At 39.2% G+C, this 123,846-nt stretch overlaps 1 protein-coding gene across 5 annotated transcripts; it reads right to left on the bottom strand.

Moving 5' to 3' along the window:
- Positions 1-37,343: 37,343 nt before the first annotated feature.
- LOC137606166 (seizure protein 6 homolog) lies at positions 37,344-113,073 on the bottom strand. Of its 5 annotated transcripts, none has more exons than XM_068331284.1 (18): positions 72,361-72,886; positions 72,090-72,264; positions 71,538-71,659; positions 59,798-59,990; positions 52,528-52,713; positions 51,471-51,639; positions 50,819-50,985; positions 50,547-50,741; positions 49,615-49,753; positions 42,491-42,687; positions 41,581-41,775; positions 40,613-40,804; positions 40,266-40,460; positions 40,030-40,068; positions 39,819-39,927; positions 39,637-39,733; positions 39,138-39,208; positions 37,344-37,400 (listed from the first exon to the last, which is right to left on the bottom strand). In XM_068331284.1, the coding sequence occupies exons 1-17, from the start codon at positions 72,883-72,885 to the stop codon at positions 39,182-39,184; spliced, it is 2,922 nt and encodes a 973-aa protein (XP_068187385.1). In that variant the 5' UTR covers position 72,886; the 3' UTR covers positions 37,344-37,400; positions 39,138-39,181. The 5 variants fall into 5 exon arrangements, 4 of the variants coding, with proteins under 4 accessions (XP_068187385.1, XP_068187384.1, XP_068187383.1 ...); XR_011037829.1 differs by having other exon boundaries at positions 37,351-38,388; positions 39,138-39,521; XM_068331283.1 differs by having other exon boundaries at positions 37,351-38,388.
- Between the last annotated feature and the right edge of the window lie 10,773 nt (positions 113,074-123,846).

A 123,846-nucleotide genomic window follows, 5' to 3' on the forward strand; every position in this document is an offset into this window, starting at 1 on the left:
TCTTTGATGCTTACTGTGGTGCGATTTATCCTGAGAGGTGTCTAGAGAAGAGCAACCCGTCACTGGTGTCTTATTTTCCTCTGGTGAGCTCACGGTCTCGGAGCGACGGTGTAATGAGCGCACCTCGTAAAGCTCAGCCTATCGCCGATTAAGAAAGAGATGACGTCAGAACCAGGAAAACCTATGAGTAGCCCCTTTTTCCCTTTACCGCACACTCGCCATACTTCATGTGCCTTAGCCCGCGGTCCTAAAATAAAATAAAATGAAGTAAAAAAAAATAAAAAATAAAAAAAAAGGAACACCACTTTCAAAAGGCAAAATACATGACATTAATGCTTCCACTTAAAAAAAAACCTTCTTGTTGGAGATGACTTTAAGTAAACATGATTGAAAAAAAACCTGACATTTATCTGCTTAATTTGAAAAGCTCCAAAGTAATTTTGAGAAACAGTGACTTGAAAATAGGCTTTCTAAAAATAATAAAGCATGTAAATTCCCGTATCCTGTCAATGTTCTCCTTATATTCATTGTACTTTTTCCTTTCTCAACAGCTTCTTTTTCATTGGTAGCCTGATGAGGTTCAACGATCACATCAAGACAATAATTTATTTCTTATGGAAAAGGCTGCATGGGGGGAAAAAAAAGGACTGCATCAGTGAAGGATGAACAATTATCAGCAGGTCTCTGTAATGCGGAGTGAGGACAGATGAACATGCTGAACACAATCTTTTCGCATAATGTTGTGCACCAGCATTATTTCTCATCTGGTCTGAAAGGACAAGAATCACTAATGGTTATAATCTGCGGCAATAGGCTGTCCCGTCCAGATTTTATCGCACCATGTTGGCGCACTGGGGATGGAGATAACACATTTCCATACAGGCTCCCAGCTCTGGTGGAGCCTGATATCTCAACTCCCGACAGTGAAACGTCAGATTTTTTTGTTCTTGGCCTCCTACATCAGGAGCTCATAAATACAAAATATAGATCAGCATGTCGTCTTGTAGTTAAAAGAACGAGTCCTTGACAATTGAAGGTTTTTATTCAACAATATTGATGTAAAGTGTAACCACTCACAGTTTTTCAAAATCTATTTTTATTGGATCCAAATTACACCATTCAATGGGCTAATTCGTGCAGAGTGTTGAAAAGGTATCATGGACATTTGTTCTCTCACAGTGGATATTGAGGATGACACTATATGAACAACACCTCTGCACATGAGCAGAAACAGATGACACACTACTTTTCTGATAAAATGTTGTAAACTTTAATTTTTTTTAATTTAAATGTGTGCAGCGAAGGTGTTCAAAAGGAAGGGCAGGAATGGCAACTGTCTTTTGTTCTTCTGCTACTCCTCCAGTTCTCCTCCTCAACAGTTGGTATAGGGTCCATTTATGTTTATATGTCAGTTTTTGTTTCAAACCCTGCTTCTTTCATGAACAAGTATTGCAGGAGTGATGTGAAATATTCAGTGTATCTGGAGCCCTCTAACCTTCTTGTTGAATTTACAGTGACAGAAGTTAACTGCTAGTATGGACAAACATGATCAGTTACATTAAATACTGTTGTGTTTCTCACCTTCTAACATGTGGTTGACTCATCCAAGAGGCTAATCCCTGGTGCAAACATGTATGCCCCAGTTACCTCTATTATGCAATAATAATTGTCTTTTTTCATTTGGGAGATTGGTTTAGTGAATACAAACTCATCCGTTAAACCACATAAACAAATAGCTTTGCATTTTATGCCTCAATCTTTAAATTCCAGTTCAATTGGAAAAAATGCAGGTTAGCAGCGAGCGAAAGACAAAAGGCCAAAAGGCATCCCAAGTTCATTAGAGGTGTTGATTCTAAGCCAATCCCTGTGCGCTGCCCGGCTGCAACACTCCAGCACACAAGAGGGCTCGCTGCAGCGCAGGAATCTGGCAGGATGTGCACTGTTTGTTTTGGAGTGAAAAAAGCATGTCATTAGTGTGTGTTAATTGCAGCTAATTAGACCTAACAAGATGAACAGGCCACCCACTGGGACCATTCACACAAATAATTTGTAGAAAACAAAATTAATTACTAGATGCTAATTAAAGTCAATTCAAGCCAATTAAACAGTGGTGGAAGGGGAAAGTTATAGAGAGGAGAAAAATACCTGGCAACACACAGCATGACATGACAAATACGTGTGGCAGCTCAAAGAGCTCATCACTGAGGCCCAGAGGAGGACCTCCATCTATTCAGCTCCTCTATTCTGAATCCAGCCTATAGCAGAGGGCTCCAGTGATCACAGAGACATTTTTCATTTAACAAAAGTTGCAGACTCATCTTGTTATTCAGTCCTTCTGTTATCCTATCAGCTTTAAATGAATGGTGTAATTGGCTCCCGGTTTGTCACCCTTAAATGGTTTTCTGTATGGATTGTTATAGTTTGAGTTGTGATGTCTTGGATGAAACATCAGTCACATTCAGCCAAGCCTGAGGCTTCATATTCAGCACTTCAGATTAAAAAGAGCATTTTTACTTTGAATTTAGGGCAGAAAAGTCACTCTTACAGGACATGGTCTAAATAGGTTCGTGATCTATTCAAATGATTGATTTCATAATTCCATAGCATGCAAAATTATGCAAAAATATTGACAGGTTAGAGTTTATGTCTATTTTCTTGTGTTGGAAAAGATTTTTTTTGTAGCACATGTAAAAAAGGGACTCGGTCCCCAGAGGGCTGACTTCAAGACTGCAAAACACTGAGAGTTTTTAAGAACATGTTTTCACCTTTATAAATTTTTAATTTCTATGCTTTACTAAGAGTTAAAAATATAATAATAATAATAATAATAATAATAATAATAATAATAATAATAATAATAATAATAATAATAGCAGTAGTGGTATTTGCATTATTTTTTATGACTTATTATTTTGTAGTTAAAATGTGTTTTCTGTACAAAGGGGCCAAACTCCAAGCAAACATCAAAGTTTGCTCAAAGCTCACAATCAAAATTTTCAAAACAGATGAAAGATTCCTCAAAATATTTTAATTATTTCATTCATTTATTTTTCTGTGTAATTTTTTTGACCTAGTCTAATAAATCAAGTCTAAATTGTATCTCTATGTATTTTTTCAGTTTAAAAAACAAAACAAAAACTGAACAGATTCTAACTTCCTGAACCTGATAAAGTAATAACCAATCATGTATGACTGAAGCATTATAGCATCTGTAATTGCTGTTTAATACCCATTGCTGACCAGGGAAAGTACCACCTGCACCCTTTCTGCTCCGAGCCATCTGCCCTCCTGCCTTCATACTGTGTGACAAGTGGAACATCTTAGTGCGACATTTGCAGTGCACAGCATATATAACACCTAGCTAGCGGCTTGAATTTCGCATATCATAGGAGCGTAGACAAATACAATGGAAATTAACTGCTATTCCAATGTGTTCTTGACAAAAATCATCCCCCCTGTCAAATTTAATTGGTGGTTAATACATATTTTATGATAGCAACAAAAAGTATATACAGTATTAAGTTCAAGTTTAGAAATTTGGAAATTAAAAAATGTTACCAGAATGTGCCAGAAATCTACATTTACCACACAAATACCGAAACCCATCACTACAGGCTGACATTTAAAAAGTGGAGGGTAATCCACGTTGACCACCCTCTACAGAGACCTGCCAGATTACATCAGGGAATTACCTTGTTCATGCATGTATCGTCATAATTTTTTTAAATTGATATCAGTCATGGCTGTCACCGGCACTTACATCATTATACCAACAGTGATTCAGAAGTAGTTGGGATAATTCTCCAAAAGTACTTCCTGTGGCCATTCAAAAAAGTTTTTAATGACATAAAAAAAGAAAAAAACTCAAACAGCTATTGCAGAAATCAATCAAAGCACCCATCCTGTCAATCTTTCTTTTTTTTGTTGGAATATTGAACATCGGTAGACTCATCCTCTGCAGTAAGACGGACATTTCATGCACAATACGATCAGTAGAGAGCTGAAAAGAAGATAGTGTCAAGTGCAATGGTGACCCCGGTTCCATACTACATTTTTTGCATGAGTGAATTACAGAGTGTAAAGAAGAATACGGGAGCAAGAGAAGGCACAGAAGGGGAACTGCCCCATATGGGGGGACAGAGGGTGATCTGCCTGCAGGGCCGTTCAGTGAAGGAGGCCCAGGGGACTCAGCGCCCACGGTCCTGGTGATGATGGTGATTGATGCCGGCACGATTCAGACACCCCAGACGCTGCAGCAAATTAAAAGGCTATTTTGTAAAGTTGTAAAGAAGTTGAATGGCAAGTGGGAGTGATGACCCCGCCCCCCCCCCCCCCACACACATCTCTGTCACACCATCGGCTTCTGTTTGGTTTCCTTGGTGTCATCAATGCCTCGAGGGAGGAGCGCTATTACAAGCCTTTCACTCTCATTCATACTACATGGATAGACTGGCTCCGCTTGTGCACATATGGGGGCACGTATGAGCGAGTGGATGGAGAATAAATATGGATCCATGCACGTGATGAGACACTGTAAGTCTACCTATGAGTCAGTAGATGAAAGTCAACAAGCAAATATTGATGAAGCATCCGTGGGGAACTTGGTATGAATATTCCTAACGACAGGCAACAGTCCTTTGTCTGCATCTGTGCAAACCAGCTCTTTATCAAACATGATTTACAAATCATTTATCCTCAATTTGAATTTAATTGACCCAGATGACCTGAGGATGCACCCGTTGCTGGGTGTACAGCCTTTGCCTGGGAGCAACGTGTGTGGGGAGAGGACACGGGGAGACAGACTGCATCAGGCGAAAGGCAGAGCAGCCTTCAGGGAAGACAACTCACATGCCAGAGGTCAGCCCAGTGTCAAGTGGGGAGTGGGCCCAGCTGAGCTGCCTTGGCCCACGTATTGTGCTCATCAACACAGCTGCTGTCAGTTATCAGAAGTATCTGCAAGGGGAGCTACGGCGGGGGTAGGGGTGGAGGTGCAGACAGAGAGGAGGGTGTTTGTGTGCTTGTTTCGGAGGAAGTGGGGGTACAGGGGACTGGGGATGGAGGCTGGGGAGGGGGGTTATTGGCATATGGTAGTACTAGGAGAGGGAAAAGGGCTTCATGCAACACATGCCAAATCTCTCACAAGCTGGTCACCTGCCAGCATCTCAAGGCTGCTCATTTGAAGGGGATAGAAAAATTGTTCTTAGAGTTGTCAGCTATGTAAATAAATAGTAAAATCACAATTTTAAAATAACTTAAGCCCAACATCCAATTCTAACAAGACATGTGGGTCATCCTCATGTTTCTAGTAATGTAATGTAAAAATGTAGAAGAAAAAAAATCAGTGATTGACCACTTCCAAAATTAGTGCATGTTCTACTTCTCCATTAAGTTTATGAAAATATATCTAGCGGTTTATGCTTATTTGATGAAAATGCTGAAAAAAGGTTCTATCTTGCAAAGTTAAGGGAAGTGAGGTCACAGATTCACTCCCAACTTTGAAACATGAAAATATAACACTTTGATGATGTGGTGAAATACACATTACTGGAAATAGCTTAAGTCCTCAACAGACATTTCTATTCACATTTTGCTGATGGGATACAGATTGAACCACGGCGAATGAAGTAAAGTTGTAACACAGGAAGCGGCAACAACAAGTAGCGTAACAAGATGCGCTATTACCATGAATAGAATTTCAGTAAGTTGTTGTAAACTTTTAGGATGTGGTGGCAGTTGAGTTCCTGACTGGGTTGTTGAACAGGATCTTAGATAGTGAGAAGATGCCTGAGGAATGGAGGAGAAGTGTGCTGGTGCCCATTTTTAAGAACAAGGGAGATGTGCAGAGTTGTGGCAACTACAGAGGAATAAAGCTGATGAGCCATACTATGAAGTTATGGGAAAGAGTAGTGGAAGCTAGACGAAGGGCAGAAGTGAGCATTTGTGAGCTGCAGTATGGTTTCATGCCAAAAAAGAGTACTATAGATGCAGTATTTGCTTTTAGGATGCTGATAGAGAAGTACAGAGAAGACCAGAGGGAGCTGCATTGTGTTTTTGTAGATCTGGAGAAAGCTTATGACAGGGTGCCCAGAGAGGAACTGTGGTATTGTATGAGGAAGTCTGGAGTGGCAGAGAAGTATGTTAGAGCAGTGCAGGACATGTATGAGGACTGTAAGACAGTGGTGAGGTGTGCTGTAGGTGTGACAGAGGAGTTCAAGGTAGAGGTGGGACTACACCAGGGATCCGCTCTGAGCCCCTTCTTGTTCGCTATGGTGATGGACAGGCTGACAGATGAGGTTAGACAGGAATATCCATGGACTATAAAGTTTGCAGATGACATTGTGATCTGCAGTGAGAGCAGGGAACAGGTGGAGGAGAAGCTAGAGAGGTGGAGGTTTGTCCTGGAAAGGAGAGGGATGAGGGTTAGCCGCAGTAAGACAGAGTACATGTGTGTGAATGAAAGGGACCCAAGTGGAAGAGTGAGGTTACAGGGAGAAGAGATCAAGAAGGTGGAGGATTTTAAGTACTTAAGGTCAACAGTCCAGAGCAATGGAGAGTGTGGAAAAGAGGTGAAGAAGCATGTACAGGCAGGATGGAATGAATGGAGAAAAGTGTCAAGTGTGATGTGTGACAGAAGAGTTTCAGCTGAAATGAAAGGGAATGTGTACAAAACTGTGGTGAGACCAGTGATGTTGTTTGGTCTAGAGACAGTGTTACTGAGGAAAAGACAGGAAGCAGAGCTGGAGGTAGCAGAGATGAAGGTGCTGAGGTTCTCTTTGGGAGTGACCAGGAAGGATAGGATCAGGAATGAGTACATCAGAGGGACAGCACATGTTAGAGGTTTTGGGGATAAAGTCAGAGAGGCCAGACTGAGATGGTTTGGACATGTCCAGAGGAGAGATAGTGAATATATTGGTAGAAGGATGCTGAGTTTTTAAACTGCCAGGCAGGAGGCTTAGAGGAAGACCAAAGAGGAGGTTTATGGACGTAGTGAAAGAGGACATGAAGGTAGTTGGTGTGAGAGAAGAGGATGCAGAAGATAGGGTTAGGCAATTGATTCGCTGTGGCGACCTCTGAAGGGAAAAGCCTAAAGGAAAAGAAGAAGAAGAAGTTGTAAAGTTTTAGGATAGTGTAATAAGACAAACAAACAAAACAAACAAATAACTAAATGAATGTAAAACAAATGTCTAGCTCCGTTTTAACTTTTTTTTTTATTGCACATTCAAAAAAGCTAGATCAAAATGTCTGATGTCAGTCTATTCCACACACTAGGACAAATTGATTAAAAATAGGATTTAGGAATAGGAACTGAATCTGACCTGGATTATTGCATCCCTAATAATAATGCTTAGGATGATAAAGAGAATATTATTTTTAGAGGAAAAAGTGTGTGTCTACTGTTTGCTGTGAGATCATTATCACCACCTCTGTTGTTGTTGCAGTCTACATTAGGGAGATATTTTCAGTCTTTGTCATAGAGGCTTGAATCTCAGAAGTAGTAGCCCCCAGGCTATTTATATCAGCCCTGCTGCAGTAGGGTCACCACTCCTTCTGGAATGGTAAGACTGGACTATAGCAGCTTATCACTTGCTGCCACTCTGCTCGGCCCATTCACTGCAAAGTGACAGCAGAGAGGGAGAACCCCGCTGCACGAATCGATCTGTGCCAAAACATATATGTCCCACTAAGAGGTCATCAAGGCTGTGTATAATGTACAATGGTACGTCAATAGCCAAACAGCTTGAAAGAGAGGGGAGCAAAGGGAAAACAGACACACCGTGCATGAAAGCGTGGATGTTTGCATGTGTCAGACGTCCCAGTCTGCGTCCCCTGGTGCATCTGTCAGTCTCTGATCTCTGGGTTGTATGCAAGTAGGGGACTCATACATGCTGCATTAGAATAAAAGCGGACTTCAGTAGTGCCACAGACAGACTGTGTCCTGATGCTGCCACTTGTCTTCAGCTGAGCTTTCACATATCCTTTCATTCCACCATCTCTTTGGGACCGGACACGTCCCAATGCACTAAACAGATGGGAGTCTGACAAAGGGCCCGTGCTTCTCAGCAAGCTGGTGTCCTATATGGCTGATTACACCTAAATACCAAACCTAGAATTGATACAGTGGCTCATGGTCACACTGCACATTCGGGTGAGGGAGCACACAGGAAAAAAGATGATGCAAGTTGTTTGTATTGTTCAGAACATGGGGAGCTCTGCCTTAAAGAAATTATGGGTTGGACGAATTGCTGCTAGACGTCAATATGTTGCACACACAATAATCAAATTTGTGGCACATGTAAACATTAGTCATCGTATTTAAGGGTAAATAAGCGTTTTTTAAAGTAAATAATCAGATATATATTAAATTTGTTCTTATCTGTGTAGGGAATAGAAGAACATCAGATATTTGAGGTGAATCACAGTACTAGTGATATTGGCGCAGTTGGTACGATTGACAAATGGGCAGCAATTTCTTATTGAGGAATGATTCAAATATATGTAACTATCAGGGTTTTTCTTAAAATTCAGAGATTCCCCTAATGGAATAATCATTGACTAAACCAATTAATCACGTCAAATCACCAATTTTCATCAAGAGAAGACACTATACTAATACTTTTTAATGTATGATACTTTTGGTCTATATATTAATGTTAGTTGTTTGACTTTTGGTGCATGTTCACAAACACATGCTTCTTTCCTTGCGAGCAAGTGTTCATTTTCCAGTATTTCCTTTCTTAATTTTACTCTACTTGTCCTTAATAGAAGACTTGTCGCTGTGTGTTTGTGTGTGTGTGTGTGTGTGTGTGTGTGTGTGTGTGTGTGTGTGTGTGTGTGTGTGTGTGTGTGTATGTGTGCGCACGCAAGTACTTCTATGTGTCCATTCTCATCTGAGGCTGTGTATGCCTCCATTAGATAGAGAGGAACAGAGTGAGGGGAGCTCAGAACATGCCTGTGGCCAGAATATCCATGATTTCGATCAACATGAAAAAGACTAAACCAAAAAAACTGAGCTCCTTATCAGCAGCTGTGTCCATTTCTTTCTTCTCATACTGCCCTCCCATTCCTGTCTGGCTGTCCAGATATGCTAATCACTATGTAAGAATATCCTGTTGGATAATTAGCATATATTACCCTATGCTCATCTCTGGATTAGCTCCTCATGTACTTAATCACATTTGGGGTTCTTTTCCATGCCAATGTTAAAGGTGAAACGTGAGTAAATACGGTGTATATCTGTCGAACATTATAGCATGGAATTTGCTGGCAGTTCTTACCTCCAGGACATTGTCTGCAGTCTGAGATGGCTGAATGAAGAGGATTATCTCCTCAGACATAAACCATTCAGACTGCTGGATCTTAGAGAGTTGCAATACCACCAGAGGCTTTCTGGATATCCCAGTATTATCTTTTGTTATGTGATGGTTTTACATTCATTTGTATGCTCATGATTTCGAACTGACGTCTTACTGGGTAGCTGTCAATGCAAAATGCCTAATTACACCACAAGTAAGCTTTGTTTTTACGTTGTGTTTTGCGACTTCACAAGAGCTTTTCATGGAAGAGCAAAAAAAAAATCACCAGGAACACAGAGTCTGTTAATCACAAACTCATTTTGCTACAGTTTCATGAAATCACAGTTTTCTATTCTTCTCTTGGACATCAAGGAAAACTCTGTCACTTAGGCTCATTCAAATTACGAAATTATAGCCATGATCTCGCTAATGTGTCAGAGTAAAGTTGATAATTACAGAAAGTCACATGGTGATTGAGCTAGATGGATCCTTGTATTGATGGCCCCTCCCCTCTTTTTAGGTCTCATTTGAATATATTGAGTGAGCCATCTGTATGCCATTTATCTACATCAAAAAGCCGTTACAATCACCGTCTCCCCCCTACAGCCCAGCTTCCAGTCTAGTTGGCATGTACAAATCTACACATGAGATGCATATGTTGCTGTGTGCAAGGAAACACAGACATGCTTGCACACACAAATACAGATGGTGGGCTCAAAACTTTAAAAAAAATATTTTTACACTATTTAAAAATTTTTAAAAAAACTTTTACAACAGTGAGTGCTAGATGTCAACCTGACATTTAACATTCTTTCTGGTAACAGGAAGATGTTTTAAGGTGAGCCCCTTGACAACAGATGCCTCTGTCTGTGACTCTTTCAGCAAAGCCCTCCTGTGGCTGTTGCACACATGACCCTTGAGAGCAAAACATAAAAGCACTATTATAAGAGTAATGACCAAATTTAACACTTTGCCTCGGCACACCTGGGTTCCAGACAAGGACCGTATATTTCCTCTGACAGTCCCAACATCTCTGCAGAGCGCAGCCAACCAGAACTTAACTGGCAGGGTCAATATCCCCGGAGAGAGCGGGAGCGAGAGGGGAGTACTTTAAAGACATGGCGTACTTTTGTGTTCTCATTTGTGGCTGCATATACGCCCAGAGGGCGGTGGGGAAAGAGGACTATCAGGGCTCACTAATTTTTGCCTGTCTGAAATGAGACAGTAAACGGCGGTATGAAAATATGTCGCGATGGACAGGTAAAAAGGATGTACACTTATTTTTTCAGATGTACAAAAACCTTTTCATGTTAGAAAAAGAGCTAGATATTAGTCTTCTGATGTCAGTTATCTAACGGACAGAATGGCCTGGGGCAGAGCTCGAAATCTTTATTCAGCACCTCTAACGTTAATGTGTTAATCTGTTTTTTTCCCAGCATGCCTCAGGGCTTTACACAGTTTTTTTTAACATGATCATCTTTTCAAATGAGTGGATTGCACAAACACACAAGACACAGATGAATTACAACATAACCAAACAAACAAATGAATAAAAAATAATATATTAAAAATATTTTATGCAAATACATTTGGAGACAAGGTATTCCCTCATAGGCAAGAGTAGACAAAGTACATGATACACTAATCTTTCTTTCACTTTATGTGGTGCTATTTCAGTCCACTCTACCAGTATGCTGCCATGTCATCTAATTGTCCAATGATCTTGTCTTAACAACGTCCCAGTTCCCTCAAGGCTTAGGCGAGAATTAAAAAGAGACAAACCAAAAGCAAGAGTGAAAGTCAGAGACTCTTCTCATCTGACCTCAGATAATATCACAGGACCTGTGATCAGCTCTTCCCAGTGTCTCATTTCTCTGGAGATAAAAGATAAAAGAACCCACGACATGTCACTCACCCATCAAGAGCTGTCAGCCTTTGAACATTGCAGAATTAACTTGGGACTATACTGTATGTTCCACTCCAGGTGATCAAAAAGATGGTTGTATATCTGCCCACCCAGAATGCTTCTGTGTATCCCCACCTTCATAGAAAAGAAAAACACATCTGTCAGTGATGAGTTCCTGTTTTGTTTTTTTCAGAAATCAATGGCTATCACCATATCCACCATATCTATCTATCTGATTGCTAAATAGCTAGATAATATTATACTAATGTAACATTATGCTAATTTTACTGTTACTATTACTACTACTACTACTACTACTACTACTACTACTACAACTACCACCACTGCTACTACTACTGCTACTACTACTACTACTACTACTACTACTACGACTACTACTACTACTACTACTACTACTACTAATAATAATAATAATAATAATAATGACTATTATTATTATTATTATTATTATTATTATTATTATTATTATTATTATTATTATTATTATTATTATTATTATTATTTATTATTATTATCATTATTATTATGTAAAATTTAAAGAACTCCTCAAACAACACAAAAAATACACATTCATTTTGATGGGGTGTGAAAGATTTACATTTTAATTTCTATGAATCCCATACTTATTTTTTAATAGTATTTCTCCTCCAGAGGATTACACTACGCTATGCCGCTACATCCTTTGTGTGGATCTTGTGATTTCACACATTTCCCCACCCGCAACCCAAAAACATTATCTCTCATCGTTCAATCCATTCCTTATGAAGCTCATGTAATCCCTGAGCGGCATAGCATGATCCTCTGAAGTGTTACATCATGTGAACAAAGCATTGAAAGATTATCCCTGTATAGATTAGTCTTATTACATCCTGCTTCAAAGCAGTGATGTATTGCAATTGTCAGTGTTAGTGTGTTCGTCCGTTCGTTCATTTGTCAACTAAATATCTTTGCAACTGTTGCAGATCGAAAGATGAAACAAAAAGCACATTACTTGGGCGGCAAAGGGGATGAAAGTGAGATGATGACCTTGACCTTGAGAAAAGAAGGTCACAGTCAAATTTCAACTTTTGTACACTTAGGAACCAGATAGAATAGAAAAACATGTGAGAAGGTCTGAGTAAGACCCTAGATCAAAGCTAGTGCTTTGATCTACCTATGCACTAGCTTTGATCTATGTTCTTCGTCACACTTGCCTTCTCTGTATGCACTAATCAATGCACTACTCAGGTACTACTGTCAGGGTACCCTGACCTACTCTGAAAGTAGGTCAGGGTAAGTCGCGGGATGTTGCAGTCTGTGACCGCCTTGCTTCTAGTTCTTTATGTAATTGAATCTTTGGTGCGGTGCACTCAATAACACAATCCGTCCACAATATGGATTATGTCGAATTTGGAGATGGCTACATTTCTTTGAATGGAGACAACTTCAACAGGACATGTTTTTCATGTTAAACTAAGCTTTGAGCTATTATACAGCAGTGGTAATCTGAAAATGACTGACTGACTGATCTATTTCCTACATAGTCAGCCTTTACATCATAACTCTAAGAATTAATTTTAGGATTATGGCAACAAATGCAAATTTCGTTTACACAAATGTGGCGAGGAACCGACTTCAGATGGTGAATCAGAATGTAGAGCATTATGAGCTGAAGCATACAGTGTAGTAAGATGGAAAATGAGAGCTGGGACGTCTGTCAGTACTGATGATGAATGGACGGGATACCTCTCTCTTTCCCACCCTTGACCTTCACGTATCTCTGATCGGTAACATTTCTCCGATCGGTCATGTTTTGCTCTTCTGTGGCAAATGACTCTATCATAAATTTGCCAGCACCTGACTGTCAGACACAAGGGAAGCCTGATGTCTCATAGACAGCTGAGTGACAAGAGCAGCGCTGAGGGAGAAAACCAACCAGAGGCGGTAGGGTTAAGGAAAAGAGATGAGAAGTCAGGGACTCATTTGAACATGAATTCTCTTGGGTGCGGTAGTATCAGTCAGTCTGGGGCTAATGCATGTCAAAGTGTGTGTGTGCTATCCGCCTGAGAGGCCAGCAGAAGGTTGATCAAATTCAAGTGGAAACCAAGTTGGTTGCATAAGTGATGAGATAAAATACCGGCGAAGAGGAGTGTCTAAGGTTAATATTCCTCTGATTTTGAAACAAATTCTCCTGCGTCTACATATTCCTGTGTGTCTAAAATAACCTCTGACTGTAAAAGTTTCATACCCATTTATTTATTAATTCATTATAAGTTGAATGTTATTGAATAGATTTTGTGGGATTTCAATAGTATTAACATGTTTACAAAAAGTTTGCAGTACAAATCAAGGGGTATCTTATTCTACAGACTAAATAAAAGTTTGAAATGCTATGTGAACTGTATATCATAATAACAAAAGTCATTATTAATTCAACAGCTGAAATGAATGTCTGCTCAGAGATGATTGATGTGACTGAGATATGCAGGAAAACATTTGTTTTATTGATGTCATACCTATAACAAGACAAATAAAGACAACTTTTACCTTCAAGATTATACAGATAACACAGATATACACAAGTTTCAAGTTTATTTATTCTTATATAGCCCAGATTCACAGAAATGTGGGCTTTATAATCTGCACATGGACGATATCCCTCTGACCTTTGTGTGCTGTGAGCAGTATGACCTTCACATCGGATAAGGAACAACTCCCACCAAAACCCTTTTAACAGGGACAAAAAATGGATGGGAGGAATCTCAGAAAGACTACAAAGGAGGGACCCCTCTTCCAGGAGCGGACAGACGAGGCAATAGATATTGTATGTACAATGAAATGCGCATGCGCGAGCTAGCCGCAGGTTTTCGTCTACTCCGTTCTATGTCTTCTGTTTTTATCGTTTTTCTTTGTCTTATCTAAGTCTTTCCTTTATTTACGTAACCACAATGGATAGCACTGTTTTCATGTACTCCAGAGAGCAAATGCTGTCCATGAAAGTAAGAGGAGAACCCGGGATACGTGATCTCATCCCCACTGAGATCCAGCGGCGATACAGAGGGAGCCGGGGAGGTAAACAAAGGCAGGCTAGGCTAGCGGCTAGAGCTAACAGCCGCCGGCGGGTCAGACCCTCGGTTCCCTTCGTCATCATGGGGAACGTTAACTCGCTGCCCAACAAGGTGGACGAACTGATGGCGCTGTGCAGGACTGAGCAGCGCTACAGGAAGACCAGCTTATTGGTGTTCTCCGAGACATGGCTGACGGACTTCGTTCCCGATGCTAACATCGGACTGACTGGTTTTTCCTCCGTACGAGCAGACCGGGACACGAACACCGCTGGCAAGAAGAAGGGAGTTGGTCTGATCATCTACACCAACAACAGATGGTGTCACCCAGGACATTTGACCATGAGAACCACGCTGTGCAACAGGTATCTGGAGCTAACAGCTGTTAGCATCAGGCCCTATTACCTGGCGCGTGAATTTTCACACGTCATTGTTCTCGCCGTCTACATCCCCCCACGTGCAGACCCAGAGACAGCACGTGAAACCATCTGTACGACCACCTCTGAACATCGGACTCGGAGGCGCTTGTCATCATCACGGGGGACTTTAACCACGTCACCTTGGACTCATCCCTCCCCACCATGTCCCAGTGTGTAGACTGCCCCACTTTGAAGAACAGAATCATTGATCTGTTTTACACGAATGCCAAGGAGGCATACACCGCCACCCCCTCCCCCCACTAGATAAATCAGATCACAACCTACTGTACCTTCAGCCCACCTACATCCCGCTGGTGAAACGGCTGCCAGCAACAACCCGGCAGGTCAGGAGGTGGTACCCGGAAGCAGAGGAGACGCTGAGGGAATGCTTCCAGACCACCAACTGGGATGTCATTGTGGGCCCACATGGGGAGGATGTCGACGGGGCAGCCCAGTGTTTAACGGATTATATGAACTTCTGTGTGGACACCGTGGTCCCTGTCAGGACAGTTAAGTGTTACCCAAACAACAAACCCTAGGTAACCAAGGAGGTGAGAGCTGTCCTGAACAGGAAGAAGCGGGCGTTCAGGAGTGGGTATGAGGAAGCAATGAGAGAGGCCCAGCAGGCAGTGAGACTCTAGAACCAGCTTGGGTGCAACCAGGTGCGGGAGGTCTGGAGTGGCATGAGGGCCATCACCGGCTATGGAGAGGGCCGTGGTACAGTGGAGGGGAACGTGGAGTGAGCTGACGAACTTGACAGCTTTTTCAAATGGTTCAGCTCCCCCACCACTCCATGCACCTGTCCCCAGTTTTCCCCCGGCCCAGCTGCTCTGACTCCACGTGCCTCCTTCTCCCCCTCTCCGTTCAGCTCATCTGCCTCCCCCTCTCCGTCTCCGTCCACCTCTCCCTCTCTGTCCACCTCACCCATCTACCTCAGTCCAAACCCAGACCTTTCCCCCACCTCAACTGCCAGACCCCTCGGCCGGAGGGATCAACGTGCCACGCCCCCACACACGGCCATCACTGTGGAACAGGTGACGTCTGCGTTGAGGAGGCTTCGCCCAAGGAAGGCGGCCGGACCAGACCAGGTCCCCCCAAGACTCCTCAAGGCCTGTGCTGCCGAACTGGTTGAACCCCTACACCAGGTCTTCGACCTCAGTGTCCAGCTGGGGAGGGTCCCATCCTTATGGAAGACATCCTGCATCGTCCCTGTACCCAAGTGGAGACACCCCACAGACCTCAATGACTATCGACCAGTCGCTCTCACCTCGCACGTGATGAAGACCCTACAGCAGTGGTCCCCAACCCCCGGGCCACGGACAGGTACCGGTCCGTGGGTCATTTGGTACCGGGCCGCTCAGAAAGAAGAACTTATTTACATTACTTCTGTTTTATTTATTTCGGAGTCTGAAAGACGTTAAATTTGAAAAGTGACGTCTGTGTGGAATGACGCACTGACAAATTCATGCATCTGTCCCGCTTGACGGGTCTCGGTCACGTGACAGGTTATCAACACACACACAATGAAGCGCCCATAAACGCACCAGTGTTCTGGATTAAAATCAAGGCAGATTATCCTGAGATCGCCCAAAAAGTATTCGAAAACCCTGCTTCCATTTCCAACCTCCTGTCTTTGTGAAGCGATTTTCTGCTGTGACCGAAAACCAAACCAAACTGCGGAGTAGATCAGACATATGATACACACTTCAGGTGTCATTGTCTCCCGTTACCCCTAGATCAGCGGTCCCCATCCACTAATTCTCATTATTGTAATTACTATTATTTGATTGACTTGGTCACTTTTCTATTGGAAATGATGAATAATATTTCTCCTACGTTGAATGCACTGATTGTGAGTTGTGAAATTTCAAAATAAACCTCATCAGTGCAGTCACTTGAATCGAGTTTTTAATGTAATTATTTCTTATAATTATTTCATTTACAGAGACGAAATAGAGATGTTGATTATCAATTTATGAAAAAAGTTTGTTTATTGTCTGTTGATGTCTACATTTTACATAAAACCACTGCGGACGATTTACTATTAGACTACAGCTGTCCTGGCATCATTAACGATTATCGAGCAAATGAACACCTGTCCGTGAAAATACTGTCTTAGATGAAACCGGTCCGTGGAGCTAAAAAGGTTGGAGACCGCTGCCCTACAACGACTGGTCCTGGAGCTCATGCGTCCCCAGGTGCAGGGCGCAATGGACCCTCTCCAGTTCGCCTACCGGCCACAAGTTGGGGCTGACGACGCCGTCCTGTACCTCCTCCATCGGGCTCTCTCCTACTTGGATGTCGGGAGCTGTGCAGTGAGGGTGCTCTTTTTTGACTTCTCGAGCGCCTTCAACGCCATGCAGCCCCGGCTCCTGTAGGAGAAACTGTCATCCATGGCTGTGGATCGCTATCTCATGAGCTGGATCACGGACTATCTAACAGATAGACCCCAGTACGTCCGTATGGGGAACTGTCTGTCATCAGTGGTGACCAGCAGCACAGGGGCCCCGCAGGGAACAGTACTCTCCCCCCTTCTCTTCACCCTCTACACGACGGACTTCCAACATAACTCGGGTACGTGCCACATGCAGAAGTTCTCTGATGACACTGCAATTGTGGCATGTATCAGGGAGGGTGATGAGAGGGAGTACAGGAGAGTGGTGATGGCCTTTGTGGGGTGGTGTCAGCTAAACATCTCCAAAACCAAGGAGATGGTGCTGGATTTCTGGTGGGCACCACCCTCCCCACAGCCAGTAGTCATCGGGGGTAAGGAAGTGGAGGTAGTGGGGACTTATAAGTACCTGGGGCTGCAGCTGGACAGTAGACTGAACTGGTCGCACAACCTGGACTGTGTATATAAGAAGGGTCAGAGTAGGATGTACTTCCTGAGCAGGCTGGCCTCCTTCAACATCGGCTCTGATCTGCTCAGACTGTTTTACCAGTCCATTGTGTCCAGTGTACTGTCCTACGCCATTGTGTGTTGGGATGGTGGTGGTGCCAGGAAACGGGACACAGAGAGACTTGACAGGCTCATCCGGAGGGCCGGTTCAGTGATCGGTCAGGATCTGGACTCTATACAGACTGTTCTAGAGAGGAGGACTATATCCAGGTTTAGACCGATCCTGGGTAACACCACCCACCCCTTGCACAACACCCTCGCCCAGCAGAGGAGCTCCTTCAGTGGCAGACTGCTGTCACCGAGCTCCTCCACTGAGAGATTCAGGACCTCCTTTGTGCCTCGTGCCATCAGAGGGCACAACCACTCTCTCAGAAGGAGGGGGCCGAAGCTGCAGGGTCATCAAGGTCGGCTGAGAAGGGATAGACGAGGGGGGCCTGGGAAGCACTGTGGATGCACTGTGGGACACTTTGTCGTGGTCCTTAGTGTCAGTTTACAGCTCGGTTCATCCACGTGTTTCTGATCATACATCATCTACACCCAATGCTTCTTTCTTCTTTCATGTCCCTATACTTCCTTTTATTCTAGGTTCTTCTGTTTTCTGTTGTTATAATTATGTCAGTATGTAAATAACGTAATTTATACAACGTCTTTTGGCGGTGCCATTTTTCTCTGTCACTGTTATGTGTATTTATTGTATCTCTTGTGAGCAGATATCACCTGAAATTCCCTTGGGATCATTAAAGTATCTATCTATCTATCTATCTATCTATCTATCTATCTATCTATCTATCTATCTATCTATCTATCTATCTATCTATCTATCTATCTATCTATCTATCTATCTATCTATCTATCTATCTATCTATCTATCAGATTAACAACAAAACAATAGTAATAACAATAGCAGTAACAATAACAAATGTATGACAAAAGCACGCTGATCCACCCTGTAGGGTGTGTCACCACCAGCCAATGAAGCAGACAGAGGTCACCAATTGCCAAGGATCCAACACTCTGAGGACAGAACAAATAAATGCCTCAACAAAATACAGTGTATAATTACCCCTGTCAAAATCCAAACCATAGCTGAACTAAATGAAATGGAACTAGACTCCCCTAGTAGATGGTGATGCAGATCCATCATGTAGCTTTTGATACCACCAGCCAAGGAAGTGGACAGAGGTCTGAGATATCCGATGATCCACCACACAAAGGCCTGAGAGAGAGAACAGGAAAGGGAGGGAGACGGTGAGGGTGAGGGTGAGGGAGAGGGAGAGGGAGAGGGAGAGGGAGAGGGAGAGGGAGAGGGAGAGGGAGAGGGAGAGGGAGAGGGAGAGGGAGAGGGAGAGGGAGAGGGAGAGGGAGAGCAAGGGCGAGAGTGGTGCTAGAGGGACCAAAATGGCAGAGGATTAATGAGAGGCGGGGGCCTAAAAAAGAAAAGAAATCCTACGGCTCGTCGGCAGGACTAGGTTGAACCTAACCATTGAGAGCCCCCCCCCCCCCAATATTAGTTATATGTTAGAGAGAACAGATACGTTTTGAGTCTAGATTTAAAGATATCTATGGATTCAGACTTTCTAATACTGATAGGGAGATTATTCCATAGGAAAGGGGTGCGATAAGAGAACACCCTCTAGCCAGCTGATTTCTCTTTTACTTTGGTAACACACAAGAGACCTGTATTCTGACAGTAGAGAGCCCTCATCAGAGTGTATGGTTTAAGCAGATCATACATGTAGGTGGGAGCAAGCCCACTAACGGTTTTATACATCATTAAAAGTACTTTAAAGTCAGATCTAACATGAATCGGAAGCCAATGTAATGACGGTAAAACTGGTGGGATATGGTCAAATTGTCTGGTTTTTGTTAAGATTCTTGCTGCTTTATTCTAAACCATCTCAAGACTTCTTATTCTAGAACAAGGCAACCCTGATAGCAGAATATTGCAATAGTCAAGTCTAGAGGACACAAAGTCATGAACCAGAATCTCTGCATCAGCCACAGATAGAGAAGACCTAATTTTGGAGATATTGTGTAAATGAAAGAAGGCGATCTTTTTCTTTAATATACTGATCAAAGGAGAGAGTTGAATCTAACGTAACTTCAACATTCTTGACTGTTTAACTTTGGGATATCAAACAGTTATTTGTTGTGTGTCGTCAGCATAACAGTGGAAATGTATGTCAAAGCTGCCTATAATTTTACCAATAGGTGCAACATATGGGGAGAATGGCAAAGAACCACGTACAGACGCATAAGGTACGCCATATTTAACGTTGGAGAAGGCAAAAGTTTTATAATTCTAAGAGACACATTGTGACCTGTCAGACAGATACGATTTCAACCATGCAAGAGCTAACTCACAGACACCAAACTGCCTCTCCAGTGGTCAAGGAGTATACTGTATAGTGATCTATAGTGTCAAACGCTGCACTAAGATCCAATAGTAAGAGAACAGAAGTGGAATCAGAGTCCATATTCAGTAGGAGATCAGTTACAACTGTAGTTAGTGCTGTTTCAGTGGAATGGCAAGCCCGAAAAGCGGATTGGAATGGTTTGAAGAGGCCGCAAAGTGACAAAAAAATCTAAGAGCCATTGAGATAATACCCTTTCTAGTACTTTAGATAAGAATGGAAGGTTAGAAACTGGTCCATAATTATTTTAAGACTTGGTCAAGATGTGTCTTTTTAAGTCAAGTTAAGAATAGATTTATAAACTAAAGCAAGACCTCCACCCTGTTTATCAGCCCTTGCAGAATGAGCACATGTAAAATCAGGTGGTGAAGCTTCATTTAACGGTAAGAAAACATTCTGTTTTAGCCATGTTTCACATAAAACAATCATAACCAGGCCATGCTAAAGAATTAAATCATTAAGAAGCAAGGCCTTGGATGACAGTGATCTAATATTTAAAAGGCCAAATTGAAATGTGGTAGTATCACTAACTGAGAATGTATTAACCTCAATAAGATGTCGTGTTTCAATGAGTCTGGGAAGTACTGGCCTATAAACAATGATGTGATAAAATAACTGGGATAATTTCAGGTCTAGAGTCTTGTATAATCTGATCAGGTGCATCATTGAACAGTACATTATCACTGGTGAAATGGACGGAAATGAGATTTTCATGCTTTAAAGGGGTCCTATTTTGAAAATAACACTTTTTCAGGTCTTTAATAGAAGGACCTGGGTCTTTTTTTAAGGCCCTTTCTCCAGTATGGAACCTTCCCATATTACGCTGACCACTCAAAGCACTTGGCAACAAAACATTCTTGCAACATTAAACAGCAGTGGCAGAGACTACCATGCAAAGCACCAAGATAATAGAGTAACCATTTCCAAATGGACACTCATACACTGTTGAAACAATGACTGGGGTTCAAGATCTTGCTCAAGTGCACGTTGACATGGTGACTGCAGGGGCTGTAGAAAGAACTGCCACCCCGTTAAGTGACAGACTGCCCTACCTCCTGAGGCACAATTTTCAAATGGAAATTATGGAAAAAGTTAAATATTTTACGTAGCTAAACACATAACACATTAACAGACACATTGAACGTATAATTACATTAAATTCCAGAGGTCAAGTCAGCTTTTTCTGAAATGTTTTTATACTACAATCAACCATCAGTGACAACCCAAGCTTTTGCTGATTTAAACCGAGCCATCGCTGACCCAGTGTGAGAAAATATGCTAATAAGAATCAATTTGGAAACAATGAAATAATAGAGAATAAACAATTGATTGACAATTGATTGATTAAATCCTCATCTCAGAAATAAAGAAGCTCCCAGACCTCTAGCTGCCCCCCCCCCCCCACATCCCGTCCACCCAGTATGAAGACATTTTAAGACATACTTCCTTGACTCAGCTGCTTTTTGTAATCTCCAAGTTGTGGGTCAAATGCATAACACATTATCAAAACGGCCTGCCCCTGTCCTGTACTACTAGCACATGACTCACTCCACTCAGAACTAGGACAAAAATTACCCCCCCCCCCAGTACACAGTTGTTAACTGTAATAAAGGTGAAACAGCTGGAAAATGTTGGAAGTAGGCCAGTTGAGACATTTGAAAACTCTCTTTTTCTATTTGTATCAGAAATACAATAATCAGAGAAGAGAATGGGGACGGAGGTGCATTGGGGTTGTCAGAGGTAGATTAGGAAGTAGAACAGATGGTGAGGTTGTGTCAGGCGCATAATGTGCTATTGGTCCTGGGGAAGCAACGTCTAAATTAACATGATTTGTCCACCTTTGATGCATAAGAGGATTACACCTTATGTTCAAACATGAAGAGCCCAAAGTGAAAAGTAACACAGACCAGAACTGATTTAGCAGCGTGTACAAGACTTCATTCATTTTTAACTTCTTGTATAATCCTTATTAGGATGTAGAGGTCTGAGGGGGCAGGTCATGGCCAGGGGGATGTGTAAACCCCCCTGTTGTGTTTCTGATGGGTAATCATGCTGTTACGGTGGTGGTGATGGTGGTGGTGGTGTTGGGGGGAGCACATGCAAGGAGAGTGATGTTTTAAGAAAGCACATAAAGACCCCCTACTCTTCATGGGTGTTACTCAGTCTGGTTGAGCTCTGTTCCTCCTGTAAGGCAGCAAGTACGACATGCAGAGCGTAGACATCGGCTTCCATGAGATGAGGCACAAGTCTTCACTCATGCAAACCTGAAAATTGCTTTTAGATCTATTAAAGACAACCAGCAGGAGCTGTTGGAACATCAGGAAAATTGATCATAAATTATTAAATTATTTCCTGGCCCAGGCTTGTTCAAGCAACTGTCACTTTTTCAATGCCCATTATTCAAGATTCTGTCCATCATCTGTCCTGTACTGGTATCCTATTAGTGGGCAAAAATGGAATGTTTCACAAAATGTAAAAGAAGAAAAGGAAGCAACAGACTGATGGTCAAACAAGGATTTTGCATTACAGTGCACCCTCGTTCCTCGCGGTTAATGTGTTCCAGGAACCACAGGCGATTAATGACTTCCGCAATAGAATAACAAACTATTTATCTTATTATTTACGGTAATTTAAACATTTATGAATCCTCCCCATACTGATATGAAACCAACTTATATCTGTATTACCTTCTCCCACACTCTTATCGTCTGTTTAAAGCATTTTTGTGTCTCACGTAAGTCAGAGACTCACGGAACATAGCGCACTTTCGGATGCCTTCAGCCAATGGAATGTGTGTACGGTATCACGTGACTGCCTCCCAAAAATCTGTGATGAGGTGAAGTCGCAAGCGTTGATGAGCGAATGCGTGAGGGCGCACTGTATATATTTAGACACACACACACACACACACACATAGGCGGCGTATGACAAATCAAACAGTTGTACAGTTTCTTCCACCTAAATGTCAAAGACTGGAGCCCTTTCACTGTTTATCTTGTGTTCTCCTGTCAGATAAGGAAGCTGGAAAACAGAAATGTTAAAGGTGTATTTGTAAGGTTGAGCCCCTTCCCTTCACTCCAGACTCACATTCTCCCAACATCGACCTGCTTTCACCTAAAGACAGAGCAGAGGTCTGACCCCAGTATGCTCACCTGTAAATGACAAGTTAAGGTTAGGGTTAGGGTAAGGTTTAGGGTTCGGACTAGGAGTAGGGGTAGGATTGGTTTATCAGAAACATACATCTCACTGTTGTCCATCCAGAGCATGTGAAAATTGGATAAGATGTTCAATTTCACAAATCAAATCCTCCATGTTTATTCTCTTTCCGAGTTCCGCTTGAATTCCTTTTTTTTTGCTCACATGTTCATGTTCACTGAAATAAAACCAGTGTTGCCAAGAATCATGTAATGTGGGTGGTGTAAATAGATTTGGAGAAAGAATTAACACTCAGTTGTTTGTGGAATCAAATCCAGCTCAATATTTGCACCATCCTAACACACCAAACAATACATGACATTGACACAACATACCAGCTTGGACATTTTACACCTCATATACCTCCATCATAATGTAATTAAATGATGAAATAGTGCACAACAGGCTCCCCAAGTTTGTTTCGAGTACGTACTATGGTTATACCAAAAAGGATGACAGATGAATAAAACCATTCTTAGAAGAACAATGGGTGTAGATGGAAAGAAGAAGCCAAGTGTATGATTTGCACAGTGGAGGTTGTGTATCAGCCACCAGTGATGTGTTTAATACCGAGTATAAATAATAAGAATTAGTAAAAGACTTTTATATAAAAAAAATTAACAAGCAGAAAGAAACTAAAATGATAAAAGCTGCTTAGCTTCACTAAATTTAAAAGTTTATTTCTCAGGAATATTTCATGAAGAAAATAAATGAAGTACCCAGTAGTCCTTTTCCAACTCACCAATGCTGTGAAGTCACCAATAACCTATTTCAAAGCTGTTGACATCATTTTACAACTGTTCATTTTCCTGCTGCTTTTGTTCGGCTGCTTGTCCATTGCTTTTGTCAGGAGTGAAAATCTCAGACAAGCACAATCGGAGGCACGTTATGCTCTGACGGTAAAATTCAATGTAGTTTGAATGACAGTTTGGCCATATCCTTTCTTTGAAATCAAATTCAAGTTATAATGAGAGATGTTGTTTTCTCTTCCATATAGGGTCTAAAAATAAAGGGTGTAATTGTAGTTGTTTGGCCAAATTATGACACTTGTGGATAAACATTTTGTAAATTGCCATTAGAGGTGAGCAGGTGGAAAGGCAACAGGCTTTAGCCCCCACAATCTGCTATAATAACCCACCCATTTACTAACAACTCCCCATCATCCATGTCTTTGTGTGACTGGCGAGTTACAGTTCCAGCATTTGGTACGAGATGGACCACTTATGTTCTTATCTATATCAGAAACATTGTTTGTCTTTACATTTTGGATGATTTCTCCCCCTCCATCATCTGTCTATTTGAATTGTGTGTTAAAAAGCTGTTGTGCTTTGCACTTATGCTTATTTATGCCTTTTTAATTTTTACATTTCATGGTGTGTCCGCTTTTTATATTCTATATCTTGAATGGTGCCAGATACTTCTCTTTGTGTGCTTTTTGTGTGCTTACTGTGACAGAGATGAAAATTAATGAAGTTCTCTACCTACCAACTACCTACCTTACATTTGATGCATGAAGTGAAACAACCATATGATAAAAATAAAGACTGAAATATTTCTGAATCATATAATTTTAAACAACAGCAATCAGGTGTCATATTAAACATATTTGTAAACTATTTTAAATGCTATCCCACAGCCTGCAAATAACAATGTAAAAAGGGAAACACCTAACCTATCTATGTATAAAATAAAATAAAAAACCCAATCACCCACAAATAGCTCATGTGGAGAAAATCTCGTCTGTCCAAGTGTACGAAAGAAAACTAAAGGGTGGATCATTTTCTGTTGAATTTCTCATTAATTAACACCAAGAGCTCTTTATTTAGAGTGCTTGATTTTCATGGTCACTCCTCTGAAATGTGACACAGTTACAACAATTGCATAAACAAAGTAACACTCAGTCCTCAGCGAGAAAAAGCGTGTCATGTGACCCTGTGGTTTATTATCATCCCATTTGTTATGAGAGACCGCTGGGCTGAGATGATTAAGTCTTGCAGGACTTCTGATACACTGCTATTAATTTGTATTTAATACAACCTTAAAAAGACATGAAACATTAATTTTATGCGCCGACCACGATGTGAAAGATGGCCTGATTGGGCTTCTGGACCATGTATAGAGGTCGATCATATGAACCTTTCAAGGGAATTTAGCCTAATGTTAATGGTCTGTAAAACGCAACATTTACACCCCACAGATTAACATTTCACACATAATGTCAAAATAACTCAACAAATATTAGACTAAGTGAACAGTTTTCTCTGATGTCAGACTTCATATAGCCTTTTCATCTTCCCTGATGCCGGGTCATCTGCAACGTTTGACCCTTCTTTTATCCACATCTCTGCAAACTTCTGAGCAGTGAATGAAAAGGACAACATATTGATGTGCATGGAGTCGTTTGCGTACATCATGACCGCTGACAATTTGGTTAGGTTGAAAGTTAGTGCCAGCAACGTAGACTATAGGCTTATGGTAAGAAAACTCTGTCACTACCTGCCTGGTATTTCTGTTTCTTTTTTTTTAAAATTATTGATTGGGTTGTCCCCCCTGTAGGAGCTAAATGATGAATTGGTTCTCCTGGGAATAATTGGTGCTCAAGTATAAGTAGGAACCAATGTTGGCCAGGTTAGGTTTCTGCCTTGAAGCAAATCCTTTTTTGACTGCTGAACTCTGAATGTTTTGCTATTTGATGTTAACTATTGTTTAAGTTAGTGAGAAACTTAATGGAAATAAAACAGAGAAGTCAAGGATAAAATTGCCTGGAGGTGTAATGAGTGTCTGATTGAGTGATAAGGGTGAAACTTCAAATTGAAGGTGTTATGTATGATATGACTGGTTATGCCCCACAGGTAGGATGTGAACTGGAGAAGAAAAAAAATTCTGGATGAAGGTACAAAAAGTTAATCAGAGGATTCTAGAGAAAGAGAGACACATGGTTAGTGCAGATTTTAATGCAAATTTTGGGGAAGGTAATTGAGATGATGAAGAACCGATGGGTAAGTTTAGCATCCAGGAAAGCAACTTGAAGGGGCAGATTCTGGTAGCCTTTGCAAGGTGTTCACTAATTTCATAGTGAACACCTTCTTTTAGAAGAGGCAGGAACATTTGGTGACCTACAAGATCAGCAACCCCAAGAACAAGAAGGAGAATCAAGCATAAAGTGGCATGTCAGACTTTTGATTAAAATGAAGGGCATCAGCAAGTCAGGTGGAACATCTCAGTGGCTTAAAGCTTGGGTTCTCTACACCTCCAAGGAAAATATTCATTCAGCAGAGGTAGAGATGTAAAAACCAGGGGGGAGGATGATCCTGACATCAGTCATTTCCAGTCTTGGCCATTTGCTTTCAGTGACCTTTGCCTGAGACTTTGTGACATGACTCCTCTGTCTCAGACAGACAGTTTGGATTTCCCCACTCTGTAACATAAATCAGGCAACATGAAAACATTTTTCTGAAATCTGTTGCAAAAAATAATAATAATAATAAGAAAATCACAACTGACTCACAAACTCACATGCATCACGTATCTTTTATCCTTATGCTGGACACACTGGTGTTTTCCTTCCCTTAATGCTAACCAGAGAATCCACGATCCATTGTTATGTTAATCAGTGTGTATTTTCCAAATTACCTGTGTCTGCAGTTTTAAGCAATGAGATTAAATAAATGGATTCATTTCGAAATGATTGTGCCCTCTTGCAGTTACATTTTCTAAATGATTCATTTCTTCTTCATTAATCCATTTGTTAAGATTATCATTCAAAAGGGAGATGCAAGTAAGTTGAAGAAATTCTGTATTTATATTGGCTTGTATTAGGCACAAGAAAGTTCTTAGCAAAGCACTACAAGTTTGCCTCACATTAGAACATATGCACATGGGCATTGCTCTATCTTTCTGACTAGAAATCATGTGGTTGTCTTGCTAGAAAAATATATTTGATGTTACTCAAGGATGTTATGCAATGCAACGAAATACCATAGTATGAAAACATGATTTTTTTCATTTTCTTTTGCTGATATTCCTTCTGCACTGTGATCGTCATGGTGGTCTCCCTGCAAAATTGATAAGTCTCACAACAAAAAAAGCCATTCTCCCATTGTGACAATAATGATACCAATATATTAATTTACTCTGCTAATTAAACAGAAATAATATTTTTCTCTTAATTAGGATTTCTTGAAAAATTAGTAGAGTGTGGAGATTTTGGCGGGTAAACCAAACGCTGCTTTGAATGAAGGATGTTGGGGAGATAGTCATGTTTTCTCATTAGGCAAATGAATTCCATTCTGAGTGGAGAACACTGCAATTAACCCTACAGTCATTAATTTAGACTCTATGCTTCATGCATTACTTAATCCACATATACTGCAGTTAAACTGCAGCATTATAAAGTAGACATGTCAGGAATCTATGCTGGCACAGCTTCTTTACAATCCTCTACCGACCAGCAATGGTTCACATCTACATTTTATTAACCAAATTTAAGTCAATCAAATAGTTGTCAGTATGATAATAAACCAGCAATCTGTCAATACCCCTTTATAGTGCAGTACTGTCAGGGATAGAGCTGAGCCCAGTGGTAACAGAACATTCATCCGTTAATTGTCGAAATAGAAAAATTTAAGTTTAAAGTTAAAAAAAGTTATTTTATTGAAAAGACTCATGACAGCAACAAATGTTCCCTCTTTCATGACCTTTGTTATGACCCCATGGGTCATGTATTGTTATGTAAGTGTTGTGTTGCAGTGTCTCCTCTCTCTCCTTGGTTTGTGTGTGTGTGGGTTTTTTTTTAATGAGTGAATTAGGAGCAGGTGGTGTCCGCTCATTGGGTGGCTCGCCTGATTGCTGCCGCACAATTGGTCAGGGGGCGGGCCCCTGACCTATTTGAACAGCCCGCCGACTGCGCTCTGTCTCCTCTCCAGCCTTCCCACCGCCAGGAAAAGCCAGCTTGATAAACTGTTTTTGTGGTGTTAATGTGGCAATTCTGTGTTTGTAGTTTTTGGGTAGGCTGAAGCTGACCTTGTACATATTTGTAAAATAATATGTTGGACAATTTGAGCAGTTGGTAGGAGGGAGAAGCCGTTTTCTTTCAACCCTTTTCTCCTGTTTTAAGTTTAGATAGTCAGGATAGTACCTTGTTATTTATTTCCCTTTTTCTTTTGTTAGGAAGGTAGGGTTGATTTAGGATATTTTATGTTTGTTATGATGGCAACTGTTCTCCCTCTGAGAAAAATAAAACTGCTCTCTTTTTGTTGAACTTGGTTTACTGTTGTCGCTGGCCTTTTCTTGTGGTGAGAAGATGGGGGGAGCGCACAAGCGTGTTGTGTCCAAGGTTCCCCTAGACCGGGGGCATAACACCTTCTTACACATTTCAGTTCATAGAAAATTCAAGAATGGGATTAGCAAGTTAAGGGCTTCCTGCAAAATAACTTAATTTTATGCATATCTAAATAAAATCAATAAATATTCATTCTTCATTTTAAAAAATATTTCTTATTAGTGAAGGTAGAGAATATACGTTAAAATTTAAGAAGAAGAAGAGGAAGAAAAAGAAACTTTATTGTCATTGTACAATTTTGCAATCATACAACAAAATTGCAAGGTCAGACTGAGAGGTGGTCAGGCCGCTGCACCCCGAGCATGCTTGCCACTGTTGGCCAACATGACCTAAGGGGTCCTTACTTGCATGTTTTTCATGATGTTGGGGGGAAAATCTAGAAAAAAACCCATTCAGACACAGCAAGAACATGCAAACTTCACAGAAAGGCCATGTTGGAAATGCTTGGGTTTGAACCCATGACCTTCTTGCTGTGTGGCAAGAGTGCTAACCACCGTGCCACCACGTAAATAAATGTACACGTTACTAAGTAATTAAGAAATACTTTTTCAATGTTTTAGTATTACCATATTCATCGAAATCTGTGCAAAACCTTATCTTAAAATATAGCAACAATTACATGGTAGAAAAATTAATCAAATTAAGTTTTTTTAGCTGCTAACACTAAAAGAACAGAGTCAAGAAGGGAGTAAAACAGAATCAATAACTAAAACACGCAAAATGAAAATATCAACACGTCTTTGGCAGTACATGATAGATCTGTGTCCTACTTCTTGTACTGTAATAACACATTTTTTTTCCGATGGACTTTCACACTCAGTCTATGGAGCTATTCTACAGCTTTTCCTCAGACACTTTCAGCCACGGCTGAAACAGAGAATGACTAATTATTGTATAACTTGAAAATGTGTTTGCTGGCAAGCAATTAATCAAGATACTTATGAAACATAGTCCTGTGGTGCCTCCTAGTTAACATATTAAAGAACATATACATTTTTAATGTCTAATTATAAGAGAGATCTCAAATTAAATATTTATCACACTTAATGATCCTGGTAATAATTCTTATTTGGAGTTTGTGTGCCTCTGCTGTGTCATTTAATAACAACTATTTTATTAGATATGGCTTTTTAAAGCACATTGAAGTCATTTTTAACTAAATGATAGTTTAGACACTAAACAGTAAGAATGTTCCTTGTAACTGATCCTTTTCTGAAATTAGCAGCAGAACAAGTGAGTTGCAGTGAATTCTTTCATGCTAATAGTTCAGATGTAGAGGACTTGATGAATGTGTTTGAACTTCAAACAGTCAGTGAAGTTATTAATGTTTTAATACCTGCTAAACCTCAGACTGAGTTATAGTGATCTGTCCCCTTGTTTTTGTTCCCCATCACCTGCTGTCAGAATTTTCCCCCTCTATGAGGTTTACGAGATGGTTTTGGTCAAAGTTCAACATGTTATCGGATGAGAAAATGCATTATGGCCACATTATTATGGTTTTGGATTCAGGGTGTCTGAGCCTAAAGCATGAAATTTAGATTTATGGCGGCGAACAGACCAAAGCACTTGTTAAAGATAATGACATTCATCTTGAGCTTCACGCATTTCTCATTGGCTTCAACAGAAATGATAAAAACTATTGCCATCACTCCTCTTTGTATCTCATGCATCCAAATTAAGCCGTGTTAAAACAAGCTCTACCAGGCATCCGTGAATCAGTATGGTTTGATAATGATTATGCATCACTTCTCCGAGTTGAAATATGAAGAGGAGGAGGGAGAGGCTCGAATCGATACAAATAGCATTTTCTTCCCCTCTGTGCTGGAATGAGGATCTATTATGAAGAAATCATGATTTATGTCAACAGTATGAGGGGTGTCATTGAGCAAGGGATGGAAGCATGAGCCGATAATGAGAAATGTATGCCACTCGTTTACCCACCCAGCCCCCAGTTCACTCCTCTGTGACCAGAGGTGAAGCTCTTCACATTCTCTCCATCCCTGCTCCACTATGCTGGTTTTCTTAGACCACAACAACCTCATCCTGTCTCTTGGTTCCCCCTTCCTCTTTCACTCATGTCTTTTTTTCCTCCTATCAGATAATAGTCCCCTTTCCTTCTCTGTTCACGCTGCCCGTATATGTTGTCTACTCCATGTGATCTGTCAATGTGGAGACCAGTGCGGCTGCTCATGATGGATTCCAATGATCCAGCGCTTTAGGGAACACAGAGCGAGGCAGTCACCTTTAAGCTGTGGCTGAGCAATCTGTCTCTGTCACACATCCCTTACACTTGAATCCAGACAGTCAAGAGGATGAAGAGGGGATGAAGAGGAGGAGTGTACAGGAGAAGATGAAACATACCAGATTGCGATGAAAACAAAGAAAGAAGTGAGGAGGAGGAACACAGACTCATTTGTCCTTTCTTCTCATTTAAAATATCATGATATGAAATGATGTTAACATGATAACGTAGGTATTTGTACATACTAATACACTGGAATTTTTCTAATTCACAGCAGCAACTGAAAGCATGACATTGAGTGGACAGAGGCATTTGGTTCATATGAATCGGTGGACCTGACATCCATCGTAGATAGTGATTTCATTTTAACTTAATTGATATTGAGTTCTGCATTAATAAAACCTGGTATGAGCTTCATCCACTAAAAGAAATGTAGCGCATCAATGAGCAGTAACATTACAGCATTAACGTTAAACAATCTGGTGCAACCATTTTCTACAACATGTCACCAACAAACAGTATGTTAATCATTTTTCTGTGTCTAGAAATGACACCAAGTTTGCGTTGACCTGTGTCTGCATGCACTTTGAAATTTGCGCTTCATCAAATTGTTCTTCCTGCTCAGGTCCAAAGCAGGTCAGGTAAGTTGATGACTGTAAGACTCACTGTAAGTGTCAGAGATTGATTGTCCATCTGTCTTAGTCCCAAGATCGACCACCCAGCAACAGCCGAGATGGACCCACTGCCCCGCCCAGCCTTTTACTGATAGATATCAATAAGAATTAGCTGGCACAATCAATGAATGAATGGATGCCAGAATGAAAGCATTGTGGTAGAGCTAACATTGCTTGGGATTGTCGGATATAGCTGCACAGATTCAGCAGGTGTCTGTTGTGGATTTGCGGTGGGATCTTTTTTGCCGTGTGGGAACAGGAGGGCAAGAAGGCGCACAGAGTATAATTGACAGTGACAGATAGCAGTCAGATGTGATTAGTTCCAGCCAGGTAAGCAGTCCATCAGTGGCCTGACTGACAGAAGAGAACAGAGAAGTGCAAAGGCAGCAGTAAGAATCAGCTTGGACTGAGGAAGAAAGTGTCATGACAAATCCCATCTATCTCCCCAAAATAAATCAGTTAATTAAAAGTCTTAATTTTTTATCTTAAAAAATTCGGTACTGCATTTCTACCACTTAAAAAAAAAACTTCCACCCAGTGAGACCGCTCTACATGGCAGAAGCTAATTTTCTACAATTTTACCAGCCATATGACTCATATCTGGACCTCCTGTCTTTGAAATCATTAATCACTAATTTTCACAATGAATTATTTAATGAAAATTGCATCAGCTGATTGGGAAAACAGCTAGAACAAATCCAATTTACCATGCTGAGGTGCTTGAGTAAATAGAAATGTAAAGCTATTGATAAACAGAACTGTCTGTTGTAAATCTACTCATATAATGGTAACACAAAGTCAGCATTAGAGCAAGGTTGAATTCTGTCTTTTGAATAATAACAAAAATTCCCCAAAAATAGCTCTGTATTTTTCTTTTATTATTTTCTCATGCTAGTTGTATGAAATGTTATAAAATTGAACTACTGTACTCATTTTAGGATAAAGCGAATCAATTCAACTTTTTGAAGCACAAGTAGTAATTATAGTTAATACACTGTGAAGATTAGACTATCATGTAGACTTGTGTAGACCCAACAATAGCAGAGGCACTGATGCACAAATAGCTGACAAAATGCGTCTGCCAAGCAGGAACATGATCTAAATACTAATCAAACATCATTTACAGCTGGCTTTATTCGAGGCCCCTGAGAGACTGTCCCATCCCGCTTCTTCGCCATGGTAACCAGGGATTCATTTCAGAGGTGTCATGCTGCATTATCATCTCACCAGCTCATCCACTCTCCTCCGCCCTCTGGTTCGCTCGCTTTTGTCCCTTCTGTGTTCAGACCCTTCAGTCCAGAATCTGCTCAGCATTCTGGAAGGAAAACAATCTTCTATCATGTTCTTGTTCTCTGCACACACACACGCACACAAACACACACACACACAAACACACACACGCACGCACGCACACACACACACACACACACACACACACACACACACACACACACATAAATATGATGGCCTAAATAGCGTCCTATACAACGGACACTATTTTCAAATTATTAAAAGTCAGAAAAAAATCATAGGTGAGTAAAAATAGTCTAGTCTTAAATATCCATTCTTTAGCTGATGATTTAAAAATTATTGCTGGAATTTTGATGAGAAAGAAATTGAACCATGTACGTCAGACGGATTCAAAGAATACTTACTTTATCCATCTTATGTAAGTTCTTCACTGAGATATTGTAGGAAGTCAAAATTATGGTACAAAAGCAGTGGAATCACACTTAACTTATTACTCACCTTACAAAGTGTCTCTGCTTCACTCACACACAAGCGCAGCAACACACAACAATGACAGCAAAAGTGGAGTGTTTGTACTCTACCAGGCACTGGAGGCCAAACCGCCTGTAATTAAAGAACAACCTGCTCAAGACACTTGGCCACAGCAGGAACACACCAGTCATGTTTGTGGCCCCTCAAAAGAAAAAAAAAAAGTGTGAAAAGGTGCCTCAAAAAGCCCCTTATTTGCAGAGAACCCCCCCCCCGCCCAAAAAAAGGAAAAAAGGCAGGAAATATGGCCTTGTCTATCTACTGTTTGATGACTGGATTATTGTTTGTTAGTTTGAACACCTCCTGAGGGTTTCTGAAAAGAGAAGAAGAAAACAAGGCAGTTCCCCCACCCTGAGTCTTGGATCGCCTTCCAATATCTCAGCAAACACCATGATGTTCGTTGCGAGATCTGAACTTGTTTTCATCATCATCAGTCATCCCTCTATCTGGCATTCTGCACACCCACTGATTCTCACTTTCATCCTCGCATTTCTTTCTATGCTCAGTTTTCTGCATACACCCCTCACCTTCCACCTACACCTTTCCTCTGTGCTTCAGGAGTATCATTTGAAGCAGACTCGATAACTGAGTAACAGATTCCCAGCGTTGAATAATTCTGTTCTTGAGGTTTCCACATGGGCAGTCCTGTCCGACTTCTCCTTTATTCTTTATTCATCCTCACAGTCATTTAGCTTCCCTCTAAATCCATCCATCCTTTGAAAACCCCCTTCAACTTGAAACCTTTACTCATCAAGTGACATGTCTTTGGAAGTTTATAAATTTTGCATGTAAAAATATCCAAATGGTCCAAAAGTCTCTCTATCTATAAATGCATAAAATTTTATTCAACAAGATCAAATTAACCTCTGATGTTATTTGTTTCATTTAGTCTCCTTCTCATATATTGTTTCTTGACAAAATAAAATGCTATTCAATGCAAAATTCACATAAATGCAAGACATGCATATATATTTCCCATTGATTGAACTCAGCCATCCCAGCAGGAGTTTAGACACCAGATATGGAAGCTCACTCAAGCACTTCATTGTTTACATGAGCCTCGCTGATCCAAGGGCATTAAGGAAGCCCTGACCCCCTACACATCCTGGAGAGTGAGATTTGGCATAATGCCACACCAGAGACGTACTGGGGGTCCACTCTTTGTTTTGTGGAAAATGGCTTCCTGAGGCAGCACTTTGTAATGACAACAAAGACAGCGAGCCATGTCTGCATTATGTCACATGGCCGCCTGCCTCATCACTCGCTCCTTGGAGAGTCGAACAAAATCAGTCTGGTAGTAGACAGGAGGCCATGAAAACAGCAAAGAAGTACAAGTAATTAACTCATTATTCTCACCAATGAGAATTGGTTGCAGCAAATTGAGCAAACTCTTTGCAATTCCTAAATACAACTATATTTATGATTACATAATGATGTAAGAAGAAAAAAGGTAACGGTAAGTATTAGCTGCAGTGATAATTGTTGCTTAAGATAAGCCAACAGAGTAAACTGAACAGCACAGGTGCCTTATTTTTTCTTCTCAGCTGTGAGCAAAGGTCATGTGTGCGATAGTGGCAAATAACCCCAGCACAAGCCTTTGTTTTTCCTACAGCTGGTCTTTCCTGAAAGCAAAGGCAGCTTCAGCACTGTCCAGATCCCTTTAACACTTTGGTATTTTTCCTCCTGTCCTATTGAGATATTTTAATCACTTTTAAAGATCCATACTTTACTGGGGCACTGTAGAGAGGTCTGTTGATTTTTACACAAAATGTAAAAAAAAAAAAAAAAAAGGGTGCCAGATGCAAGACAGAGCCAGAAAGAAATGAAAAACTACAAAGTATGAATAAAATTTCTCTCTGATCAGTCTGTTAAATGAAGAGCCCAGAGGAATACCCCAATTCTAGCACAATTATCCGACTATAGTTCTCCTGCATCAACCCGTGTATTTTACTTGGCATACAGCGCTGCTAAATTTCATTATCTGCTGTAATTCAATGCATACTTTACAGTAGAACTCTCTGAATGGGTCATTATATTAAACTATCCTTCATAATAGGTATCCCTCGGCCTGCGTACGCCCTGGGGCTGCTGACACAGACAGGGGGGTCTAATGGTCGGCTGTATTAGTGGGTTAATTGCCGTGTCCGCTGGGTTGTGGGTGGAGCGTTTTATTTAAAATGTGAACCAAACTGTCCTGTAAATGCTCCAATCAAGCGAGTGTATGGTGGTCCTCATGATGCAGAATGAACCTGCTGACCAACTAGTAGTAGACTGCCCCCTATTGGTAAAACTATGGAACTAACCCTTTTAATTTTTTTTGTGCCATCGGATTTGACAGATTTTACATTTTAACTGAAGGTGTGTACAGGCTGAACATATCACCTAGCTTACATTTTTATTTCTGGCTTCTCAATATCTTAAAAAAAATCTGTGCTTCTTTACACAAAGAAAACGTTTATTTAACGAGGTGAAAAATGCATGATGCATAACAGAATAAAAATTATTCATGTACAATCTCTTTTAATTTTATTTAGAGCTGTTGATTTTGCAAAAAGAAATGTTTCCACTTACTGTTTCTACATTATTTACTGATGATGATCTAATCCTATTGTTGTATCCTTGTACTTTGGCTTTTGTGTACATTCAATGTAAAAAATACACACTCATTTCATTTAATGCCATTAAATTACATTCATGCATTAAGTTCGTTAATAAGATTTATAAATCAATCAGTTCTTGAAATTCAAACAAAAGTGCATGCAGTATTGTCAAACTCAGTTCCAAACAATAAATATTTTCCTTTTTCCTTTTTTAATTCATCAAATCAATGTATTTTTACTGACCTTACTGATTGATGGCAGACATTGATGTAGTCTGTCAGTGGAGTCAATGAAAAAGCTGACACATTAGCAGTAGATACTCAGCTCTGGTCGTATCTTTCAACTTACACTGCACAGGAAATTTACATTTTAATGGTTTGAACTGCCTCCCCCCTCCCCCCAAAAGAAAAGGGAAAAAAACAACAAAAAACCTACCACCCAAAATGAAAGTGAAAGCTCAGCTGAAATCTCGGCTGGCTGCCCCCAGCAGCTCCCACACGCGTACAAACCAAAACGGACGCCTTGACAAGTTCATAAGAACACTTCAGATAATGAATCAGTGCTCGAGAAATGTATCATTAATGCAAATCAAAACACAGGTCAGTTACATTTATTGTGTTATTTACATTTACCTAACATGACGGGATTAAATTATCACATTTATCATTTAAATAGTAAAATGCAATTCAGGTTTATCACCTCAGGCGTCAGTTGATTACCCTTTGTGTATTTACACTATTAACTATTTTATCAACATTAAGTGGAACTAAGGCAAAATCCTAACGTGTAATGTAAGCCCTCAAGTTCTAAAATGCAATCAAAATTTGAGAAAAATCATTAATTTGTTAGCAAATATGATCTGGATTGACATCCTGATAAACAGGATACATTTCAAGAAGACTCAGAAACAATCTGTACTTGGCCTCATTCTCCATACATGTTGTCTTGATGCCATCTAGTGAAGAACAAGTGTATCATAAATCGAATTTGGTGCCTCCTCCAGTATATTTCATACACTATTTACTGTGTGTTAAAACTATCTTGGATATTATTTGTTTGAGGAACTCATTATGTTTGTGTAGTTTATCCTGCTTTATTGCCAAATTAACTCAAGGTGAATCATATTAAGTGTTCTAGATCAATCCAATCTGCTTCCTGTTCAGAGGATAGAAATCAATGGTGTTAGATGAACAGGATTTCTAAAAGACCGTTTTGCATACAAAACTTTTTGACTTGTCGTAATGGAGAAACTATAGTTCTTTTGATTCAAGTGTTCCTGTGAGCCTTTCTGGACAATTTACCCCAGAAAGTGAAGAAGCAAAATGTAAACTCCATCATTTGACACTGAACGTAAATAAATGTGAAATTCTGTAGATCTGATCCAGAGCTACACAATTATTAACCAGCACACATCTGAGATGTGGTTTGTATCTATGATCAGCCATAAATGACTTTCAACACTCATTAAAGAGTCAATGACGGTATGTTAAACAACAATTTATTTTATTATCATCCAGAATATTACAGATACTTGAGATTTGGTTTCTTGGGTGCGGTTCCACCAGCTGTGATGCTGAAAGACAGATTCCTTACAGTATAAATATGCACAAAAGATATGAGGTCTAACCACAGATTTAACTCGAGCAGGTACACCACAACAATGTGACCCAAAGTGAAAACCCATCTATTGCACTGGGGATCAATCTGACGTTTGAATGCGTCAAATGTTAAGTTGGCGGAATCATGTGGTTACTGTATGTTGTAACTGAAGTTGAGCGGATGTTGAGGTGCAACCACATTTTGCAAAATGCGCAAATAAACAAAACGCTACTTAATTTTTGAGGCAGACTTTACAGTGTAGTTTGAGTTGCGCATAGCTGATGAATCCAATATGAAATCAGATATCTGAGAAATTGTCTTAGGCTATGTGCAGTTGGAAAGAAAATCCCGCTTCATTTGCTTGTGTCATCAGGAGAAGCTCTGTGATGGAAAAGACTACACAGATATACTGCAGTGCTATGGGAATGGTATGCCTGTAAATATAAAATAACAGGTAAATAAATGGTTTAGATTTACAAATATTCCCACGTGTGGTTTCTCAGATCATAGATAGCCAGTCGTGAGGCACTGTTATAGGGCAGGCAGTTAATTTACAAATAGCACATTCAAACACAAAAAGAAAAATGACGGGAAATTTCCAAACTGTTCGGTGAAAAGAAAAATTGTATCTGACAAATCTTAACAATCAAAGCATCATTTCCTTCCATCTCTAACAGTGACTGACCTGCAAAAAGTACTCAAAAACATATTTCACCAACGGCCATTAGCAATTTTCTTTATAAAAATATCACCATGGTGATCCACAGATTCACAGATTTGACCGTGGCTACAGAAAGAAAATATATATTTACAGTATTTTAAGGGAAAATGGAAAGAAATCATTCATCAACATAAATGAAGGAGGAAAAGACGAGCAGTGCAGAAAGGGTCCCGAAAGGCAAAGCTTGCAATTCTTGCTTAAAGGTCTCTAAATGGACACCTCTTAATGTTTTTCATTTGTCCTGTAAAGACCAGACAAATACATCAGTTAAAAATGGAAGAACAACCACAGATTAAAGAATTTGTAAATCATTTTAAGGAAGTCTTTATTGACATACAAATAGAAATGGAAACTCATAACAACAGAAATTATGCTTTGTATTGGTTTTCACAGATCTTGGTAAAGAGTTCTGTGTACATATATTTTGGTAAGAAAGTGAAAAATGAGAAAAAAGATTATGATGGACTTGTTAATTTACTCTGAATAGTGAATTATGGCTATTATAATTTATTAAAAGAGCCATCATTAAATTTTTAAAAACAAAATTATTGCACATGAATTTAGAACTGCTAGACAACAGCTGTATTACCATTAATGTTCTTATTTCAAATTATTCCACATCTTTTTGACTTTAATTTGTCTTTAGACAACTATTATTATTTCATCAATACTTCATGAGAAAAATGAAATGACCGACATGGTTTATATACTGAATACACTACCAACAACGCGACCATAGCTGAACAATACTGCATTTTTGTTATACAGAAATATCTTTTGTACATTTATACATCAACTATAGATGGATTGAATGATTGTGTTAAGATATAGCTCAGGGGTTTTAGAAAAGTATGTTTACAAAGCTAAGATTGAAAAGGCTTGAGTGAATTTATAACAGTGTAGCAGGACAGAAAACATAGTTAAACCTCTCTGGAAAAAGCATCAAGTGTCAGTGAGCCCTATATACATCGCAACTTCAGGAGATCTCACCTCATAGTTCTTCAATTCAGCCAAGGTGCAGAGACTGACAGGATTTAGTATCTACAGTGAGATTGCCAGTGCTGGGGGAAGGAAGAAAGGACGAAATGGCTCCAGTCACAATTAAGAGTAGTATATGACAACGGCATTGAAAAAAAAAATTACTTAGATCTTCAAATTGATATGACAAACTATGGCCACGTGATGAAATGAGTCACTGGTACAACAAAAGTCATTGAGAAATTTTGTCATAGTAAAGTCATGATGATCAATCAATCCTTTAGGAAAATGAATGAAGAAATGATGGAAAAGGTCCTTTCTTTATGTTCTTACTAGCAGCAGCATCTGCTGTTTTCTCGCGATGCAGGGAAGTGAGATGAAGTGGTAGGACGCCCTCTGCTGGTGAAACATGCGATGACAACGAGTTTGACAGCCAGATGGGAAGGGATCACGACAGCACGCTGGTGTTCTGTGATTCCACGTCTCGCATGCTCATGACATCTGTACTTACTCCGCTCTCATATACCGGGTTGTCGAAGGCTGACTCTTCTGTCATGTTGTCGTACGGCGGTGAGGATGTCGGCGTTCTGATTGACTTCCCTTGGAATCTAAGTAAAGAGCAGAAAAACAGGGAAACAGGATGTAAAGACTCGTTTGATCATAATTGCAGATGAGCTGAAAGGTATCGTTTACTTTGCAAAGAAGATGTAAATCCCGAGGAAAATCATCAAGATGATCGCAGTTGGAATAAAAACTGCAAGGACAATGTTGGTTTCTTCCATGCTATAATCCATATTTACAACTAGAAGAAACAAAACACACAAAAATGAGTTATTCCTGTGAAACATTCACAAGAGAAAAATATCAATATACTGATTTTGCAGTGTTTTAAGACATGCCTCACCATCTAGCCTGCGCTCATTCACAGATGGGGTTGAGGATGCTACGAAGACATAACAGTAGTTTAGTGAGGACTTCAAACAGAGTTGTGTGAGCACACTTTGCATTACACTTGCAGAAAAACAGCACAAAGGATTGAAATCACCGAAACATCTACTCTGTGTTTGTCTGCGTTGAGAGTTTCAAAACGAGAACTGTAAAGACTGAAAAGGTTCACTTCAGTGTGTTTGTATGGTTTACCTCTACATGCAGGAGGGGTCCCGTTCCACTGTGACGGGTGTCCAGGGATACAGTAAATGGAGGCCGCGCCCTGCAGCTCATAGCCTGAGTGGCATGAGAAGGTCAGCGTCTCTCCTGCTTGGTAAAAGGCCTTTTCAGAGCTTTGAACACTGGTGGAGGCTGCACCAGGATTCCTGCAGGGTTCGTACTTCTCAGCTGAGAGGAGAGGGTTAAAAATAGATATTTTATACAAAATTTTTTATATATAATCCATATTATTCAGCTTTCACTCTTTCTAGTGTTGACATCACTACGGTAAAAGTCAAAGTGTCCCTGGTACATTGTTTTTCATGACTTCTGCGACTTACGGACACATTTTGGAAGTCTCTCGTTCCACTTGGGTGTGGCTGAATCTCGGTTGTAGCAGGTGAGGAGGCTATTGCCAGACAGGACGTAGCCTTTATTGCAGATGAACTGAACGGTTGATCCGACGCTGAAGCGAGTGCCTGTCAGCACCTTACGGCTGTGCTCCACTTTACCGGGGTCCTGACATGTCTTGACTGGTGCACAAAAGCGAAAGATGGAAGATGATTATTTATCATTATCAACAGTGGTACAGTGGGTGAATATGTCTTAAAAAATAATTGTTATTTTGATAAATACATATAACAACAAGTATTTTATGTACAGAAAATTAATTGCACAGTTACAAAAATGTAGACGCTTCAATAAAGTATCAAAATGAAGATGGCAGGAGTAGAGTCGTCTTTTTCAGCCCATGTCTTTCCTCCTTGTCAAATCCTGGCATTCGCACTACTCAGATTGTAACTGATATCCCATGAAATGTTCAGACGTGTTATGATAGCAGAAGCCAAACTGGCCTTAGTCACCCGTCTCAGACGGAACACTTCAGTTTGGGTTTGCTTTTTGTTTTTTTGAGTTGTGAATTTGTCATCTTCAGCCAACCTGGACCAGTCACATCACATGTCTCAAGTTATCCAATTTTTCTGTTGGTTTACCAAATGTGCAGGTCAAGTGCTCCCCCAGGCCTTTAAATACACTTCATTTCATCCTCTGCATGTAATCGTGGTCAGTGGTAAAATCAATTCAACCAGTGAAAAGGTCTAAAAGGCTTTGATGCAGCAGAAATTTTGTCTTTAACGACGCATGTTGTGAGTAAATATTACTTTGATGCTGTTCCGTCCATCTAGTGGATTCATTACATTGGCAGAGTAAACTGAAAAAGATCCAAACTGAAGCATGAGTATTTATCAAGTGAGGTCATCATCGTTCCACTTGGCCATATAAGAAAAAACCCCAAAACATTTCATCGTACCTTCCTCGCATCTTGGTATATCACCGCTCCAAGTGAGATCCCACTGACACATGACGATCTCTGAGCCCACCAGCTCAAAGCCAGGGTAGCACTGGTAGGTGATGACGGTGCCGTGGATGAGGTCGGGGTGAGACGTACTCTTCCAGCCATTGGAGATCTCAGGCAGCTCAGAACAGGTGTCATTTCTTGGCACCTCTGGTGGCAGATGATAGAAGACAGAGCAGGAAATGAGAAAGTTCTAATGTATTTGTGAGGAAAGTTGAAGTAGGGGATAGATTCTACATCTGCCTGTATAAGGAATTTTCATTCTTTATGGGATCAAGTTTCTAAAGGGACAGATGACAAGGCTGTTCAAGTTAATCATTATTACATGACACTATTATCCAACATTAAAATGCAGCATCTTCCTTTGTAGGGAATAAACACAAGTATAAAAGTGTCTATTCTGTGATCCCTAAGCAGCAGCAGTCTGGAGGAAGAATGTAAATAGAGGCTTGTGATGTTTACTGGAAGGAGAGCAGCATGTGGTTTGGCAACAGTCAATATATGGTTCCCAAACTGCAACGTGCATGGGCAAGAACACAAAGCACTGGGTAAAATCAACTGATGCGTAGCCTGTGAAGTGCACCCCATTATTGTGTGTCTGTGTTTGTTATCAAATCCTGTGCACCTGAGATAAGCCAGAAGACAGACAGAGGCACAGCTAGAGAAAGAGGGAAAGAGACAGAGGAATAAATAGACATTTTTTCCCTAATTGGTAACCTGCTGGGTTCCAGTAAGAGCTCCATTTTATATTCTGTGCTTGTTACCATCTTTCTTGACTGTCTTGCCTTGAGAATTTCAGCATTAAAACTTTAGAATTTAACCTGAGAATAACATGCATTGCTAATTTAACCACATGAGGCCTTACCAAAGAAGTGGACCACAAAGCCGTTGTTGTAGCCATAGATATTTGTGGCAGGATCTGACTGAAACTGAATGGTAACATCAGCCATGGAGGTGTAGAGCTTGAAGTGCGTTCGTGTGCCGCTGTATTGCCCCAGGATGTTCGCTGTCAGATCATCACCATCGTAGAAGGTCAGCAGATCATTTTTGCCAACATGGAGACTAAAATACACAAAAAACATATTTACATGTCTTCCTGACATTGTCAGCGATTACATGGTGCACAATAGAAAATATCCCACATTTGTGGTCGTGTGCTGTTTGTGCAATTTTCCATCTGCTTGATGAAATAATTTGATTATAACAACTCAGCAAAGCTTGAGGAATATTGATTTTGTTTATATTGGATGGAACTGATCTGAAATAAACACTAAATAATGCATGACCCCCCCCCCCCAACCACACACACTGCTAGGGTCTATATTTGGAAATTCATAAGCATAATATAAAGACATCCTTCACAGCAATGTACAGTATCATCGCAAAAAAGGCGAAATACACAGCAAGCAGTAATTCAGAAAACTGATGAATAAAAAGATCCAAAGGCCACTGATTAATAATTTTCTATGAAAGAATCTAAACATCTAAATGTTGCCCAGAACCCTTTGATACACAATTAAATATGAGGCAGCTGATACACTGCACAGAGCACTCTCTTGCTGTCAGTGATTACCTTGAGAATGTATTAACCTTTTCCGTTTGTAGATTCTTACGTCCTTGCCCCCTTTATAGACCATCGTAAAGCTTGACATTTATTCAGGCAAAATGTCAGGGGAAACCGGCTGCGTTTTTTTAATTTTTTATTTTTTTTTACAGTATGCGCCTTAAGCAAAAGTGTGTCCAAATAGCAGTACAGATTGGCTGGATCATTATTTTTCAGGTGATGTTCACAAACTCTGCTGAACAGAAGTTAATGTCAATAAGAACCTAACACTGTGTCTCATGCAGGCCAGCTTTCAGGAAACGGATGATAATAATAAAGCCTAAAACTAAATTCCTGTGCCCATGAGAAATGTACGTATGTCTCTGTGATCTTATCCAGGCTAGTCCAGGTTAGCTGCTTCATCAGTTCATTCATCCTAGGCCTTAAACCTGTATTTGGTTGCCTGGGTAGAAGGGAGTACATTAAAATGTACATATCTTAACTGCAGTAAACTTAAAAGGGTTTGTTTAACCTTCGGTTTATTAGTTAATGCAATAATCCCAACATCTTTCAAATCATCTGTCATGCTCAATGGTTTGCAATCATTCTGCAGACAAATTGTAGTACTGTGACTTGTTAACATGACTTTTTTCCCGTATCCTCCCCATCTGGGTCGTTTAGAGCTGGAGGCAATCCCGGTTGACGCTGCGGGAGAGGCAGGTAATCCCTGGATTAGATGCACGTTCATCACAGGGAATACACATGGAGACAGTCACCATTTCACCTTTATTGCCCTGAGGAAACTCAACAAAACCATCTAAATACACAATCCACACATTTAGGAGTCGTGATTATCTGTGACTGACAGAGCTGCTTCTTGATGTGAGGAAGCAAGTGACCTGAGTCTTACCTCTCTTCTACCTCTTAGGTACAACCTCCGCCATAGAATTGCCTCATCACTTCAGAGTAGTAAACAAGCAGTGGTTAAAATCAGTGAAATGTACACTCTTGAGCTTTATTCATCCAGATTGGAGTCCTCCCTGTTTAAACTGACTGTCAGCATTCACTCATTTTTACATTCAGCCTACAGGGTGTGGACCGCTTCACCACCACCTTCGAGGGTACAATTTAAGAAAACAACACAAATGATTGGATTCCTCTGTCGTCTTGTATAAAATGCCATTGGTGACATTTGAACACACCTGAATTCCAGGTCCTGTTAATGGTGACAAATAACAGATTCAAGCTGCATTAGTTTGTGTGAAACAGCTGGACAGCTCTGGGGACAATTTGTGTCTCAATGTCCTGTAATGATCGGCGACTTTGTACAGAATTGACGCGAATTGCAATGCCATTTTTCCATGACAAATCACAGTGAGAACTCTAATAAAAAGTGAACATGAACAAAGGAAACCAATTGAATAAACCATGACAAGTCTTTGCACCAATCAGTGTACAGCATTTCACTTTATCTCCTCTCCAAGGTGTTTCTGCATTCACAGGAAGGATTGTCTGTCACTCAGCCATCTTGCCATGTGATTATCTCCAATGTCCACATTACATTGAATTACTTTTGCCCCTTTGCGTACTTTTTACACAGGATTAGCCACCACAGAGATGAGGGACTTCACTTTTCACTGCCTTTACTGTAGTGCATTTGACATTGGTTTTCCTATCAATGGCAATACCTATGATCTTTATTTTATTTCTCTAATCTGGTATGATGACAATATTTAACAGCATGTTTTTTCACCTCTATTCTTTCATGATAACTGTATATTTCAAAATTGTTTTTGCACTTGATAGGAATACCTGCTTATCTTTAAAAAGTCAGAGTAGTTTAAGATTGAGCATTTGCTTCCCTTTGTTTCATCTTCATCGTGGAGAGAATTCAAATGTCTCTACAATTTCTGCTGAGGTCTTTGGTTCTTTTACATTGTGTGAAAAATATGCCTGCAACATCAACAATAAATGCTGCTTGCTGTTTTCGACGTGAGACATTTAACTAATATACTCTTCAAAATCAGCTTTATAAGATGGAGCTTCTTTTCCGGAAAGAAAATTAGTTGATGGGATTTCACCACCAACAACAATCATTTTGATTTATCGTCAACAGCATCAGCAATTTCAGACTGTCGCTGTATGTCTCTTCCTAATAGTCTCCCCTGTCACCGTAACTCATGAGGAATGCTGCTTTTGACCATGCTTTTTTGAATTGTTATCTCTTCATTCTTTGCATGCAGAGGCTAAGGTGTTCTCGAAATCCTGGAGACAAGATAGAACACTGAACCTGCCGTGTCAACGGTCTAGCCTCACTGCAGGTCGCTCAGCTGCCTGCTCTGCAGTAACCTGGCAATCAGTTCACCCAAATGTCATCCCTCCAGACTCATTTAATGGCTTCTCCTCCTGTCAGGAAAGCTGTCACTCCCTGACCTGACACAAACTATGACCGATCTCCTTGAAATGCCCTCATTCTGTCTTCATTGCTTCCCTTCCCTTCGTTATTTTACTCTATTTTTGACATAAAATGACTGTTTATCAAGTCATCCGAAGGGTTATAATTTTTACTGATGCAAAATTTTATTTTATTGTTGTACCCAATGAGAAAACTCTATTTGCTAAGACTTTAGATTTGTCACTCAGTATGATGTATGACGTTAGAAGAGTGAGAAAAAATTGCAGACAATCACAATAAATATACTGTAGGCAAAAGTCAACAATCAACCTAAAATATTCACTAGCTGAACTATTCTGTCTAATCCAGTCTGTAATTGAACAGAACCTCAAAAATTAAGATGAAATGAACCACAAACCTAAAGCCAGAAATGAGATTGGCTTTAAAGTAACATGGTAAAGAATATAAATGAACAGCCAAAATGGTTTCAAAAAGCTCAATGCTTATTTCGAACTGACTTATTTGATTATATATTATCTCCTCTACCAATGTGGCTTAGGTCTGTTTGAAAAAGAGGCTCAGAGAATTTCTGAAAGCTCCTCTGCATACCGATGGCACCGGCTTCATCCTGCAGATGAAGGGATGGCAGTCACGTTCTTTTAAAACCCTCTAGGCATTTTGTCACCTTCAGTGACCTGTCAAGGAAAGTTTAAGGAGCCCAGAGAATTTTTAACAGAATAGCTGACCTTTTGAATGTGAACTTTTTTTTTCTCTCTCTCTCTCTCTCTCTCAAATAAAAAGTACATGATTGAGTTCTCAAGCGCCAGCTTAACCCCAGCACAAGAGGACCTGCAGATTATGTATAGTTCTCAAAATGACCACTAGAGGGCTTCATTATCAAAGTAAGTCCAGTGTTTCCTGAGAGTAAATTGATGCTGACATAATTACTACTGTAAAACAGATTTTCTCAGAGTGTTGACAAATAAAGGACTTTTTTCCCCTAACATCTACATGTTAACCATCTATCTTGTTCTATTCCACAGGTGCAGATATCAGCTGTTACCTCTTCTTTCCTGCACTTGCTCAAACCATGCTCTATGATAATTAGCAAAGAGCCAACCCTCCTGTTTGGCCTAAATTAATTAATCAGTCCTCATTATGCACACTGCTTTCTGTAATTGCCAGCACAGGCACAGCGATGAATGATAATACAGAAAACATTGTCATTAATGTGAGTAAGTGTGTGCCCACCTTATAATGAGACAGCTCTCATCAACAAAGCCTTTTGTCACCATGACATGCAAAACACGTGCACACAAACACACTTTCACTCTAATTATATGTTGACCGAGCCTTTCAGAATGCCACTCTCAGAGTGAACAGGCCAGACATGAGGGTAATGATGGGGTTTGGAGGGATCAGATGAGATGTGTGTTTTTACTACCATCAAGACCACTCGTTTCGAGAATTCAGAACTGGCCACAGCACCATTGACTTACGGGACTGGGGTCATGTTGGTTAAAACATTCTTAATGCTGGTGGAATTTATTCTACACATATTTCTGAATGAACATTAGTTTTACTCAAACGTCCACCTCTTCATTGGGTAAAAAATGTGAGGGCATTATGGTCGACCTCAAACATCAGCCCTTAGTGAGTGAGACGTAGTGCGATATAAACTCCAGTGCGCTATTCAGACTGTATATATTATTGGTATCCTCTAATGCTGTTATTCGCTTTTTGATCTGTAGATCATGTGTGAGTTATGGCTCTTCTCAGTGGTGTAAGCCTGAGATATAAGGTTTAAAGGCATTAAGTGCAAAGATTCTGCAGCGGAAAACAAAATTGAGCTCCGCAGAAACACTTAGATGAATGTTCTGTTGACTGTGAAGGGATTCCTGGAGATCATTTCAGCAGCTTAATTTTAGGTAATCATGTAATTCAGAATCAAATGAACACAGGGGCTCAATGCATACATTTTGTTATTAAAATCTGGATCAAATAGGATATGATTAATTTATTTGGTTGATTTGCATATAAATATCATTTTTTACAGCTAATATTTTTTGTTATTGTTATTTTTTTCTCCGCCAGAGAGGGTTGGAGGGGATTCTGTTGTAATGTCTTTGTCTGTTTGTAGGGGTGGATCAAGTTTTGGGAACAGTGGAGTTGGAGAAGGCCAGAGCTGTTCTGTCTTCTGGATTTACATGTAACATGTGGTGTTTCACTCACAAGACCTACAATAACTGCAATGAAAAAATTACCAAAATGCAAAAACTAGATTTTTAAAAAAATTCTTGGTCAATGCTGCTTTTAATTTTTACAAAGGAACAAGGAAACCAAAATAACTAGATCATGCCATGACAAAATTGTGACCACAATTTTTTTTAGCAGCATATGCACAAATATGTCATGGGTCACACAGAAAGACCGCCTATTAACTGATGCTGTGAGGTGGAGAACTTAATTTTGTGCCAACAGCCTCATTTAGAAACCCGAAGAGATGATGCGAGGAGGTCTCAGGAGACGGACGATATCTTGAGCAGGAGTAATTAACGCAGCCAGAAAATGTATAAATGAACAACAAAAATGTCAACAATGTGATATGGAGGCAGCTCTGTCAGTCCTTCGAGGCCACAGGAGAGCACAACATCTCTTTAAATTTGATTTTTCAGACAGAGACAACCCAGCCTCATTAGAGAAAATACAGTGAATAGTTAAATTGAGCTATATGAATGCTGAGAGAATCCATCTAATGACAAAAGATTCTTTCAAAAACTATTCCAGGAGCTTTAAATTGATTCTTCTGGATCGAGTTCTGCTTCAACTTTAAGTAATTCATAGAAACATCTGCCCCCCACACCCCCACCCCTCAGCCTGGTATCATTACACCTGGTGCTGACATTGGGGTCTTGGGGGACTGGATCACAAGCAGTCAGCTCTAAATATACTGTAATTGTGAATAATTCTAACAAAAGTTAAAGACATATTTGTGTCAGTGTGAATCTATGGACATGGCTCCCACTAAAGTTCCAGAACAGGGAACGTGGCTCTTTGTAGTGAGCATGTAAAAGAACATAAAAATGCATGAACTGAAGGGTGCCAACGCCTGTATATATAAATGACCACTGTGCCCAATAGCCAGTAGCCTCTGTTTGAGATTTGTCAGTAACTATATTTTTCTCCAACTGCAGGCAGTATTCCCACTGGTTTAATTTGAACATCACTGCACCCTCTTGTGTGCAAGTGCTTCAGGCGCTAACGCAAATCAATTATGCTGCTACTTTCTCAGCTTTCTACTGGAATTCATGTTCATGGAATATTGTAAGATTCACTCAAATGAGGCAAACAGGTGAATCCGTAGAAGATAAGCAGACAAAGATTCAGATGCACGTACTCCGGCTGTTGTGTTTCTAAGAGAAATGACTAAGTGTAACATGAAGAAAACGGAGCGATGTGATCAATTACACTTCATTTACGAGCTCTGTCTCTGAGCATAGTGTAGAGTGTGTGCAGGTGTTGACATGCACGTTAAGAGTAATGCATGGAACTGAAAGAGTTTAGTGTGTGTGTGTGTGTGTGTGTGTGTGTGTGTGTGTGTGTGTGTGTGTGTGTGTGTGTGTGTGTGTGTGTGTGTGTGTGTGTGTGTGATGATGACATCGGTGTGCATGTGTGTTGAATTACAGTTGGGAAGGCTGGATAAGTGGCTCATAGTGGTGCACTGCCAGAGCATATTCATTTCAAAGCCAACTCTGAGACACACACCAGGGAAGTGGAAGCAGCGAGGCTTACTGGCTAATCTGGTCAGAGAGCGAGCTGGAAGCAACACAGAATTCTTAATGTTGTAGATGAGAAAAAAAAAATCTAATTAGCGACTGCAGCCACAGTAACACTTCCCTGTGTGTGCCATGGTGAGCTCACGAGAGCGAGAGAATTGATAAGAAAAAAAAACTATGTTTGGTGTCTGGAGATGAATTGTTTACAATGTCAAGGTCGATCTGATTTCTCTCTATGATTTTTTTCAGCCTCAGACCTGATGGCCGATTCTTACACTTGGATATCGAGCATGATCCTCTTGTCCTCTTCCACGTGAATGCCCCAGATGCAGTCCTGCCCTTTGTCGTAGGCCTCAGGCCAATTAGGAGACAACACCACGCCAGCGGAGTCCGTGATCTCCCCACTGCACACGGCTGCAGTGGAACGAAACAGAGAAACAAACATGCATTTAAATACTGTATATTCTCACTCACAATCAATTTAACACAAAAGTTTTTTAAAAAGCGCAATTTGTATTTTCAGGTAACATGTAAGACACTTTGGGTTATGCGTCTTATTGCTAATACGTTATGTGATTTGGTGGAAAAAAAACAGACAGATGAAATCGAGTTTGCAGGCCCCTGGTGAACCTTGTAAAACTGCATACTACCGCCAAACCACTTGGTGACCGTGACTCACAGGAGCAGAAATTAAATTCCATCATACCAAGCTTTACTGAGACATTTTCAATTTCACTGTGTGGCGGAATGACCACACAGGCATCAAAGACCAGGTCTGAGGTCAGCATGAAGTGTGGAAAGAGTGAGAGAGAGAAGAAGAAAAGGCTGGAGAATAGCTGCAGTATTTAACATGGCAGTTTTCATTTCAGGCAAATTAATGTATGACTTTAAATCTTAAGCCTTCTATAATTTGCCCTGCAAGCACACAGCCTATGTTGAAGTAAGTCATTGTTTGAAGTTTAAGAATTTATCGTGGATCAGAGGAAAGCAGCTTAGGGAGATATACTTAACTGCCAGTGGTCTTTAATTTTTGACTAAAAAGATTTCACAAATTCCTTCAGTGATCAAGCAGACAATGAGTATTTCGGTTCGTTAAGTCAGTCACATCTTCTAAGTTGTGCTCCATTGGAAGTACTTTTTAAAAAATAAATAAGTAAAAAATTGAATGTCACCCAATTACTCAAGCGAATGAAATCTGTTGACTCACCCCTGCAAGCTGGCTCGGTCTCATTCCACTGTGGGTTTTGTACATCCACACATTCAATCACCACGGAGCCTTGCTCCAGCGTGTAGCCGGGGTCACATGAAAATTCAACAACAGCCCCCAGACCATAGGTGGAGTCGCTGCCACTGAAGTTGCCGTACTTCACAAAGGGTTCGTAACACATGCCTTTCGCAAAAGCTGTGTGCACAAAAAACTATTTCATCAAAGAGATCACCAATCACAGTATGCTATTAGAAAACGCAACATCAACCTGCCTTCATATCTGATGGCTGCACCAGTGGAAGTCAGCGTCCCGTCTGTGGTGAACTCTACAAACAAGTGACGCCCGGTGCTGACCACGCCCTCATTAGGCAAATATTCCACCTCATAGGAGTCATACACAGGTGGAGAGTCTATGTTGTTGCCATCCTTGATTAGCAGCCTGAAAATCATGCACACACACATTGAGAGGTAATAATAGATCAAAATAGATGAAAGGGAGCCTTGAAACACACGAGAAGCATAAAAGAAGATGTTACCAGCTTTTTGTGATGTTCACACTGTTCCGGTTTTTGCTGTAATAATTTTGTGATAACACTTCCCACCACTCGGTAATGAGGTGAACGATCATGTGTGACAATAGCCATATGCAACTGCTGATTCCTACCCTCTGTAGGCCCTTCAATTCATTCGCTCGATGGAACCCTGATAAAGGATTATAAGGATAAAAGGTCCTTTCAAATTCATCTGGCACTCCCTAAAGATTTTGGTTATTTATAGCCTTTGAGGATTTTAAATGGTCCGCTCACAGACACAGTGTTATTCACTAAATGAGTTTAAAGCTCTCAGCCTTCACACAAAAATGCTCACATATTTACCGTTCACTCTCACTCATATGCTTTCATTTTATCAGCATGCATGCACCACCTGTCATCGTCCTCTGCCAGAGCCACTTTCTCGAAGTGAATATGGAGTTTGTGGCCTTCGGGGGCCTCCAGGACCCAGTGGCACGTCAAATTGTTGCTGTAGTTGCCAGGAAAACCGGGGGAGACAATCCGACCATAGGTGGCATTTTTTATCATCCCCCCACAGGATGCTGTGTGAAAGCAAAGACAGTTAGACAAGAGACAAGAAGAAGACAAATAGTTGCAGGGGAAGACTACATGAGAGTAGAAAAGACACTAACTATAACAAGAAGAGGCGTGCTGTGAAAAGTCTCTGTCTGACTATAAATTAAATCAGTATCCAGCGGACTTTTGGCCGGACTACGGGAGGCGACTCACCTGGGTCCGAGAGCGTGTGACAGTGTGTGATGGACTTGTATAGAGAACAGTAAAACAGTGGCGCTAACACTATCAGTTCAGAGCAGCTGCAGGCAGCACAGAGAAAGGCTGGAACTGGGAGACGAGCCTTCACCAGAAGGAGAAGGACAGTCGCGTGGCTCGTTCTAATTACGACAGAGGTCCACTGGCCTTGTTTTACCCAGTCTCAAAAGTATAGCTTACTGTGCCTGCTAATCACACGCAAATACCCATTTGACCTCAGATTGGAACTATTCTACTAAATGGGGGAGAACATAGTGAAAATAATTAAACTTCACATGTTCTAAAGACAAAATGACTTACAATATACATGCAGTGGTTGTTTTTGTTTGGATTTTTTTTTTTTTTTTTGCTTAAATCATTTTCTATGCTTGCAATTCTAATTGCAAAATTGGCTTCTTTCAAATTAGTTTGGAGGAAAAATTTTGACAAAGTTAATTGCAAATGCAATTTGATTTAGAGTAATGCCCCCGAGTCGCCAGGCTCACTGAATACAACAAAGAAATTCAACCTAGGAAGTGACTTTCCAATTAACTGAAAGTTATAATGACCTTGTAGATATTTAATCTGGAGTAATTGCATTTTTTTATTATTGCATTTCAGGTAACTGTCACCACCCTGATCTACTCCAAAGTCTATGGACTGAGAAATCTTTGTCTTACCCACACATTTGGGCTCCTTTCCACTCCAGTACGGTGTGGTCGCGTTGCGGCACGTGAGCATATTTGGACCTTGCAACTTGTAGCCGGTGAAACAATGAAAGAAGGCTTCTCCACCAGCATGGAGGTGCGTTACGGAAACTTCTCCTCCTGCAGGCTCTTTGGGGAAGGTGCAGCTCAGAACAAAAGCTGAAAACAGAAAGAAAGATAAATAAAAGATACAAGATACAAGTTAAATGAAACGTCAGGGTGAAATTACTTATTGTAATATTTTTTAAACACATTTTTTGGCATGAAATTGACCTAAAATCATGCATGCTGAAACTGATGCATTCTTTGATAAGCACTAGATGCATGAGTATTCACTAAATTGCTAATCTAATGCTACTAACCCAACCTTAATTAAATGTGTGATTGTCCATTACGAATTTTGTGACAACCAAGATGTCCTGAATTGATTAAGACTAACATATTCATACTATACCACCACTCAATTATAACACAATATAGTTAATTTGTAATCATTGGTTCGTTATTGAAAAGGTAATTAATTAGGCTTATGCATGTCCTGGTAATGAAACTCTTTATTGGAAAGCTCACAAGGAGCTTCAACTTTTCACTGTTCTAAATGGCCTTTATGGCATCTGAGTTTGTTTTTTTGCTTTGTTTTTTGTGTTTTTTTTGTGTGTTTTTTTTGTTAAATGTTAAATTTGCCAAGAACTCAGTGTTTCATTGCGAAGAAAAGTAAAAGTCTTGCCAAAACAAACAGCCAATAATGTTAATAGGCTCCTTTGTGTCCTGCATTGTGTCAACCCCACGCTGTTGTGTTGCATTGTTGACAATGTTGTCACTCTTCCAAACTACAACTAAGCACCAAAAAACAATTAGATATACGGGGGGAACAAATTGTTTTTCAATCATTTGTGCATATAAATCAGGTGCATGTTTCATCTTGTTTTATGCCTTCCTGCCTCTCTTGCAGTTAAAACCCCTCTATAAAAGAAAACCTTCAAGCTTGTGCATATAAGCGCACACTCTCTTAATTAATTGTAATTTAACAGTTCACACCGTATGCAGATGTACAGAGACATGTTTGCAGCAATACAGTAATGAACATAGGGATCTATGAGATGAGGTGTAGAGCCACTGAAAATACTTTGACAAATGGAACTGTTGCTGATTAGGTGAACATCATAGTGGGCCTGTAATGTGATAGCTGGATGCTGAATTGCTTCTGTAGTGTTTGTCAGAGAGTTGTGATTCCAGCTGGGTAAGATCAATGTTCCTGGACTTGCTTTGCATTGTTAGTCTGTCCCTGTTTTTAAATGAATCGTGTAGGATGGGATAGAGTTCACATGGATAATGGAGTGAGCTAACCAAGTCTGTAATGAAAGCTATTAAACAACCTTCTGCTGTCTAATAACCACACTGTTCTACCTCATTAGTGTAGGCACTTTAATGACCAGACTAAAACTTTAAAACTTTTCGAAAATGTAACAACGAAACAAACAACATAATTGGACCCACTCCAGCTCATGTTACAAAAGAAAAAGAAAACACTTTGATTGTATACCCGCAAAATAACAGAAAGCTCTTTTTAAAAGAAACTTTGCACAGACTGTTAAAGTCATGTTTGGGCTTAATGGGGTGCATGCAAATCCTAAAAGGAGTTAATTGGAAGGAGAGAACAACAAGGAAAAAGCCATGCTGGAACACCTGTCCGTGCGGATTCTATTTGCAAAAGCAATTACGATAATAATCAAGTATGGGCGATGAAATGTAAACACCTTAATCTGCTTATGTTAATGTGATCCAGGTTATTCTGTGTTTACAAAAATAGAAAGTGGACTACAGCTATTTTCAGCTGCATAATTGAAATTCTGTTTTGGCGGGAGAATGTCAATAGAAATTTACTTCCACATTTATTATTTTAGATTATATTTTACATGCAAGAATGTTTTTGAATCGCTTTCATAAGCCATAGAATAATGTGACAGACGTCAGGATCAATGTGCTGTTGTTGTTGTTTTTCCACGCAAATCTAGTTTGTATTGTCTTGATAAAGTAAACAACTATTGAGCAATTTTCACACGGGCCCTATGATAAACAACCAAAGGCCAGAGACACTGAATAGGCAGGGAAATGATGTATTGTTTGCACTCAGCGACATTGAGTAAGTGGAGTTTAAACAGCGCAAAAAATTCCGATGCTCTGCAGCGGGGTGAATTTGAAGTGCTTCTATGCAGTCAGTCATTTGCAGATGTAGAACAGTTCAGGGATGTTGCTGGCGATGCCTTGAGGCAAAATTGGGTATTCTAAAATATTATTCTATCAATCCTTGCACTCTAACTCACAGGAAAACATTATGCCTAAATGTAAAACGGCCATAAAGGCTTCTGAAACTGCCCTCCTCTACTATGTTTTAATCTACCGACTGGTTTTTCTTTTACACAAGCCAGTGGTTTCTCCCATAATGAAACAGGCCTTTCTTCTGCAGTAAATCAGTGAGCCACAGGGGCGAGGTATACTGCCCCTGGGTCATCCATTCCATTCATAGTTTATCACTGGCTCCAATGAACCTAGTTATTGCCATTATCATGGCAGCATTTACATCCCTATTGAGCATGCAGTGGGAGAGCCAGAGGCAAAAATTGTGGAGCCAATTCCTGAAGTATTAAATTACGTGCACCCTCCATTCCACTAGATGTGGTGCTGGGCCATAAAGTCTGATTGTTTTGCCATTACAAATAATAGATCCACAATGCAGACAGCCAGGAAGATTAGCTGATGTACCGCGAGGCTACAGCAAACAAATGGGAAGCTTATGTATTTAGTGTTTCCTTGTAGAACAGAGGAAAGATTGCATTGGAGTGACACAGGTATACCACAACAATACTAGTGTGTAGTCAGGGATCTCTGAAAATGTATCCTTTATAATAGCTTGAACATACAACTAAAAAGATGCAATGCCAAACCAAGAGGGAAAATTTTCTGAATGATGGAGTTGTAAATCAAACAATTACAGCCATGTATAAATAAGTCAGCACACAATAATACAGAGTTATTATCTACTGTCATAATACATAATACATAATATGGTTTCCGAGAAGAATGAATTGGTGTGGAAATGATAAGTCACTACAATGTGTTCCTTTATTTAACTCAAAATTGCACTATTTAGATGAAAAACGGTTCACGGATCAAAATGTGAGACATTCCTGGCATAAATGTTACACTGTCACTATCAAACATAATATATTCATGACTTTATATATATTTTTAAATTGCAATCTATAAAAAAGAAGTAAAAATAGATCAAAGCCTGTCAGACTTAACTAGACTTTAAGTTAGAAAAGCTTTTTTTATGCACAGCCTGTCACATTCAGTTTATAATCATAAGGCATCCAAACATTGGATAAATGTTTTTCAATTTATTTTTGTCATTCCACCACTCTTCCACGCAAAAGTTCAAGAGGAACACATCCTGTCTCTCCATCTCCATTTCCTCTCTCTTATTCATGCAAGAGCAACCAGTTTATTCTGCCTTCTTAGAATAAAAAGTCTGCCTGTTTATGTTGCTTCCTGGCCTTTCACACCTATCTAAAAGTATTTAGTATCAACACAATTTTTAACCACAAATCTGCATTTTGGATCCAATAATGAGTCAAGTTTTCCTCAGCCCTCTGTCAAAAGTTGCCAGAGATCAGCTTTTGGTAGTCATTTAATGAAAGAAAACTTTTCTGAAAGAGCACATGGTGCAACTCTTGCATTTTCTCACACTGCTTCTATTGACTTGTCTTATTCTAATATGCACATGTTTAATTTTCAGGAGACAAATGCTGGCCTTCAAACAAAAATGACAAATACTTCTGACTTGGACAAAGTAGAAGAGGTGAAGAAGCCAGTAGCACATACAGTATACAAGTATCTATCTATCTATCTATCTATCTATCTATCTATCTATCTATCTATCTATCTATCTATCTATCTATCTATCTATCTATCTATCTATCTATCTATCTATCTATCTATCTATCTATCTATCTATCTATCTATCTATCTATCTATCTATCTATCTATCTATCTATCTATCTATCTATCTATCTATCTATCCACAACATTAGCTGTGTTTAAACCAAAAAAATGCATTTCAATTTCAAAATGAAGTGTTTACTTAATTCCTTTAGAAAGACAGTGGAATTACATTAACTATGAGAAGGTGAAGAAGTAGGGAATAAAAAATATGTCAGAAAAACACAAATATTGAGTGAAATAATTTTTATGTACATTTAATAGTATCCTGTGTGGGAAGTATTATCCATCATTATTACCGGTACATTGACATTTAGAGACTAAAATGCATTTTCAAGCAGACAACACTATTCTGTTGACTTTATGCCTCTAGTCACTGATGGTTATAAAAAGCTGAAGCCCGTCGGTTTACAGCACTCCAGCTGTGTGACTGTCACTGTTTCCAAGTCTCACATCTCTGGCTGTGAACCAAAGCATTGACTTTTACAGAAAATCAATATCGTTGACTCTAGGAAAGATGTTCAGTTGTAGAAAGCTTGACCATAGTTCTGCAATGATATGATATATTGAAATTTATGTGATTGGATTGAATATGTGATTTTAATGGCCATCTAGTCAATAAAGGCTATTAAAAAGAAATAACTGTACTGCAGGCAGCATCTTATTGATGCTCTACTGAGAAGTTGTGACGAATGTTGGATCACTGTCAGCGGCGGAGGTCCTCAGGCCACCTCTTGTCAACTCGGCTTATTAGTTACAGCTGCTCAATAACTCCTGAAAAACACTGCCCCTATGGGAGATGTAATTGATTATGGCCTAACATAGAAGTCAAGATCATCAGTGGCCAAAAGGTCAGAAATGACAGGTATTAGTAAAATGGGTGATGTGGCATTACTAAAAATGATTTGTACCCACAACACTCTTGCAACAAATGATCTTTTATCTTCCATTTAGTTGTGCTACAATCATCTTCTACTGCTTCACTCTGACTTTGTTACTTTGTGCATGCCCTTGCCAAAAGAATGGCATTAATTTGCTCCAGAATAATTGCACAGATCAATATTTATACTAGTAATTAAGATGCATTTTAATTTTTTGATTGAGTTCAAGGGAACATATTAATTACATGTTTTTGCATTCACCATTAGATAGTTTTCATATATTTTAACCGCGGTTGCTTTTTCAGACAGTACTGTTGAATTACATATGATGCAAAGTCCAAATATACTGTATAAGGATACAAAAGGAAACTGTTACACTCTTCTTCTGTCCCACAATCTTACATCAAACTCTATACATATCAAAAATAAACACATCTATGACCATGTTCCAAGTGTCAGACACACTGCTGAGGTTATCAGTCTGCCATTTGAGGTGCAGCCAACGCTGTAGCAGATATTAATTACCCTTAGCTGAGATCCATCTCTCTACAGGGCTGTCTCCTTCTCTACGCTTGTCCAATCACATTTATCACAGCCCATTATAAAGGACAAGGTGATTCTGTGCTTACGAAGGAGAGGAGCCCAAATTGAAATATCTACGGTGTATCCAATATGCCTGGTCCTCTAGAAATGCTGTCTGCGTTTTTTTCTCATTAATGTATATAAATTTGTCAGTTCATCTTCTACACAAAATGGGTTGTTTGGTGGACATGGGACTTCAGATGTTTCCTTGCAAGGGATTTAAATAAATATACCGTTATTGATTGCAGCAATTACCAACAGAAATCTGTCAATGTGGAGGTGTTTTATATGGATTTATAACCACTGATACAATAAAGCATCCAGTAAAATAACAGATGCAGCGAGAAAATGATTTGAACGAGTGACCGAGGCATTCTGATGGCCTGATTTAGACTCCAAACATTTGATGAAAGCAAAACAATGTCCTTTTTGCAGATTAATTCTGACCTATTTTAACATTAATCAATGAATGACTTCCACGCATGGATACAATGGCTACACTTAATCTTTAAAATATATTTATAATTAAGTTGTTAAATTTGATGCATACCCAGGAGCAGACATCTGACTTCACAGTCAGTTATGAGCTACATTGATCTAAAATGTTTGGATAGAATAGAGAACTGAAGATGACAAATATATCTAATGTCCATTGACAGTGTAGCATATTTCATACTATTTGCCACAGCCTGTCTGTATCAATGCATTGCTATGTGTGGTGTTTACTGCTATTATCATTCAGCCTGACCACACGACAAAATTCACACATCCAACAGGGATGGGCGGATTCATCCCACTTCGGCAGCTTTTTTTGATGGCTGCTCTCATTTTGGAGCTGATGAAAGTGCAGCAGTAATGCGGTGGAATGAATGTTTTGTCTACCAGCTTCCACCATCAACTCAAATCGATGGGGCATGTAATTGGTGGCCACTTTTTGTGATTGCTAAGACAAACAGGCGATGTTGGGGACATGGAGGATCAGTATCATCCTCAAAACAAGCCAGAGGGGGGGTGGGGGGGATTTACGAGCCATCAGATTCAACAACTTACAGTAACAACCTCTGACTGATTTTTGCTGCTGCCAAGAACTATTGTAATTACTGTTTGACCAGATCTAACAGTCCATTCTGTAAAGCTACAACCTCCACAAAGGCCAAATGGAATTCAGCACTAATAAAACTAATGAAATATTTATACCAGGGGCGACCTTGTGAACTTCAATGCTTGACTTGTCGATGAAAAGAAAAACATGGGGGACATGAATATGTTTTCTTGTAGTTGCAAATTACAGCAAACTGAGAAGTAAATGTTATAGACCATTTCACATAAATACATTTTGGTGGTTTTATTTCACGTAATGTTACTGCAGTAACAGTTTTTTCCTCTTAATCCTGCACTACGATAACAAATGAAACATAGTGTAGCAATCCCTCAGTGTCGTGCATGCAGACAAGGCTGACAACTCTGGACTTCTTTGGTCAGCTTTAACCCTAACCTTAACCCTAACCCTAACCCTAACACGTCCAGCTTTTACCATTAACAATTCCGAACTGACAAACTCCCACTCAACACTCACCTTTCACACTCACACACCATCTCCCAAGTCTCACGAACATGCTGAACACACACACAGGGGATATCACGATCGTATTTTTCTCTATGCAAACACAGTTAACTACTGAGAAGAATAACAGTGAAGAAGTTAAGTTAGATCACTTTTCACACATTACACCTACATACATTGTGAATCAAAGTGACGCAACATGGTGCCAGCTCACCTTGGTACTGCAACAGAAGGAATCCAGAGTTCTGCTGCTGGTCACTATGGAATCGAATGGATATCTGGTTGCTCCAGCTACGCAACACAAGCCCCCTCATCAAGACTGACTCATTGGCGAGGATGAAAGGTTCTCGGCCGCCCGTATCCTCCACTGTCACGTGCTCTCCTTCCATCACACTCACATTTAGCACCTGAAAAATGAGGAGATGTCACGTCATTGAAAATGTCTTAATTTCTGCGCCTCTGTAAATTGAGTAAGTTATTTTAGCACAAGGGACAACATTTGAACCAATTTTGAAAATGTAAATGTTAAGGCTAAACACTATACATGCACACTCACAAACCTGGCGACCAACTGTCAGCTTACGAGTTCTCAGTTCACACCAGATGGGATTTTGGTTCGATTTCACCAGTGTGTTTCCATTTGAAGCCAAATTTAATCCAATGGTGTTGCTTTGCAAATGGATCTCCAGCTGTCTTACTTTTGCTCCGTTGGCTGCCTCCACAATTACCCACAGATACTGTATGTTTGGTGTAGTCATTTAGTTATTAACCCATACTTGGATTTCAGACGGGTTTTTGAGTACTATTGTAGAATGTATACGAGTCCTTCCACACAAGGTTTGTTGTAGATTAACTCATCCTTGTTCTGACATAAAACACTCTGACAACAGTGCTTTATGACTTCAACAGGTTTGAGCAGCATCTGCAGCTAAATCTGGTGCGGAAACCTCACGAGGATTGTATGTAGTTAAACTGTCTGGATAATGGAGTAGTGGCACATTTTGGAGCAACATCTGATTCATTCCCTAAAGAACTATATAGAAAAGCTAATCCAACAGCAGGCCATGGTTATTACTCTGATAAAAATGCAAAGGTTTCACCTTCACTTCTGTAGCAACGGCTTTCTTAAATAGATTTAGGCCATTATGCACTGAAGTGTGAATAGAGTCGGTTCTATTTGAATGTTAACTCTTTTAAATATATTTTATCGCTCTCTATACAAAAATGTTTTCATTGAATCAGAAAAATTTGCTTCTAATAACTGTAAGAAATACACTAAATAGCACTAAATAAATGTAAGATGTTAGTTATGTGGCAAATGTATTGGCCTGTGCTTGAAAAAAGAGATAATATTCTAAATGTGATGTTATGGAAGATTATGTTAAAACCAAAAGAAAATGAATAAAATTTCTGAAAGATAAATTCACCAAAGCAATGTCACCCACATCTATTCCATTTGTTAAATTTATATATATAGGGTTGAAATCAGCACAGGTTTTGGGTGTGCCATGATGCAAAAAAAAAAAAGATTCTCCGCCACAAACTCATGTCCTTGAGGTATTGTGTGTAAGGAGTGTTAGGGCAACGGCCTGGAAAAGCTGAGACAGTGGGTGCCATGAGCACTTTGCACAAAAGCGGCAGGAAACTGAATTTGGTCAGGTTGACTAACTGTCACTCAGTTGACAGGAGCTGACAATGAGAGCGGAGAGGCTAATGGACGCTCTGAGATGGAGCGTGGAGGTGACTTTTTCCTGAATGATCCATGAGGTCAGCCACTTTGATTGATTTGATTTTTATCTCACCCTGAATATAGCACAACACTACTCTGGAGGTTTTCAGACAAACAGAGAAAACATTAAATCAGAACAGGCAGCAGGTACTCAAGACTCTGTCACCTCTGTTAGTTTTAGCACAAAATGGAACATTTTTATTTTAGTTTACAGTAATTTAGTCTTTGCTGGAGCTTTATTCAACAGTGTCACAGTGAGTAATAAAGGGAATGTCACATGATTTCAGAATCCCTATTCCTCAAGGGCAACGGCAATGACATCACCTCAGGCGCAGTTATTTTTCTCTTCTGCCTTTTTTCTCTCAGTTAATATGGAGGACTTGGATGTTTTGCAAATCAGGTTATCTCGCCTGCTCATCTTATAACTTCATAATTCACCTCACCGTGCAGCACAGCGATCTTCCTATTCATACATCTTCCTATTCCTATTCATACATCCAAAGTGTTAAAACAGAAAGCATATTTGGAGAATGACATTACATTACATGACATTATAATGCATAATGTGGAAAGATCTAAAACTTTCAGATTTTTAAGCCTGTGGGGAAGCAATTGTTTGTTTGCTTGTTTGTTTTTATTCGGCCCTTTTTGGGTATTCGAACTGAGTAAGTGATCAAAACGAGACATAATAATTTTCAAATTATTATCCTCTCATTTATTTCAGATTCAGATACACATGTAAAGCTGGCTTTTGGATGAGTTTCCTGATATTCCAGCCAATGGCTCTTATATAAACATGCCAGAAATCAATTGTACTTCTTGCTGGAACCCTCCATGAAACTAGTGGGAAGATGACTTTGCCCTCCCTCATAGCCACTGACTTCGAAAATGGGACTCTGTTTGTACTTAAAAGAAAAGTAATCAAAGATAAAATGTAAAATCTACTCCGCAATGAGCATCTTGTTGTTAGAACCTAATTGCAAAGACAGAAATTAAAGCTACCATATCCATCTGATGAGACACTTTTAACTAGACATTTTTAATGCAACAGATCTTTTAAAGTTATTGTAAGCCTATGAATAAAAAATTAAAGTAGAAATCTTCAGTTTTCATCTAAAGACTTTAATAGCATGTTCAAACATAGTATAAAGGTCTACCAGTAATTAAAAATAAAACTACAAATGAAATAGCTAATTATAGACATTAAGCAGAACCTAAGGAATCTGATTTTTCAAAGAGAAAGTTTTTTAAAAACAATTTTCTCCTGCTTTCACTACTGCTGGTACAAAATGGAAGGCATGTGTACATGTATATTAGACCATGGGATAAGTGCATTTTAGTGATCATCATTGATCACTGCTGCTGCTATGATCAAAGTTTGGTTACACAGCAGTCTGCATTCAGATAGATTTTACTTTGTTTCCACATTCACTGAATAACTGGTCTGCATATCGTATAATTAAACATGTATTCATTTGAGGATATTACTGTATTCTTTCAGTGTGCAACTTGTGTTATTGTCATTATGGTTAATTATTTTTATTTTATTTTTTCAATGAAATTTTAGTGTTGTCTTTGTTTACTCTGCTTTTTTTTTAATGTGTCAGAGCAACATAGTGTAACAAGGCATATTTCATAGCAGTGATGGCAAACATGCAATTTTCCATTTCGCTCATTGCATATTAACCTGTTATTGTTTCTTTAATGTAATCACAGCTGTAATACAAAAGACAAACACGTTAATGAACGACAATCACATAATACCTGTGTTGTTGATTTGTTAAGCATTCATTGTTAGATGTTTATGATGCTGAATCCATCAACCATATGGTGCACACCCTGTTATTCAGTGAGGTCACACAGATTGTGTGAGCATAGAAGCTTGGTTTACATACACCAGGTAGGCTTATGAAGGACAGGTGAGCAGATAGTGGACAGAGAACATTTGGACTGATAGATAGTTTGGTCCCAGAGGACCCTATCATTTGTCATCCACCCTGGGACCTGTCAGTGCAGCCAGCAACAGCTGTCCTGCCTCAGTTATGAATCATTGGCCATGTCAAGAGACATCAGACTACCTTATCTCCACCAGTGCCTCAGCCAAATGCCCAAAGGGACTTCTTTCTCACTGTCAAACACACACACACACACACACACACACACACACACACACACACACACACACACACACACACACACACACACACACACACACACACACACACATATGTGTGTACACGCATGCATTTTACTCTGGACTGTAATGAGCACAGGCTTATTTTAACTACTAGATGGATTCACTGCCTCGGCAAACACATTTGTGAGTCTGGGGATTTGGCTGACCAAGCAAACTTCTGCACCAAACACAATATTATCGGAGGATGCCATCGAAATCTTTCATTTTTTGGGACGGGAATTGTGTGGAGGGGATAAAATCAAGCTGTTTTTTTAAATCAAGTTTATGAAATAGAAAATCTAAAATGTTACAATAAATATACTGTTGTCCTTCAGAGAGGTACTTGTTGAACTCAGGAACCACCATCTATTCCACTGTAAAGTATTTTCCCTTAGCTAAATCAAAATGAGAGGATGCAGCAGTGAGGGTCATCTCTCTGCTCTAGCCGGTCTTTTCAATCCGATCCCAATAATGAACAGACCATCCTGCGAGGCCACAGCACAATCATGAGGGTAGAACTTCTCTAGGGACACAAAGGATGGGCGTAAAGCTCTAAAATAAATGTTTCAGAGTGCCTTGATCTTTCTGTGTTTACCATGGCCTTTGCAGAACAGGGAGCTTCCAGTGTGCTGCATGTGGTAAACTGTCTGAGTTAACAGTGAGCGGGGATGAAGATCCATCTTATCACATCCAAACAGAAAGCAGCCTGGCATGGGCTTTAATCTCCAGCTAGAGTCACTGCCGGTATCTGACCGTGTAAGAGATCAAATAATCAGTTTCATGCAATTAGAGTGTTACTATCTACTTTAAAACGAGAGAGAAAAAGCATAGACGAATACAAATCAGGCAAGAAAAATATATTCTCCAGGTATGTCAAAACAAATGACACTTTTACCATGTGGCTTGTAATCTTTCTTCTCTCATTTATTAATTAATCTGTAAGTAAACAGTGTGAGCTAACTGTCTGCAGAGGCCTGCTTCCACTGATAATTTACTGTTGAAAACATCTGGCAGTGCTCTGCAATGAACATTTACACTGACTCACAGGAGCCATTGCTGATGCAGAGATGAGCAGTATTCAATCAAAATGATCCCACTATACATGGAAATTAAAGGACCCTGCTGCTCGGGGGGAAATAAATCAACAGCCTTTGGACTTACCAGCTGCAGTGTCATCATTACTATGATAGAACGCATAGGCTTATGCAGCAGAACACAACAGCAGCACACGCACCTGATTGCTTCGTATCTAAGGCTCACATTTGAATTATCTCGGTGCAGCCATCCAGTTGGTGTTTTTGTGTATCTTCTGATAAACTCACTCGAAAATGAGTTCTTGCAGAGCTTGTTATGTAAAAAATGTTATCATAATTGAACATTCACCTCTACAGAAAACATTCAAGGCCGTTTCCTATTTGCACCGATGTCTAAAACAATGGATCCTTAGCAATCAGCAAAAGCTGAATGTTAATGAGAATGTGCAGGAGCACAGGATGAAGACAAAGCTGAGTTCAGTTTTAAAATTCTGTCAGTAACTCCACCATACAGGGACCATCTTCTCTAACGCTAGTGGGGTTTTTTTTCCTTCCGGAGGTTTACACTAAAACACACATTGACACCCTTGCTGTCTGAGGTGCGTCATGAGACGAGAGTCTTGCTTTTTTGAGAAATCAGCATCACTTTCTGAAGTGACTCTTGCCTTTCCATTTCAGTATATTTGCCTCAGTGTGCATTTTCAGCATGGATTTAAATGCATCCATTTCTAATTTGCTCTTAGTATTTTTCCAGAATGCACATTCACTCTCCAATTCTCATCATGACACTGAAAGAGTTTGGGGAGAACATTGTCCTCTGCTAGACAGCCTTCTCCCTGTATGACAGCTCGCTGGGTGGAGGAGCAATTAGTGTCACCTGAAAAGCCTTCCTCTCGGGGTGGCTAGTCCCTGTGAAAACTCATCTCTGCAAAGCCCTGACACCCTAAAATGCTCATCAAGATCAAACTGGCCTCTTTTATGCCCTGTCTCACTCCCCAAAGGCACAACATGATGAAGTCTTCCTTCTGCCTCATATGAAGCTGATTAAAGCCAGCAAGCCTGTCTTTGGCCTCCGTGCTTCAGTCGGGATCGGTTTCTCTGGGACGTACAAGATTTGCACGACACTGACTTATTTGTGCAGCTGAGAGCTAAAAGCACATAATAGCCAAAGTGTATGCATACCCTTTAGGGTGCCAGAGGTGGTGAGGATTACCTGCATCATTGTATTTTAAAGGGTAACTACTGGCTTTACAAACGTGTCAAGACTTGCCTGTCAAGGAAGTACTGTCTTGTGGCCCTTTTATATGATGAGAGCGCTATCGGTCAGTGAACACCAACGGCGCAAATTGAATTCCCGTCTTCATCAGCCACACTTGGCCAGAGTCAGTGCTGTGTGCAGTTTGCTCCCTTTGTAAGAAATACTAGAATTAAAATGGGACTTCAAGGATCAATACAGCAATTCACCCAATAGTGAGAGGAGACTGTGTATCAAGTGTTGGCACTGCTTATTAACATGGCTATTGATTGGAGTCAAGAGCGCAGTCACAGAGGCAGCATCAAAAACCCATCGTTAACCCTCAGGTCAGGGTTACCAATACACATTTGGCAGGCGCAATAGCATCTCAATCCTTAAAGGGGCATCGATGATCAGCCTTTAGGCATAACTCTATGAACATACAACTCATTAGCAGGTTGGGAAAGTATACACTTATGTGAGGATGATAAATATGGAAGTTTTAATTTTCCCCACTGAGACGGAAGGCTGTTGTTTCATATTCATAAACTTGAACAAAATAAATAAAGTAAATTTCTGTATTGACTCGGCTGACAATTAAATTGTTTTTATACATATCATAATAGCTTTATTCTGCGAAGGACTAGCTCTTATTTTGTAATCTGCTGTCTTTGTAGAAATATTATGTTTCCAATAAAATAAAATTATTTCCGTTTGACTGTTGTTTTAATCAAGATACCTACAAGAGAAAAAATAAAATATATTACTGGTCAAATTGAAAAAAAATGTTAGCATTCAATCAGTTCGAGCTAGCCTTTTGTTAAAATTCTGTGTTACAAAAGAGCTACAACTGATTGAGACAGAATAGAGGACGTACACGAGGGGAAAGGCTAAGTGTTTTAAATGAGAGCTGGAGATTAATGCAGGAAAAAAATAAGAATGATAACATAACTGTTAGAAGGATGAGAAGAGAAAAAATATAGTTAAACAGTGGTGACCTCAAAATCCTCCCTTGCCATCTCCTTGAATGATACTGCTTTAAACCTGTCAGAATGGAAGCACTCCCCCAATCAGTCTTTGAGGTAGTGGAAGAAATTGGCCACATCTGGGCTCCTAACACCTGAAATGTATCAACCACTCTTAGTCCTCCCCACACAATGCATTATCTTTTAGCAAGAGTGCACAGATGGGGCCACCATGAAACAGAGCTGGGACAACCTGTGCAGAGCCTCAGATGCTAACTCTTTGAGACTCAGGTAGAGATGAAGGGCAGAGGAGATGGAGAAATCAGAGGAAGACAGATGGCCTCGGAAAGAACTGATTGCTAGCTAACCCACCAGATTTATTTTTTTAAATTAAAAAAAAAAAGCTCAAAAAGATTTTAAGCACTTTAATGCCACAGCACAGTTCCAGAAACTTCCATCTGTCCTATTCTAAAACCTTATTGCCATAGTTACTCTGAGAGGAGGATATAGAGCCCAGAAATAAGATGGAGATGTTGCAAATTCACCGGTTAAAAACTTTTATTTATGCATGTGTGGATAAACTGTCCAAAATATAGACCAACGTTAAGTTGTAGGAATCACCATTCAATTACTAATTAACACACAGATGACCTTAAAACTTCAAACCCAAATAGAGTAAGAGCTGTTTAAGCATGCACATGAACACTTCAAAGCAAAGAAGTCTATCTTTGTGCATACCAAAGCCTCAGCCAGACCTTTGTCTTTAAGCACACACTTTCAGCTATTATTAAATTGTTAGTTTATCTCATGGCAAAAACTTGGTGTTACATCAGCCCACCTAATATTTGTGCCATTATTCTGAAAATAGGTTGTAAGCCGGCCAGAATCAACAGATGGGAAAACATATTAAAAGCCGTTAGCTGTGGCCGAGAGGTTTCAGGATGAGGACAGTAAATTTTCCTGATGCATTTTTCATCCTTCCTATCTTGCAAGCTGCCAGCTGCTAAAAGAAGAATTGTACAAACACAGACAAGGTCTGCTCCTGCTTATTTAGTCTCTCCGACTGTCTCCAATGTCCAATAATGGTACATATTGTGCTGGAAAAGCCTGAAAAGGATTTGTTTATAAATATAAATATAGATTCATAAATATGTACCATCAAATAAAATTATTTTATATACCTTTTACCTTATTTCCATCCTTTTCCCTTGCCCACTACTGGTCCATGTTTACACTGGTGGTCTCCCCTTAAATGAGGCTGGCTGCCAAAACAAGGAAATGTACTTTGACTTCCCATCCTATTTGATTAGTACCACTAAAATTACATGTAAATATTTACTGAGAAAAAGGACATTCAAAATGATATTAGCTTTTTGTTTGAGCCAATGTGTCTGATCAGCCTTTAGTGAAACAACCCAGTTGCAGGTTCCTATCTATCATCTGGTGTTATTATGTCGCCTTTACAACAACTGAACTACAAGGACATTACTCGTCTGGATGCATTTATTGCTAGCTGTCATGTTTAACACATGACACATCTGGATTGTGCAGATTCATATCTGCATTGTAAAGTGTCTTAGTGCATCATTTCCAATACAATGTCAAATCATTCCATACAAATGCATTTTCTTCCACATGTGAGGTTTAGTGCACCATTTCCAATACAATGTCAAATCAATCCATACAAATCCATTTTTTCCACATGTGAGGTGGCAAGAATTTCTGATCATGTTACAGTTTTTGCCGATCTGTATGTAGCCAAGGAAATAAATAAATAAATAAATGACAAAGCCTTCCTCTTGTGTGACGTGGTAGTGACTGTAATGTATCCTGTTCTGAGAATGCTTGTTGCAATTTACCCCTGTCTCCTATTCATGGCTTTCTATCACACTATGCTGTGAACTCTACTGTCTGTGCAAAATCATGGACAGTAGAGGGTAGCTATTCAAATATCAAAACCTATGTGAGGATTAATGAGTGCTTTAGCAGGAATGTTAGCACGGCATTAGCTATCCTCATGCAGGTAGTATGATTGCAGCCGCATTCAACTTTCAGATATGAATACCTGGTTTATATGACTATGTATGACTCCACTGAGTAATATCAAGTAGCTCAATCCCATGAAATATTATTCAAAATTGTGAAGCTGTTGCAGCTTGGTTTTTGGACAGTGAGCACAAATTGGTGAGGAGGTTGGAAATTAGGTTAAAACTCTTCATGTATAAACAAATTCATGAAGTAAACATCCTTTTGTTAGCACATTGTCTTTGCACATTATTACTGCTGAACTCTCCTTTCTTATTTCTTCCCTTCGGACCTGGAAACCATCTAACCAGACAAGCTTCAAAAGTTACTGACAAGAGCTGGCAAGACACATACTTGACTTCAATTTCTAGATTTCTATTTTGAGTTATTTGATGTCTCTGTCAGCAACACAGACTGCAACTCCTCATTCTATTTAGCTGTGCCAAGCAGTTTTCTGTATCTTTTGCCATCAGATCAATATCAGTTTAGCTTTAGGAGAGAGCGTTTCTGGCCCCATCTGTTCACATGGTGGTGCTGAAACACACAGCTTCTTAATGGTTCTTTATCATGGTATAGTATGGGAAGATAAAATGTCTCTATCTGTCGCTTTTCATCCTGTACTTTTCTAAAGGCATTTTTGTCAAAAGCACTGAGGGCTGATATAGCATATGTTGAGAAATTCATATATCTCTGTGCGAATTCACATGTGCAGGCAGAGTTCATTTTACCTCAAGAAAGTTGTGCATCTGTGGGAGGCGCTTCAAGAAAAATTTGTTCATCACAGTGTGATGTTTATGCATCCCAAAAGTAATAATAGAATATACAGTAGAAGTGTACACAAGGATTGAGTTTTGCCAATAGTACAATGTAAAATCTAAACAAGCGGTTAAATTAAATGTTTTGATTAATAATATCATAACTGTTAAAGTAAAAAGAAAGAGTAAAATTATATTAGTATTATCAAAATTTTAATGCCTGGTAGTCATTTACAAAAAACTGTTTTAGAAATAAAGAGGGATGTTATACAGCTTCTCCGCAGTGCACTGGCGTCATGCCCGGAGTGTCCCCCGCATCACTCCCTGTGCCAGCTGAGATAGGCTCCAGGTTCGAAATTTAAGTGGACAAATGAAAAAATTGTAATATTTTTTGTGACCCGCTACGGTGGATGAAGCAGCAGAAAATGAATGAATGAATGAATGAATAATACAGCTTTTTTCACTTTTGCTTTTCAGTAGTTTTCTTTGCCTTTAATTCATATATTTTCCAGTGGACACTGCACCAAGCTGAGAGACCTTTCTCCACACACATTTCAGTAAAATCTGTCAGTGATATCTGTCTCTTTTTCTTCATTACCTTTTCATCGCTTTTTTTAGTCAAGAAAGCACTCAGTCACTTTCTTTTTCTCCAACTTTTGCATCTTTTTCGGAGGTATGGTGATAATCAATCAATCAACTTTTATTTGTATAGCGCTTAGTCACATCAGCAGACATTTCAAAGCACTTTAACAGACAGACAAACCCAACAAGATGCTCATGTTTGCTTTGGCGGGTCTAACTAACTCCTCGCTCTCACTGCAGTGTAAAACGAGCAGACGTCATGTTGTCGTTTGGTATTTTGATAAGGCAGAATCACGCAGGTAGGTCATGTGATGAGAAATGGCGATGTCCGGGTTCAAAATTTAAGTGGACAAATGAAATAATTGTAATATTTTTTGTGAATCGAAGTGCATTTAAAGCTTGCGTCCCAGGGACGCACGCTGTCTGATGATCGTGCGTCCCTGTCAAATAATGTGCGTCAGAGACGCAACAACGCACGCAAATGAGAACACTGCCAGGTAAGCATGCCTGTGGCTTTAAGTTGTCCAAAAATTAAGAATTAAGTTAGCCGGGAGGCAGTTTTAAAGAAAAGCACACTCTCAAACATATACTCTGTCAAGACTTATCTTAGCCCTCCAGAGGCAGTAAGACAAAGCTCACACATTTTGAATTCTCCTGTGGTAAATGAGGCGTTTGAGGAATTGCAAATGCCAGAGAACACTCACACACACACAGACACACACACACACACACACACACACACACACACACACACACACACACACACACACACACACACACACACACACACACACACACACACACACACACAAAAACAGTGACAGCTAATTTTTATAACCTTTTGTGAAAAGACTTACCAAGCAAACATTCAACCTGAGACAGATCCCATCATTTGTGCCCCCCATCCACCCACTCACCCTAGCACTTTGCTGCCTGTCTATCTCTGTCAACCCACACAAGACCATTAAATAGTGTAAAAGCTAAGACAAAAGTAAAATATGTCAATTCTTCACTGGTTTCCGCAGCATTATTTTATGTTCATCAGTGTTTTATGAAGAATCAGACAGCAGCATGCTTATTAGAATGGCTATTAACATTAAAATGTCACAGGAAAAGTTGATGCCATGGCTATTTATATGCGATCATATTGCTAAAACTAACCAAGCTAATTATTAACGATCATGTGATTCTGAGCTCCAACTTTTACTGTCTTTCAACAGATTGTTTTTATTTTAATAATAACTGCTGTTTTATTTGCACACAGAGACCTGTTAACAACATTGTTAAACAACTAGCTGATAAAAATGGTTAATGACCTCCACAACTCCAAAAAATAATCTAAAAAACAATATTGATTAAAGTTTCAACTATTAACTTTATCATGTTGCATATTTTAGCTTAAAAACTACAGAAGGGTCAACAACATACATAAACATGGTGAGCCTTTAACTGACCTGAACCTCAATGCCGTATCCCAGGTAGACGGTAATCAAGTAGTTGCACTCCAGTCCAGAGTCAAGATGCTGCCGGATTTCAATGTTAGCTTCAGGGTCAGTGAAATTCAGATTGCATGGCTCTGTGGGAGACAGTGAAAAGACAAGTTATTCCATTTTCCCAGGTGACTGATCTTCCTGACAGCCCACCTGTGTCTCCATTGACCCTGTAACCCTCTAACTATCTCTGCAGATTTCCTTCCAACACTGCTCATATTGGCCCTCAGCCATCTGTGGCCAGTGGAAAGGACAAGCAGGACACATGAGGGAAATCACATTATTTTTGACACATGAGCAGCACTGTTATTCCCAGTGGAGTGATGAATAGTGCTGTATGAAAATAATAAAGACGTGACGTTGATGGCCGGCTGTTTAATTTTGTTGTCCTCTGGGATGATTGAGCAAAGTCTTGCAGTATTCTGAGCAGATAAATGTCATTTGCATGCTACATCTATTTATGTCATAGAGGAGGCTTTTATGTGTATCACTGAAAGTCACTGAAATAAAACATACCTGCTGTTTGCATTGTGGTAATGGTGGTAGTTGTAGTAATGATTGTAGTGGCAGCTGGGTTGGGGAATGAGTGATGTGGACTGACTTTGTGTTTTACTGCTGTTTCCCCAACTTCCCCTTGTCTTGCAAGGGTTGTCTCTGCAGGAGAAGCACTCCAACTTTGAGGTTGACTTCTCTGCGAGGAAACAGAAGCCACTGGGTTATTTTCAGTGGATGAACCTTTATATTTTGGTATCACGTGAGAGGTGAGAGAGCCTGTTGTTGCCTCTACCTTATCTGGCCCCTTAGTTTTCTCATTTGAAGTCATCTTTTGAGGTAGAGACATAGGTGGCCTCAGTGTTGTGGGAGGAAATGTGGTTAGTGGGGAGGTGGCGGCAGCAGTGGCAGTAGTAGCAATGTCTGAGAAAGCTGGGGCATCCTCATGGGGCACCAGCTGAGTGACAGGCTCTTGTGCATCTGAGGCAGGCTCAGAGCCCATCATGTGGGAATATTCAGCTACAGAGCCGTCTCTCCTAAAAAAGTGCTGGTCCCCCTCAAACTCTCTTGTTAGTAGGTGCTCATGCAGCAGCAGGCCCTTGAAAACGGGCTGGTGGTTTGGGATGTTCATTGATGAGGCCGTGGTGACAGTCTGGACTTCACTCTCTGTGTCCAATGTTGATGAATCCCTGTCTGGAACCAGTGTCCTCTTATGTATGCTGTTGCTTTGCTTTAGACCTGAGTGTAAAATAAAAAAAAATAGAAAAAAAAGATGTTTGTAGTAAGCAAAAAATTTCAGGCCAGTAAGCTCGTAAACCATCACACAGAACACGAGTGCAGTAACTTTTCTTGACAGTTTCATTATAGAATCATCAGGTCTGCCAGCCTATAATCTACCAAAGTGATGCCTAATGAGGTGAAAAGCTGGCCTTATGTGTAATTCTGCCACACTTATTTGGTTGCTATTAAAATCAGTTCATTATGAGAGAGAGAGAGAGAGAGAGAGAGAGAGAGAGAGAGAGAGAGAGAGAGAGTGTGTGTGTGTGCGTGTGTTTTGTTTACAGCTGTACAAAAGTGCAATCCCTCATACTAGCTATAATAATAGCACTACAGTATGATGGGTTTACATTATGTAGGTCACTGCATGTTACCCGCACATGCATGATGCTATTGTACGGATTTTTGAGGGTTGAACGCACACACTGTATTTTGAATGTCGTCCAGTGATCTAAATTCAATTGAACACATCACACATGAACCATAACAACACAATAACATTGTTTAAGGTGCATTCGACTGATTAATAGTGACTGTGATGAGCAGCAGCATCCAGAAATCCAGTCTCTCATCAAACACAAATTCCACAATTACACCGACAGTCAGGTGTGAGAATGGAGAATAAAAATAGGTATAAAAATAGATATTCATCTATTTTCTTTTTCTTTTTTTTTTGCAGGACAATGTTTTAATCGCTTTCTCACCCCCCCTTCTCTCTCTCTCTCTCTCTCTCTCTCTCTCTCTCTCTCTCTCTCTCTCTCTCTCTCTCTCTCTTTCTCTCTCTCTCTCACTCTGTCTTTCGTCTCTCGCACTCTAACACACATAGACATACACACACACACACACACACACACACACACACACACACACACACACACACACACACACACACACACACACACACACACACATACACACACACACACACACACACACACACACACATGCAAAACACTCTAACATGCAGCAGAGCAGTCACTTGAACATTTTCCACAGCAACAGCTCGGAACTGGTGGGGAAAAAAATGCATGAACATGTAGGTGTCAACTGTAAAATACTACTGTATCCACACCATAACCACATTTATAAAATTGGAGCACATAGATACAATGTCTCAAGTGAAGTCAAAAAAGCAATAAATGCTTATAAAAGTATTGCTAATATATTTAATTATAAGAATTTTCACGCATTGCAGAGAGTAGTTAAACATTTTTTCCTTTCCTTGCCTAGATTATTACGAGCAACAGTTCCTGTGGTACGTAATTATGAGATTCTTGCAAATTACAGAACAAGTTTAAACAAAACCTTTAAATACATCTTTTAAAGTAAAGAAGACAAAATGCAGCATATGCTTTACAGCAGCTTTTTATCCATTTTGGTGATAAAAGTTTTATTACATTTAAAAGACATATTGAAAATCAGTTTTGAGACAACAGTTATATAACCAGCAAACATATGCACATACATAATTATTTATGAAACTGGGTTCATTAATTCAAGATAACTGAAGGGTTAAAGCTGTTGGTGGAATCTGAATGTCTTTAGCCTTAATAATTGTGTAAATGATTTCATGGGGCATTACTTTAACAAGAATGAGATAGTAAAAATTTTGATTGAGACAATTAAAATTTTGGTGACAGATACGGAACCACACTTTTGAGTGTGAAAAACTTAAATGGACATTCAAATATACCATAATGCGTATTTTGTACTCTATGACATGTATGAACATAAAGCTATATTTGCTCGTAACAACTCCAGTAACAAAGATCCAACAAATGTAGTCCCTTTCTCAAGCAGTCCGATAATTGTAGTGTGTCTAAACATTCCATAATTAGCCAATTGTTTTCAACATTTTAATCAAATCGGGGTAAATTTGATGAATAGATGCTTCCAACCAATGCAAATCTTCCAAATAGTTTGAACATTAGGAGACGTGAACTTCTTTGTACTGTATGTTCTCTGTGGATTTGACAGGATGGTTGTCCTGAAATGATCAAATATTCTCCATCTGGCTGCTGGTTTGACAAACTCAGATGACTACAAAGAATTTTGCCTCATTTAACAGCCTTCATGTGGAAAGAGTTTTCTTCAGGTTTTGAAATTCTAATGCCGATTTTAAGTTCTCTTGAGAATGTTGGCAGCTTTACTCTCTGTCCTGTAAGACAGAGATAGAAATACAGTTTGTTTCTGTATTTCTGCATGAAAATAAACATGCAGCTTAGCAAGAAGATTTAGGAGGTTGACTCAATATACAGTTGAATCAATATGTACATTTTACCATGTTTTTCCCCATTTAATATTTTGTCTTTATTCTTTCACCTTTTTTTAATGTTTTACATTACATTTTTACTCAAAATGGATGACTCAAACAATTCCATGTGCTTTGTATTGCATAAACAAAGGGCTAAGTTAATATGTAATTGAGTTAATACAAAGATCTGATTTGTCTATGTAAATGTGGCAAATTAATTTGGTTTGACACCTTAATTAGCTCGCATTTGAGATGACAGTTCGTCTTAATGAGAAAGGAAAGCTGCCGGAACACTTTCCATGCTTATAGATGAGAAGATGTTGATGGGCAACAAATGAGTTACAGATTCTCACAGTTAGCATTTCTTTTTGCTCAGCTGTCAGAACGGATGCATGATTTGTCTTAAGATGGTCTGTAGGTAAGCTCAATAGCAACACAACGTGGTTTCTGTATAAATGTTCATGCTTCTACTGGAGGTCTGTGAAACTCTTGTAACGGTACTATACATACACTGCTTCAGAGTTTCACAGCCAGTCCACTGTTTAAGCCCTTAGTCACAGTGTGATCAGTTTTTAACACTAGATTAATTATCAAGCTTGTATATTCTGTATTGGACAGACTCATTTTGGGGGTATTGATTATAAGTGCAGACTTCTTTTCCTTCATCTCTTATACAGATCAGTAAATCTGTTTGTTAGGAGGCTTCATTCCCTTGTGACTTATAACTTTGTTAACATTGATCCTGCAAGAATTTCCATAACGGGATACAGATATTTGTCTATAATGAAAAATCGTGACTTGGTAAACGTGAAAAAGAAGTAGGCTACTGAAGGATCTCTGCTTTGCTCATAAAACTTTGAACATAACAGTATGTTACTGCAACGTTTTGCTGATGCAGGCTAGTTTCACAGCTATCAAGCTAATAAAAGTTTGATCAGCCTATCCAAGAGAAAGAGTAAACATTTTATTTACACTATCTCGCAGGCCAATAGAATGAACAAATGTTTGTTTGTTTTTTATTTTAGTAGGAAACTTGAAAACATCATATGTATCTTTCTTGGGGACGGAAGCAATTCATAGACCTTCTGATGTTCTCAGACGGAGGAGGAGCATTTCCTCGTAACCTTATTCTGTCACAACAAGAGCGGCGAAAGCTGCACCATAAAGGGATATTACGCCTATATATACATGGCTCACAACCAGGGAGAGTAAAGGGAGTAATAGAGGAAGAAGAAATATCTTCAACACACTGATGTTGTGTGGCCGATTGGCATTTTTGAATATGTGCTGTTTTTGCTGCCTCAAAGCATTAACTGAATCCTGACATGTGCTGTATATTCTTATATTTACCCCCCTACTGTATTTATCTTTGATAGTGAGCATTTGATTGTTGATTTGTTGCCCTTCAGTCTCAAGTGAAAGTGGAGCACAAGAATGAGGAACTGGATTAAACCAGGGTTTCTCATACACAGATCAATACAGGATCAATGCGTACAGGTTGAAGACATCACCGTGTTGATTACAGAGGAGCAAATCCTCCTGCTTTACCACTCCCCTCTCTGACCTTTAATTGGTGTGTGAGAGAATAAAGCTGAGATTTAAATGCAATATGCCCATCATTAGTAATGTAAATCAATATAACCAGGAAATAACAAATTAATGTCTTTTTTAAATGCATGCCACATTCATAAGTTGTAAATTATGTGAACTGGCTTACTACTTTTAGTGGCCGCTGAAAATCCTGATGGATTAATTCTGGAATAAAGATTTTATTATGAAATTCATATCATGCAAAGTACATAAACTTTTAAGTAGCCTGGGAAAATGTGTAGTTTATCTTGAGACTAATCAAATTGCATTACTGCCCCGACTACAATTTGAATGTGGCACGGTGCAAGCTGAACAGATAAAAATAAAATATTTAAATAGTATGCAGAAAAGATAAAAACAAATAAAGTATGGAGGATGAAATCATATATTTGAATATATATACAGAAAATTATCATTTTTGTCCATCTATATAGAATATTTATTTATATATAAATAAATAATTCATAAAATTCTCAGAATTAAGTTAATATGTAATGCAAAGTTTGCGATGACTGTATAAACCAACATTTTCTGAATAACTGAAAGGATTACAAAACGTCAACCTGAACCAGTCCTTCATTCTCTGTATAAAAATACAGGCAGGCCCTGTTGTCATCTGTTTCAATCCAGTTAGAAAATCACACCACACTGCAGCCAATTTAAATTTATTGTGCTTGAAGGACTCCAATCAGGTATAGATGTTATATGTAATCCGCTGGCATAACCTGTCTACTGTCAGAACAAAGTGATTTGTGTTGCGCTCCATCGGGTTCACAGAATGGGCGCCGTGCTATTAACCCTTCCCACCCCAAGATTCTTGTTAGAGACAAGGAATAAAATCAGACGATAGATGTGATCATTTGTCATAGGTGTGCTGCACATTGCCCTACACAAATAGTGTTCAAAAAATATTTCTCTATACTGTAGGTGGAGTAGAATTGAATATCACTTGCTACTCTGCACCTTAGATAAAATTAATTAACAGAAGTACACCCAACCATTAGAAGTACTTTAGATAGCATTGTGCACTTTCAAGATGTTACGCTGGTACCTGCATTACATCACACCACACACAGGCTGGCTAATTGGTTGTAATTCATAAATTAGAGGTGGTAATTACCATGACAGAATGAGATTACTGTTATCTTATCTTGAGCAGTGGCACGAATACAATAAAATACTATTTATTATCCTTGGAGAAATTGAGTTAGCGAAATGTGTCTTTGTCCATTTGCACAATTAAAAGGAACACAGAGTCTCAGAGGAAGCTAGAGGTCTTAAAAGTGTGGCGAAAAAAAAACTGTCAAGGAAGCAATCGTGACTATATGGCCTTTCACAGCCTGCATGCAATATCACACCACCTCTAGTTCACAACATCCTTTTGAATCAGATTTTAAAACCTGCATCAATTTCTTCCACTAATCCAGTCAGTGATGGCAATCTGGCTCGACAGAATGAAATGATCATATTTAAATTAGATCTTACGGGAGTAACTTGCCACATTTACAAATGGTTTAGCACAGTCTGTCTTTAATTTTTTAAAGAATACTCTGCTGGAAGCATTAAGCCTGAGCAGGACGTGTTGTCATGGGTTCAAGTTTAATGTGCCCCCTGTCTGCAATAAGGGCTCTTAATTCTTATGCATCATAAATTGTCTCTTTATTCATCATACCTAGCTATTTTGACTGTTTCTGTTCATTTATCCTTTTACACTCCTCATTTCTTCTGAATTCTATACATATAATCAGCCCGTATCATCAGTTTAGTATGAACTGAGTTTAATGTTTTTCTGTGTGCGTGTTTTTACACTGTCTTCCAGCAAAAAAGAAGTAAATTCAAAGATCTAAAGTAAACTGAGCTAAGATCTCTACTGTTGATTTGTTTTTCTTTGGCATGCAGGGGTGACAGAATACTTCTGAAGTTAAGGCTTGTTTACATCTTTAAGATTCTTCTCCACTATAATAAAGGAGATCTGGCTATTTTTATTATAGCTGACATGGGAGTGGAGGTACAACAATCCATGGCATTCTCTCAGTCTCGACCGACTCTGACAGAAGTGAGCAATCAGGGGGAATTTTCCTCAAGATGGCAACAGACAGCTTCCTCTCTTCGGTTGCATATCAATGGAGTCATCAGTGAGCACTCAGCGCATGAAGAGAGCACTAATAAGATGGGACAAGCTACACTCGAGGCAGGCTGCTGATTGACATCAATCTCCTTATATCCAGGGGCTTTATTTTCTTATTATTCCAAAGAGCCACTAGACAAGCAAATCAATAAGCAGCTTCCGCTGCGCTCATATACAACTTCTTCAGATTGCTATACATGACTCCTTTTAGGGTCCACGTTGGTAGATTGCAACTCAGGTGAAAATTTTACAGTGTACTTACTACAAATCCTGCAGTATAGGTTCATTTGCGTTCATTGTTTTTCTAATGCAATGTGGAAGGACTACAGGAAATAAGTAGATGAAACTGAAAAATGGTTTTAGTTTAGTTTTTTCATTTTATTTTCTTCTTTCCAGACATGTTATTACAACAGATTTTACTTTCATCAGTTTTGAGATATCAGCAACAACATCCCAAAATAAACAAAAACGGTTGACAAGTAGAAGCCATTGGCTTGTAAGGTTTCCGTCCCCTAAATCAACAACATCTCTCTCATTGCAGCACATTGTCAACTAATTTATACTTTGCATGTCACAAATCAATTAAAACATTTCATTTTTAACCTAAAATTTCATTAATTAATTTATTTTGACAGGTGCATCAAATTCAAAGGAAATATAGTAACTGAATAAAAATGTAACTAAACCAAAAAAAAAAAACCTAACAATTTTGACAAAAACCATTCCTCTCACAGTAATTTCAAATGAAAATTGCATCCATAACCCTACAGATATTTGAATCAGAGAGTACTTGACTTATTCTTTAACAGTTTGCCTGGTTTTTGAGTCACGATAGTAACAGCATGTAGAGATGAAACCCACTCTTATCCTCAATTTGCCCTTTGACTTCATTGAGCGGAACAATAACTTTTCTTTTCATTTATTACGGCCTGTCTGTGATCCGGTTCATTGAGTGCTGTCCTTCAGACAGGCTTTAAACAAACTGTGCCGTAATGGTGCTGGGAAGCTCATAAGACCTGACCTTTAAGTGGGAGCAGAACAAAAACAGAGCCACCCAGAAGCACTATTTGCATGAAATCTACTCTGAAGAACAAAAGCCTCAAGGGGTAGATAGGCAAAGCTTAAGCAAATCTGAACTCTGTGGTGATGGGTTGAATATGGTTTAATTGCCCATAATTTTCTACAACCAATCATTTTGTGAGCTGAATGAATCTGCATTTCCTGTTCCACATCTGTCACTAATTCATATTCATCTGTGTATTCTTTGCTTTTCATTTTTAAGTTGCTCGTTTTTTCTTTATCTTTTTCTTTTTACCAGAGAGGAAAAAGAATGAACGAGCCCGCCCTGTTGTACAAATTCATGGCATTAAAATGACATCATTTTCTGTAATCATGGCAGAGTCTGTCTCATATAGAAGTCAGATGCTTGTTGTATTTCAATTTAGCAATGTGCTGCATCCCACAAATACTGAGAGAAATGTGTCTTTTCACGCTTCATTTCCTCCCATTAGAGTAATTTATCTTTTCATTTTTTTTCTCATCTACTCCACAATGGAGTCAATTAGGAATAGAGCTGTAAAAAACAAGCTTTAAGTATTTCAGATTCAAGAGTTAAGCTTCATTTAGATTTTGTAACCAGACCTTGATTGTAGTATGGTAGTATACGGATAATGAACACACTTTATAAACTAATGAAACATAATCACTTCAAAGGTGGATGAAGAAAAGTGGAGGCTAAGGAGTGTCACGCTCCATTGTCTGGTAGTACGGCAGTGGACAATGTTCATATTGCATCATTTGCCAGATGGCAGTAGGGTGAACAAGCTGGCTCTGGGTTGGGTGTTGCTTTTTTGATATGTTTCCTTTTATTAACAAAGCCTAGTTGTTTGATTCAGCTATGGAAAATTACATTACATATATACTATGTGTGGATGAAAAAACTACTTCATATAAAAGAAAGCAGACCCCATTCTTTCTCTGAGGGAGCAGGTTTTACATCTGGTTCTCCTCCTGACAGCACAGACATTAGAGGGTGAATATAAAAGTGACCTGATTGATATCGCTCTCTCAGAATCTCGTCTTCAAATAATTTCCCAGCTCAGTAACAATTCCATCAGCAGTGAGAAAATATCATAAAGGTTTTAACTTAACCTGTGTACTTATTCTACATTAAAGCAACCATGTGGCGAACAAAAGCCTTTACAATATGGGATATGTCAATTCTCATGACATTATAGTTGATGGTTCAAAAGGCACTTATTTTATCAGGACATAATATTGACTGGTTTCTGATATATACAGAAGAAAAATGATTTACATTTCAGAAATATCAAAAGTGTTATAGAAATCTTTAGTTTTTGGTAGAAGGCATATTTCCCAGGCTTGTCAACCTGAGACTGAGAAAGTTCAAGCTGCTTTTAACAATTTGGTAAAAAGTACAAGCAAGAGTTCACAAGATATCAAAAGGTCTATCTTCGGCACAGGGAATGTGCATACAGTTCAGTTGAAATACATCCAAAGATTTGCTCTAGATGCAAAATGATTACTGGGATAGGCTCCAGCAACCCCCGTGATCCACAAAAGTGGAAGAAGCGGATAAGAAGATTATTGAATATGAGACTGTAAACGTATGACTGATGACAAAATGCATTCAGGACCATATTTTTATTTTCTGTTTATTGTTTTTCTGAACAAATGTTTAAAGCAGTGCAAGACCAAAAGGCACATATCTTTAAAATAGTTACATGAAAGAATTATCTCCAATAATTACATCAGACCTTTAAATAGTTTCACTTCCTCAAGCACCCTGCAACCTTCCATCTGTTGCCTCAGTCTTAGACTCCAGGGGAGTTCTTCTCCTGCAGAGTCACCTTCCTTGGAAATAAGTCTTCTGGCTTTTGAAACTGAGCTTGTCTCTGTGTCGCTTTAATGCAGACTTAAGATTCAGCCCTGTTTATCCGGTATCTTTGCTCTGCCCTGTCCAGCCGTCCCAACCTTTACAGTCTGACATACTGTACAGAACCAATCCTGTGATCAGACTTATCTGCTGCTCAACCATGATGATACAAGCTCAGTCTGTAATTTCCTTACAATCCAACACGAATTCATATAACCTAAGTCCTCAAGCATATTTTTCTGTCTCCAACAGGACAAAGCAAGCATTATTTAAAACAAAGCCTTATGCTTCCTTTCTCATCCGATTATTCTCAACATTTGGTTCTCTTTATTGTTGTGATCCCTTGCCTAAGGCAGGTTCTGCTCATTTACAAGTACTGTCATAAAGAGCTTTTTACATAATTAGACCATAAATATTATATTTCCTAAATGGTTTCTGACATAATCATCAGAAGCAGGATACATTTACAGGTAGCAGGGAATTAGCTGTGAATTTCTGAGAGGTTTTTGTTAAGTTGAGCTGTCCTTCAATTCAGTGTCATAAAAAATGTCAAAGTGTATGTCTTTGAATAAGGGAAACATTCACTGTAATGAAAGAAAAAGTAATCTTATCCAAGTGTGAACCCCCGATCTTTATCTATTTACAGGATACTTTGAATGATGTGGAGGGGAAACTTTTCAGGCAAAAATCAGTCTGCACTTCAATTTGCAGAAATAAGGGTATTGCAAAGAGCATATTTTTCATCCACTCTGCTGCAGCATACAGTAAAAAAAACCCATAATTGGTCAGAGGGATTAAAAAAGAGGTCAGAAGGAGGAGAGAAATGATGCGTGTGAAATTGCTGTATGTTTTTAAAAACATGGGTGAAAGGCAGGAAGAATGTTTCACCTTGAGGTCACTTGTGCTTTGACAAAGATTTTATTCTATTCCCTCTACGCAAGATACATCAGCCAATTCTTCCTAAATAGATGGGCTACATTCACCTATACATACAAAAGAGGAAGCTTTATTGCTTAGATCAGCAATTTATTTTTCATCGTGTACAACTCTGAGTTGTGTTTATGGAAAATTATCCATACAGACTATTAAGGTATCATGAGGTTTTTCCCTTTTTTCATTTGCACTTATCACATGTGGTATACTAGAATCAGATTGTGATGGCTGCTTTCACTTACAAAGCCATTTTTAACAATGAAAAACCTTTTCGTACCTTCTTAAAATGCAATTTATCACTGAACAACTTCATCCTCTCACTGTATTAATTGCACCAGAACATTTTTGAAAGCAATCTCATTATAAGAAACAGAATATAGAACAAAAACAATAATAAAACAAATCCTGCAGGGAGTAATGATATAGAAAGGAAAAGGGAGAAAGAGATGTCTCTGAGCGGAAGCACTTAATATTCTGGCTGCATGTTATGTTGAAATTAGTTTTATATATTTTGGCAGGGGAGTGCCAGAGAGCAAATCCAGGTGAGGGCCTGTGAGTACACAAGTCTAAAAGCATAAATGCTGTAAACTAAAACACAACATGCCATTTGGGAGGTGAGGGAAAACAGTATTAACATTGACAGTGATGGATGATGCTGCTTTCTCTATAGGTTTGATAGATTCAGAGCCCATTAAAGCAGAGAAGCACTGTTTTTGACAAAATGGGGTATGCCATGTTTCATATAACCTGCACTGAAAGGTTGAACACATAGCTATAGGATCAGTGTATTGCTGTGTATATTGTTTGTTTCTGGACATTTAAACTTTAATAGTGCAAGCCCCTAGCAATAACGGAACTTCATTAGATTTTTTGGGGGGCAAAATACTATAAATATATGAGTATTGAGGCATCCTGGTGACTAAATGTTTGTATCTGCATGAATTGTGCTCAATATTTTCTTCTCGGGTCAGCAAGAACTTACTCACTCCACACGCCTCTCAGAAGAACAGCTACAATGCAGATCAAAAGCCCTCCACTCTAAAAGCAATGCGTTACATTACCTTATGCAGCTGCACCACAGAGCACAAATTGATGTTGCTCTTCACCATCACAGTTCTGTTCCATATATCAACAAGCTACTTGTGGTATTTTGGTTTTGGAGCGATTGCCTTCAAACTGTTCCCACACTGAGCATAACTACATTTTTACAGCAAGGGAAAAGGTTAAAGGGAGATAAGGTGCTCGGGGATGAAATAAAACATGAAATTGCCATGGATGATAAGAAGAGATATGATGACTCTGCTAAGCTGTGAGGCAGATTGAAAAAGCACACAGAGGCAGAGGGGATGCTGCAACACTTTAGTTTAAAAATTTTGTCACAGTCTTGTTATTGAATGGATAGTGTAGTTTGACACATATTTAAAAAAAACCCCAGAACATTCTTTACTATATTTTTTCGTATAAGCCCCAATGTGTCACTCAGTATTTTACATGTAATAGCAATACTATTTTTATACACTCAAACATGCAATCACTTCATAAACTTGCTGAAAAAGAAATGCATAAATTGAACCACTTTGTATGGACAGCATTTCTTAAAGCTCAACAAAACAATCCTGTGATCATACAACCTGCATCTCTGTGAAACTACCTTTTACAAGTGCTAATGATCTAATTAACATGCAATATGTTGGATCTTCTAATAAAAAAGATAAAATGATCCACTTTTAGATGGCATTGTTACTTAAAATGTAATAAAGTTCTAGTAAATTCTAAAAGTAGCTGCAAATTACATTCTGAAAAAGCAGATTGGAAATGTTTTCTTTTGATTACATTTAAACTTCTCACAGTCAAGGAGCAAGTTTTTATATGCTATTTACATTATCTCATCAGATAGGTGAAGAAAATCAGCAGAAACAATGAAGTTAAAGTGCCGGCAGGTAAAACAAAAAATCCCATATGATAAGCTGCTCTCTAAGTAAGCAGCTGTTATTCTGTGCAAATTTAACATTGTTGGTTTCATGTTTCCAATCCTAAAAAAAGTCTACACTGAACTAAATTTGAAATGTTGTTTTCCATCACCGTCTATGTGCCCATGAGAGCTGGCTTATAAACTTTTTGTTTTATTTATATTTTTTATTTAATTTATAGCTTCACCAAAATTGGATTTCAAGCCTGGCTACCCTAAGAGGATCTACAAACACATGTGGTGCAACAGCAAATCTGTGTGGAAGAGAGTCAGGTTAAAAAAAAGAAAGAATGACAAATAAAGTAGGATAGCTTGAGTTGATTTAAAAGGCTTGACATTAATTCTTCTCACATCATTGTTAATATATGTCAAAGAAATCCTAAGTTATTATCTGTAAGTATTTGACTGTGGCTCTGTTTCATGCAGCTAAACAGCAGAATGGGTGGTGTTAAGTTGTTACTTTGACCCAGTTCTATTAAATATCTTTTCGTCATCCAAAAGAATTTCATTAATATGTTAAAAAAAAATCATTTAATATTGCAAGTCAACAGTGTAGGGCTTATAATGTTGTGTTCCATCTCCAGATGAGAGATCACTTTGTCAGAAAAAAACTACATACAGTATGCTCCACACACAGTCGATATACGGCACCATTCACTCTGATTCTCAGATGAAAACATGGTGTAGTAACACAAGAAGCAGGAGTGAAGTGTTTTGTTGATGTATGGTAAAGATTCACTTTTGTGTTATTAGTCCTTAGCCAGGTAACACGGTAGAAAATAAGGCAAAAATACAGAGAATAATTAGGAATCCTGACAAACACGTGGCAGCACAGTGTACGGTATACTAATCATTCAAAATAATAAGAAAAATCTTTACTAACTTTTACATACAAATATAGAAAAACAAATCGATGCAGATAAGATGACCTCCAAGTCATTGGCAGAGGCAAAACATCTTGATCTGGCTTCTTGCCCATAAATGAAATCAGCTCAGATCAGTATCCTCTGGCTTCTTTCACAAGTACTTCCCTCATCTGTTTTCAAGGTGATGTGGACTGACAGCAGCACTATCATTCATGATGCCAGGTGAAAAATTCAATATACTTTTTAAACATGCAAAACACAAGGTGAGAGTGATAACTCAGCAAAAAAAAAAAAACTGAGGGAATTAATATTAAATGAAGAAAATTGTGTGTTGGCAGATGTAGGTAACCTTGTACCTTTTTCTGCAGCACCTTTTATATATTTATTGCTTTACTTTTTTTTCTCCTACTTGGTTTTAAAACTTCCTGTAAATATTTCTGTTTATGTATGTCAGAGCATAAAAACGCTAAAGCCAAGGCAAGGATTTGTAGTTCAAGAGTGGTTATGGGGAGAGGTGGAGAGATGTTTATTGGTGACTAACATCCACTGCTAATGCCTTTGGCCACTATATGACTCATTTTAGCTTCCGTCAAGGTGAAGTCTGACCAAGTGTGTCCAACACGGCAGCCATGCGTTGGGCTGAAGGGGAGTTATATGAACAAGACAGGATGGAAAGGGTACAGAGCGTAACTAAGGGAGCGGCCAGGAGGCAGGTTCTGCTATGATTTGACAGTTTATGGTCAGTGCATTTATCACAGATGTCATCCTTCATCATTGCTGAAAAGTACCATGTAACCCACACAAAAGAAATACACTTAAGGTTTAGAAAAACACAGAGTAAAGCAGGACATAGAATGTGTATTGGATGATATTTTTGTTTTGGAAAATGCCAATATTTATTAAAGCAAGAATTTTTCCATTTAGCAGAAATGTCATTTTAATGCAATTTAAGGAGTGGTGTTTATCTGAAGTGTTGGATGGCAGGTTTTAGAATGCCCTTCATTGTGTAAGGAGACCAATTTCAAACGGAAACAACAGTACATATTCCTGACACACTACATTTCTACCATCCATTCACCCACCAGGCGCAGAGATGTTTGTAATGCATACTCACATACTGCACAACTCCAAACATATGTTACATCCTTGATCTCAGGATTTAAGACGGAAACAAATTTGATTCTCCAAATTGGACTGAAATGTTTGGTTAATCCAGGACCAGATTAAGACAGATATTTCTGTAAGCAGATATTCTGTGTCAAAAATCCAATGCCTTACTTACAAACTGATCATAGGGGGCTTTAGTTATAGTTCCTACTACTGCTATTGCTCAATAGTAGTGTTGAAAAAAATCTACTTTAAATTATACATTAATTACAATTAATATACCAACATTTTTCAGTTTTCAGAACTGATTTTTACTTTTACAGTTTTACTCAATCAGTCTGAATTTTTTTCTTGAAGTCTACAAAACTGGTATGTTTACAAATCAATACTAAAAGACCTTGAAAATCATTCTAACAAAATTTGTCACAAAATCTATACTTTCCACTGGATACTTCTCAGCAGGTACAATACATGCTTATGTTTGCTGTGGAGCAGGGCAGTAAATGCTTACCAGCACAAAGTAAATCGGGTAAATGTGTACATTTCCTGGTTAATCTGAACACGGTTGTCACAGTGGCACAAGGTTAAGCGGTCGGAAAATACAACCCTGGTCTAATCCCTTAAATCTTGGCAGATCTACTCACACAGGGGAAAAACATTCCAGCCAGCATGATTGGAAATAGCAACTGTGTGATTCATTTTTGTGTCATCATTAAATGTTTGATGAGCTCAGTCCCCTGTGGAAAGACCTTTCCCATTTGGTCACCTGATAGTTGTCACATAAATGAAAAGATGAGTTCAACCACAATTGAAGTTGTCCTATTGTACCATTATATATAAATGTTCTGGAAATGAGAGAACGTTTCACTTATTTACTGAATTTTGCATTAATTTGAATGTTATTACAAAATGGAACACCCTTTTTTTTATAAAGCTATCTGAAGAAAAGGCCTGATTTGAGTGGCACCAGCAACCTGTGGCTTAAATACTTAAAAGAGAATGACTGTTACTGCGTCAGCTCCCGTTACTTTAAAAGTCAGTTGGCACCCTTACAGAGCTTGAGCTACCTGTCTGCTCTCTCCCGTAGGAAAGTGACTAAGCAAATAGTCCGACACATCCGTGCGTCAGAGCTTCAAGCTGTGCCAGTGGCAAGGTTAAAAAGGACCACAGCCTTTATGTACGGCTGCTCATAGAGGTTATTCAAATTCTGATGTTAATGGAGTCTGAAAGAGTTGTTGTTTTTCCATTTTGTAGCAACACATCATCAGTATTTCTCTGCTTCCTCCAGGGATAAAAACATACACAGTAAAAATAAATCAGAAATTTTGGCTGGCTCAGAGTGTTATACAGTAAGACCTCATCACCCTTATTTTAATATTTAGGACCCCAAACACAAACACTCACCCATTCTCCTTCGTTCCTGAACAGTCAACATTCAAAATAAGCACATACAAATGTGCTATACTGAAAGGAGGGATGGACATCAAATTGAATGTTAAAAAAGAAAAGCCTCATTTTTTTAAAGGTACACATTCATTTAGTAATATTTACTTATTTTAAAGTTTCAGCAAACAAACTCACATAAAAGTCTCATGTGCACCTATTGAGTCATCTTGGAAAAACATTCCCGTATCTATTTAATCTTTAATTGGACTTTTTGTTTTGGAGTATTTATCCATTATTTCTGGAACTCTCTCTCCACTTTAGCTTCAGTCAATCCTCTCTGCTGTGCTGTATCCATCAAGATTAGCATCAGTAGTGCTGATGTCTGACTGCCTGGATCAAGGTCTCTGGAGGTGTGTGCAGGACAGTGACCGATAAGTAATCACATGCTTGTGAGAAGGCCCATTCCGTGATTACAATCTATATATTCAACATTCATTGCATGCAACAAATATATTGTGGTGTGTTGTTGTTTTTTTCATCAATTTTTACATTATTTTAAGTTTAAAGAAATAGAAATTTTCATTTGTATTTCCTTTTCATTAGATTGTTTTTCACAATATTTTAGTATATTTAAGGTAAAGCCTTGCAGTATGTTTCCTTTAATCCACCAGCTGATATTAAATTTTTTGATTGTCATTTATAAAACTGAGCAGCCAAGCAGCATCATTCCATCTTTATACAATGAGATACAGCAACAACCACGACCTGTCAACTTGCCTGTAAAGTGGTCCTCTTATCAGTTGGAAATTGTCAGCATGTGTAGTGCAATAGCTACATTCACAGATAAAACCGTCTATCTCTCTGTGTTTGATGGCTGAGCAGAGAGTTTAGGTCATATGGTTGCTATAGTAAAGAGATAACTGATGAAGTGATGACCTGACAACGTCACAGAGATTGGCACAGGCAGGGACTAGTGAACCAGAAAAGGTCGCTTAAGCCATAAATAACATCAGGTGGTGGCTGAGCAGCCAAAGCTGTTGATTACACCTCTAGAATGCTCATAACTCTGTGGCGACCTTATAAATGAAACGGTCTCATTGACCAGTGGCAGCCCGGCAGAAATCAGACCCAAATGGTAGTTCAATGAGGTGATGATGTGGGTAAACAGCTAAAGTTTTTAAGTAACAAGCAGCATAAAAAGCTATTAAAAAAAACAACAAACAAGCCATTTCATCCTGTCTGAAATGTGGCCATGCACAGCTTGCAAAACAGGGTAGATTACTGTCATGATAGATGTTTCAAAGTTGCAGACTGCTGAGCTTCACTGAGTTGGCAGCTTTGCTTTCTGATAGATTTAGATAAGAAACTGTTAGCTTTACAGTATTTGTGCATTTGTTATTTTCTTTGACTGTTGTTATTCTGAAGACATCGAGGAAACCAGTTGGGATCCCATCTACAACAAACATCTTCACTTTAGATATAAGAATGTTACCTATCTGGGTGTGTAGGGCAGCAAATAATCCAACAGACAGAGAATTGAGAAACAGGAAAGGCAAGACCTTTATCTAAAGCCCCCTGTGCATTTCATTTTGCTTACTGATAATGCAGTGCTGCTGTCAAGACTATGAGAACAGACAGCACAATGCCAATGAAAGTCAAGGTCTAAGATGAACATGTAGTTAAGCATCTTTATCATGTGAGGACACTATTTTCTCTGGAATGGCCATGATGATGATTGACTGATGGACACAGCCCACACATCATGCAAAATGTGTTTCTTACACCAGTGTAGTAAAATACAAATGAAAGTTTGGCTGCAAGTACAATAAATTATCAAAGTGTCTGTCTTACATCGACCACAGAATTTGCACTGACTTTACATATTGCTGATGGTGCACAGAGCTGCATAGTGGAATTTCATTCCATTTGTGATCGAGTCTAATTGTCAGGTTATAAACTGTAGTGTACATACATATTTATTTTGCGAAACAGCAGAATTCAGACATGCAGACAGAGGGTTTGTCGAAACAGCATCAGGAGTAAGTTTCATAATTCAGATAATGAAATTATTTTCTGAAAGAGATTTAGGTTGCATTGTGTAATTATCAATGAAATAAAAACACAAACACCTCAACTTGACATTAACCTTGCAGTTGCAGATTTGTGCTGCTAGAGCTGGTCTAAAGACAAAACTGTTCCGTGTAATGTTTATTCCAAAAGATTCATCTTAAAAATTTAAACGTACGATTTCACACACAAGTAATTCATTCTCAGTTTTTAAAAAAAAAAATTTCTTTAATATTCAGATGATTCAAATCCCTCAGTTCAAAATACATTTAGTTTATGTTATGTGTTTATTGTTAATCTTCTGACGTTAAAAATGAAGGGCTATAATAAGCAAAACAAATAAAGTAAAACATCTAGTGACTAGCTAATGTAACAAATCTAATAACCTATAGGAAATATACATTCTGACCACAGTTCCAATTCATTACAAGAAATGATACAGGTATAATCATGTTCATGCAAGGACTGAATCCTAAACATAACCCACCTATTTCTAACCTACCTAACTCTAAATCTAACCTAAACTCCAACCTTGAAAAAAAAAAGAAAGAAAACAACCTAAAAAAACAAAAACAAAACCGTAACCCCTTTTATTCATGTTTTGTAGCAAATGCTCTGTGTTTCATTGAAAAGAGGTAAAATGAGTGACAATAAATTGCAAAAAGCAGCTCAAGATTTTTTTTTGATAGCCTTTTTTATAGAACTTTAAGGCCTATTTTTTAATAGAAATAAGAAAAACTCTATTTCAGGTGGATGTTAACTATAAAAGGCCAGATGAAATTGTCTGATTTATTTTCCCTTCAAATGTTGCTTGATATTAGACCTAGATGCATGAACAAAATACACAATGTGGAATAATATTGCACATAGGTTTGTAATCTCTGAGGAAAGATTTCAAGACCCCAGAAGTAGATGGTTGTCGCTTGAAATCTGTAATTTTGGTTTCTCAAAAAGGACCTTGGTGCTCCATGCTTATCTTCCACTTATGTGTGAAGGATAATTGTCATCAGGCCTGAAATGTAGTGTATTTGATGAAAACTATCGAGCGGGACAAAAGGACAAAGACAGACAGCGAGGGACAGTTGGGGTGGGGGGTGGTGGGAGAAACGCTGGCCATCCAGCAGAATTTTAATTAGTGCAGGCAGCAGCACTTCTCACAGACTAATCTCTTCCACAGTAGGATTTATAGGCAATACTGATGCGGACAAAGTTATTGCACAGTTAGAGATAAAACAATGTAAAATAAAGTATGAAAAATTATACTAATAAAGCTTCATTATTGATGTAAAATTTTCATGTTTGCATCACTAAATTGCTTATTTACAGATTGCTACAGATAAATGCATTTTTGCAAGAATGTGTGTTTTCTTGTGTGTGGATGTAAAAGGATGAAAATTAAAAATTTGCAGAAAAGAGTGGATCATGCTGGTTTATGATTATTAAGCACATTGGTTTTATACTTGAATGAAAGTCTTGTGGTTTCCACCATGCAGCAGCGAAGGTTGATGCCATTTCAAAGCTGACACAGGTTTGGAGTAGTAATTATAAACTGTACACTAGATTTCTAATGTTTTGCAGCTACAGCATTCCACTCACCCCTCCTCTATTTTCCCCTTTCTCCTTCTTGACATTTCTATTATAAAGAAACAGCAACTGTAGGATAGCTCACCACTGCTGCTGCACTATATCCCCTCCGACCTAATCCTCCTGCCATTCCACTGGCTTGCTATCCTTCTTAACGGATGGCAAACTATTGAACGTTTAATTTATTCTGGATTGGGTTTACCATGCCACTGGTTAGTTGAAAATCTTTGTATTGGATGACCTCATCATCATTATGATCCAATGACAATTTTTTCTCGTATTTCCTCTTTAGCTATTAACCATCAGTTGATTGTGGTCGTTGAGTGTGAACAGGGATTGATGAGAGGTCTACGTCTGCACTAAGAGTTTCTAATGAACAAATAAATCAAACATCTCGAGCTGGTGTCTCACGGCCTGGATCACAAAGTTACACCACATCAGACTCTGCTATAAGAAGATGATCAAGGGCACTAATTGAATTGCAGCAGGCGCATGTGCAGCACAGTGCGCCCCAGCCCCTGAACAACTGGAGCCATCACCTCAGTGGGTACTGCCTTTAATTTCACAGGCTGAAGTCAATTTCACAGGCTGCAATCTCCATATGTTTATCTACAGAAATGTAATTTCTGTTATTAGTGACAGTGCTTTGGCCACATGCTCAAGTGCCTCACATCTACACATTCAGACACACACACGCACACATATACACACATACACAAACACACACCGCTATAAACAATAAATCCAATACCATCATCAGATATACTCCGAATGAACGCATCCCTATATACCCACAAGGTTTAAGTGCAACAGCAAACATGTAAATTCACTTGCAATATTGGCCTAGAGAGAATTCATTCTGCCCATGATGTAAATTGCTGACTGATATTAAAGTGAACCATCTAGAGAAAGAAAGTTATTTCTCAAAGAGGACACCGATGACTTTGCATTGACATTCAGTATCAAAGCGTTATTTGAGCAAAGGGAGAATATGACTTTGTGTTGCACAATTACTTGCTATAGTATACAGAAGAACTGCAGAGATTTTCCTTCAAAGGAGAACTGATAGCGGAGCTCTTAAGATCATGATTAATGCTTTCTAGAGTTTTCTATATATCTGCACAGCTGAGATGTTCCCTGTAATTTTAAACACTGCAAGTAACTGTCTCATCTATAAGAGGCCTCACTGCCAGTCTTGCAGACGGGGAGGATGGGGATCATTACTGGAAAAAATCAGGATATATTCTTGTGTAATCTAAATAAAAGCAAGGGCCCCTCTGGAGAGTTGTCTGCCTAAGAATAGAAACAGAAACATCAACTTGCAAATCGTGTGAACTGAACAAAGTGATAGAAATCCAACAGGGCTTGTTTCAAAGTGCATTGTTCTACGGTGTCTATCACTGTAGTTCCTGCAGCAAACCTAAAACTTTCCAGTAATACAGATGAAAGAAACATAATGTTTGGCACTCAGAAAATATTTTTTTCCAAAATGGATTTAATTTATATCGTGTGTTTATTTTTTAAGTACCTGTAGTTAATTTTTATTAATTATAAAAATCGATATTATGTTAAAAACTGAGTGGCACAACTAGTGACTGGAACAAATCCTAACCTCAAATACTGTAAATTTTTCATACAAGGTCTGATCACTGTTCCAATTTATTTAAGGGATGCAGGTATAATCATGTTCATGCAAGGACCTAAAACCCTAACCCTAAATCACCTAACCCTAACCCCAACCTTCGCAAAATATGTAACCTATTTTCTTCATGTTTTGCGCAATTACTCTTTTTTTTTTTTTGAAAGAGACAAAGTGACATGAAAATACAAAACAGTGTGATATATTAGTATAGGCAGCTCAAGAATTTTTCTGATAACTAGATATTTTTTCTTAGAATTTAAAAAATATTTTTAAGTCAAGATGGAATAGTGTCATTTGCCTTTCCCATAAATGCTGCTTGACACAAAAATAAAAAATGTCAGTATGTGGAGGATTCCATCTAAATTAATATACTCTATATAGAAAACCATCAGGCTAATTCATTTAATCCTACGTGACTAACCATTAGTCAGCCCTGTGGTCTCTATGTATGACCGCACTGTGCCTGAGGAGAAAAGCTGTTATTTTGTTTCAGTTGACTTCAAAAATGTCTAACGTCATGAACCTGCTGAAAATGATTCTGTGATGAGTCACATTTTGAGCTGTATACTGCTGAACCAGAATGCTGTCTTCACACAGCAGGTCAAATGAAAAATACAACCCAGAAAACCTTATAAAGATGACAAAAGTCCGTGCAACCCAAGAAATGGAAAAAAAAAAAAAAAAGATGTAAAAACAAGGGCTGTTTCCAAGCCTGAAACAGTTGTGTAGAAGATATGAAGATTAGTCATTCTCTTCTATTGTTTTTGGTTTGGCGACCAGACCTGACCATTGGGGAATATTTGGATGTAATATCAAGGGGAAACTCGTTGGCAAAATGTTTGGTGGCAATGACACGTTGTAGGAAGCAGACAGAGATGAAAGGATTGATGGCATTAAAGGCTTAATCTGTCAGAAGTAAACAAAGGGTGAAGCTATCTAAAAAACATACAAAGCACACAGACAATAAATGCTGTACTGTTGCATTTGTTATAATATAGGACCAATCACTAACAATATTGTTATGAAGTGAGATAAGCTGTGCTATTCTCCTACGTACTTTAAGAATTTCTTGTCAAGGTAACAGGCTTGACACATTCCCCCACACCTTACGTCCTTCGGGTTCTAGGGATGGAAGCTCACTAGTTGTTGTGAATCTGTCCATGTGCAACATGGAGAGACGATTAGGTGTAATACCTGTCAGCATACAGTACTCATGGGGCTGTTTGCTACTTACTCTTGGTGTGCGTGGTTCAAAAAAAAACATCACAACAAGTGTCATGTGAAATTGGGAACCTGTGGGAGAGGGATTTAGATGTGTCGCCAGCAAGCCTATGCGATTATTGAGAAATTGTGTGAAAGCTCAGTGCACCAGCATAAGGAATGAGATTTATAACATTGAGATGCGGATGCAATATGACAACAAATGTAAGTAAGAATTCTGACTGGCCTCCTTCTCCGAGCTTACACGTGATAAGCCACAACTATCGTGTCTTGAGCTGCCAAGACGGTGAGTAACACGACCTCATCTGGCCAGGGCAGTGGGCTATGACATTTCACCCCCCTGCCAAGCGGATCTTCTTCAATCTTTTCTCTCCAAAGCCCCCATGGCCTCCAGGGGCAATGTCAGCATGCAGCACTCAGCTGAGGTTGATTGAATTAAATGACAAAAAATGGATTCTACTTACTCAACACACAGGAAAGATGAATGCAGCTCTGATGTACATTGAGTCAAGAAAATGTGAGCGTTTGTCTCATACAGGCTTCCACCAGGATACAGGGGTGCAATGATTCAGAGAGTCATTAGACTAAATACATTCTCAGCGGTAGATTCTTTACAACTGGGACTACATCAGAACTCAACCCTGGCATCAAGTTCCTCTCTCAGGCTTTTGGGAAAGTCTTCTTGTTTAAGCCCTGCACCAAAGGTTGGCTCGGCTGTTTGATGTAGATTTTTTTATTTCCTAGCAATGAGGCAGCGGTAGCCTTAGGTTAGTGGAACAAACTTATTATTAAAGGTTGTTTGGGAAGATTTGGTTGTGGTAATTAATTAGAAGCACTTTACTGTGTTTGCAGCCGGCAAGCCCTTAAGCAGTGAAATGCATATACTATAATCCTCTGCTCCCTATATCTATGGCTGCAAGGATGTAGAATTTATGTGAGCTTTGAGTCATCTTACTGAGGAAGATATAATGTTCATGTCATGTGAAAAGCATAAACTGTTTAAGATGTCCATTTGCACTGGGAAAAGTATGGTCAAAATATTCAAAAAGCCCTGGTGGATGTTGACGCCAATGTTGGTGAAATAACGCTTCAAGCAAGATCTCTTAAATGTATCCAGATTACCCTGGTGTCAGCTGTATATCGTTAAATTTAATCTTTTTTTCTCTAATTTTAATGTCGCTCTCTCCATGACAAGGCAACTCATATTTGGAACAGCCCTGGAGGATGGCAGTAGTATCTGCCCAAGAGATTGACTCATTGATTTCCTTCAGCCTTTAAGAGCGTCTCTGAGAGCCACTAGGCAGGTCTGAAGGGCCCTCATTACAGACATGAACATGTAAAGCTGTTCACTGCCTGAGGCTGTCTGAAGAAGAACCCCAAATTGAGCGCTGCAGTGAGGATGATGGATAACCTTGTCAAGGATACAGATGCTGCCTCCAGGGGGTTCGGCTCCCTTTTGGGACGAGTCAGCTGGGCTGAGGACCACATGTTGACTGCCAGAGCCTCTTTGCAGTGCGACATACTGCCCCACAGAGCCAATGACTGCTGCGAGATCGTGCACACCTCTAAGATGTTGCATCGGTAACACGCAATCAATAAAGCAGCAGGATGTAACAACAGCTCCAACATGTATGTTATCCATTCCTGGTTGTGCATCGTTATGATTGTTAAGAGAATCCCCACTGAAGAAAGTGATCCTCATAAAAAGCTTTAAAATAGGTTTTATTGAAAATTAAAGCATTTTAGCATTAATAAAAAAAATATTCTTAGTTCTGAATACATAATTCACTTTTTTTTTTTTTTTTACAAAAAAAAACTCTTATCAAATTGTATTAATAACTAAAAATGCTGTTACAACATCAGTTATTCACCCTGGAGTGAAAAATGGATATTGTGACAAGTGTTAAGTTCTATCAGCCAAATCCATCATTACATTTGTTTGTCTTGTTTTTCAAATGAACTGGGATCAGAATATAGATAGGTGGAGAGAATCTGTCATCACAACTGTAACAGTCAACAAAAGGAACTATTGTTTTACAGAATGTTGGAAAGGCAACAAGGCCAACTCATAAACAATAGATCAACAAGGTATCATTATTTTTAGATTATGTCTTTATTAAAACAATATCAATATTACATTTTTTTGTCAATATCAATTTATCACAGCAGTGCCAATTACAACCAATTCAAATCACAATTCAAAAAGACTGATATGAATTTGTATTTTTAGTGACTAATAAAGCTCACTGTTGGTCGGAATTCATTTGCACCTCTCATCCTCCTCCTCCTTCTTCTCCATCGCAGGCCATTTATGGGTTTTTCATCTTCAGTTAAGATAAGCACATTTTGCCGCATATTTCAATGCAATTACTGTTGCTGTCAAACCTCAAATCGGTTGCCCCTCTGCTTCTGTCAGCTGTCATTTCAGCATGAAATCATTGTGACCCTCCTGCGATCCACTCACAATCATGATATCTAAGCGCCTCATCACATTCTGATCTTCAACCATTTCTGTCATCCATCACCATCACCGCCAGTTCACAGGCTGCATCCAATAATATTATCTACTTCACCACCGAAAGAAAACATCAACCATTTACTCAGGTTGAAGTCTCTCATCATTGTAAATGCAATTTATAAGTCATTTATAACTAATAATTTTTTAATTACAACTTAACATGTGCTTACTGTGTTATTTTAATTATATTCATTATTACATAGTACTTACAGTTGGTCTGTGACATTATTTCTAAGCTATGAAAAGTATGATTTTCCAAGTACACAAAATGTCCTGTATTTTTCCTTACCAACAAATGATTCCAGTCTTTAGTGGATTATATTTACATGGTTTGGGTCAAGTTATTGGCACACCATAGCAAGAAAACACAGTATATCTGTTATAAGTATTATAACAATTTTTTTAAAAACCAAAGTGCTCAAATTGATTTTGCTCTGATAGACTTCTCCACGCCTCCTAAGAAGAGCTACCGTTTCCAACCCTAGGAGTTCTACCGAATGTCACGTCTTCACAGCGCCAGGCAACCACATGGTGTGATGGAATAGAAGGGGATAGAGGGATATCTGTGCTGTGTGTCACTTTGATGGAGAGAGCATGAGAGCGGTGAGAGAGGGAGTGCACTTGTGTGATTGAGGGCTCCAGGGCCACATGTCTTTGTGTCCTGCCCTTTGAATAGGCCTTGCCCTCCTGGTCCAGCTCGCCCTGGTTCTCCTGTTGGTACAGGTAGAGTTAATCAGAGACCGTGGCACCGGGTCCATGTGGTCGGCCTTGAATAAAACATGGAGCGATAGAATTTAATCAAGAGAGGGCATCTGTGGCTGTCTCAAGCTGTGGGTATCAACACTCCACCGATCCAACACATGTGTCTCCATACTAATGACAAGTCTAAAAAGAGGCATAGGGCAACCTCTTTTCATAATGAAAGTGTTTTTATACATGACATGTCTATTAATTAGTATAGAATAGTCACTAAGATGTGCTCAGAAGAATCGAGATTTGCTGAAGGGGATTTGCCCATTCTCTGTTAAGCCAGTGATTCCTTAGGAAGTATTTCTAACCATGGAGGGCCAAAAGAAGGAGGGAGGGCATTGAGATTGAAAGGGAGTGTGTGAGTGTGTGTGTCCAACTCTGACTCTCTTTGTCTCTCCCTCTGACTGATTCATAGAGCCTATAAATCACAAGCGCAGCAGAACTGAAACTGTCAGTAGAGCTTAGCCCTGTTAAAATGCATCTAAGTGAGGCGTGTATTTAAGCAGGAGCACGCAAACACATTTAAACCACATGAAAAAATTAACAGTGGTCAAGAAGTGCATGTATAATTTGCTATATAATCTCAAGACTAGGCAATAGAACTTAAAGATGGAGAGTTCCTCGACTGACTTATAGAGAAAAGAATGATTTTATCCAATAAATTGTTTGAGAGACAGCTACATGACCAACCATATTATTAGGATTGCGTTGTATCCTTTCAAATGCAGCAGCTTCCATGTGTTTCTTTCCTGTAATGACCAGCATGACTTGGATAATTGAATGTCTTCTCTCTACCCATTTGTGTCCCACCTCGGCAGATAAGAAGCTATTACCGTCTGTTTATGTCTTGCCATTAAAAGTGGTCGTTAAGCTTTACTTCAAGTCCCTTTTTTATTTCTGACAATACAATCTGCCATAATTGCATTTGTTATCTGCTTTCATTCAAACTCCAAATCAATAGCACTTCACAATTCAAAACCTCAAAAACAGAACGTCGAAGACAACCTGTATCCGGTACAGTTAACAAGCAGGCGTGCTCTATTGTCACTTTTCAGGACATGATCAGCACCGATATTTTAGGCAATGTAAAGGATGGAGCAGGAGGGAAATTGTTTTCTAATTCTCATTTCACACTCCAAATGTGAAAGCAGCCAGGCACAAAGAGAACTGGTTCGTCTACATGCACAGTGGTCTGGCTCACTGCATAACACCAAATTATCTTTCCCTTGGCTTAATTATTCATTAGGCAAACATAATTAATTTAAGAAGCTTCCCTCACAGGAAGTGTTTCAAATGAAGGCCACAAGGACAGCTTTCTGCTTAATCATTATCCGAACAGGGAAGACAGCCAAGAACCTGGGAGGGTCTAGGTGCATTTTTTTGAATATAATGTCAATCAGTGCCAGTAGTTTCACAGAGTTTGGAAAAGTTAAAGTCCTGTATGGAAAGTCACTGAAGCGGTTTTATCAGCTGAGCTGAGACAGACAGAAATCCCATCAAATTGGTGCTCCTGAATCGTATCTTAATGTCTGCAACTTCCACAATAAATGAGTTAGGAGCAAAACTGCAAACTTAACTTACTTCTGATAAAACTATTTCCAGCCCTCACACCCACACATCGTTTAGCAGTTTGTCTCGCTGTATCTGACAGGGGGCCGTGATGCTTTTGCGTGACTAAGGGAATAATAGACCCAGACAGACGGATTTTGTTCTGTAGCTCTTTTTAGCCAATCTACCTCCCATCCCACACATTTACCTAAAAACCACCTAATTACACAAACAGAATACATTTGTGCACAGTCACAAACTTTGCCCTCTATTCTCCTTTAATTTTTTCTTCCTCCACTCAATGTTCCCTGACTCCAATGGAATCATTTTGGAGAGAAGGGGGAGGCTTTGATCTATCTCTCCCATGATTCTGGGCTTTCAGATCATGGGATGGTTTGTCTCTTAGCTCACAAAATCATCACATGGCCAGAGATGAAGAGCAAACATAACCGAGGTGCTTCTTGAAATCCATTTGCGTAATCGCAGAGTAGCATGTACGACTGTGTATTTGTTTTTAAGGATTGACCTTTTTTTTTTCTTTTTTTTAATTTCTCTCATGTAGCTCTATCCCAGCAATCCTCAAAGGCTACTGTGATGGTAAATCATTATTTTCGTTTATTATTATTATTTCCGCCATGATGTCTGAATTACAGGACTGCAGCTTCCTTTCCACCGTGGCTTTTGTCTGCATTCACCTTATTTCAACTAAAATTTCATTCAGTGATATGTCTCTGTGAGTGAAGAAATCTGACTCATATCCATGGAAACAGCATGTATTTTTTGCTTCCTTTAGGAAATATTAAAACTGTTCTATTCTGAGGCTCAAGTCACGAATCAATGTAAAGAGTGAATATGACACCTCTGTGCCACTGTTGATTTGTCACTTGGACAATAATTTTTCTTGCAAGTAAACAGGTAGAGATGGCAAGAATAATCTATAGTCAAGTCTCCAAAGTGAAAGTTTGTTCTCTGCAGTTTACAGACTGTAAAATGATAAATCAATTTTTAAACAGGTCTATTAATTCTGGTTTGTCATGTGCACAAAAACACTGAAGGTCATTGTGAGATATGCTCTCCTTACATCAACATGCAATTAAAAATCAATTATTTCTATTAAGATTATAATAAGACATTATTTCTGAAAATGTTAATCTACCTAAAAATAATCATCTTTCAAAAATACATTGAGTTTGTCCTCTTTGATTGTTCCCACCGAAACAAAAATATACGAAAGATCGTTCCAATTAAAATAAAAGTCATAGTAAACGGAAACATGGTTTTTCATTTGCTTCCGTCATCCAAGGCGTTTCCCGCCTATCGCCAGTACTCAGCTGGGACTGGCTCCAGCAGACCAGTGACCCTTACAAGTGGCAGAAAACAAGATGATTACGATAAATTCCTCTTCTAGGAGATGAATGAATGAACATAAAAACACAGAATGAGCACAAAAAAAACAAAAAACAACCCACATCAGGCAATGAGGTGAAACAACATGTAAATTACAGTTGCTGACTATGAGTTCATTAATGTTAATTAATTAATGAACATTAATGAACTAATTGTACAATTGTACAATTGTACAATTGTAATGTACAATTGTACATTACACTACAATTTTTGCTGCCATAGGTCAGTGCTTGTTTAAAAATGTCTTAGAAAAATGTTAGCAAACCCTCCGAGTATGAAATGACGAATACCTTCGGCTTGAAACTTTTCTCTTATCTCTGCTTTCATTTACAGTTGAGTGGAGTAAATATGAAAGACACAGAGAACCTTAACTAATGGTAAGAGATACTGAGTCAGAGTGCACAGACAATGAAAGGAAAGGCTGCGGAATAAAATGACTCACAGCAGACTTTTAATCCAATTTTCTTGGGAGTTGAAGCCGCATAAAGATCAAATAATGGTTTGTCCCCTATAAAAGCCATAGGGATGGTTATGTTTCATCCAGATAGTCTGCGGCAAACCAAACTACTGCAATCCATCAACAATCTAACAAGACAGAAACAGATTCAAAGAGAATCCACAGCAGTCGGGACTGAAGTTGATACAAATCCAAATAAATACTGTACAAGGTTGGCAGTGCATTCCTCTCAACATCTTAATATTTTTATTATTTTAATATAAAATCACAATATGGAATACACTGATGTGTTTGAAAAAATAAAAACCTGGCTTAGACAAAAGGAATATAAGAGATCAGATAAATTTCTTGGAAGTGAAATAATCACGCTAGTGTCTTCTTCCAATTCTACCAAAGCATGAAATAAGATATTAACTACTTAAATTCCACCAAGGGATTTTCTCCTCCCTCCCCTGTCTGCTTTACCTTTCATCACACCTCAAATGTGCATCCAGACACAGCATTGGGGCTCCAGGAGGGGGGCCGGGGAGCCTCTCTGCAGCTTCTCAGCAAAAACAGCTTTGTCAAACTCGGTTAGCCGCCTCCAAGGGGAAAAACTTCTTTCCACAGTAATGCTCCAACTATTCACACCGTGCCCCCACCTCCACCGTTGCCACCTCATCAATCCACACAGCAACAAAGGTAAACAGCCTCACACCTTTCAAGCAGAGGCCCATGCTGCTTTGTTGACACAGTGAGTGCAAACCACCTGCACAGAGGGTAAGCAACTCACAGGGCAGACTGAGCTTCATTTACAGAAGGTAATTGCACTGGAGCCAAGTGGGGCATTTTTGTGATGAGATTTTTTTTTTTTCAGCTTTGCAAAAACCTTGTCTAGATTTGTTTACTCTCTGGATGGAACTATCTTGACAGGGACACACAGTAAGTTCACATAAACTCAAACATGTCAGCTTCAAGCAGAAACAGCCGTCGACACTGACAGGCTATTTACCCACCCGCCTTATTTCAACACACCTGAAGGGAAGGTGACAGTTATATGGTCGCCACGTCTTAAGATGCGCTAAAGGAAAACACTGATGAATATTAATGATTTACAGGGAGACGTTTTCGTATCTTGTTGGATTTACTGTGCACTCTTGATTTGTTAAAATTATTTGTGCGAAGCTTTCTTGATTTAAAAATAAGAGAAGATTCCCCATTGCTTCCATTTCTCTCCCTGCTAACTCAGTCAAGCCATGGCACAATAGAAACGATGGCAGAAACACAACACATACTCCCAGCTCCTATCTAATAGAAGATATTTGACTCTTTCCGTGTGATCGGCAAATCATTTGCCATGCGTATGTTTCTCAGACTTAAAACTCCAATACATATTTCTGAAAGCAGCCATTTTCAAATTGTGCACTGGAGAGAATAACCCAGTCATTATTTCAACAGCTGTCTTCACACGTCGCAAATTCAGTTTTCCCTCATTTTATTCCTGAAAAAAACAGCATATGTGGACGTCTGTTTCAGGCACAGGCTCCAAAAAAAAAAAAAAAAAAGGAAAGAAACCCCATCAAATGATTGTCAACAAAATATTTTCTCACCTTTTTTAGTCGCTGCTAAACATTCAGACAGTTGTGTTTATGATAATGAAATAAAACAAAAATGGTACGCATTGACCTCAATTTAAAACTGTGGAATCAGAAGCAGTTTCCTTTTTTCATTCTATTCAGACTGTCTCTATAATGACCACACACTATTATAAACACTATTCAGGGAAGATGTATGGAGTTATGTAAGGTAACAGTGCAAATTGTATTATTGAGGAAAATGTGATGCATTCCACACTAACACATTATGGTACAATGGCTAGCATTGTTGCCTTACAATAAGAAAGGTAAGTCATCTGCTGTAGAGACGAGAAACACCGGATAAGATTAATATGTGCTCCTGGTTGAGAACTGGCCTGTTCCGGTCCCAAATGACCCAAGACTGACCCAAAAAGCCCCCCCCACCCCCCATCGGGAATGAATGTTTATTGTTTTCAATTGGGTAGTTGGATAGAAACATGGGCTTCTATAAATAAGTGATGGGCAATTATAGATTACTGCAGATATCATCAGTAAATTTCTTTAGATGTTCCATACGTGGATTTGTGTGGATTTGTGTGTGTGTGTGTGTGTGTGTGTGTGTGTGTGTGTGTGTGTGTGTGTGTGTGTGTGTGTGTGTGTGTGTGTGTGTGTGTGTGTGTGTGTGTGTGTGTGTGTGTGTGTGTGTGTGTGTGCATCAATGTCAACGTGGTTATAAAAAAAATTTTTTAAAAGGCATTTACCGTAAAAAAAAAAATCCATTTTGGCAATTTTGAGCAAACAAGACATGTTCATCAGGGATACAAAAGTTTATTTTCTAATGAAGGGGCTGTATGCTTTTAAGGACCTTGTGTATGAATACCAATGAAGACCACATTGATGCTTCTAAATGAGACGATCTGGTCTATGGAGAATTCCACCAGCTATTCCTGTTTTTTTTTTACCCTTGATCAGTTGAAGAGTGTGTCTTGGTGGTATGTGTAACAGGCACAGTAGCAATAAAAACACTTCAGTTAGAATCGTAAAAGATGGAGTGGTGCTAGCAATAATAGCAGCAGTAACATTTATTAGAATTAAAACTGTTGAGAGGCACCGATGTACTATGAATCTTGGGATAGGGTGAGTTGCTCACAAAAAGAGCGCTGCGTTTGAGGGAGTCATCAAAATGGGACAGGCCTTGTCGTGCTGCCGTGATGCATTGCGCTGGGACGGTGTCTTTATATACAGTCTTCAAAAAATGCGGTCCCTGAATTGGGACACAGCTACAGAGTCCAGGGAATTAATGCAAGCATAGGGTTGTTTCAGGGCAGACGTTTTATCTGGTGAGAGAAGCATCTGTTGCTGTTATTGAGATGAATATCAGACCCTGAAAACAAAAGCTAAATAGAATTCAGCCTTTGGGTGTACCAAGGTATTGGAGGCTCTACCTGGTTTTGGTCTAATTAGTCTTATTTTTTGAATCCCTTTGTTTGTCCCTTGCTGTCCCAGTATAAAAGGACCCCAGGTGTTGGCAGTGTCTTCACCTGTCCTGCTCTGCTGTCGCTCGTGTCTCCGTCAGCCTGCCCAGCTGCACCTCACTGTGTGCCGTGTTTCACCTCCCCTTCTTTTCCTTGTCTGTTTCTGTCAGCCTGTTTGTTTTCTGCTGTCTTTTGACAACTCATGATTTTTTTTTTTTATTCTTGCAGGTTTACAGTTAAGTTTCTGTCACATCAAGATGGCCACATCTCCAAACCAGTCGTTCAAACTGGAGGTCAAAGGGTAACAATATATAATCAATATATAGAGCTTAATATAACAAGGTCCATGAAACTGGCTAAATACAGTATGTGTGTGCAACCAGATCTAAAACTGTTGATCTAGAACCTACATCCCAGCAACACACATAATTTGATTAGAGCAAAACCATTGTTGACTTAATTTTTATTACTACAGTAATAACCCTAATTTACTTTTTATGTACACAATCACGTGAATATAAGATTGCAATAAATCAGACTTAAATGTACTAAGGATGTCTCACTATCCTCATAGTCCCACCAATGGAATGATCTTAACGTATTTTAAATTGTGTCCCCAGGATATCCTCCATAATGGCTGGTTTTAAATCAATTGGCAAACTACCGCTAATTTACTTCCTAAGCATTTTCTATACACACTGTGTAAACGTCCAGCCTGTGAAAACCCATCCCTCCACAACTGTCAGAATTCCCTTTCTCTGTTTGCACTCCTTTTTCTGATTTAATCCTTCAACACACTCACAGCCAGGCTTCATGGGATGAATACATGCTCCACCAAGCTGATAAACTATGTTTCAGAACTGGGGTTAAAGGAGAAGTCAAGTAAGGTTTTTATTTATTTATTTATTTATTTATTATTATTTGGCTTGAGCCAGCAAGAAAATATTTGAACACATACCAAGGGGTTTCAGGATTGAGCTTTTATGATTTCCTGTAGAGCTGAATACAGTTCAGTGACATGATTTAGACCCTTCAAATATATGTTTTATATCCTTGGAACCTGTAAAAAATAAAAATAAATACAGACCATGCAGCAATGATAACGTGCTGCAGAACAAGTAAACACAATACACTACTTACATAATGTATGTTTCAAGGCAATCCATGGCCTTAAATGTAGCACAATATGGCAGATGGCCACAAAACAGAAACCACGAGCAGTTAAGGAAAAAGCAGTGAAACTACTGGCAACATGGTGATGATGGTTTCACATATCAATCTAATAGTTAGCAATACATTACACCTAAAAGCAAAAATCTGACCAAGTCGTTGAGATGTCTCCCTGCTCTTTGAAATAAAAATAAAATGAAGAAACATATATCACAACTATTGTATATTATATTATAACTAAATATCACCATATGAGAAGAAAAATCAGAAATGCCAGGAGCAGCTTTTACCACTAAAAGCCACAGCCCAGCAATCAATGGCGTGCTCGAACAGAGCTCCAGCTGTTCCCCGCTAAGTAATCCATTCTTAAGGGCGGGCATTCTTTTTAAAGGCTGCTCAATGCGTTGACAGATGAGAACGGCCACAATGAGCTGGCTCTCCATCACCGGGAAAGAAACGAAGGCAGGGGATTGGATTATAACTGACAGACAATTGCCTGACCGCCAAGCCAGTTGCTTACATTTGCTCGATATTTTGAAGATGGTGGTCGATGTTAAAACCTTTAAATTAAACAAAAGGTCCTCTGGGACGGCACATCTACAATAACGAACAGAGAAGGAGTCATCACAGCCCGCCGCTCCGTGTCTCCATCTGGACTGGAGATGTCAGACAGACAAAATACTTGGAAACGGATGAACGATTGATGCTTTGTTTTACCCACTGATTCAAACTCAGATCGGTCAGAAGCTTACTCCTCTGTAGAAGTCGATGCTTTTGGTGATCTTAATAAAACACGCAAAAGCTCAAGACGGTGTAAAGCGGACGAGCTGCGCAGTAAATGTGATGACTTTCCCCAGCGTCCTGCACACATTATTTGTGTTGGTCTTTGACAATTTTCAATTACTGACGCAGCTACTATCCCTTCCTTGATCTGTCCACAACATTGTTATCTTCCTCTGCTACTTATAATATGTTTACTCATCCTGATGAATTCAATTACATCTTTTCAGAGGAAATTACTGTGGGGGTGGTTCAGCCTGCCAGAGGTCAGCACTAACTGTGAATACTAAAACTACTCCTCCAAACACATTACACAGCCTATTACCTGCTGCTTTCCGTGCTACCCTCTCCAACCCCACATAAGCCCTTCCACTGCTACAGATGAAATGCTTTCTAGATGGGATGTGGCGTGGAGAAGAGGGGAAGAGAGTCAGAGCTGTCCCAAGGCCTAATCGTTTGGGAGAGCCATCCCCACTGCAGCAGCAAAACACGCCAGTCCCGATTAAAGGAGGTGTGTATTTGGCCAGGTAAAACGTGAAAGGTGTGAAAAGGAGGCTTGACCCTTGGGAACGCCAACTTCTTTTATTTTTTTCAGCAGATCAATAAGTTGCAAGGCCAAAGGCAAAGGAGGTAGAGGTAAACTAGCAAAGCACTTCCTTGACAAAGTAGCAGACAACGCTTCATTTAGGGCTTGTGCTTGAGGATGATTCTTCACTTGAATAAATCAAATGTGCATAGCAGCACATGATTTGTGGTGGTACACTTTCTAAGTCCATTGCCTACCCTGTCGGGGGTTCTGCATGGAGAGCAGGATTTCATATATGGAGTGGCCGTAGGTGCCTGCTTCCAATCGAGAAGAGATTTCTCTCCTTTGCCAAGGATGCATGTTGACAATTGCATCGTAAACCTGTTACTTTTAACGTCTCAGGAAATGATTGTGTTGAGACAAAACTGAGGCTGTTAGGAGCACACAAAAAAACAACTTCTCACATTATTATCTAAAAGCAATAACCCATTTTAGGTCTACCTAAACTGTCAATGCAATTTAAAACAAAACAGGATAGAGAATGCTATCAAGGAAGAGGCTTTATTTTACTCTGCCAGGTGGTTCCATGTGCTGTTTTTGTGCCATTGCAAATGATACAAAGTATAGCATGTAAAATTTAAAATGTTTTTAATGAAGCATTCATGCTAGCTCCCTAATCACAAAACACCTGAACAATAATCTACTTTTTAATCATAATTTTAAGACGAAATATTAATTATTATTCACATACAAGCTATACTATACAGAGTATGCAGATGCAACACTAACTAGTAAGAAAGCTGAAATAACAGCAGCTCAAAATTAGAAATCAAAATAATTCAGACTGATTCTGCTTTAGCTCTTTCATAGTTGCTTTATGCAACATTGTAAATCCTACTATATATTGTTTGCAAGATTATGCTCAATTTAGTTTTTGTTATAATAACTAAAAATACAGTAATCAACTAGTAAACCTTCAAAAAAAAACCTTGTGTATCTTAAACCCTCAAAAATCTCGGTCTGTCACTTGTTTGTAATATTTTATTGCCAGTTCAAAAGTGTGACTCACACAAAATGAAAAAAAACATTATGCATAAATATAATAAGCAGTGTCCTCACAGGGCATTCTGCGAGGAATAAACGGGAGAGTCTGTTTATCTAAACAAGTTGGTGACTGAATAACACCAACCCAAAGATACACTGGAATACAAACTGATAAATAAATAGTCTAAAGTGAAAGACAACCCAACACACACACATACAAAAAAAACCCCAAAAAAACATATTAACAGGTTTGGCTTGCTTTATTTTTATAGCGGCTGCTGCTTTTGGACCCCAAAGTAACCTGGGAAAGAAATGAAATCTTTATTTTCTATAGGTTCAGAACAGCTGTGAGAGAAAGTGATGAAATCCTTGCAAAAATCTTTTGACAACTAGAGCGCCACAATTTCCAGGAAGAAAATATATGAGGCATTGACTCAAATTAGGATGCATAGAACATTCTAGCAGAGCGAGACAGGCATTTGCACATGAAGAGCTGAAAATGAGTAGCATTCAGCCAAGCTGTGAGCTCCACCTAGGAGGCAGTGAAAGAGACCAAGCCAGGCACAGAGAGGGGCTGAGGCAGGCAGGCGCCAAGCCTTGAAGAGGGGCATTCTGGCATAATGACTCTCATTTACCATTGACAGGCCTCGGGAAAGTTAAACTAATTATGACAGCCGACAGATTCTAAATAATCCTTAATGAAGTTAATCACTGGCAATCCAACAAACAGGTGTTGAATGATTTCTGTTACCTCCCCTGAAATTATAGGATGTTCCTATTTTTCCTCACCACCGCTCAAAGCAACAACCCCCCCCCCTAAATACGCCGTGTTTTTTCACACAATCCTGGCAATTTTCATGAACCTTTGTGCAAACGAACAATACCTCCAACGCCAGGAAACAGCAAACTCGCTGCATAACCTTTTCATGCTGGAGAAATGAACAAGGAGACACAAAATTCTTTTATTGAGTATGAAATGAAAATTCTTCTTAGGGTACATGTGTCAATACAAAAATCAGACGCACAAAAAAAAAGCAGTATGAGTTCAGAATTTCACTGTCAGCGGTGTACTTTTTCTATGCTCTTCTTTCAATAATAACCAAAATTCACTACTCAAAATGTAAAGTTGTTTTAGAATATTTTGTCCTAGTGTATGAGCAAAACAGGAAATTCCTCAGATATGTCTTAATATTAATAAAAACTACATTTCACATATTATGAAATTCTGAAATGTGATTTTGGTGTAATTAAAGAGATCATAACTCATTTAATGAGTTCTCGGTTACATAAAACCTCCTTTTAACCAACTCCGTGATCATTACGGAGTATTATAAATATTGAGAGTTTAAGTGTACACAAAGAAACTATGTTCAGGTGAACGTGATGAAATTGTGTAAAATTTGATATGTCTCACAAGGGCAAAAAAAACAAAAACTCTCCACACTAAGTTGGTGAATGATTACGATTGGATTTTAAATCTTAATCATGTTTTAATCTGATCATAAAATTAAACCATTCTTGCGCCGCTTTCTAATGAGAAAGATTAAAATTATTACAGATTAATTGTGTTTGGAGGAACCGGGAATGTAGATATGATGGATCTGGAGCTGTAACGTTTGGTTTGACCCTGTTGAAGATACTTGTGATGACAAGCTACATATCAGGGTGTTAAGTTGACGGATACTCCTCAAGACAAGTTCAAGCTGCTGCCTTCAGTTTGTGTATACGAGTCAATTTTCATAACAAGATCTTTGTCCCTTGGAGATTTGCGCTGAGATAATTAAAGGCCTGTGGCGTTCTCACTCAGTACTAAGAAGGACTTGTTAGTGATTATATCCTCAAAACACTGTTGCTAGTTACTGCTGCTCCATTTATTAAACTACACATCCATCACCATTTATGAAACACGGTCAAATCTTCTCCAGACTTTAGTCATTTGGTATTGAATCTTTGCCTGAAGTCTAAGGATTTACAAATAGATCTCCAGGGGCTGCACCCTAGACACAACAGGAAGGCAGGCTAGAAAATTAACCTGATATGTTTCAAATTTGCTCTTAAATTGAGTGTAATGCAAATTTTGATATTATATCATAAAGCAGGGAGTTGTTTTGACTTCAAAACAACTCCAAAACAGGATGAAACAGAGGAAAAAAATGTACAGCTAAACATTCAGTTACAGTGGTACCTTTAACAATATGAACATATACAGTGTAATCTGTAACACAAAAGAACTCTATGATGCTTTGCTGTGGACTATGTGAGTTTTCATCAATACTGACATAATGGAAAGTTGTTACTGTCTGAAATGCTGCAAACGTCAGATACGTGATGAGAGTCCCAGCTTGCAAACATCTACATGTCAGAATTTAGTCATGTGGACCAAGAACTAAGTCTTGACAAATTAAAATTGCAACATATAATTACTGCATATTTTCTTCTACCACATAATGAGCATAGGAAGTGACATTAAAGTCCTTCCCGCCGCATCCATAATAAGTGGAAATTCAGAGTCCTTTCAACCATGGCAACAAGGCCGTGGCTGCTGAAACACCGACAGGGTGCAATGGCCCACTCAGAATTGGTTGCGGTTTTAATTATTGTTGTTTTTGCTGTCAAAGGTGTAAATGAAGACTAGAGAGGTTCTCATCTGAATTTTAATTATCTTTCCTCAAATGGAAGTAATCTCGCTCTCACTCCAAATGATCTCTTTTTAATAATGAAAAATTAAAGGGATAGAAGTCGTCACCAAATGATATGCAAATCAACATTATTTGTTTCAGTAATGGATTTTTGAATACGGTCTTACTATTATTTACTTTCTATCGCTCAGAAATTACTTTTGTCACTTGAATGTTTTACAGTCTGTTTGATATATACCATGTACAACTTGTCTGATGCTGAATACGCAGTTCAAGACCAAGTCACAGTACACCAAGAGACATCTCTGAAGTCTACAATTATGCTTCCACCCTATTTTGACTTTGAACAATTCTGAGATGTTATACCCTGCACATGTGATACATGTCAAATTTTCAAAAATGCATAATAAACTATTATAAATATATGTCCTCTTCTGTAAAAGCTGCATGAATTCACACTGCTATCAGAAATTGGAAGGAGTAATACACCTCAGACGGACGAAAAGTAACCCGACACTTAAGGAGAAATCAGTCTCTTCTTCTGAAAACGTATAAGAATAAACATAATAAATGAAAATGAGGAAATGTTGGTACCTATTTCAACAAATTAACTTCAAACTAATAAATCCTGAGTGATTAGGTGAGAATGACTGCAGATGAGAAATTGATGGTATCATTTCCTAAATGAAGAGTCTCTGTTCCCTGACAGTCAACTGGAAGGATGAGAGTTTATATTCTCTGCTAGGAAACAGACGGAAGTAAGCAGAAAATAACAGACTGCACCATAAATGCGAGATTAAGACCCGAGAAAAACAAAACCTTACTCATTCCTGTACGTGTCTAAACGTTCAAAACTTCTCACAGTGGCAAAACATCACAACCGTGAGAATTAAAAATTGAAATTGCGCACCTTGGAGAATTTACTAAGAAGTGAACATTTGCTGGCAAAGCAACAATACAGAATTCAGTAATGGAAGCTGTAATATTTTATTTTGCTCCAGATATAGTGCCCTGTGCAGTTTTCTCTCCCTGGAGTTTTGAGCAGTGAGAAAAAAGTCCAGGTGTGTTCTTGAAATACGTGTAATAGTGACTCTGAAAACACTCATGCATTCACACATCCACTACTAAGCACTACTGGACCAAGCTTTTATTCTTGAGTGTGTGTTTACCAGCATAGTTAATTAAATATTAAACTAAAATGCCTTCTGGTGGTGTTAAGCTATGCTGCAAATAACTCCATCCTCACTTGATTTTCATTCAGACACTTGGACCTTCTCTCCGGTAAATATCCAATTATCACATGTGTTGTTGACAATGAGAAAAATTGTTGCAGGCGCTGGTTCAGGATGCAGTTTCATCTTTAAAGGGCTGAGTTGTAACAACTCAACCAGCCCGGGCGAAATGTATCCAATTTACAATTTCTCCATTGTTCAGCTATCACTCTTTCAACTTGAACATGTTGATATGACTCAATCACAGTGTGTTTCAAGCTGCAAGGGATCACTTTCATAAAATAGTGCAGTTTTCTGTTCACAGATAAATCACTGAAAGTTGCAAATTTTTATTTTAACTTTATGGTCAGCATTTTATCCTCCACTGCACTCACAATTCACTCCTCCCACCCCGCATGTTGGACAAACCGTATCTGCCTGCACTTGGAGGTTGCTCACATCATGTGTGTTAAGTCATTTGGCAAAAAGGAAAAAGGTGCAAAGCAGATCGCACAAAAAAAAAGAAGACATGGCAGTAAAACTAGTTGAAACGCAGACAGGCTAACATACTTCTAATGACCAAGAGGGGAGACTCGCTATAGAGGAATAATTGGGACAAGGCAACTGTGCATGAATCTTTACACAACCACTCAACTGTGTCAAACAGCTTGGTCAATAATCTTCAGCAATTCCTGTGGATTAAAGTCTGATTACCGAGCACCGTCTGTCACACAGACCTGGGTGCCCAAACAAGTCACTTCCTGACTATTTACCATCATACCGCTAGAAAACTCAACCCATTAGTTGAAATGTGGCTGAGAATATTTCTAGTTTGTCTTATTAAGTTTTCCACATGGTTTGACTTCTTGTTTTAATGCGTGTCGGTGCAATTTGAGTGTAATCTAAAGAGGTTCTATAAATTATGACTGATGATAAATCCTTATGTAACTGACTAATACATACACATTTTATTCAGCAGCAAACAGACAGGATCTCTATCTTGTAACTAGCTATACTTTTTTGTTGAGTATGCCCCCATTTGGAAATTATTTCATTTATTCGCCACGTGTTTTATGTAAAAAATTTAATTAATCTCTTCTTTGAAAGAAAAAGTATTATTCCTGAATAAGTACTGATGTTCAAAACTAAGAGAGGATTCTTTGTAATGAACTTTAAAAGCAGGAATATGTTCCCCGTTTGTAATTTGACAATAAATACGTTCCACAACAAATATAAACTTAATATTTAGTAAATAATTTCCCCACGTACACACTTGTAGATCTGATCGTGGTGTATCTGGTTGTGTAGCACTCACCTCCCTACCTGTGTCCGGTATAGCTTAAGAGATGGAAGTACACAATCCCCACAAAGAAGACAAGTTCTTACCTTGTCCGTGTATCAGGACGGCGGCTGCGGCCAAAACCGAAACCACCAAGAGGTTCCCGAGCTGCCGGTCTTTTCTCATGCCTGCGAAAGTGGAGATCGCTCTTGGTACGGCTACAGAACACGTCCCTTACGCTGAACGAGGGGTTGAGGAGGGGGGTAAAAAAATACTTCCAAGCAGAAAAAAAACAAGACAAGAAAAGAAAACAAAGAAAGAAAACCACAAGCAAAGCGATAATTTGAACGTCTGAGCTGAGCGCAAAAACGAGCGGCTTGTAGCTGCACTTCCTGCGCGGTTTCGCGGCGGCGGAGCGACAGTCGAGAATAATCAAGTGAAACACGGACGTCCCCTTTGAATTTGGACGCGGATTCCTCGTCTGTGAGAGCAGGAGGCACATGGAGAGAGGACGCAGACGACGCTTCAGCACCGCGGACAGCTCCTAGCGTCAGCTGCCGGAACAACTGCCTCAAACTTGAATTTGGGGGAGTGCTGCGCTGTGCTTATTGTATTTTAAAATCATGCCCTTGTCTTATTTAAATATAACAGTCGTTATCAGGTAGGAAGGAGCTGCGCATGTCAGAATGTCTTCAAACAGGACAAAAGTCAGAACGTTCGTCTCTTACGCACAAGACAGAGTTCACACCGACAAAAAAAAAAAATCAGTAATGTGAGCTTTGACAAAGCTATTTCTTTAAATACTCCCAATTATATTTGTGTGGGGAAAAAAATATTTCAAACCACCTTTTTATTTCTTTTTCAAATGTGGCTGGAAAGGAATTCAATAATGCTGATATTATTTATGAGTTTCAAAGTAAGTGTGCATCAAATATTTTTTTGTGGCTTTTGGATTTAGGTTTAAAGGAGGTTTTTTTTTTTTAAAAACAAAAAAAAACCCCGAAAAATACACAGAGCAACTCCTCTCTGTCAAGGGGACCAGCCCACCTTTTGAGACACAGACACAACGGTGAGTGAGCAATTTATCATTTGTGATAAAGCGCTGTGCACTTTGATGCAGAGGCAAGACGCGTTAGGGTAGAGAGAAGAATAAATGTATACACTAGCACTATAGAAGACTAGAAATAGCATGAAGGCATGCTGAACAGTATTCAGGGAAAATATGATTTCTTTCTGTGCAGACATTCTCTTTTGAACTTGAATCTTATCCCTCTGGTTTCTTAGGGCATTTTCTATTCTTTACATATCATCCTGAATTTACAGTTTTAAAACACTTGTACAGAGAGTGAGATTAATGATGCAGGATGATACAATCTAAAGATTTAATCTCTGTTTTCTTACAATATTATTAATAGAAATGTAATGGAAAGCCTACTACTGTCTACAGAGGATTCAATGTGAGCCTATTATCCAAGCAGAGACCCGGATTTTCTGTGTGAAATTTCTATCTTGTACTGACATTGCTTTTGATTTCTGACCCTAGATCTAGCAGAGACCACTATGTCCAGCTTTTACACCACAGTAGTCAGAGCTGGAGTTGAGTGCTATTTTTTGGCGGCGGTGGGGGGGGGGGGGGGGCTGCACAGCTTGAACCCTGCTGTGCAGGACGAGCCATGCGGTGAGATATTCCTCAGGTGCCGGAAATAATGATGCTGTTCTCTTAGACAATTCTTCTTTTTTTCTTTCTTTTCTTTGTTGTGGATGCATCCCCTGATGCTTGCAGGATAACACTAATTTTATGAAAATTTTTAGGATTTTTAGATTGATTGCTGCAGTTAAAGCATAACCAATTACTGCAGTGTTTAGACAGTTTGGTGCTGAGAGTGAAAACTGTGACAGAGATGCGACGGAGAGGAAAGTATTTGCGACCTGGTTTTAATCTCCCATACGGGCAAAAAAGAAATGAACTGAAGCAAAACAGCCTGAAGCAATAAGTTAAGAATCCTTGGTTGCTCTTATGTGAAGCAGTTGACCTCTGATCTCCTTTAGTTGCCTAAGTTATTACTTCATAGTTCTTTTAACAGGACTTAAAGGCTTAACTATCAAGAAGCTATAATAGTTAAATGGTTAAAGACTTGGCTTTTATTCTTTGATAATCTCATCATCTGTTCTGAGTATGACAAAAGTGATATTTATGACATACCTGAAATTTGCTCTCCTCTTATCTATTATTATCATTGCACCCCTTTCACTTATCTAGGCCATATTCGCCCATTACGTCAAGAGAGCCTTAATCATCCACTCTAAATCATTGCTGTGTGCCTACATTCTGTTCATCCCGGCAATATCCTCGACAGAAGAAAGTGGTGTGTGATCAATGATAGGTAAAAATGTACAGATCGTTCAGTCTGCAGGAATAAATGAGCAACAAAGCACACTAGTTTTCTTTAATGCTCTCACTGCTGTTGCATTGCACTTTGTGACCTGAAGAGAAGAAGCTGCAACAGGTTGATGTGCATTCTGCTGCACAAAGCAGATCAAACCGGCATTTAAAAATAAAACCAATTAGAAGACAAGAAAAAGAGATAGTGATGGGAATAGGGAATTAAAGGACCTAAAGAGAACGAGACTCTTAATTCATTTATGACACGAAAATAGTGCGTTTGCAGATGCTTTTTTCAAAAATAAAACAACTCATTCAAAAAAAAAGGTGGGGGATACAGTGGAGCTGTGTAATACATCCGTCATCTGCACTCTACAGGGTCCAACAGTAAATCACTTTAGATGTCATCATCAGTCTATGTTATACCCGTGGCTCTCAGACGGAACAGCCTGGGATTAACAGTAAGTGTTATGTAAGAAATACTACTCATGTCTCATTATACACGGACTCATTGCACACTCTCTTGTAAATTTTCTCTGATTTTGTCTGAATTTGTCTCACTTTGCCTCCGTTTGTCACCCTCCATCTAATTCCCTTCCAAATTTATCCGTCTGCTTCCCTCCACACCCCAAAGCATGGGACAGCTCCTCGCATCACTCCTGCGCTCCCTCTGGATGGACTCATAAAAGGCTCTAATAGTGCAACTTTCCCTTTAGTGAAGCTCGGCGGAGCCATAAAGCAGCCCGGAGGTCTAGTTGGCAGCCAGATGGTCGCAGCCAAGCTTTCATTCTGCTAATGGGAAGGGGGGCAGAGCAGTTAATGAAAATCAGACCCTTGAAATGAAATGACCAATGTACCAAGGTAATGAGGCACATATCAGCAGCAAGTCTTTACAAGCATTAAGGTAATCTTAGATGGCAGGAATACGCAAAAAAATGTTTTAAGATGAATGTTCATTGGATAACTGAGGACTGATTATTTCACGGCATGCTCAGCTAACAAACGCACTCCTCCTGACTCAAAGCACTGTCTGTAATATTTAGATTAACTGGCCTGACTAAGTGCTTCATCCAAGCAAGGCTCTGTGCCAAGTGCTATCATTGAGTCTCCACCAACATAGCATTACAGCCTACAAATTACAGCTCATATTACCGTCACAGACAGCAACAATATCACAGTCACAGGACTCACAAATGCATGCAGGGATAATCATTGTGCATTACATTCACAGCACAGAACTGTGACCCTTTCCAGCTAACAATGGCAATTAGAGCACTATCCCAAAATCTGTTTGCTACTCACTGTGATTTACTGCTGTTTGTCTTGCATTGGGTTATGCCAATAAGATTAGATCTATTAGCAGGAAGGAGAATGTAAGAGATTAAAGGTTTAAGGGAGAGATATAATGTGAAAGGTCCTGGAAGAAAATAATAATCAGTGCAGTCAGTGACAGTTTTTCATCTAATGCACCTCAAAGGCATTTATTATTTAAATACAGCAAGCACTTAAAAATGTGTGAATCATACGGAATAGAGGAGTTGGTTTTGTTGTGCAATTTGTCTGAACAAGATCGTCAGGGACTGTTATTGATTTCCTCCACGAGTTTCTTTTCATGATTTTTGCGCCTAGCTTTTTTTTTTTATATGGCAATTTTCTACACCAAAACATAATTTTTAGAAACATATTGCACATTTTCAATGGAGTGAAATGATTGATTTCAAATGCTTTTACACATTGATGCCAGTTTTTCCTTTCATGCTAATATTATTTAAATGTAAACAGTGAATGTTGACGTTGATGTCTCTGATGCGGAAGCTAGAATGTGTCGTCTCTTTTTATTTTGACAAAATAATGGGAGGAAACATATTTAAATTGCTCTGACCATGGAACAGATATGAACAGAATATGCCAATTTTTCATATTACATGATCCTTTTCTTTATCTGATTTTAGTTACAGGTGGAATTTAGAGTGAAGAGTGTAGTAGAATGTAGAGTGTTGAGTCTTAGAGTGTAGAGCATGTAATCCACATTACTGACAATCAGAAGCAGGCAAAGAGAAGCCTAATACAGCAATTACTAAGTTTACTCATCTTCCTTTGGAGTTATGTCAATATTATAAAAAATTCCCCTTTCAGATTTTGACATATTTACATTTATATATTTTTCTTTTATCAACATTGGTGAAAAGAGGATTCTGACTGAGGCTAGTAGTTTAATTTCACAGATTTTTTGTTTTTTGTGCTTTGAAATAGGTGAAAATAAACTAAAACTGACTAAATTATGGACTCACCGCACTACTGCATGTGAATCACAATGTCTTAAATATGTAATTAAATGCCAGGTAACATCCTTAATTTTACAGGAAATAATATTATTACCATTGATTCACTGATGTGAATCTTGATGCCGTTTTGGGGAGCCACATATGCTGATTTTTGTGTTATCTTTAACTCCTTATTTTTCTTCTTTGTGTTATCCATTGTGGTACCCCAGTCCTTACTTCAGCAATGACCCAATTTCCATATGGATATCAAGTTTTCTCTTATTTCACCCATGCCTGTGTGGCATAAATAGTTCTGTATAGTTTGCAGTATTACGCTGTCTTCCTCATGCTCCCCCTCCCCCCTTTTGTTGTGTACTTCCTCTTGGTGAAGCCCGGTTAATTGCACATTCCTCATTACCATGTATTGAAAAAGAGCTCCCTCTGAGCGAGTCAACTGCACGGTAGACAGTTTTTCAAAGCTTTCAGAAAATCTATTCTCTGCTGGAGAGAAGTGGAAATAAAAGGGTACAGGCTCCATCTGATCTTTAACCTCCACTTAAGATTTTCATAAACCCCATCATGGATGTCTAAGTTTGGAGAGCAGGAGCGTTGGGAGAATCTTTTGGCTGAAACATTCCTCTTAGCCACTCATTTTCATGTTTTTGCAGCAAACTGTGTGTGAGCAGCACGGATTGTTGCCGAATCCCATCAGTGGGAATAAAGTGGATGTGACCCAAAACACCGAGCAGCATCTGTTAACCCCCTGATCATAGCTTCTATCTGACGGCTAGGCTGGAGCGGCGTCTGCCCAGTCATGCGGGACCTTGCCAATACATTTGGCGGGTATGGTAATGAGCCCGAAAAGGATTCCCAAGCCCTCTGCTGTCACTTTGATGACTCCAAAATTAAGACTGGGCAGAAAAATCCCCCCACACCTGCTGTAATAACATTCAAGGTAGAAGGAATATGTCAGTGACGCAGATACAAGAAAACAAATGTAACCCCTGTAGTCAAATGTAATTAGCACTGTGGTGTCACAGATAAGGCAAAATGAGTTATTTGAGGGGGTGAAGAAAAAAATTATTGCTGGAGTGAGAAACTACGTTGCGCTGATAACAGTATAACAGTATCCTGTGTGCTTTTGCAGAGGCGAGTGTTCAGATTGAGATTTCTGTCTGTGAGGAAAATAGATTTTCTCAGCTGGAAGGGTTTAGACTCTGCAAAACACTCAAACACTCCATAACACGGCAACACAAATGTGTTGTGGCAGGAGCACATAGAAAATTAGCATTCATGTTCTCTTTCACACTAACACACACACACACAGACACACACACACGCACACACACACACACACACATTCACACACACACACACACACACACACACACGCACACACACACACACACACACACACCCTTTTCATGAAGTGTGTGACATGTTGTCCCATACTTATACATCCACATCTCTGTTCATCATTTCTACTTTCCACCTCGCCGTGCACCCCTCCTTCTCCTTGACCTTCTCTTTTCATTAGTCAGAGTGTGTCTCATGCCCCTGAGCACGCTGATAGTGCACTGCTCCAAGGCTGCATTTATCAAGATGATAAAGCACTCTCAGACAACAGCCAAGTATCTCAAGGCTAGTGGCCATGGTACCTGACAAGTGACAACAAGTCACACAAACAGCCCCGCTCTCAATCCTCCCAGGCTCCCCCTCCTGCTCTCATTGGGCATGTACCGTGGATAGCCGGTCACAGGTTGTTGCCTTATGTCACACAAGCCCCTAATGAGAGATTAAGTGTACAGACAAAGGTGGGAGTGTTCAAAAGACAACAGATCTGCCCAGTTTGCACATGCACACACACTTTTTTCTTCACCACTAAGACTCCTGGGAACACACCCATGTCCATTGCGATGTCTGAGCTCATTGAAATGCTGTTAAACTATGCAGGGCTACAGTCACAGCAATGCAAGTCTCACCACTTTAGCTCTAGCTTTCATCTTTCCCTGCTGCTCACCAGCCTTTCCTCAATTCAATGGATGGTTTCCACTTTTGGCCACAAAGGCAAACATCTGGCTTGAAAGAGCAGGGTCTCCAGTTGGCAGTCACCTTACTGACCTCAGACTCAAGCTAACAATAGACATAACAGCAAAGTTATATTGTTTTCTTCCGAAAAAACAAAAAAAGTAGTAGCAGTCGTCCTGATAAGAGGAAGTGGCAAATTTTTACATAAGGGCTATGATTTTTTTTTTTGTCTCTCTCGTCTTTTCTAGTCACCATTAAATTTAACTCAGACGTAATCTTTTTATTCCAGCGCAATCTTCAATGAAAATTAAGAAGCATATTGTTCATGGAGAGTCATTTTTAATGAACAGGCTCAAAAGGCAATTTCCCTTTATTACCACATTTATATTGTTCCTTCAAGCTAAAATTTACTTCATTTCTCTGCATTGCACACCCTGTCTCTCACCCCCCCCCCTCTCACACACAAACAAATTAACATTTTCTATATTTACATTAAATTTACTGTAGCCACTCATATATACCATACCTTAACATTTGTCTACATCATTATATTTTTAAATAGGTGCCTCTGTATTTGACATTACTACTATAACTACATAATTATGTATTATTCACATCTGTTATTATTTCATTATTTCGGACATTTAGGGGGTGGCATGGTGGCACAGTTGGTAGCGCTGTTGCCTCACAGCAAAAAGGTTCTGGGTTTAATTTGTAACTAATTTTGCATGTTCTCCCCGTGTCTGAATGGGTCCTCTCTGTTTTCCCGGCTTCCTCCCACCTCCAAAAACATGCAGCTTAGATTAATTGATCACACCAAATTGACCATGAGTGTGAGTGGTTTGTCTACACATTGCCCCGTGATGAGCTGGTGTCTTATCCAGGATGTACCCCACCTCTTGCAAACAACTGGCTGGGATAGGCTCTAGCAGATCCGTTTCCCGTAAGGCAGATAAGTGGCTGAAGAAAGAAAATGAATGGATGAAGGACATTTTTGGCAAATTTCCTTCTGTTCAATATCAAATAAGAATACTAAGATTTTGTCTAGAAAGATGTTTGTATGAAAATTCAAAGTTATTTAATAGACATGAGTGAGGTGAAAGTAGACGCTTAAGAGTTCACAACATTGGAGGATGTGGTCAGGGCTGCACGAACCCTCTTTGAAGTGTTTCTAAAATAAAACAAATCAACTTTATTTATAGAGCACTTTTCATACAACATGCAGCACAAAGGGCTTTACAGAAATAAAAACAATGAACACAATTAAAGAAGAAAAATAATATCGAAGGTAAGCCCCTCCCTCCCACTCTCCATATCAGACACACACACACACACGCACACACGTAATCATACACAATGCATAGACATACATACAAAATTTCTAGGAGGATGTATCACTCTGTTACATTTTTTCATCATACCACAGCTGTCGTTTTAATAAACCATTATGAAAATGTGCTATGTTGTCAGTGACACATTATTTTATAAATTATTTATGCTAATTTCTTTGACACCTGACTGATCTTAAAAAAATTAACCCATTTGTAAGGTCAGTTGGCGCTAGACACTCCTGAAGCCTTTTTATCGCAAAGGCCTCACTTCACCAAAGGACTGCTCGGATAATTAAACATCTCTGTACTGTAGAGTTCGCTGTAGTCTTTTGTGTTGCTTGTGCACCCCATTTAATTGCTTTTCAATTACTCCTCACCTCAACCCCAATGAAAGGACTTGCTTTTGCAGTGCTTCCATGTTTGTTCGTAGTTAGGGATTATTGCACAGTAGTTATGATAGTCTCATATAAACACAGCAAAATTTAGCATCTCTTTTAAAAAAAAAAAAAAAACCAGCCCGGTGGTAGCCAAAAATTAAATACAATATTTTCCTCACTATAAGGCGCACTGGACTATAAGGCGCACCCTCAATAATTTTTTTGTTTTATAATTTATTTCATATATAAGGCACACCGGATTATAAGGCACACACAATAAAAAATAAATAAAATTTATTTGATAAACTGCAGCGGCTGTAGTTGCGCAATCCGTCCACTAGATAGAGCCGCGCTGCTCAGGCAGTCATGATTGCATTCATGACTTCCTGACTACCTTTGAAAGGCCCCTATTGTTATGTCAATAAGCCATTCTGAGCCCCATCAAGGAAACCTGATCACTCGATCACTTTGCCATCTTAGAAAGAAGTCAACACGCATATTAAAAAACCTGACATTAAAAACTGGTTAAAGTCATTACGAGTGCAGTCAGTGCGAACAGAGCGGATTATTTCCTGATCTGAAGTTCGAAGCAGATATTTAAACTCAGACGTTCGTCTTCGTTTATTAATTAAATATTGTTTCGATCGATCGGTAGTCCAGTCGGAGGTGAGGTGCACCTATTTGCTGCTGTGTGTCCTAAACAATTTTTTAACTAGTTTTTAATGTCAGGCTGCTAATTTACTGGCAAATACAACGCTGTTTTACTCCTAGAACTGACTTTATCGTCGGTGTCTCACCGCCGTGAATTTCCCCGCACGTCACTGCAGACAGAATACACAAGCATGAATGCGCCCCTCCGCCGCTGCCCAGAGCTATCAACTACATTTGTAAATCAATTGCAGCACACCAGACACCTTTGTCTAGCAGTGACTCTGCTCTTGAAATTTCAGAAAAGGCTGGAAGTTCAGCTTTGAGGGTCTTTCATTCACCTTTATGCCAGTTTCTCCGTGTGTTTCCACAGACTAATAGAATGGACCGTCACTAGATTCCAGATGACAGCACAATGGCATTTTTAAGATCAATTAAGTTTAAAGTGGGTTATTTCCGACGCCAAACAGTTAGGAAATACTGAGATCAGTCAGTCAGTCAAACTTTATTAATAGAATTGGTGAAAGTTCCTTATGTTTTGCTACGTAATCACCGGTGCTCCTACAGTCTGCTCTACCGACTGAGAGCAGCTCAGTCAGAGCCGGGACTTCGGTGACGCCCCTTGACTACCGTCGTTAGGGGGCATGGGCCCGAGTGCCTTGTGAGGGGGCTCCTCTGGTGGCGGAGTGCGGCATGACTGGCGGCCAGACTGCCGGCTTTTTTTCAGCGATCATGTTTTTAACCAATATTAATATGAATATTAATCCATATATAAGACGCACCGGATTATAAGGCGCACTATGGGTTCATGAGAAAATTTTAGGCTTTTACGTGCGCCTTATAGCGCGGAAAATACGGTAACCCAAGCTCAACCCATTTGATTTTGCCACATCATTCTGCTCCACAGATGCTGCTCTCCTGTAATGCTAAATCTTTTTTTCCCCCACAAGGTTGTTCATGTATTTCAGATCATATCTTTCTGCTGATTTTTATCTCTCACCTTTGTCAGTCCTGCTGCATATGAACCATCTGCTATAACATGGACTAGCTTTGCAGCAATATGTCATAGTTAGTGACCACTGCAGAATTTCTTTTATATTTTAAGCTGTGTATTTAGTATTATAGTTTGGTAATACTCCATATTTCACCATCTGACAACTCTGTTAAGTTCAGTCTCAGCAGAAAGTATCCCAGCCTGTGCAGTGGTGTTGTGCACTTGGCATTGCCAGCTGTGTTTATGTTTCATGCCTCACTATTTCTTTTAATGTTCCTTCACTGTGTGAGGACTTTGCTTCTTAATGGCTTCCTTGCGTGAGGTTGCGTGTAACAGTCAACAGACGCATGATCTTGACTTGTTTTTCGTGTATGTACGTTTTATTCTTCTCCTTTTTACTCAAAAGAAAAAGCAATGTTCAGTTGGCTTCTGTGTTATCAGCCTTCTTCAGTGTACCATGACACAATGGTCAGATTCACAACATGACCAAGTAAACATCATTAAAAACAGTATTTATTCCAAATTGCAGCTCAGACCACAAAAATACAAATGGGGAAAAATTTTGACAGATGAAGTAACAAAGCAGAGTTGCTTTTAATTAAAATAAGATCTCTCCTTATTCTGTCACAGTGCCACAAAACAATTGCAATGAGCACGTCAACACAGCAGATTCAATTTCATAAGCAACAGACAACACAAAGACATCATCACATTTTGTCTAAAGTGTTTCATACACTCTTTTTGTAATCCATTCACCCTGAAGGACAAAAAACAAACAATATTTTCCTTTTTCAGTGTCTGCTTTAATCCTGCATAAAATACTGTCTGTATAAATAATATTAACAATATGTTCAAAGATACAGTAGCCACACGAACCCACAAACTGACTTACAGCCGTGACATTTCCAGCGATTGATTTATTTTTAGTTCTGCCTTGTTGATTTCCTCAGAGGTCTGTGTGTCATTGCTGGATTTA

Source organism: Antennarius striatus, chromosome 13 (assembly GCF_040054535.1).
Source record: "Antennarius striatus isolate MH-2024 chromosome 13, ASM4005453v1, whole genome shotgun sequence".
In the NCBI taxonomy this organism is placed as follows: domain Eukaryota; kingdom Metazoa; phylum Chordata; class Actinopteri; order Lophiiformes; family Antennariidae; genus Antennarius; species Antennarius striatus.

What these genes read in the sequence shown, in the direction of transcription:
- LOC137606166 (XM_068331281.1), bottom strand. Translation starts at nt 72,885, where the DNA reads ATGGTTTACGAGCTTACTGGCCTGAAATTTTTTGCTTACTACAAACAT. An exon ending in TGCAGCCATCAGATATGAAG is followed by an intron (nt 50,742 to 50,818) that starts GCAGGTTGATGT and finishes TTGTGCACACAG; the next exon opens with CTTTTGCGAAAGGCATGTGT. An exon ending in TATACCAAGATGCGAGGAAG is followed by an intron (nt 40,805 to 41,580) that starts GTACGATGAAAT and finishes TTTGTGCACCAG; the next exon opens with TCAAGACATGTCAGGACCCC.